Raw genomic sequence first — 144,179 nt, forward strand, 5'->3', positions numbered from 1 at the left:
GCTCCCAATGTGGTCTCCTGTACATTGAGGAGACAGGACATCTACCTGTGGAATGCTTCAGAGAACATCTCCGGGATATACGCACAAAACAACCCCACTGTCCCACAGCTGAACACTTTAACTCCCCCTCCACTTCCTCAAGGACATGTAGGTCTTGGGCCTCCTCCATCGTCAAACCCTTACCACCCAATGACTGGAGGAAGAACACCTCATCTTCCACCTTGGGACCTTCCAACCACATAGAATCAATGTCGATTTCACCAGTTTCCTCATCTCCCTTCTCCGCAGCTTATCCCTGATCCAACCTTCCAACTCGGCATCATCGTCTTGAACTGTGCTGCCTGTCTGACCTATCACCTTCACCCCCACCTTCAGCTACCTATCACATTCTCAGCTACCTTCCCCCCAGTCCTCCCCCCATTTATCTTTCAGCCCCCTCGGCCCACAAGTCTCATTCCTAATGAAGGGCTTATGCTCGAAATCTCGATTCTCCTGCTCCTCGAATGTTGCCTGATCTGCTGTGCTTTCTCAGCGCTGTAACCTCGACACAGTTCATCCTGTTTTGAATCGCTTCTTCAGCCCTTTAAAATGCTGATGTCTGAAGTTCCTTTCGCATCCATTGGTGTGAAACTCAGTGGACGTCTCTCTTTCTCCAGACAGCCACTCAATTTGCAGCAACAACCATTTCGGCTAGAGAATCATAGAACCCCTACAGTACGGTTAGAGACCATTTGGTCTATCGAGTCGACACTGACCCTCAGAAGAGCATCCCAGCCAGACCTATCCTCCTCATGCCGTATCCTTACCCCCTAACCTCATCACCCTGTAAACCCACATTTACCATGGCTCTTCAAATGAAGATTATTACTACCAATCTCTTGCATTCCCCTTTCAACTTTCATGTTATTTCTGTCCAAATGATCATCCAATGCCCAACTGAGTGGCTCAATTAAAACTGCCTCCAGCACATCTAATCTAATCTAAAATCCATATACAACACATCCACTGCTCAACATTTTATCAATGTGTTGTTATGACACAGGGTAAACTCCCCTGCAAATTAAAACCTGTAACACCGAAAAGATTTACACCGTGAGGTAATCTGTGAAAATTAGAGAAGCCAAGAACTATCTCAAAGGTCACTACTTAAAGTAAAAATCAACAACTTTATCTTTTAAAGTATAACAGGAAATAATTAACTATTTACGACTCCTTTCTCTAACCTAAATTTTACCTTCCCCTTCTACAATATGAGTACTATGAAACCCCCTGATTAATATTTACCAAAAATTCAAATTTCAAAACCAGCCAGCTGTCGAATCCTATCTTTGGATTTTCCTCTGTCCTCTTCTTCTTGTTAAGGATTTCTGTTTCACAGGTTGTTGATAGATAAAGGTACCTTTAAGAGAGCTAATTTTCTGGGCAGTCTGCATATGTTGCTGGCTTGGCAGTTCTCCTTAGCTGTTCAGGTTTTCCTGGTCTTATATCCCCAAACCATCAGATTGTGTGATTGGCTTTTAAGATAGTCAATATACTAACTTCAAACTTAATTGAAGTTTGGTATTTTTTGGGGTGTAATTTAAACTGTTTGGCCTAATTCAAATTTGTTTTTGTATCCAGGCAACCAGCTGCTCTAGCTGCTGGATCAAAAGGTTACATTGCATCTTGTTCAGAACACTTGGTGCTGTCAGGTAGTTCTGCCAGCGTTTAACTCTCTTAAAGGTGCAGTATACTTCTACACCTTCATAATACCTCTTCCCTTAAGAAAAAATAAACCATCATAATGAAAAGATGGCTTCATTTTTTTTTCTATTCTTTAAACATATCACCCTAACATACAGATAACCTTAATCTAAGTTCACCTGAAAGTCTTCCCATTTAACTGTATATATAACATTAAATAAATACAAATCTCATCTAAACCTTATCAGTTAAATCTGTGATAACGCATCTGTGACTACATTCTTACAACCCACAACATGTACGATTTTTCAATTAAACGTCTGTAACATAAGACTGCAATGAAATAGTCTCATATGCTTTTCTTTAAAGCATTCTAAGAGTGTAAGAGGATTGTGGTCCTTGCACACCACTGTCTCTGATACACTGTTTGTGACATACACATTAAAATGTTGCAAGGTAAGTACCAAACTCAATTGTTCTTTATTGATCACGGAGTATTTCCTCTAGTGGATGTTGAACTTCTTCGAAAAGTAACCAATTGGCAGTTCAATCCCATCCTCATCTTTCAGGAGTTTTCAGCTCCTACTCCTATGTCATTAGCATTGATGGCGACTTTAAAAGTTTTTGAAATGTTTGGTGTAGCTAAAACTGGTTTGGTGATTAATATGGCTAATGCCCCCTGGCATTGTTCTGTCCGCCGAAACTTTGCATTCTTCTTCAGCAAATCGGTTAAAAGTGCCACGACACTGCTGAAGTTTGGAACAAAACTCCAATAAAAACCGTTGAGTCCGAGGAATCAAAGCACATCTTTCTTTGAGGTTGGTAATGGAAATTCTTTGATGCCTTCATCTTTGCATTCCGTGGGGCCAACCTTCCATGTCCAATGTTATGTCCCAAGAACGTCACCTCTGCTCTCGCAAATTCAGTTTTATTTAAGTTTATCACCAGTTTTGCTTCTCGTAGTCATTCAAAGAGCTCTGCCAACTGTACCATGTGATTTTTCCAGGTCTTACTAAAGGTCACTACATCGTCCAAACAGATTGCACAGTTTGTTAACCCAGCCGCAACTCGATTCATGAGTCTTTGGAACATGGTAGGTGTGTTCTTCATTCCAAAGGGCATCGCTTTAAACTGATATAGCTCATTTCGAGTTACAAACACAGACATTTTTTTCGCTGTCTCTAATAAAGGTACCTGTCAGTAACCACGCATTAAGTCCAACTTGGTGATGTAACTGGCTTGTCCGACTTTCTTAATACAGTCCTCCAATCTAGGAATTGGATATGTGTCCAATTTTGTAACGGCATTGACATTATTATAATCCATGCAGAATCATTGAATCCCATCTGGTTTGGGAACTAAGACGATTGGCAAACTCCACTCACTCTGGCTTGGTTTGATGATGTCCTTATTAAGGATGGCGTCCACCTCCATCTGGACCTGTCTGGCTTTGAAAAGATTAAGCCAATAGGGGTGTCATTTTATCTGAACAGTATTCCCTAAGTCAACTTTATATACAATAGCATTAGTCCTCCCCATCTGATTCTTACATATGTCCTTATACTGCAGTAACAAATCTTTCAACTGCATTCTATGCTCCTATGTCAGATAGCTTACTAACCTATCCCACTCCTCAAGAACTTCTTCATTTTTTAATCTATTTTGAGGAACATCAAAATCCCCATCATCTGGATTTGATTCCTCACTCTGCGGGGCAGTAACTAACACCTGTTTCTCCAGTTCTTTCTCTCTAGTGTAATGCGGTTTCAACATATTCACATGACATACCCGATACCTTTTTTTTTATCTGACATTTTTACTAGATGGTTCACCTGATTCAACTTTTTCTCAATTTGATAGGGACCACTAAACCTGGCTTGGAAGGGATCTCCTGTCACTGGTGACAGTACTAACACGTCATCCCTTGGAAAAACACCCAAGTCTCAGAGCTTTTATCTGCCACCTGCTTCATTCTGCACTGTGCCCTCTTTAGGTGCTGTTTAGCTAACTAATCTACTCAAGTTAGTCTCTCCCTCATCTCTGATACATAAGCTCAGTGTGAGATTTCCAACTTTGGTCCTGTCAATTTTTCTTTAATTAATTTCAAAGGGCCTCCTACTTCATGCCTGAATATTAACTCAAAGGGAGTGAACTGAGTAGATTCATTTGGGGCATCTCTGATAACAAACAATATGAATGGGATACCTTTATCCCAATCAATCAGGTAATCCTGACAATATGCTCTCAACTTGGTATTCCAAGTATGATGCTACATTTATAAAGCTCACTGAGATTCAAGATGATACATACTGGATTTAAAGTGTTGTATACTTAAGCTATCCATAACGTCCTTAAACAGCCTAGCAGTAAAATTTGACCCTTGGTCCGACTAAATCTTTCTGGGTAGCCCACATCGAGTGTAGAAAGCAATTAATTCCTCTCCCACATTCTTTGCCATGGTACTCCATAACGTAATTACCTCCGGAAATCTGGTAGACACATCCATTACAGTTAACAAGTCCTGGTTCCCACTTTTAGTTCTCGGGAGGGGACCTGCACAATCAATTATAACCCACGTGAAAGATTCTTCAAATGCGGGAATTGGTAGCAAAGGTGCTGATTTTATTACTACCTGTGGCTTACCTGCCATTTGGCATGTATGACACATTCTGCAAATGTTAACCACATCCTTGTGTATTCCAGGCCAACAGAAATGTTTTTGTACCTTAGCCTGAGTCTTTTGCACCTGTAGATGACCTCCTACAGGTAGCTCATGTGCTACCCATAACACTTCCTGTCTGTATGCTACCAGTAACACAGTCTGGTGCACTTTGGTCCATTTCTCGACTGCACTAACCTGTCGTGGTCTCCACTTCCACCTTAGGATTCTATCTTTCTGATAAACACCCTCCAGAATATTCTCTGCCTCATTTTCAAATTACCCATCCACATCTATGCCTTTTATCATCTTGTCTTGCTGTTGCAAGTCCCTTAGCCTTTCAGGGCTAAACACATCTGTCTGACCCTCTGTCTGCTCAGGTTTTTCCTGAACCATTATGTCAAATAGAGTATCCGTTAAATGAACCTCAACTCCTTCATCTTTCTCTTTACTTTTTGTTTTGTGCTGTGACTTATGATAGTAGGATCTGGTTGCCACGCAGTCTGGGAAAATACCAGGATATTTCTGTTTTAACTCCTCAGTTTCTTGGTCTTCCTTGGGCTTCTCCACAGTAAGGGGTGTCAATCCCACTTTGGATCCTGCCAAATCATTCCCAAGAACAAACTGAATTCCTGAAAGTGACACTGTCAATCACTCCCACACTAACTTCCCCAGTCTTGAATTGGCACTCCAACCTAATCTTACATTGAGGAATGCTAAATGCCTGTCCATCTATCCCACAACTTACCACACTCTTGAGTAACAGATCACAAAGAGTACATATTTGCTCATCCCTTACTGTCAGCAACTGATTAGATCCTGTATCTCAGAATTATAACTTCTTGTCCTTCTCCCCCTGTTCTTTCTGAGTAAACTTTACCCACAGAGGCGAATTCTTTGTAGAGATCAGGTGCTAACTCCATACCCAGCCCCTGCCTAGACTGTGCACTCTCCTGCAGCTCCTCGGCTCTTCTTGGGGTCTCCTTTACTACCCTTGGCTTAGTTTCTTATACCACATTTTTTCCAACAGTACATTTCTTTAACGACCAGCACTGTGACTTTACATCTCCCACCTTCTGGCAGTGAAAACATCTGTTCCCAGTGCCCTTCTGAACCCACCAGCACTGGAATGTTCTGTGTCCCACTCCATTACAGTGAAAACACCTGAGGCCTTTCACCTCCTTTTCACACTCTTGGGCTTCTTTAACATGTGGTAAATTCTTACCATTGGTTTCTACTCTTGGTTTTGTAGTGTAGCGCCTCTGTTTCTCCCAACTTCTATCCCTCACAGATTGAAATTCTGGCCGGAAGTTTGTCTTATGCACCAACATGTATTTATCTGCTAATTCTGCTGCCCTTCCTCACTTCCTGAACTTTCTGTTCCTCCACATGAATCCTTACCATCTCTGGAAGTGAGTTTTTAAACTCCTCCAGCAGAACAATCTCTAGTAGAGCCTGAAAGGTCCTATCTATTTTCAAAGCATGCACCCATCTATCAAAATGACTGTGTTTAATTCTTTCAAACTCAGCATAAAGTCTGACCTGGTTCCTTATTTATGTTTCTGAACCCATGTCTATATGCTTTTGGTAACAATTCATAAGCACTTAAAATAGCCTGTTTAACCTCCTCGTGACCTCTTGACACCTCATCTGACAGCACGGCAAATACCTCACTAGCTCTGCCTACCAGTTTAGCCTGAATTAACATTAGCCATAAATCGTCAGACCACTCCATCTACCTCGCTAATTTTTCAAATGAAATAAAGAAGACTTTAACATCTTTCTCATCAAAATGTGGCAGAGTTTTGACATATTTGTACATATCACTACCTTGTCTTTTAATCTCCATCCTGTTAATTTGACTTTGCTGACTAAGTCACAACTTATTAAGTTCAAATTCTCTCTCTTTTTATCTCTCCCTTTCTCCTCTCTCTCGTTGCTCAGCGAAAAACTTTCTCTCTCTCTCTTTTTCCTCTCTTTCTTTCTTTCTCCCTCTCTTCTCTCTCTTTTTCTTTCTCTCTCCCTCTTTGTTTATCTTCTAACTCCATTTTCCTCAATTGTAATTTGCATTTTTCTACCTCTATTGCACTTGTCCGATTCTCTGACACACCTAAGTATTTTAGCAATTCCCTTACAATTTCAGCTTTACTTGTCTTTGCTTAAACCCAAATCTAATATGATTAGATTAGATTACTTACAGTGTGGAAACAGGCCCTTCGGCCCAACAAGTCCACACCGCCCCGCCGAAGCACAACCCACCCATACCCCTACATCTACCCCTTACCTAACACTACGGGCAATTTAGCATGGCCAATTCACCTGATCCGCACATCTTTGGACTGTGGGAGGAAACCGGAGCACCCGGAGGAAACCCACGCAGACACGGGGAGAATGTGCAAACTCCACACAGTCAGTCGCCTGAGGCAGGAATTGAACCCGGATCTCTGGCACTGTGAGGCAGCAGTGCTAACCACTGTGCCACCGTTCCGCCCACAATATCTTTGCTAATTCGAAAAGTATTGCCTTAGTTTTTCCTTCTAAACTTTCTTGGCAAACTTGAGAATCAACTTCAAATCCCAGAACCTCTTTAGCAATTTGAAGAGCCATTTCTCTCACTTTTAATTTAATCAACAGTCACCGAAAGGAAACAAATTGCCTCACCTACGTTTTATTTAAAGATCTAGAGAACTAGGACACGAACCTGAAAGTGTTTAAATTTGCTGGGATTTTTCATGCCCCCAGATTTATTCAAATCTATCTAAACCAGTTCAAATCCCAATGACAAGCCCTCAAATTGTTACGACATGAGGTAAACACCCCTGCTAATTTAAACCTGTAACACAGAAAAGATTTACACCATGCGGTAATCTGTGAAAATCCGAGAGGCCAACAACTATCCCAAAGGTCACTATTTAAAGTAAAAATTAACAACTTTATTTCTTAAAGTATAACAGAGAATAATTAACAAACAGCTATTTAAACTCCTTTCTCTAAACTATTTTTCACCTCTCCCTTCTACAATACTAATCCAATAAAAACCCCTGATTAAGATTTACCAAAAATTCAAATTTCAAAACCAGCCAGTTATCGAATCTTCTCTTCGGATCTTCCTCTGTCTTCTTTTCTACCTCGTAAGGATTTCCATTTCACAGGTTGTTGATAGATAAAGGTACCTTTAAGAGAGTTAATTTTCTGAGCAGTCTGCATGTCTTGGTGGCTTGGCAGTTCTCCTTAACTGTTCAGGTTTTCCCGGTCTTATATCCCCAAGCCATCGGATTGTGTCATTGGCCTTTAAGATTGTCAATATACTAAATTCAAAGTTGATTGGAGTTTGGTATTTCTTTGGGGTGTAATTTAAACTGTTTGACCTAATTTGAATTTGTTTTAGTCTCCAGGCAACCATCTGCTTCGTCTGCTGGACCAAAAACTTACATTGTATTTTGTTCAGAACACTTGGTGCTGTCAGGTAGTTCTGCTAGCTTTTAATTGTCTTAAAGTTACAGTACACTTCTACACCTTCATAACTGTGTTTTGTAACATCCTCAAACATTTCAATAAGGTTTGTGATGTATGACCTGCCCCTCACAAAGCCATGCTAATCATCTCTAATCACACTATGGTTTTCCAAGTAATCATAAATCCTATCTCTCAGAATCCTCTCCAACAATTTGCCCACCACTGATGTAAGACTGTCTGGTCTGCAGTTCCCAGGATTATCCCCATTCCCTTTCTTGAACAAGGGAATTACATTTGCCACCATCCAATCATCTGGCACTATGCTCGTGGGCTGTGATGATGCAAAGAACATTGCTAAAGGTGCAGCAATCTCTTCCCTCATTTTATCGAGTAACCTAGGGTATATCCAGTCTGGCCCAGGAGATTTATCTATCCTTATGGTTTTCAAAATTTTCAGCACACCCTCCTTCCTAACGTCAACCTGCTGTGGCTAACCAGTCTGTTTCACTCTGTCCTCAAAAACATCAAGGTCCCTGACACAAGTGAAATCAGAAGCAAAGTACTCATTAAGGACTTCCCCTACTTTCTCCAACTCCAGGTGAAAGCTCCCTCCCTGATCGGCCCAACTCTCACTCTGGCCATCCTCTTGTTCCTCACAAAAGTGTAGAAACCTTAAGATTTTCCTTAATCCTACCTGCTAAAGCTTTCTCACACCCCCTTCTAGCTCTCCTAAGTCCATTCTTCAGTTCCTTCCTGGCTACCTTGTAACCCTCTAAAGCCATGTCTGATCCTTGCCTCCTCAACCTGAGGTAAGCTTCCTTCTTCCTCTTGACTATATGTTGTACATCCCTTATCACCCAAGGTTCTTTCAACCGACCATCCCTTCCTTGCCTCAGTGGGTCAAATCACGATTAGCAAGTGCTTCCTGTACAACCTCCACATTTCTGTTGTGCATTTCCCTGAGAATATCTGTTCCCTGTTCAAGCGCCCCAGTTCCTGCCTAATAGCATTATAATTTCACCCCCCCCATTAAATAATTTCCCTCCTATCTCTCTCCATGAGTATAGTAAAAGTCAGGTGAGTTGTGATCACTATTACCGAAATGCTCTCCCACTAAGAGATCTCACACATGGTTTGGTTCATTGCCAAACACCAAATCCAATACAGCCTCCCCTCTCGTCAGCCAATCTACATATTACAGCAGGAACCCTTCCTGGACACAGCTGACAAAAACTGCCCAATGCAAACTATTTGAACTAAGTAGGTTCCAATCAATATTAAGGAAGTTGAAGTCACCCTTGACAACAACCCTATTACTTCTGCACCTTTCCAAAATCTGCTTCCCAAGCTACTCCTCCCTTTCTCTGTTGCTACTGGGGGGGGAGGCCTGTAGAAAACTCCCAATGAAGTGACTGCTCCTTTCCTGTTTCTGACTTCCACCCATACTGACTCTGTAGACAAACCCTTCTCGACAATCTCCCTTTCAGTAACTGTCATACTATCTCTGATTAGCATTGCCACTCCTCCACCTCTTTTACCTCCCCCAATCATTTTGAAACATCTAAACCCTGGAACATCCAACAACCATTCCTGCTCCTATGATATCCAAGTCTCCGTAGTGGCTACAACATCATAGTTCCAAGTACTGATCCACGCTCTAAGTTTGTCACCCTTATCCCTGATACTTCTTGTGTTAAAATCGACTTACTTCAACCCATCCCACTGCCTGCACCTTTGCCCTCCTCACAGACTCTATATGCTGTATCTGGTTCTTCACTATGTATTCCATCATCTGATCCACAGGTCAGGTTCCCAGCCCCCTGTCAATGTTGTTTAAACCCTTCCAAAGAGCTCTAGCAAACCTCCTGCCCAGAATACTGGTGACCATCCAGTTCAGGTGCAACCTCTCCTTCTTGTACCAGTCCCACCTTCTCCAGAAGATACCCCAATGATCCACATATCTGAAGCCCCCACTCCTACACCATCCCTGCAGCCACATGTTCATCTGCACTCACAATTCAATTCCTAGATTCAGTAGCACGTGGCACTGGTAGCAATCCTGAGGTTACTACTCTGCTCATCCTGCCTTCTAGCTTCAAACTTAACTCCCTATATTCTCTTTTCAGATCCTCATCTCTTTCCCTAACTATGTCATTGCTACCAATGTGTACCAGAACTTCTGGCTGCTCTCCTTCTCCAGAACAGAATATATAAAATAACATGGAATGGCCAGAAAAGTAATACAGTAATAAAATTAGAGTATGAGAGAGAGAGAGCTCGCCAGAAATATAAAAACAGATAGTAAAAGTTTCTAAAAAGGTTAATAACTTAAATGTTGGTTTTATTGAAAGTGATACTAAAGACTTCCTTATTGAAAATTAGGAAATGATTGATGAATTAAGCAAGCATTGTGTAACAGGCTTCCCTCTAGAGGATGCAAGTAACATTCCACAAGGAGAAATAGTTGAAGACATGGAAAGGAGGGATGAACTCAGGAAATTCACAATCACCATGGTCGTGGTACTGAATACATGTTGTAGGTGAAGCCTGACAAGCACCTAGGTCTTGATGCACTTCACCTTAGAGTCTTTAAAGAAGTGGCCAATGAAATAGTTAATGTCTTGATTTTCCAAAACTCCCTTTATTTGGGGAGATCCAATAGACTGGAAAATAACAAATATAACTTTTTTATTCAAAAAGACAGAAAACAGTCTAGGTAACTTAATATTTGTCATAGAGAAAATGCTTGAAGCTCTTATTAAAGAGGATAATGCAGGCCAGTTGGGTACATTCAATGAGGTAATCAGATAGAGCCAGCATGATTTTATGAAATGGAAATTATATTCAACTCATCTGTTCCAGGTTTTGAAGAGATAACATGTGTAATGGATAAAAGTGCATTATTGGATGTATTTTTCTCTGATTTCCAGAGGGCATTTGATAAGGTGCCACATCAATGATTATTCTGGAAAATAAAAGCTTATGGTGTCGGGTGAGCTTGTTGGCATCAGGAGAAGATTGGCTGAGTAACAGGAAGTAGAATGTAGGCATAAGCATTTTTTCAATTGGTGAGATATAACAAGTGATATGCTACAGGATGGGTGCTGAGACGTCAACTGTTTAAAATATGTTGTATATAAGAATGACTTAGATCAGGTGGTCTAAGATACGGTTGCCAAATTTGCTGAAAATAGTTGGAAAGTAAGCTATGAAGAAGGCAAAAGCAAGTTGAAATAAAATAAAGATAGGTTAAGTGAGTGGTAAAGATATGGCGAATAGAGTGTGAGTGGAAAAATGTGAAATTTTGCTATCTTCCTGTAAAGCTGGTGGAAACAGAGGCCTTGAATATTTTATTCAGGCAGAATTAGACAGATTCTTCTTAAGCAAGAGTGTAAGAAGTTATCAGGGTAGATAGGAATGGATTTGAGATTATCATCAGATCAATCTGATTTTATTGCATGTTCAAGAAGTCTCAAGGGTCTGAATGACTGATAAGGGTCCCTAATTTGTATTATTGCATTTATAGATAAGGAAGGAGATTAAGTTCATGATGGACAATGATATTATTGAATGAAGTCATAGTAGCTGGAGCACACCTATCATGATGATTCCAAAACTGGTTGGGTCACAAACGTGAGGGTGCATGGGACTGCATGGTGGCTCAATGGTTAGCACTGCTGCTTCGCAGCACTAGGGATCTAGATTTGATTCCAGCTTTGGGTGACTATCCGTGTGGAATTTATACATTCTCCCCATGTCTGCGTGGGTTTCCTCTCACAGTCCATAGGCGCACAAGTCAGGTAGTTTGGCCATGCTAAATTGCCTTGTAGTGTCCAGGGATATCCACATTAAATTGGTTAGCCACAGCGTTACAGAGATAGGTTGGTAGGAGCCAGATCTGGATGGGATGTTCATTGGAGGGTCAGTGCAGACCTGAAGGGCAAAATGGCCTCTTGCTGCCCTGTAGTGATTCTGTTTTTCTGTTGATTATTGCAAAGGATGAACTCTTATTCTGTGTCACGACTCAAGGCCTGCAATAAAAGAAATAGTCAAGCACAACTCATCATCTGAATTGACATGCTAAAAGAATATTGGTAAGTTCCACCTAACTTAGAGCCAATAAATATTAGTTTTTGTATTACTGAACAAACCTTGTCAATGTAAAGTCATGCCAAATGGAACGAAAGGTGCACAAGCAACTTTCCAATGATTAAACAAGAAATCTTTTGAAGGATTATGTAACCACATTGTTTACATCGATGTATTGGTTGCATTTGGTCAAAACTGACAAGGACATTTACACCACTGGAACAGACATTTTGAACATGTACAAAGAATCAGTCTAACCATACATCTGGTTAAAAATGAATTTGCCAAAGCAAAAGTACTTTATTTGGGCCACATTGTGGGACAAGGTCAAATATTACCTTGAGAAGAGAAAACAAGAGCTATTTTGTATCATGTCATGCCTAACACCCAGAAAACACAAAATTGGCATGAATGGATTATATTGAAAGTTAATTTCAAACTTCAGCACTATAATTACTCATTTGACAGATTTATTTAAGAATAGCAAGAAATGCGAATGGACAAAATAATGTTAGAGTGTCTTTGCCAACTTGAAAACTATGCTGACAACCGCACTTGATTTAGCAGCACTGATTGATGAGAAGTTATTTAAACCCACTGTTGATGTCAGCAACATGGGTGTGAGTTCTGTTTTACAAAAAGAAGCCTAAATGAGGTTTGAATAGTTAGTCAGTTATTTTTCCAGGCAATTGAATACTTGTAAACAGAAACACCCTACCATAAAGAAAGAGACATCAAAGGATGAATCTGACTGAAAATTGTTGATGTATCAGTTTTGGTGAGTTTCACAGAAAGTTTTTCTTTGCAAGGCCTTGTTGTCTCATACGGTCACTCCAAATACTGGGAAGGACTCATTCAGCATTGTCAGGGCCCTGCAAATAATCTCAGAGGAAAAGATCCCCTTGAAAACCATATTCATAACACAGCAGAATTTGGCATTCATTTTTGAGGGGGAGAAATGTAGGTTAGAAACAACTGTGTAAAACTTAAATAAAGAAATTACAAAGGATTGGCGAAGAGCTAGGTGGAGTGGACTGGGAAAGGAACTCAACAGCAAAAACAGAACAATGGCAAACATTCAAGAAATGAGTTAATAGGTTACATCAAAGATATATCCCTGTGAGAAAGAAGGATTCTAGAATTGAGATGAGACTGCCATAGTTATCCAGGGAAGCTCATGATGGCAGCAAATTGAAAGAAACAAAACATACAGTGTGGCAAACATTAGTGGTGAAGCAGTGGATAGGGAATGTTTTAAAAACCAACAAAAGTTACCACAAATTAAAGATGGCTTAGACTATTGCTAGAACATTAATTCTGAAACTCAGCTAATGTTAACGGCATTGGGGCTTGAATTCTGCCACAGCACATGCTGGAATTTCATTTCAATTTTTAAAAAATCAGGAATTAAGAATTTACTGAGGACCAGTGTTGATTGTCAGAAAACACCATTTGGCTCACTAATGTCCTTCAGGGAATGAAATCAGCCATTCTCACTTGGCCTGGCCTACAAGTGACTCCAGACCCACAGCAATGTTGTTTCTCTCAATTGCCCTCTGAAATGGCCTAGCAAGCCATTCAGTTGTATCAATTACAACAAAATCTCAAAGAAGTGAAACCGGACGGATCACCTGGCATCAACCTAGGCAGTGGAAAAGACAATGGTAGAAACAGCCCTGTCAATCCTGCAAACTCCTTCTCACTATTATCTGGTGGCTAGTGCCAAAATTGGGAGAGCCATCTCACAGGCTAGACAAGCAACAGTCTGACATAAGCATTCTCATTGAATCATACCTTACAGACAATGTTCCAAACACTACTATCACCATCCCTGGATTCTGTCCCACTGTCAGGACAGACTCAGCAGTGATAGCGGCACAGTGGTGTACAATCGGGAGGGCATAATCCTGGGAGTCTTCAGCATTGACTCCTATTCCATGAAGTCTCGTGCCTTCAGGTTAAACATGGGTAAGGAAACATCCTGCTGATTGACATGTATCGTTCTCCCTCAGCTGGTATTCCTCTATGTTAAACAACACTTGAAGGAAGTACTGAGGATGGCGCAAAGGTGCAAAATTTACTCTGGATGGGGGATTTCAATGTCCACCAACAAGATTGGCTTGGCAGCAATACTACTGATCGAGCTTGTCGGTCCCTAAACAACATACCTGCAAGGCAGGGTCTGCAGCAGGTGGTGAAGGAGCCAACAAGAGGGAAAAACATATAGACCCATCTGTCCATGACAGTATCACTAAGTGTGACAACCACACAGTCCTTGTGGAGACAAAATCTCAACTTCACATTGAGAATAATCTCCATCCTGTTGTGTGGCACTATTACCTTGCTAAATGGGACAGATTTAGCAACTCAAGACTGGTCATCCATGAGCTGTTGTGAGTATTCAACAGCAGCAAATTGTAATCCAGCATAATCTGTAAACTCATAGCTCGGCATATCCCCTATTCAACCATTACCATCAAGCCAAGGAACCAACCCGGTGCAATGAAGAGTGCGGGAGTGTATGCCAGGAATAGCAAAGGGCATAACTGAAAATGATATGTCAGTCCAGTGAAGCCACGATGCATTTGCCAAACAGCATAAGCAGCAAGTAATAACAGATCTAAGCAATCCCACAACAAATGAATCAGATCTAAACTCTGTAGCCCTGGCATATCCAGTATTGAATGGTGGTGGACAGTGGAGGAGCAATTTCCACAATTATCCCCATCCTCAATAATGAGAGTACCCAGCACATCAGTGCAAAAGATAAGCTCAAGCTTTTGCAGCTATCTTCAGTCAAAAATGCTGAGTGGATGATCCATCCCCGACTCCTCCAGTGATCCCCAGCATCACAGATACCAGTTTTCAGTTAATTGAATTATCAAGAAATGGTTGGAGACACTGGATACTGTAAAGGCTATGGGCCCTGACAATATTCCAGAAATAGTACAGAAGACTTGTACTTTAGAACTTGCTGGTCTCCTGGTCAAGCTCTTCCAGTACGGTTTACAACACTGGCATCTATCTGACAATGTGAAAAATTATGTAAAAAGCAGGACAAATTTAATCCAATCAGTTATCACCCCATCAGTCTACTTTCAATTAACAGTAAAGTGTTGGAAGGTGTCAACAATAGTATTCAGCAATAACCTGCTCATTGACCTCCAGTTTGGGTTCCAGCAAGGCCACTCAACTGCTGACCTCATTGCAATCTTGGCTGAAACATGGACAAGGTGAGGTGAGAGTGACCCCCAACCCCCCACACCCTTGACATCAAGCTTGAGTTTGACCAAGTCTAGCATCAAGGCACCCAAGCAAAACTGGAATTAATGGGTATTGAGGGCAAACTCACTGCTGGTTGGAGTTATAACTGGCACATAGGAAGTTGGTTATGGTCGTTGGAGGGCAGCCATCTCAGCTCCAGGACACCTCAGCAGGAGTTCCTCAGGATGGTGTCCTAGGTCCAATCTTATTCTGCTGCTTCCTCAATGATCTTCTGTCCAAAATAAGGTCAGAAGTGGGGATGTTCGCTAATCATTGCATGACGTTCAGCACTATTTTCCACTCCTAAGACACTGAAGCAGTCCATGTTCAAATCCATCAAGATCTGGACAATAACCAGGCTTGGAATGACAAGTGGCAAGAATACATTCATGCCATACAAATGTTAGGCTGTGACTATCACCAATAAGAGACAATCTAACCATTGCCCCTTGACATTTTATGATGTTTCCATCACTGAATCCCCTACTATCAACCTCTTGGGGGTTACCAATGACCAGAAACTCAATTAGATTCTTACATAAACACAGTAGCTAAAAGAGCAGCTCAGAAGCTAGCAATACTGCGACAAGTAACTCACCTCCTGACTCCCCAAAACCTGTCCTTCAAGTACAAGGAAAAAGTCAGGAGTGTGATGGAATACTCCCCATTTGCCTGGATGGTACAGCTCCAACAACACTCAAGAGGCTTGACACCATTCCGGACAAAGCAACCTGCTTGATTGGCACCACATCCACAAGCATCTGCTCCTTTCATCACTGATGCTCAGTTGCAGCAGTATGTACTATCTACAAGATGCACTGTAGAAATCCACCAAATATCCTTCCAAATCCACAACCACTTCCATTTGGAAGGACAACGGAACATCAGCACCTTCAAGTGCCCCTCCAAGCCATTCACCATCCTGACTCGTAAACTTGTTGTCCTTCCTTGTCTATCTTTGGGTCAAAATCCTGGAATTCCTTTCCTAATGGCTTTTGGGTCAACAGGTTGGACTGCAGCAGTTCAAGAAGGCAGCTCACCACCAGTTTCTCATGGGTAGTTAGAGATGGGCAATAAACACTGGTCAGCCAGCAATGCCAACATCTAAAAAATGAATAAAAAAAGGGTGAAAATAAACTTTTACAGTAAACTTGCAAATAATATCAAGAGAAACCATGTGAGCTTCTTTAAGTATAAAACAAGATAAGCCAAAGAGATACAGGCCCCTTTGAAGATGAAGCTGTAGAAATAATAACAGAGAATAGAGGAATAGCAAACGACTTGAACAAATACCATGCATCAGTCTTCACGGTAGAAGATACAAATAGCATTCCAACATTACTGAATAATCAAGACACAAAAGGTGGAGAGAAAATAAATACAGTACCTATCACTTTGGAAAACTAGGGAAACTAATGTTGCTAAAGACAGGTTAGTCCCCTGGACCTGATGAGATACGTTCTTGGACAGTGAAAGAACTAGATACAGAGATAATCTTCCAAGAATCCTTAGATATTAAAAGATGCCAGAGGACTGGAAAATTTTAAAAGGGAAGGAGACAAGAAACAGATAACTATAAGCTAGTTAGCTTAACATCTGTTATTGGGAAAATGTTACAGTCTGGTCGAAAGGATGTAACAACAGAGCATTTATTTGATTTGTGATTTGATTCATTATTGTCACGTGTACCAAGATACAGTGAAAAGTATAGTTTTGTATGCTATCATACCTTACATAAATACATCAGACCATGAGTCCATTCAGAAGTTTGATAACAGCAGGAAAGAAGCTGTTCTTGAATCTGTTGTTGTGTGTTTTCAAACTTTTGCATCTTCTGCCCAATGGAAGAGGTCAGAAGAGAGTATAATCGGGGTGGAATGGGGTCTTTGATTATGTTGGCTGCTGTTCCAGGGCAGCAGGACGTATAGGCAGAATCAATGGCTGGATGGCTGGTTTGCATGGTGGACTGGGCTGCATTCACAACTCTTTGTAATTTCTTGTGGTCTTAGTTAGAGCAATTGCAATACCAAGCTGTAATGCATCTGGATAGGATGCATTCTATGCTTTCTACATAAAAATTGGTAAGCGTCATTGTGGACATGCCAAATTTAGAATTAAGAACCACACCATATGATCAATCAGAGTCAGCATGGCTTCATGAGAGGGAAATCATGCCTGATAAATTTAATAGAATTCTTTGAGGAGGGAACAGCAGGATAGATAAACAGATGTAATATACTTAGATTCCAGATAGCATTTGTTGAGATACCATATATTAGAGTACTTAATAAGAAAAGAGCCAGTGGCATTGGAGATAGTAAATTAGCATTGATGGAAAAAGTGGAGTGCTATAGGGATTAGTACTGGGGTCAGAATTATTTACAATATATGTTGAAGGATGAGCAAAGTGAACGTACTATTGTCAAGTTTGTGGGTGACACCATCCAACTAAATCCCTCAGGCTAACTGGTTATATGGTGAAACAGGCTCCCTCTACCCCAAATGAAGACCCAAAGAGTGCTACAAGATATAGCTGAAGGAAAGAAAGAACAATACGTCTGAGGATTCATTCATGGTGTGAATGATTGTATCACATTTGTTAATAAGTATTCACTTTTCACCAGTGGGTGTGTGACAGAATGTCTATCCAGTTGTAACAGAATTGAAGATATGGAGCTGAGCCATCCAGCATGCTCCAGACTGGTTCCAATTCAAGATGCAAAGTGAGCATCTGCTGCACCATGTGCATGAGTTGGGAACATGCAAGCTGCTTTGACTTTACCAAATAGGGTAAATGTTTCCACACTGCAAAACATTTCTTGTGCATCACAGCCATTGGTGAGATTGACTCCTGATACTGCATGATGTGGCCTTAAGTGCTTTGGGCCAGCCACTCAGTAGATTAATGCTTATAATTCAGATAGAATGCAGTCTTTGACCTGTACTATTTGCCTATGTGATGCTGTTGCCCTTTACATTGTTTAAAAGTGAAGACCCTCCCTCAAAGAGTAAAATACTTGCACCACCAACTCTGGGAGTGGTCACTACAATGACTTTCCATGACTCCCAGATTTTTTACACTGTAACCACAGGGCTGACTGTGGACTTCCCAGACTGAAGTGGTACGGATTTCCTGACCAACTCAAATAACAGATTGACGGTCCCTAAGCCCTTGACGTTAACTTACCTGCACCGTCTGACTGATGACAGACACCACTTCCCTGCCCCACCACCTTCTCCCCACACTACACACACACACACACACACACATACACACACACACATCTTGACTCAAATAAGGTCTATTCCCCTTTGAAGTTGAGACATGGCTATTGATGCACATGCAGTGCATTTGCCACATAAGCTGCTGGCACATGGTGAGAGTTGAGATTAATGTAGCACTGTGATGTTCAGCAACATGTCCACAACCTTAAAAAATCACTGCTGGCAACCAAGGATTTGATCAATAATCAAGCTGCCAGCTTTATGTCTGTATTAAAAGACAAATCAAGATAGATGTAAAGTGAGGATTGAACTCAAAAAGTCTCAAAAAGACATTGCATATCAGGTCTAGACACAAATGCTGTGGGCATTGAAGTAGGTGCGAAGTGAATGAGCTTTAAGAGAGTGAACGAGGATCCCTGAGATGCTGCTTGATTGAATCAATGAGAGAGTTGCCTGTTTTTGCATGCAAAGTGTCCTGGGAGCAGCATAGCAATGAAGTGTGCCAGTGATCAAAAGCGCAAGGCAGTACAATAGATGGATTAGAGATGTGTCATGGTGATGGGGTGAGACTGGTACATTTTGGATGCCCAGGTCTGTGGATGGGGATTGGCAAGCACTTGCTGCCCATGGAGTATGCCCTAATAGAAATCAGCAGGAGCAAACAATGAACTAACCTTTCCAGGTAAATATTCTGAATTTCACTATTGAGTAGGAGAATGCTAAACTGCACATAAATGAGATGAGATTAACTAATAATGAGATGTCAAAGTATGCTAATGCATACACTAGGCCTCTCTTTGATCACGAGTGAGATTTTTGTTTCACTGCCCAACAATATGTCGGCAAATGGGATTTTTGGTCTTGATTCCAAAAAGCTCTTTGCTGGCCATCTCACACTATTTTCCCAACTTTCTCACATGGTTCCTGTTAGTCAGGGACTGAGACAGTTCTGCCCTCAGCACTGTGTTGGTTCCTCAACAACTTGAAATTTGCATATTTAATAATTGTCAAGGTATCATAATTTGAATGGGTCACAAGCCTTAAGGTTTTTGGAAAGCTTTGAGCAATTTCATTAAAAGTGTTTCATTGGAGTTTAATATTCCAGCTATGAAATTTAAAACTCATTCATTTGGTTTTAAAGGACAATGTTATTGTCAACATTTTGTCAAAAGCATATTGAAGGACATGAGAATGTTGTGTTGAAAATGGACTTGTTTAGAATATGGATGTTATGGAAATTCTTGTGTGTTTAATGTAACAGTTAATGTAACAGAAATAGTGTCAATAAGAACTTCTTGATAGGAATTAAAAATGCCTCTTAAGAATTTATTTTCTTTGTAGAGTGGTAAGATGGACATTGAATATTACAGATACATTTTATATAATTTTTGGAAATTTGACACTCAAGCTGAGGCGGGGGATTTTGATAATTTCTGGGAAGGTGTTATCAAAAGGACAGGAAGTCATTCGGACAGTGATGTAAATACATTAGTTCAAAGACAGCATGTAATTTCTGCCAACAGCATAGACCTCTGTGATGTTACTGGATAATACATGTATAATGATGTGTTTATGACAGGCAGATTAAATAGAACAAAGTCATTACTTTTGTTTTGACTTCAGAGCAGATGAATCAATGTTTTCAGTTAGGTTTAGAGGAATCTGGAGTTAAATCAGAAGAAAGAATAATTTCTCCAAGAAGAAACCAAGTTTTTTTTCCCAGTTCACTTCAGTTAAACCAATCTCTTCAATAGAAGGGGTTGCATTCTGTGGAGTTTCTGAGCCAGTAATGCTTATATAGATACCTTCAAGTTATAAGAATGAGAAAGTTTATGCCCTCAGGATTGTGGAAGGTTCATGCTAACTGACCCAGAATGGAAACAAAAAATTGTCTCTACTGTTCATTGAAAAGGAACTGTGAAATATCAGTTAAGTCAAAATTTACAGGCATGAGATAGAAGGATAATTTCTCTGGACTTGAGTCTCTGCAATGGATAGGCTTGGAGAACAGGTTGAAACTTTGCTTTTTTCTCTGTGTTAATATCTTCTCAAACTGTCTTCAATAGCTTTATGGCCTCTTTTTAAAAGAACGTTTTTTGTGAAACTAACTTTTTTTCTGCCGTTAAAGAACATTGTGCTTCAAAGGCTAGAAGGTATTATTGTGAGGAATGTTTTTGCAGTACCAGATTGTGATTTGAAAGAAGGGCTTGTCTCCAATAAACTGAGAGAACACTTTAAGTAAAGAATTAGAATAGATGCATTCAGCTTGGTAATGGAAGAAAAGGTGAAATTCCCAATTCAGAGTCTAATATGGCTAACCATTGAAACAATTCTTGCAAGTATTTTCGGTACCCTGTCTCATGCCTTCACATTTTCTTGAATGCAATGATTCTCATAAAGGGATTCAATATTTCATTTGAACTTCAACCAGTGTTGCTTTTGTACTCTCTATCCCCTTTATGAATCTGAGGAAATCATTATCTCACACTTATATGTGTATGAATATCAGCTCATTGCTGTTATTGTATGTTTACAAAATAAAATCAAACTTCCAGAATTTGTATTATTTATAGTTCTAAGGTCCAGGAGGACACTAAATTCATGGTCAGTGTCGACAAACTTGACTTGCAAATATGGAGTATCTTATACAGTTGTCAAAGCAATGTCTGGCTCCTTTTAAGCATGTGTGATGGGGATAATCATTAAAACAACAAGGAAGCTCTGTGAGGAACAACATTATAATACTCAATCTCAGCGAGAAATAATTTGCAAGTGGTGACTTTGATTTGATTTGATTTATTATTGTCAGGTACTGAGACATAGTGAAATGTATTGTTTTGCACGCTCCCCAAGCAAATAATACCTGACATAAAAACATTAGGGTAATAGAACAGAATGGAGTATACAGTATTACAGCTATAGAGAAGGTTCGGAGAAACATCAACTTTAATACATGAGAGGTTGATTCAAAAGTCTGATAATGGGTGGAAGAAGCTGTTCTTGAAACTGTTGATATGTTTTCAAACTTTTTTATACTCTGCCCAATGGAAAATGGTCAAAGTGAATATAACTGGGACGGAAAGGGTCTTTGTTTAAGTTATGATTTGCTCCGAAAGCTAGTGTGCTTCCAATTAAACCTGTTGGACTAAAACCTGGTGTTGTGTGATTTTTAACTTTGATTAAGTTGGTTGCTTTCCCAAGTTAGTGGCAAATATAGACAGAGTCGATGGATAGAAGACTGGTTTGATGGTTGGACTGGGTTGCATTCACAACACTATATTTTCTTCCGGTCTTGGATAGAGCAGCTGTGCTATACCAAACTGGGATGTATCTGGATAGGATGTTTTCTGTGATGCATCAATAAAAATTGGTCAGAGCTATTGTGGACATGTTGAATTTCCATAACATTCTGAAGTAATAGAGGTTTTGGTGTGCCTTCTTGAGCGTGGCATTGACACTTATGGACTGAGACAAATTGTTGGTGATATTTACACCCGAGGACTTGAAAGACTTGACCATTTCCACCTCAGCATCATTGATACAGATGGCAGTATGCCCTCCACACTACTTCCTGAAGTTAATGGCCAACTGTTTCATTTTGCTGACATGGAGGGAGAGATTGTCGTCTTTACACCATGCTCTCTATCTCTTTCCTATACTATTTCTTAGCATTGTTTGAGATCTGACCCACTATGTAAATTAAATTAGAGCTGAGTTTGGCCACACTGTTGTTAATGTATTGGAGTATAGTAAGAGACTGAGTACGCAGCCTTGTGGGGCACTAGTGTTGAAGATGATCATGGACGAGGTGTTGTCACCTATCTTTAACTGATTGTGGTGTCTGGGTCAGGAAGTCAAGCATCCAGTTGCGGGGGGGGGGGGGGGGGTGCAGAGATGTGGGTCTTGGGAGTTTGCAGAAGAGTTTGCTTGGAATTACGGTGTTGAAGGCAGAGCTAAAGTCAGTAACTAGGAATCTGATGTAGGTGTCTTGTTATTCAGATATTCCAGAGATGAATGTAGGACCAGGAAAATAGCATCTGCCAAAGACCTGTTGTGAGGCGAAGTGAACTCCAGGTGAACCCAGGCAATCTGGGATGCTGGAGTTGATGCATGCCATTACTAACCTCTCTCAAAGCACTTCATATATAATGGATGTCAGAGCAACTGTGCAGTAGTCATTAAGGCAGTGAGGACTGCAGATGCTGGAGATCAGAACTGAAAAATGTGTTGCTGGAAAAGCGCAGCAGGTCAGGCAGCATCCAAGGAGCAGGAGAATCGACGTTTCGGGCGTAAGCCCTTCTTCAGGAATCCTCCTCTCCTTGGATGCTGCCTGACCTGCTGCACTTTTCCAGCAAAACATTTTTCAGCTCATTAAGGCATGCTGCCTAATTTTTCTTTGGCACCAAGACGATGGCGGTTTTGCAATGATGGAAGTAGATGGGAACCTCAGATTGGAGTAAGGAGAGGTTAAAAATATCTACAAATACTTCTGCCAGCTCGTGTGTGCAGGATCTGAGGGCAGGGTCAGGGATTCCATCTGGGCCAGTCGCTTTCCATGGGTTCACTCTTAGGAAGGCTGATCTGCCATCTGCGGCGGTGACTGTGGGTACAGGTGCACCGGAGGCTGTCAGAGCAGCTGACATTGTTTCATTGACCTTCTGTTCGAAACGAGCAGCGAATGCATTGATTTCATTGGGGAGGAGTGTATTGTTGAAGTTATCCTACTCCACCTTGCTTTGTAGACCGTTGTATCGTGCAAACTGATGGCTGAACAGAACTGGGGGAATGAAGTTGGAGTGAAAACGGAAAGTCAATGTTAATTTTTGGAAGAAGAAGCAACACCTTTATTCTAAGTATCCTGTGCGAAGGCCCATTAAAAACACACACAGATGGTTTTACATGAGGGTTCACACAACGCGTGATTTTCCCTCTATCTCCAGCTCAGGCATGATGGACGCACTCATGTTTTGCCTTGGAAAGAAAACAGGTTTTGCACTGCTAGAAAGGAGAAACAAAACCAAAAAAAAAAAGCTGCATTCCCGTCGCTTTAATCAGCCGAAACCCGAAAGGTAGATCGTGAGTCAGCGAAAACCTGTCCCGGGGATGACTCGGAGTCACCCCGAGAGGTAGTCATCTCATGTACCTGGACTGAGACAACGTTCAATTATTATTATTGGTCCGGCACCGCAACCAAGCGCGGCCAATCCGCTCAGCGCAGGGCGGGTCATCTCAGCATCTCCAGGTTGGTTTGAGGGAAAAGGGGAGGGAGCACTTAAGTTCAACTTTTCAGAAACAAAATTTCGGGGTTTTGTTCGGGTGTTCTGTTTGTTTTTTTTGGGGGGGGGTGGGTTTTGCGGAGGTGGGAGGGAGAGGTTGCTGGTTGATGTTTTGTGGCTGGGACAAGGGCAGCGCTGGAGTTGGACTGACACTTTTGGTTTGCTCCGCTGCTGCGGGCTCCGCCAATGGGAAAGCCCTGGCTCTGCCTGCATCCGGGTCTCGGAGCTGGCCAGCTCGCTCTCCGGGAGGGCGAACAAACATGGCGGAGGTAAGGAGACGCCGGAGCGGAGCGGAGCCCATAGCGACCCCGACCTCCCTCCCTCCCTCCCCCCCCCGCCCGGCCGGAGGCGGGCAAGGCTCGGGGAGTGGGGGGAGAGAAACCGATAACCTCGACCCAACGTTACCCCCCCGCAACCGGAGACGGCCGCGGCTCCGAGAAGCGGCGAGCGCTCACTCCGGTTTGCGGGTAAATAAGAGATGGAGGGAGAGCAGCGGGCACCGCCGCCGGCTTCCCCGAAACCCCTTCTCCCCGCGTGTGTGCCCCGGGACGGGGTGTGGGGAGAGGGGAGGGGTGGGGGGTGATTTGGGGTTATTTTCGCGGGTGGGTTGGGGCTGCTTGTTGTTGTCGATGCCGATGCTGGTCGCCGCTAGGCCCCGGCCGGTCCCTCCACCTCCTCCTCCTCCTCCTCCTCCACCTCCACCCACCGCCCCTCGGTCAATCGCAGTCTCCCTTCGCAGCGAGAGACGGAGCGCCCGGTGCTGTTTCACTGCCGGCCTCCATCAGGAGGAAGCTCCGCTGGCGGCGGCGGCGGACCCGGTAACTTTTAGTCTCGGCCAAGGCTCAAGGGGAATCTGTCCCGACAAGGCTGGATGGGTTTCGGGAGCTGGGCGCAAAACGTCCTGCGAAAAAAAAAACCGAAGGAGCAAAGCTAGGTAAAGGGCAGACGGAGGAGGAGGAGAGGCAGGCGAGCGGTTTAAAAAGAGAGGAGCGAATACGGGCGCTGTAGGTTCGTCACGAAGAAGGGCAAAGAAACAAAGTGGGCAGAAGTACCGACCAAACCAGCGGGGAGAGAGGAACTTGAGATATCGGATCAAGAGTAAACAGTACAGTCTCTCGCCTGCTCCACCTTCGGTATGATCATGGCTGATCATCGTTAGCACTTCATGTTGTTACTTAAAATTTATGATTGATTCTCGATTGGATCAAACTCCCAATTTCTCGCCCGTCTCCCACAGCACACCAGTTCCAGGGAACAAACATCTCTGACTTAAAAAGTGATGCAACATCCACTCTCCCCCGAATAGTGTTCCAAAATTCGCAATCCTTTCGAGTGAAGAGGTTTCTTCTCTTGAATTCAGCTCACCTTTATCCTTCTATGGTTCTTCAGTAACTCAGCCTCTCATGGTAGGACAACTCCCACCCCATCCCTGAACTTTGCTGGTACCATTCCGAGTATCATAGAATAACGACTGGGCAACTGGCCTCTTTCCGCACTATCTAGTCTGCATCAACCTTCTGAGAAACATTCCACCCAGACCCTCACACCTCAATAAACATGGCCAGTCCACCTAACCTGCATGTCTTTGGACTGTGGGATGAAATTGGAGTACCTGGTGGAAACCCATGCAGAAATGGGGAAAACACACAGACTCAACACATTCTGTCACCCATGGCTGGAATTCAACCCAGGTCCTTGGTGCTGTGACAGACAATACAAAGTTAGGTGAGAGCGTAAACTGCAAAGACAACACAGACTGCATGAAATTAGAAAGTGGGCAAAGTGATAGACGGAGTATGGGGAAAATGAGAGGTTCTTCACTTTGTAAAAAAATACAGAAGTAAAACATTTTTTCAAAGATGTAATACTTCTACATGTTGATGTTCAAAAAGACGTGGGTGAGCTTGCACAACATAAACAGGAGATCAACATGTAGACTGAGCAGGCACCTTTAGAAGACAAATGACACAGCTATCTTTATTGCAAGGCAATTGGAATTCGAGATTCCAAGAGTTGGGCTGAGAAATGGCAGATGGAGTTCAATCTGGGCAAATGCAAGGTGATGCATTTTGGAAGATCCAATTCAAGAGCGAACTTCACAATAAATGGAAAAGCCCTAGGGAAAATTGACGTGGATAGGGTGGATAGCAAGAAGCTTTTTCCCAAAGTGAGGGACTCATTACTAGGGATCATGAGTTCAAGGTGAGAGGGGAAAAATTTAAGAAAGGTATGTGTGGAAAGTTCTTTACACAAGGGGCGCTGGGTGTCTGGAACATATTGCCGGTAGAGGCTGGCATGATAGCATCACTTAAGATGTATCTGTACAGATACACGAATGGGCAGGGAGCAGAGGGGTATAGAAACTTAGATGGCAGGTTTAGATTGAGAAACTGGATTGGTACAGAATTGGAGGACCAAAGGGCCTGTCCCAGTGCTGTAATTTTCTTTGTTCTGTTAAGAACATCTTCCTATAATTGTATGGCTTTTTGCTGAGGTCACTTGGAGCAGTGGCTCAATTTTGGTCTCCATGTTTGAAGGAAAGATATATGTGGTCAATAAATATGTTTCTGTTGTCTTGTGGTTATTATTTTCGCCAAATAGACAAAATGTCCTTGGTTTGTAACTGGGCAGAAACAGGGCTGCTGCTTACACATTCGATTTGTGTCTGCATGGGTTTTTTCAGGGTGCTCTGGTTTCCTCCCATAGTTCAAAGATATCTAGGTTAGGTAAATTGGCCATGCTAAGTTGCCCCGGGTGTTCAGGGATGTGGAGGCTAGATGCATTAGTCAAGAGAAATGTAAAGCAATAGAGTCTGGGTGGGATACTGTTCGGAGAGTTGGTGTGGAACAGTTGGGTCAAATGGCCTGTTTCTACAGTGTAGGGATTCTATGATTATACCTGGCTTATATCATGAGTTTTAGATGTTAAATAGCTGAAGATCCAGCCTTGATTCTTGTGCCACTCCACTATTCACAGCCTGTCAACTTGTATTTTCCCTGCTGATCACTGCTGTCTCTCTCTGCATGCTAATATATTACTTATTACCCTTCTTTTGGGTATGAACATTTTGTGTCACACATTATTGAATACCTATTGGCAAGTCAAGTATGTAGCATCTACTGGTCTTCGTTCATCTTCCCTGCTAATTGCATTCTCAAAAATTTATCAAATACCTATTGCTATTTATAAAACCATGTTGACTATGATCTTGTTTATCTGTGCACTGTGAATTAAGACTTTCTTAAGAAATTCTAGTGCTTGACTGATAACTGGCCCATTGTGCACAGCTTTCTATTCTTCAATTCTTAAAAAATAAGGTTAAATTTGCGAACTACCAATCTGCTCTAGAATTGGGCATGGGAAGCAGAGGAAACAGGTGGGGTCCGAGAGAGCTATTGAGCAGGCAGAAAGATGAAGGAAAGGAATTGTGTAGGTAGAGGAAGAGGAAGGGTGTGGGAGAAATGAGAATGTGTGAGAGAAGAATTGGGCGAATGCAGGAAAGGAATAGGGAGAAGGAGGATATCAGGGAATGGTGAGGGGGAAAAGGTAAGGAATTGGGCAGGAAAAAGGAGGAAAAGCATTGCAGGTTGGGGGCATGAGTCATGGGAAAAATATTTAGGTGAGGTAAATTGAGAAGAAGGGCTTGAGATTGGGTAGACAGTGGGAAAGAGGAATCTGCTAAGGAGAAAAGGGGATTGAGAGAAAATGACCATATTGGACATTGGAGCAGGTAGAAAGTTGGAGAGTATGAGAAAATGAGCAGTGAAGGAAGAAAGGTAGAGAATGGTAGAGAGGAAAGATGCAGAGGGAGAGAGGATGAGAATGGGGAGGGAGGTGTGTAGGAAGCAAGTGGTAGAAGAAACAATATTTTGACATTTGCGTTTATTTTGAGTTTTTAATGTGGCAAAGCATCTTCAAGTGCTTCGTAGCATTGTTTACCAACAAAATTTGATTGTGAGCCACAGTGTGAGATATTGGGTCAGGAAGATGTAACTGTTGAACAGTATCTTGAAGGACGTCCGAGTTAGCAAAAGCACAACTGCCAGTGCTGTAGCAATTGAAATTAGGCTAAATTGGGGATGGGTAGCCAGACTTTGAGAGTTCCAGGACAGGAGAAGCTTTCAGAGATGGGGTTAAAAGCTAAATAATGCAGATGGAAGGTCGTCATTCCAAAAAGCTGACTGGGTTTCTCTCCACAGATGCTGCCTGACCTGAATTTCTCCAACTATTTTTGTTCTTATTTTAGAGGTGGAGAATTGAGAGGCCACGGAGCAATATTTCCTCCCAAGTTCTGCAGCAACCGAAAAGTTCCTATATGGGCCACGCACAAGTCAACTTATTCAATTACTCAAAAAAACCTGAAAAGGCTACTAACTTAAATTAGTATGAAATAAAGTTAGAGCATTTTAATGGGATTTGAGAAAAGGAATTTTAAAATCAAATTGTCAGATGATCACATGAGTAAATGGGACTTGATGTGTGTACTATAAGTAGACTTTTCAAGGACTTCCAGTTTATTTAGGATGTAAACTGGAATTTGAATCAAGAGTGTGTCACTAGATTCAGAGGTAGCAAAGGCATGGATGAGCGTTGCAGCAGCTGAGCTGGTCACAGTCTGCGTTGGGTGAGGTAAAAGTAATTTGTTTTAGTGATGGAGTGAACATGTAATTGAAGCTGTTTTCATGGTTGAGTGGGACACAACTTGCAAATATTCAGTTTCAACCTGAATGGTGGCCAGGGAGGGGGATAGATTTGCTTTGCTTTGCTCTTCCTGGAATTTAATTGGAGGAAATTTCATCTCATCTAGTATGAGATGCTGGACAAGCAGTTTGACAGATTGGGCAGTTGGGGGGGGAGCCTGACATACTTTTGAGTGAATCTGCCAAGAGACAGCTTGTGGGTGAGCTATAGATCCTTGGACTGGGATTTAGAACAGTACAGCACAATACAGGTCCTTCGGCCCTCAATGTTGTGCTGACGTTTTATCCTACTCTAAGATCAAAATGACCTGCATACCCTACATTAGTATTTGTTTGTTGAGGTGTGGATATCACTTGAGGCCATCTTTGTCAATCTCTAACTGATCTTGTGACGGACCCACAGGGCCATTAGGGAAGGAGTTCCAGGTTATTGACGCAGCAACAAATGAAAGTATGGTAGTGATCCAGATCCAATTTATTTATTGTATATGGCTTGGAAGGGTAATAGGGTGCAGAGTAGTGAAGTTCCCTTGTGCTCTTGTCCTTCTCTGTAGTAGAGGTCTTGGATTTGAAATGTACGATCTAAGGAGTCTTGGTTGTTACTACACTGAATCTTGTAAATGTTGCACACTCCTGCTACTGTGTCATTGGTGAAGTAAATAAATGAAAGAACTGGTAGATGTAGTGCCGATCAAGTGGGATGCTTTGTCCTGGATGGTAGGACCATAAGAAATAGGGCCAGCAGTAGGCTGTTCATCCCCTCCGCCTGCTCCACCATTCAACAGGTTCATGACTGTTCTGGTGTTCATCATGTCCACTTCCCTGCCTTTGCTTGTAACCCTTGATTCCCATACTAATTTAAAAATCTATCTATTCAGCCTTTAATATGCACAAGGATTCTGCCCCCTCAGCTCTCTGTGACAATGAGTTCCAACAGCTGTCAACCCTCTGAGATAATGTTGAACTTTTTGAGTGTTGTTGGAGCTGTACCCACTTAGGCAAGTGGAGAGTACTAATTCATACTTTTGAATTGTGTCTTGAAGGTAGTGAATAGACATTGAGAAATCGAGGGCTGCAAGATTTACAGCCTCTGATCTGTTGTATCCACTGTATTTATATGGCTGATTCTGTTTTTGGTTCTTCGTAAATCTCAGTGAGGAGTTCAGCAACAGTAATGCCATTGAACATCAAGGGATGATGGTTGGAGATTCTTGTTGGAGATGGTCATTACCTGGCACTTGTATGGCACAAATGTTACTTGCCCAAGGCTGGATGTTGCATCTGAACATAGATTGGTTCTGATCTACTGAGGGATTCGTGGCAGGGAATTGGTTTTGTGGGTAAGTGAGATAAGCCCCCCAAGTGCTTCTTAGGTGAGGGAAAGGAGCCAAAGAGACGGACTGGGTTTGAGGTGGGCTGGTAAGATCGAAGAAGTTTAAGAGTCAACAGGCAGAGAGTAAAAGGCGGAGTGAGAAAGCAGCTAGGGAGTAGAGGTGGTAATTTGATCCAAAGTAACTGTAGAAAAATATTACAACTGGGGGAAAAAGCAGCTGGGAGAGAGAATGTTCAGGAGAGGAGGCAGAATAACAAACGTGGTAACAGTAAACATACAGGTCATTCTGCTATGTTTCATCAATGCAAATTGGCGGTAACGCGATTTGATGAATTGTTGTTTGGATAATGCAAGCTTTTCTACTGATTGAGTATAGTGGTTTTCTAATACAAATCTACAGCGTGATTTTCTATAGTAGGTATCTGTAGTCCGATTTTCTATAGCATGAGGAACACAACTGTTGTGTTACAGCAGAACGACCTGTATGTGCGGGACTGGGAGAGGAGGGCTTTTTCCAAGAAAGAGTAAATAGAAAACTTCCGGGAAAGGATGTGAGAGAGAGAGCAATATAACTGTTCAGACAGAGAGTAGAAGCCTTAGGATGCAGTGAGAGAAAACTATGAAATGAGATGACAATACATCTATGAACGTGGATAAAGATGTTTGGAAGCAGCTGGGAGAGAAATGTGGAGACAGTATAGACCAATTAAGGAGGAGGAGGAGGAGAGGGGGGAAAAAAACAGATACTTGAGGCAAAACAAGATTCAAGACCCTTTGCAGGAGTGTTACACAAATTTTGATACTGGGCCAGATATGAAAATATGAGGTTAGTTAACAAAAAGCTTTCTCGCTGCGGTGCATTTGAAAGTGTGTTCATGGAGGGAATTGAGGAGGAAAAGTGTAGAGATCCAAGGAAGGAATTACAGTGAAAGGATTTTGGCAGCTGAAGATATTAAATTTGCAGTTGCCAACGCATTGTTTTGTGATACTACATGTGCAATAGAATGTGATCTAAATTGATCTTTGTCTCTTCTATTTTGCGTGGAACATGATGGTTGAAAGCTTTTATTCAAGGTATTAGAAATACAGCAGTGAGTAACTCACCTCCTGACTTCCCAAAACCTGTCCAACATCAACAAGGCATAAGTCAGGAATGTCATGGAATAATCCCTACTAGTCTTGAGGAGCGTACCTCTGTCAAGACTCCAGCTCAAGTAGCTTAACACAATCCAGGTCAAAGCCTCCTACTTGATGAGCACCACATCCGCATGCATTGCTTCTCTTACATGCTCAGCAGCAGCCGTATGTATGATCTGCATCTTTGTGCAAAATCGTTATGCAGCATCTTCTAAATGCATGACCATTCTATCTAGAAAGACAAGAGCAACAGATACATGGGAACAGCACCATCACCTGCAAGTTTCTCTGCAAGCAACTCACCATCTTGACTTAGAAATACGTTGTCATTCCTTCATTGTCACTGAGTCAACACCCTGGAATTCCCTCCCTAAGGCTATTGCAGGGGTTCAAGAATACATCTCACCACAATCTTCTCAAGGGCAACTAGGGACAGGCAAGAAATGCTGGCCAATCAGAAACATCCAGGATCCACGAGAGTTTTAAAAGAAAATATGGTTGATTTATAACTGTCTTATGTAGTGGCCAAGCACTCCATTAAGTTCACGGACAATTAGGAATTTACCACAAATCATCCTTGCCAGTACTGTCCGCATTCCATCTAAGGATAAAATGAAAATTAAATGTCAGACAGCAAGGCAAGCTTCTACCAGAAACAGAAGTAAATTGCAGGTGAAACTCCATAGGTATGACTGCATCTGATGGAAAAAGGTAGTGTTCAAATTTTGTATTGGGTGACTTTTTCAGAACTAATAGCAGCTAATGAAAAGTGGTATTTCTGCTGTTGAGGGGTATGAGGGAGAGGTGAAAATAGAGTTGAGAGAGTGACAAATGAAAGGGGGAGGTAAACAAGGGGATTAGAGATAGCAGGTCAGTACAGAAGAGAATCTGAATTGGTAATGAGAGCTCAAAGTAGGAGAGAATATGTAGGCTGTGCTGTAAGCAATGCATTTCATGACAGGTCCAGAGGTGGGTTTCAAAAGAATGGAAGGACATAATCAGGCTGTAATGTTATTGAACGCGATGCAGGAGAGTCCCCAAGAGAACATGAGATGCTGTTCTTTGAGCTTATGCTGAGGCTTGCTGAAACATTGCAGCAAGCCTGAGACACACATGTTGGAGTGGGAATGCAGTGTCTTGAAGTGGCAGGCACTGGAAGCTCTGTTTAATATTTTTGTACAGAACGTAAGTGTTCTGGAACGTGATCACCCACTCTTATGTTCAGTTTTCCCCCACCCCATAGAGACCACACTGAACAGTGAATATAGTAGATGAGATTGAATGAAGTGCAGATCAATTACTGCTTTACCTGGGAGGTATTTCTGGGGTCTCGAAATAAAGGAGATTGGAGATTAATGGGCCTATATTACACCTCCGATTGCATAGGAATGTGTTAGGATTGGAGGGGAGTGGACCAGGGTGTCCTAGAGAGATCAGTCCTTGCAGTAAGCTCATGGCACCACGCTGGATGAAAGATTAGTTTAACATCAAAACAAGGTGCTAGTCAAACTTGGCATTAATGGGAAAGAAAAAGCATTCACTCAATAAAAACACTGAGAGACTAAAGCAAAAGTTGGAAATCTGAAATCGTTAAAAATGCTTTTAAATAGGTCAGACAGAACCTGTGGAGGAAGATGATCTTTCATCAGAACTGGATAGACTCTAGGGTAGAGATATAATAATATAGAACCAGAGCTAAACTGTTTTGGCAGAAAACAGCGCTGGGGGTTAAAGAACATGGTGGAGAAAAGTGATGAGGGCTCATAAAGAAAAGCTGATGAGAAGAGGAAATATTTTAACACTAGGCTGACCAGAGAGATATTTTCATTAAAATCTGCCAGTTTGGAGTGAAGAGGAAAAGAGACCAATTTTGAATACGTAGAGAGGCAGGATGAATAGAAAAAATAAATACCTTGACTCCTATCCAAATTTGAAATTTCTGCTCCATTGTGATTGTATTTCCATTGCAGTTCAGCTAATGGCGGACCAGTACTAATGTCTAAGAAATTGCAAGCACTATTCCATGATCTTTTACAGTAACTCATTTTTTCTAAAAAAAAGTTCCAAGTGGGAGCAGACATGAAAAGGTAGGAGGAAGATGGAACAAAGTATGGGACAACTACTTAGAATTGATAAATTGCAGAAAACTTTATTAGGAGAAAATGCAGTGAAGTGAGATTTCGCATTAGACCCAAAACTGATAATGTCCCATATCAAATTAGTACAAACACTGCATGGTAATTAATTGCACCAGTTTATGGGCAGTGGAAAGGCCTATAGCTTTTTTTAAAATCCAACAATGACATGGATATGTATGTTTGAGAAGCTTTTTTTCAAACCTGACTGCCAGTGAAGTTAAAAAGATAATTCTATATAGTGTTCTCTTTTATCACTATATGGAGGTTTGCAAGTGGTGGGCTAGACATTGATTTAAAAAAAAGTTTGTTTTTGTGATAAACCTTGTCTTACATGTTTTTGTGCTGCATTAGATAAATATTTGATTTATATTTTCAGTACATTTTGAAAAGACCATAAGATGTCATAGAAATATACTTTTCAGCCCATCGAATCTGCTTCACCATTCAACGAGATCATGGTTGTCTGATTATTCTGAAAATACTTTTAGTTTATGGAAGATTCTACTTTTGGCAAGATATAAATTATTTTGAGATTAAGTTTGAGCTAAAAAATCCATTAGTACAAATCTGTACAATTTAGGCCAGATTGCCAATTGGAGTCAAAGCGAAACCCTTGAACCATGTTCAGTGCTTAACACACCTTTATTCAAGAAAAATGAAGATTTTTAATTAATACATATTTTTAAAAATTTGTTTCAGGCTTCCTATGGAAGTTCAAGTCCAGGTATGTGCTAATCTCCTTCACTTCCATTCCTGCTCGTAGTGAGAAATCAGTTTTCAAGGTGTTTGGGTATCACCCTTTTACATTGTTTCAATGGTTTGAAACAACTTTTCTTTTGTAAATTATTATTGGCTCCATCCTAAAAAGTAAGAGTGAAATGCGGGTTAGGTCATATGTTACAACAAATAAGTTACAACTGAAATGATAAATGAACAGTTAGATGTATTTATGAACAATTATGTGTTGAGCTAATTCAGTCAAATCTCTTATTTTGCAATGATGGGAACAGAGATGAGATTTCTTCAAACCAAATTAATTGCATTGTTTGGATTTTGTGAAAATTGTTTGACAGTATTGTGAAGGATGTAAAGTTCTGGCTTTCATCTTTGGCCATCCACTTTAATCATAAATGCAAAGATAGTCTATTCATTCTCTTGATGTCGATGCTGCTCTTAAAATTAGGATATTTATAACAAAAAGGTTAGATAAGAATTTGAATAAAATACTAATATTTAAATATTTGCAATGTAGTATAACATTAGCAACCTCTCTTTCAGGCAAAGAAACTCTTAAGCTTTTTATTAATTTTTTTGGCTCTGGCATTCAATCAAAATGTATACTGATTGCCTCTTGCAAATGTGAAACATTTAACATATTGTTCAATGTGTGAGGGAGGAACAAAGCGGAGATTCTAATTAAATTCGCAAGAAGTTGAGGCGAGTGATGCTCTTAGGTTTATGATAAGATTTTATTTTGACATTACTTTGACTTTGCAGTAATGAGCCTGAGATTGACGGACACACCTGAGATTGACGGGATTTTTTCCATAATTGTAGCCACTGGTACAAATCAGTTCAAATATAGCTATGTAGTTAAAATTTGAATTGGTTTGTTTGTGTGTTTGTGGAAAGATATAGTGGTGTATTGGCTATGTCACTGAACTCCATCCAGACGCCAAACTAATGCTCTGGGGACATGGATTTAGCTCCCACAATGGCATCTCGTAGAGTTTCAATTCAGTTAGTGTCACTAATAATGACTGTGACAACTGTCATTGATTGTTGTGAAAATACATTTAGTTTATTTTAGGGAAAGATATCTGCCATCCTTACCCAGGCTGGCCTACCTGTGATTCTAAACAGCAGTACGGTTGACACTTAACTGCCGTCTGAAATGGCCTCCCAAATCACTCAATGCTGTGGGTGACAAATGCTTATTGTGCAAGTGCTTCCCACATTCCATGAAAGAATAGAAACCATATTTGAGCTGTGGTTTTCCAGTTTAAATTATCGTCTGATGGGTATGTTTCTTGAATAAATTGAACATGTGTTTTTAGGTAATCTACAACAAAGTGTGTGTATGATGCAGGCACTACAGTTTTCCCAAATTTAGTTTTATTGCAATATCCTACTAAATCAAAAGTGCAGCTTATCAGTTTAGTGGTGAAGCAGCCCTCTTTCGTGTATCGCTAAAGTGCCATTAAGGTAATGTAGCATTTACATCTGTTGAAGTACTAAAGATTGGTCAGCAGGGGTCCAGTCCATTTATTAATGAAAGATCGGTGATATTGTTACTGTCCATCAATCAGGTATATCGTGAATTAACTTTAATGACCATCTACCATTCAGGAATGTATTTCTTTTGTTTACTTATATTCTTTAACCCTGCACGAATAAGGAGTCTGTGTGTACATAAAAGGAAATGCAGTACTTGCATGAGCAAACAATAAATTTAGAATGTTGGATTCAGGCTCCATTAAACAATTTTTGATAATAGATATTTCATGAACATATTCTGCTTATTTGCATATTCTGTTTTAAAACCTGTACCTTCTATTTTATTTAATTTGAGTCAAATGCATCTTTAACTTTGGGCAGCACTCTGATTATATCTGCCTGTCGAATGGGTTTCTGTAGGTTTATTTGATTTAATGTTCTCTAATTCTGTGCAAGTGTTTCATTTGTCAGTATTCATGGAAGTTGTGTAGATATAAGTTTTTTTTTAAAGAAATGAATCTTATACCTGTAATACTTTCGTGGTTATCCCTAATGGTGCTATTGTCTCTCCTACTCTTTCTCACTTCAGAAATGGTTCAGTCGCTAGCACATGCACAGTTGGGATAACAGTAGCAAGTGAGATATTTCACATACTAAAGATTTTAATGTTGTAGTACATTGAATAAATCTCTGCACCTCTGATTTTTGTAAGCTGTCTGCACCCATTATAATTTTTCTTTCCCCATCAGGATGGTCTGAAGGCCATCTTGGTCGAACAGTCTCTATCCACTACCACCCTCCTTTGCCTGGATAAACTTATTTTCACTTTGAAAAACGATTCCTTTTTCTCATCTCTCTTTCTTTGGTCCCAGTTATGTCTGTCTCATTGTGGACTATGTAGAACTTTCCTTGTTTTAGAACTGCTTGTTTGGGGGAATCACTTGGCTCTTTGTCTAGTACATCAGTGATGTCACTGATGCTGCTTTCTGCCCTCGTCTGGACTTGGAAAACTTAAATCAGTTTTGCTTCCAATTTCCATCCTTCTCTCACCTTCACTTGGTCTGCCTTTGGCTCTACCATCTTTTCCTTGACCTCTTGATCTTCTACTTCTAGGGATAGGCTGTCCACCGAATCCATTACAAATTCACCAACTGCCGCAGTTAACTCAATACATCTCCTTACACCCAGCTTCCTACGAGGATCCATTCCATTCTTCCAGATTTGCCATCTCCGTTGCATCTATTCTGATTGTCCCCTTCAACTGTGGTCCTGACTATGGTTGAGACCCCTCCCCACCAACACCCAAAACGCACACAATTCCCATGCAAAGCAGAAGGTGTAAGACTTGTCCATTGATCACCATCATCCTTGTTGTCAAGGTCCCAAACACGTCTCCTTTAAACCTTATGGCCCATACCTTAAAGCTATGGTCACTGACCCTCATCAAGGGAAAAAAAAATATTTCTGTCTGCCCTTTTAAGTTTCTGTATCTTGCGCATGCCCACCCTGAATCTCCTCTGCTCAAAGCAGAACAATCCCAGTCTATCCAATTTCTTTTCATAACTGAAACTCTGCAGCCCATGTGATATCCTGATAAATCTCCTCTGCACCCTGTCCAGCACTATCACATCCCTCCTATAACGTGCAGCATTAGACTTTTGTTTGCTTTGCTCATTCTTTGAGAGGATTAGTGTTCTGAGGATATTATTCCAAATTTATTATTCATAGTTCAACTAGTCATCAGTGAAAACCACCTTTTTTCGAACTGGAATGATAGTTATGCATATGTTTGAAGTGAAATTAGAGTCAAAGAGTCATAGAGATGTACAGCATGGAAACAGACCCTTTGGTCCAACCCGTCCATGCCGACCAGATATCCCAACTCATTCTAGTCCCACCTGCCAGCGCCTAGCCCATATCCCTCCAAACCCTTCCTATTCATATACCCATCCAAATGCCTCTTTAAATTGTACCAGCCTCCACCGCATCCTCTGGCAGCTCATTCCATACATGTACCACCCTCTGCGTGAAAAAGTTGCCCCTTAGGTCTCGTTTATATCTTTCCCCTCTCACCCTAAACCTATGCCCTCTCGTTCTGGACTCCCTGACCCCAGGGAAAAGAGTTTGTCAATTAATCCTATCCATGCCCCTCATAATTTTGTAAACCTCTATAAGGTCACCCCTCAGCCTCCGACGCTCCACAGAAAACAGCCCCAGCCTATTCAGCCTCTCCCTGTAGCTCAGATCCTCCAACCCTGGCAACATCCTCGTAAATCTTTTCTGAACCCTTTCAAGTTTCACAACATCTTTCCGATAGGAAGGAGACCAGGATTGCACGCAATATTCCAACAGTGGCCTAACCAATGTCCTGTCTAGGTGCAACATGACCTCCCAACTCCTGTACTGAATACTCTGACCAATAAAGGAAAGCATACCAAACGACTTCTTCACTATCCTATCTACCTGCGACTCCACTTTCAAGGAGCTATGAACCTGCACTCCAAGGTCTCTTTGTTCAGCAACACTCCCTAGCACCTTACCATTAAGTGTATAAGTCATGCTAAGATTTGCTTTCCCAAAATGCAGCACCTTGCATTTATCTGAATTAAATTCCATCTGCCACTTCTCAAATCCTGTTGTAATCCTCAGATCCTGTTGTAATCTGAGGTAACCCTCTTCGCTGTCCACTACATCTCCAATTTTGGTGTCATCTGCAAACTTACTAACTGTACCTCTTATGCTCGCGTCCAAATAATTTATGTAAATGACAAAAAGTAGAGGGCCCAGCACTGATCCTTGTGGCACTCCACTGGTCACAGGCCTCCAGTCTGAAAAACAACCCTCCACCACCACCCTGTCCAGCACTATCACATCCCTCCTATAATGTGCAGCATTAGACTTGCGTTTGCTTTGCTCATTCTTTGAGAGGATTAGTGTTCTGAGGATATTAAAAGGTCTTTTACCTTTGAGCTAGTTCTGTATCTAAATAGCTAGTTCTCCGTGTATTCCATGAGATGTAATCTTGCTAACCAGTCTCCCATGGGGAACCTTGTCGAACACCTTACTGAAGTCCATATAGATCACATCTACTGCTCTGCCCTCATCAATCTTCTTTGTTAATTCTTCAAAAAACTCAATCAAGTTTGTGAGACATGATTTCCTATGCACAAAGCCATGTTGACTGTCCTGAATCAGTCCTTGCCTTTCCAAATACATGTACATCCTGTCCCTCAGGATTCCTCCAACAACTTGCCCACTACTGAGGTCAGGCTCACCAGTCTATAGTTCCCTGGCTTGTCTTTACCGCCCTTCTTAAACAGTGGCACCACGTTTGCCAATCTCCAGTCTTCCGGCATCTCACCTGTGACTATTGATGATACAAATATCTCAGCAAGAGGCCCGGCAATCACTCTTTAGCTTCCCACAGAGTTCTGGGGATTTATCCACTTCTAACCATTTCAAGACATCCATCACTTCCTCCTCTGTAAACTGGACATTTTGCAAGATGTCACCATCTATTTCCCTACAGTCTATATCTTCCATATCCTTTTCCACAGTAAATTTTGTTGCAAAATATCCATTTAGTATTTCCTCCATTTTCTTGTTATGATTTGTGGTTTGAAGTGTGCTGTTTTAATAATTGCTATGAGGGGCTTATTTATTTGGGGAAAATAAAATCCCCTTTCAGTTTTGGGCAGTTTGTCAAAACTGCTTGTGGCAGACTGATACTCCTGAGAAAGGGAGATAGGTTAGGTCTATTTTAAAAAAAAAAGCATTATCTCAGCATAAGGTGTTTAGTTAAAAATGTGACAGACCGAAACTGTTTGGTTGAAGCTCTGAAGGGGTTGTTTGAAACTAAAAAGCTAAGTTGCATGGCAGTCTTCAGGAAGCATTTATCAGATCCTCAAGATTGAGAATTGAAACCACGGTTAATTTAAACCTGAATATTCTGAAAGCAGAGGAACTTCTCTCTGTTAGAGTACTGGAAAGCAATGTTTTTGGGATTAATGGGATTGTAGTTTCAAAATCGTTAAATTTGTGATTATGTGTAAAAAGTTGATTAGTTCTGTTTTGTCTTTGTTTCTTTTACTTAGGCAATTTCTGTTTTATAGTTAAATCTGAAAATGTAGCATTGCATGCTTGTTTCAATGAAAGGCAACCTCTTTAAAATCAATCAAACCAAAATATGATTGATGAAGCCAGGTTTCAGCCGAGGACCTGACTTCTCCAGTGGGGGTGCATGGTGGGATTTTTGAAATCACTGGATTAAGGAAGTTCAGTGTCTTTTTAGAAGTAACAGCTGTGGTTCTGGACATAAAATCCATTGTCTTCTGCGGATTGTTGTATGGAGTTTGAAGATGGTTATGAATATTGCCAAGAGCTTTCTGAAGTGGAAGATTAAACAGTGGATAATTTGAAGTCTTTGATTAAAGCTAAACTGAGAAAGGTAGCAGATAAGCTGAAGTTAGAAGTAAAATCAGGATCTCATGAGAATGAGATGCCTCAAGCATTTGTCTGGTTATCCAACATTTGGAATTGGAAGAACGAAAATCTGAAATTGAGTTGTCACAGCTGGGATTACCCAAGATAATGGTAGAAATTAAAACACTTGATTAGAGGAGAGAGAGAGAGAGAAACTAAGACTGACAAAGGGATGCAAAGTTAAGAAAACTTGGATTGGAAATGGTGGAAAGAAGAAAACAGAAATGGCATATCAGAGGAAAAAGAAAAACAGAGAAAATGGAAAGAAAGATGGAATTGAGTTTGGGACCTTGGAGAACATGAGTTGCCGAAGAAGGATTTGATTTAACTTAATGATCCATCATTAATGCCTCAGTTTATTAAAGATGGAGTTGAAAGGTATTTTTAGTTCATTGGGGAATATAGCTGGACAGGTGAAATGGCCGAAAGTGGTTTGGACCTTCAAAAGTTTAGAAGAGTACAGCTGTGACTCTGTGCTTCAGCTGGTCAAAAAAAATCTGAAGAGTGCAAACTGTCCAAGACAATAATCAATGCTGAAGAATTAATGCCTGAAGCTTATCAAATAAAATTTAGGACTACAAAAGAAAGAAACCTAATCAGACACTTGCAGAATTTGTGAGGGACAAGTGTATGTTGTGGGAACATTGCTTTAGATTACTTAATGTCTGATGATACTCTTTGTCTTCCAGAGGGGTTAATGAAGGGATAAAGAAAACAATTGAAAGCATTCTTGGAGATTAAAAACCTACTTTATTCTTACAGAGTTGGATTACAGAATGACTTTGTAAATTGAGAGGTTGAAGTAGGAGTAACAAAACAAATTCCTGAGGAAGAAAATGATCTGGCAGGTCAAGAATATTAGTTTTATTAGGTGTGGTGGAGCAACCAATTGAGGTAAAAGAAACCAAATTGTTATAAGAGGAACATTGTGGATTATTTTCTGACCTTGCTGGAGCTCTACCTTGGGACCATTGAGGTGATTTAAAAAAAAAGACTTGTTCAAGCAGGAAGGTGGCTTGGAAATGGTATGAAGAGAAACAAGTTTTGGAATTTAACAAAAAAAATGAAGTTGAAAAGACCAAGAATCCAATGTTTAACTGTTTTCTTACCTTGAAATACAAGTGGATTTGACATTTGAAAATGTTGCATCCAGTGCTTGCTCAGAAATTGAATCAGAAACCTGAGTGGTGGTGTTTTTAAAAATGCAGAGTACTAATGAGAAAATGGAGGACACTTCAAATATCTGTCGTTGAGGAACCAACTGTAGTCCATCAGTGGTAGTTCTATCTGATTATCATAACTAAATTTTACTATTGCTTAGACGATTCAAAATGGCAGGTTACTTAAGTATTAGGGAAATACCAGCTATTATATTAAACATTTTTATTGATGAGGATGAAGTATAGACCTAGTGTTGACATGAAAGACTAGATACTGGATTAGTGGTGCTGGAAGAGCACAGCAGTTCAGGCAGCATCCAACGAGCAGCGAAATCGACGTTTCGGGCAAAAGCCCTTCATCAACATTATTCCTGATGAAGGGCTTTTGCCCGAAACGTCGATTTCGCTGCTCGTTGGATGCTGCCTGAACTGCTGTGCTCTTCCAGCACCACTAATCCAGTATTTGCTTTCCAGCATCTGCAGTCATTGTTTTTACCCCATGAAAGACTAGATGTCAGTCATGACACACACCAGTTAGTCAGAAAACCCAACTCCTAATTAAACCTGCATTTTTAATTCTAATACCAATTTTTGAAGAACCATTTAGCAGAGTCACAACAGATTGTGTTGGCCTCCTAAAATCTGGAATGGGAACCAGTATCTTTTAATGATTATGGACTTCTTCCCAAGATTTCCTGAAACAGTTGGAAAAAATGTAAATGTAAAAAGGTTAGTTTTTGAAAATAAGATAGAGATTATCCAAAGAAATACAGTCAGATCAGGACTCAAATTTTATGTCACAAATATTGTCACAAAACAAATGAATACTTAGGAATAAAACAATTTGCATCTTCTGCTCATCATGTGCAATTGCAAGGTGGTTGAAAAAGATTGCATCAAAATTTGAAGACCATAATTAAAGTTTGTTGCCAAGAATGTCCTCATGTTTGGGCTAAACAAATTGCTTTGGTACTATTTGCTATCAGGAACATACGATTTAGTACTTTTAAAATAAGATATGGACATAAGGTAAGAGGAGCACTTAAATTGATTAGAAAAATTATAAACTGAAGCTCATAGTGATTCCAACCCATGTTTCAAGTTTGAGAGAAGCTTTTTCGGGGAATATGAGTTCGTTAAACAAAATTTGAAAGGTGATCAACACAGTGGTGTGTACATAAAAATAGCTGAAGTTCAGTTTTGTTTATGGAAGACACGATTAGTCTTACAAAAACAGATATTGTTGGAAAGGCTCAGCAAGTCTGGCAGCATCTGTGAAGAGTTGACATTTTGGGTAATGATAATGCTGTAGCTATAGAGGTTATTTTGTCCTGGTTTCTTTTGAGATAGAGATTGAACAAGAGGTGACGAGCTGACGAGTTAAGACCATTTGAGTAAACTGCATGGGAGGCCTTGGTTTTTTTTAAACAACCTGAATGGGTGCGGCCATCTCTTAGATTAGGATTTCTGGGTTTTGGTTTTTCAGTAGTATCAGAAACTATTGGGACCTTTACAGAGTTGGAAGCTTCAGTGAATTTCTCCTGGCTGCTACTCCCTCTGAATTTCCTGTGTCATTTTTCTTCCTGGATTGGAGAATTTCATATGAGAATCTATGTCTGAATTTGCAATTTTGACTAAGGGTGTGTTTATGGTATATTACTATATTGGAACAGTTATTTCGTAATAGTTACCATATCTATTATTCTGTTAAGTTTTTCAATAGTTGAAGTTATTCTAAATTCTTCTTTCTTTAGTTGAACTTTAGCTACAGTGTTCAAATAAATTGTGCTTTGCTTAATGTCAAGTAGTTTGCCAGTTGCATTATATCTAGAACAGGCACTCAATATTTGCCTTTAAAATAAGAAAGGACTTAGGTCGAGGCTACTTTAAAATAGTTTGGTGGTGCCTGGACTGGTCCATAACAGGGTCCAGTGACCTTTCCTCAGAACTGGTGGTTGCTAAGAAAAAGTTTTTTTTTTTTTGCAGAACATAGGGTAGAGGGAAGGGTGGAAGAGAAAAGAGTTGGACAGACAAAAGAGTAGATAATGATTAGCCTGGGAGAATGTTAGCCACCAATGTATCCGTTAGTAGTTATTCAATGTGTGTAATAAACCGCGTGGGAATAAGGACTGGTGTTTGGGGTAAGGACCGAAGCGAAGGTGCCTGAAGCCCTAAAATTGTTGAACTCGATTTTGAGTCCAGAAGGCTGTAGAATTTCCAAGTGGAAGATGAGGTGCTGTTCTTCCAGCTTATGCAGAGTTTTGCTGGAGCACTGCAGCAAGCCTGAGACAGAGGTGTTGGCCAGGGAACAAGGTGGTGTTGAAGTGACAGGTAACTAGAAGCTCTGGGTCCAGCTATGTTAACAAATGTGAGGTTTTGGCAGAGCCTCACTAAGAAGCTATTCAAACTGGCTTGTTTCACTGCAAGATGACAAGTTTCATTGCTTGTAATTATTTTTCTCTGAGTGAACCTCTGTAATTCGTGCATGACAGCAAATCTGAAGCCAGAAGTCGATTGATAAGCGTGGATCCTCTGAACAGCTGTGTACAGGGGAACCTTGATTATCCGAATACCAATTATCTGAATATCAGTTTATCCAAAGGAGATCTCGAGGTCCCGATAGAAACATTACATCAAAGACTTGTTTTCAACAGTGATCGTGTCTTTTGTTACAGTGATTAAACAGGCACCATCTCCAAAAGACTGACTGCCTGCCCCCTCTCTCTCCCCACACCTTTCCCTGGAGTTCTGCAGAGAGGTGTACCCTAATCTCTTCTCTTCTCTTTCTCTTCGCACCCACCCCCCCCCCCCCCCCCCCCCCCCCCCCCCCCCGCCCCCAGTTTCCCAGGAATAATGACTCTCATATTGTCCTATGCAGGACAAACATGGAACCTGTCAAAAATTTGCAGTAAAAAGTTGTGTGAGTGCGCTATTTGGAGACTTGCCCCACAAAGGGAGCTGGACTGAGTTGGGGGGTGGGGTTGGACTGGGTTTTTGGGGGGGTGGGCGGGGTTAGACCGGATTCCCGTTTGAGGGGGAGAGGGTTGTGGGGCAGTGCTGGTCCGGGGCGGGGGGGGGGGAGGTGGGGGTTGCGGCGGAGTTGGTGGGGGCAGGGCCTCATGCACTGTGTGCTGCTGCTTGTCTCCTGAATGAGGAGCAGACTTTAAAACTCCGAGCCCCAGAGGAAAGGCATTTAATCAATTTTCCGAATAATCGATTATCCGAACGAAATAGTGTCTGCCCATTTTGTTTGTGTAATCGAGTTTCCACTGTATTAGTTTAGTTACCTGTCTCTGTGAAGCCATTAAAATTAAGGTTCACTGAACCTTGTCAAATCAAAAAGAAATTAAATGATGTTTTTCATGTGATGAATATTCTACACAGGAGAGAGAATTGGCGAGTGTATGGTTTAATCTGTTGAAAAGATAGTGTGATGGGCAATACTCAGGAGAAAAATGTACGTACAATAGTGAAAGAAATAGGGCATGAGAAAGAAATATAAGAACAACTGGAGAATGAATAAGAAATTGAAAATTCAGAAGTTGATCCTCCAGTGATCCAATTTGTAAACATGTAGGTGCTTAAACGATTAAATGTTGTATCTTCCAAAAGATTTTCGAGGTGACTTACGAAGATTATTACCTAATTATAAGCCAGTTTGTGGGAATGTGCCAGAGAGAACTTTTGACTGATCATTTTAATTTGGGGGTCAGTTACCGTTAAAATAAAACCCTTACAGATTCAATCTGATCGAATTAGCTCAAGTGAAGAAAAAGACTAAGTTGACGATGGGCAACAACGTTGTTGAACTGAGTCGTAGTAGCTATCATGATGGTGCTGAAACTGAATGGATCACAAAGATTCTCTGTTGTTATAATGAAAACAACATGATGACGAAGACAGACTTGTATGTTATGCCAAGGCAGGAGGATTGCATTGAATGAGTTGGACGAGTACCATTTGTTATAAAGTATGGTCTTGCTAAAAGGATATTAGCAAGTTACGCTGATTGATCGAGCCAAAGACATATTAACTTTTTGTAACAGTGGTAGGAGTTGATCAATGCAAAGACATGCCATTTGTTAGGAGAAATGCAGCAACAGCATTCAACAGTTAACCAGTAAAGTCATTGAGTTTTAAGGTTATTTGGCTATGCTTATGACAGTTGAGTTGATTTTGGCCACATCTGCAAAGAGCATTTACACCACCTGACCAAACTTTGATTTTCGAGAACAACCGATTTGATTCCAAGTATGGTAAAGGTGAATTTGGCGAGGCAAAGGTGTCTTTTTATAGGTCATGTGGAACAACAGCAAATAGCATCTAGAGAAACCTGAGGGCTATTTTGGATCTTCCTGTGCCTAGGACAAAATGTGAAATTTTGCATTATGATGGTATGATTAATTCTATGGTAGGTTTGTTCCAAAGTTCACTGTCATTGTACCTTCAGATTTGTTAAAGAAAGTCAGAAAGTTTGAATCGACACAAGTGTTAACAAGTCTTTGAAAACTTAAAAGCTATGCTAACAAATGTGCAGGTTTGGCAGAGCCTAATTGAGATGCTCTTCAAACTGACTTGTTCCACTGCAAGATGACAAGTTATAGTCCCTGTAATTATTTTTCTGAGTCAACCTCTGTGGTTCATGCACAGGAGCAGATTCTGAAGCCAGAAGTCAGTGCTGGGAACATACTGATTTGGTGTGCACGGACCCACTGACCAGCTGTTGGGGGAACGTTGGTGATGAGATTGGAATTGATCAGTCTGTCGGTTACTTTACAAAAAAATGTTAGCATGTATGTTCTGAAGTAAGTATTTTAAATAAGGATATTCTAAAGGAAAAGGAGCCATTGAGTCTTGTGATGGTTCTATACCATGGTTTGATTATGTTAAAAATGTTTCAAAGTGCCTTTGGAAATTTGGAAGCTCTTCTGAAAACCATCTGGTTTTCCAAATTGAGAAGCAGTTCAGATACTGAAAATTTAAAATTTGATTCTCTGACAATCTTGCAAGCACAGAGATGCTTAAAAAGTTAGATGTTATATCTTGCAGAAAATTATTGAGGTGAAGGCCATAACAGATGATGATTGTTGATCATAGAATGCCTATACTGTGGAAACAGGCTATTTTGTCTAACAAGTCTACACTTGACCCTCTGGAAAGTATCCCACCTCGACCCATTCCCCTCCATTTCCCCAGACTAATACACCTAGCCTACACCCCTGAGCAATATGGGCAATTTAGCATGGCCAATCCATCTAACCTGCACATCTTTGTATTGTTGGAGGGAACAGGAGCACCCGGAGGAAACCCACGCAGACATGGGAAGAATGTGCAAACTCCATACAGACAGACAGTCCTTGAGGCTGAAATCAAACCCATATCCCTGGCCCTGTGAGGCAGTGCTAACTGCTGAGTCGCCGATTTCAGAGGGCGAGTTTAAGGACTCCTGTGCAAGAAACAGCTGAAATGACTTGTCAAACAACTGCTTCGTCTAAATAGCCAGGAAAATCTAAAAGCTGCATGTTTAAAACCAAAACGTTATCAGGTGGAAGCAATGTTAAATTTGATTAGCATTTTTATTAAGTGAGTGCAATATCACCAATAGTACTAATGACAAGCATATAAAGGTTTGAGGGGAACGGCATTACACCAGAATGGATTGTTGAGAATCAGAATGTAGTAGCAGAGAGCAGGCATATAACCTCCTCTCAGTGCCAAAATATACAGGAGGAGGAAAGACACATAATTTGAACAGTGTATTCCTACAAAATGAAACACAATTCCTAAATAATATTTTACATAAACAAATGCAAACTTTAATTTGATGGTCTTACTGATCTCTGGTGCAAGGTACTTGAATTGTATTCAACAAATTTGCTCCAACCTCCCCAACACAAAGAAGGCAGAAAGCTTTACCTGTTTGTAGAATATGCCTAAGTTATTGTTAATTCGACTGTAAAGAAATATTTTAGAATAGTTGTGAGATCTTTTCGCTGCTAGGTGATAAGCGACGTTTCCAGTCATTCTATTTCTCTTGTGCATGGACCACCAAGGTGGAAGAAACTTTTACTTTTTACCTGCTGAGACAAAAATTGTGGCAAAAAGTCAAGTATTCCAATGGTGTTTAATTCTCCAATTGTCTGTTTTAAAAATTGGTCATGTTTCTGGAAAAGTAAATGCTATTGTGGAAGCTTTATCAAGAGCTTTGTCAAGGAGATTGATGTTGTGCTCATGACCTAATGTAAAATAAGGTTGTTGTGCAAGTCATTGTTGAATGACAACATGTTACAACTATTAGTTTGACAGAAGTAGTGTTAGGATAATATTTGATAAATAATTAAAATGCTTCTTAGACAAATTTTCACTGTGGGGAAATAAAATGTGGCTTATATATATTTTAATATTTTTTTGGATTTTTGAGTTTTGAACTAGTGGCACATAGATTTTTGTGTACCTAAACTAGTTCATGTTTAATTATTATCTTGTAGGTATTTCTGTAGCCATGTTTTTTTTTAAAATTGTGTATGTTGTGTGTTGGGAGGGTAATAGGAATTTGTTTACATTGGGAGAATTTACAGGTGAGCAATGTAAATAGTACAATGCATTCTGCTTTCAGATAGAAAATTGTGGAATTTTGAGGAATTATGAAGGGAAATGCTACTTGCTTGGGCGAGGGGTAGAAAAACTGCTTTTTAGTTTCGTACGGAGCAGTTTGCAGACATCTTGGCTGAAAGCTTGGTTATACAACTTTGTTCCTGAGAAAGAGATGTTATTTACAACTGTTAAGAAATGGGTTGCTTCATTGAAAGGAGCTTAATTTAACAATTCCAGACCGGAACTATTCAGTTAGAAGAGATTATTAGAAGTTGAGAAAGTCAAAGCTCAGTTGTATGAAGATTTCACAAAGTTTCTCAAGATGCAGAATTGAAGCTTCAGGATTAAGTTCTGTAGTTGTGAAAGAAAAGGGAATTTTCTCAAGTATGAATATTGCAAAGGGTTTTTCGGGGATTACTTGGATAGTATCTTACCAAGTGTTTCAAAGTCTTTAAATTTTATTACATTGTTCTGTTTTATCATCATTTTTGTAAACTTTTGAACTTGTGTTTTAATGTTAAACCTGAATCTACAGCACTGCGTGTGTGTTTCAGAGAAAGACTGCCTTGTTAAAACTGAAAAAAACACCAAACTGAGATACCTCTTTTGGTCTTCCCTTTTACTTTGTTCTTTGTCTGACTTTGATGCTTTCAGTTGTCAGCAATGAAGAAGTGTTCAAGAGTTCTTTTGATGGGGCGAAGTTATTCTGAACTTATTCTTTCTATTGAATCATCATAGAATGCCAGCAGTGTGGAAGCAAGCCATTCGGCCCATCTAGTTCACATCGACCCTCAGCAATCTATCCAGACCAACCCCCTACTCTAACCCTGTAATCCTGCAATTCCCCATGGCTAATACATTCAACCTGTACACCTCTAGATACAATGGGAAATTTAGCATGGTCTACCCACTTAACTTGCACATTGTTGTGTTGTGGGAGGAAGCCAGAGCACCCAGAGGAAACCCACAGACACTGGGAAGATGGATTGGGTTTGCACAGTCACCCAAGAGTGGAATCCTAGCCAGATCCCTGATGCTGTGAGGCAGCAGTGCTAACCATAGCCACCATGCTACCCTAAGTTTTGATCATGTATCTTACTGCAAAAAGCATGCATATGCAGAATGACTGAACTGTTTCCGAATCCAACAGAAAAATCACGTCACAAATCACTAAACCTACCTTCATGCACCCACCATCCCCTCTCTCACAGGAAGGCAAAAAGTCAGAGGGCCTGTATAAAATAATACAAAATTTACTAGATTATACACATTGATCTAAAACCGCAAATTCTTATGGAGTAGGTTATATAATTTTATTCAGCTATGCCTAAACAATGACATCCACTGAAGACTCACTGCATCAAGATATGGGAGAGTCTAGTGGCAATCAGAGGAAATACAGGACCAACGTTGTCCAAGTCTTTGCAATTTTCTTGCTTGTTGCTGGAGAATCCACAACTACCAACTGTGAATATGCATGATTATGGAAGTGCATTTTAACTTCAGGAATTGAAACATTTTTAGTGAGCACCATTTGGCATCTGTAGGAAAATTGCTTAAGTTATCACCTAAAACTTTCAGGAAAATAATTTCAAGATTGAGCTTACATTTCTCAAATCTCTGTGACTAATGGCAAACTAAGATCCCGTGTCAAACTTTATGGTTAGCGTGCATACCCTCTCAAACTTTCTGGTGTTCCATTTTGTATGGCTTCTGTATTGTGATATGGATAGTACTCAAAGTTAATATTAGACTCAGCCATGCATTATTGTTGGGATTGCAAGACAATTTCAACAGATTTAGTTCATGAGCAATGCATTAAGCTGGCAAAAAGGGGGCAAGGTATTGACTCTGCAGCAGCTTGGATCCTTATTGCCTGACCTGAAGACAGTATGAATTTTGCAGTCTACTTAAGTTGAATGGTGTCATAATCATATGATTTAGTGCAGAAGGGGGCCATTCGGCTCATTATGCACACAGAGTGATGGGAATCCTTGACGTCAACTCAATTGCTCATGATCTTTCTTTTGCAACTTTTCATTCCTTACTTTTGTTTGTTTCTAGTGCTAGTTTATAGTGTTACATCTCTTATTTGCTCTTAATTGTCTTAATTTTGGTTTAATTCTTGCATTTGAATATAATTTATTTCTCCTATCTTGCCCTCTTACCCACTTGCTTCCACCTTTTGAACTGTCATTTTTATTGTAAATGTATTTGTATAGAAGTTTGTGTGGTACATTTTCACACATCATGTTTAATACCAAAAGAATTATAACTCCCTGTGCTTTTAAATTAAATAACTGATCTTTCGAGCCATCTAATGCAAATCAAATTGGTTACCAATATGTTAGCATGATATCTATTTTTGATGTGATTTATTTACCTAGAACACAAAGCTGAACATATATCCAAGATTTAAGATGCTCATTTGATTTGTTTTTACTTTTATAGTTGGCTCATTGTCTTCTGAGGATCATGATTTCGACCCTACAGCAGAAATGCTAGTGCATGAGTATGATGATGAGCGAACACTTGAAGAAGAGGAAATGTTAGAGGGAGGGAAGAATTTCACATCTGAAATTGAAGATTTGGAGAGGGTATCTAAAGTTTTTTTTCCTTAATGGTAATTAAAGTTAAAGTCAAACTGCTGAACCAGTAAAATAAAACAAGTTGAAGATGTCCATCTTTATGCACTCTGACTCTCCAACATCTGCACTTTTCACTATCTCCAAACTGCAAAAGTTGGAAATCTGAAATAACTACAGAAGTCGTTGAAGAAACTCTGGTCTACCAACATCTTTGAGAGAAGTGGAGTTAATGTTTTGAGTCCAGTGACCCTTTGCCACAATAGTTAGTTAACTCTGCATCTCTTTCCACAGACACTGCTAGACCTCCTGGATTTCTTCAACAGTTACTGCTGTTGTCGAAGTAGTCCTGTTTAATGTTATGAAGTTGAGCAGTAGTCTTTCAGATTTAAAATAAGGATTTGTAAGATTGTGAGAATGCTCTGTGATTAGGGGTCAATAGTGTGCGCAAAACAGTTGTTGATACTCTTGGGTAGCATCAAATGAGGTTATTTTAAAAAAATGTCTTTATTCTTTACTGTTGCCTTCATACAAGGCAATTAAATTTGGTACTCTTCAAGTAAAAGAGAAATTGCTGTAAGAGCTTCATTAGGAGACATGAGCTGACTCCTCCTTGTTCAGCTTTCTCAGTCAGTTTCTTTCTAAACAAAGATCAGAATGTTTTTTTGAACAGAATTCCTTTTATGCTTAGCTTCACATTGTGATATCTTTCCAGAGTGTATGAGCCTTCACTCTGCAGGATTGAGCATAAGTGCTCCTCAAGGAGAGGTGAAATTAGAGATCCAATTGCCCTCTGCCAAATGTATGCAAAATTTGTTGATCAGCTAGTTAATGTTTGGCAAATCAGTTTGGAGCAAGTCTTCAGGTTGTACCTTTAATGAAGCCAAAAACTGAGAATTATGAACATAAAGGTGGGGGGAAAGCAAAATTGCTCTCCCTGTTGCTGCATAGTGCAGAATGGTACTCGTTCAAGAATGGCAATCCTTTAAAGCTCAAATCTCTGACTGGTTTCTCAGCAAAAATTGAGGTTGTGGTATCAAAATTGATTTTTTTTTAAAAGTTACAAGTAACTTGTAACTTGTAAAATATATGCTTGAAGTTCCTATACTATTGGAGTCAATGAATGTGCCAACACTTGATGAACAAGTATGTTTTAGCTTTACGGTTGCGTTTGCCTATGATTTTCATTTATCAGTTGTGCCACCATGAAGATGTATCAAGTTAGTGACCACATGCTGCTTTGAGTGGGGAGAAAGAAAAAAGCTCAATCAGCATGGCATCGTAGAAACCTGCAATATTGTGGTCTTCAGTGTCTTTCATTGAAATTGTAGCTGGAGTTGCTCAGTTTGAATGATATCATGTAAATAATGTTATACATATTTGAAACTAAAGGTTTTAAAACTCCTTCAGGCAATGTCTATTAATATGGAGTCTTTGCTTAGCTTCTTTCTCCACAACCACCCCATCACTGAAGCCTTTGCTTGAACTGTGATATCAATTAGCTTTTTTTATCTGTTCACTGCTGAAACTCGTATCTAAGACCATCCTTTGATTTACTCCCTAGTGGGAAAAAAATGTCTGGGTCATGAATACGTTCAGAGGCTATGAATACTCGAGTCAATGAGTCAAGAAGATATGTTGAAAAATGACTGCCCCTTGGTTTTCTTGAAAACAAGGGTATTGTAGTTTTTAGTGGTTCAACTGAGGGAAACCGTGTTATGTCATCTACCTTGCTTGCAGTTTAAAGTGACTTTTGAGTTTGTCCACCCCAGTCCAACAGTGGCACCTCCACATCTTGACAACTATCTTGTCAGACCTCTTAGAATGAGGACTGTTCAATTTAATCACTTTCCTTCCAAACTCCAGAGAATATAGGCCATTTTGTTTAATATTTCTTTATGGGACAACCTGTCGATCCAGGCATCAATATTATGAACCATCATTGCTAAAGCATTTGAATTCTTCCTCTGGTAAAGATGAAAATTTTGCACATCACTGTAACTATAACCTCATGACAGCCCTATACTTCTATTCATTAATTGCTGTAAGACTTGTTTTCCCCTTGCACTCCAGTCCCTTTTTGACAAATGCTAATGTACCACGTTCTTTCTGAATTGCTTGCTGGACTTGTATGTTATTTTCTGATTTATGTATAAAGGTACACAGATCCTCTGAATAGCAATGTTTCCTTTTCTTTCACTTTGGAAAAACAGAATTTTAAACCTTACAATTGAGTTGAGAATTCTGCACTTAATCCACATTAATGTTCATTTGTCAGTTTCTTGCCTAATTACTTAACTAGTCTATATCAATTTGCAGCCTCTTTGCAGCTTCTTCACAGCTTAACTGTTTCAGCCACCTCAATACCAACCTAGATATATCATATTCATTTCATCTCTAAATCATGGATATAGATTTTAAGCAGCTGATCCAGATATTGTAACACCAAGCCAACCTAAATAATTCCTAGTTTATAGGTTATGCTTTTCACCATTAACCAATCCAATTAATATTATTACTTACGACCTTATAAACCTGAACCTTGTTTCATAACCTCTTGCAAATGTTATCTCACCTTCCGTCCATTAAGATTATTGAATAATCTGAAATTTGCAGAACACAGCCCTGCTTTATGACTCTGTTGACTGTCAATTCATATTGTGGTTTATGTTATGGACCAGATCAGGCAGCTTAGACTCTTTTATCTTTCTTAATGGCAAGTATACAGAACTGCATTACGGATGTGATTTGCTTGGTCATACTGCCAAGCTTCAAGCAAAATACATTTTATTCTTACACCCCATTTAAAATACAAATAAAATTGATGTAACTAACCCTATCGAAATCCTGAGCAAAATAACATTTAACTACTCATCAACTGTTCGAATATAACAGCACCCCATAAACACAGACTTGGCAAAGACAAATTCGGCAAAGACAAATTCAGCAAAACCAATCTCCTCATTTGCCATCTCCTCCAATCCAGGTGAAGGAACGCCAACAATGAATAAAGCAACGCAGAGAATTTAAGCGTTTGCAGCAACAGAGACCTGTATCTAGCAGCTTCACTCAAACCCCAACTGAAAGCAAAAACTCAAGTCCTCTGTCTGCGTGAGCCTGACTGCATCCACTCATGCTTCTTTTGTCTAATTTTTTAAAAATCCAAAACTATTTACTCTGTTCTCCATGGAGCAGCAACCTATGCACCAAGTTTACAACACCCCTATTCAAGAGAAACAAGACAGAACAACTCCTGCTTAAAGGCATATATCGTCACATTTATCAAGTGCCCTGTTGCTACATTCTTAATAATGGATGCTAGAAATTTCTCTTCTAAGTTTCAAGAAATTGTCTTGTCTTGTAGGTTCTTTGTTTTTGTTCTCTTTGTCTAGCAACTGTTGATGTGTTATTCAGTTATTGTCATATCCATTGGGAATGTTTCAGAATCTGTGAGCATTTGAGAAACTTAGAACATAGAACATAGAAAAATACAGCGCAGTACAGGCCCTTCGGCACTCGATGTTGCGCCGACCGAAGCCCACCTAACCTACACTAGCCCAATAACCTCCATATGCTTGTCCAATGCCCGCTTAAATGACCATAAAGAGGGAGAGTCCACCACTGCTACTGGCAGGGCATTCCATGAACTCTCAACCCGCTGAGTAAAAAATCTACCCCTAACATCTGTCCTATACCTACCACCCCTTAATTTAAAGCCGTGTCCCCTAGTAACAGCTGACTTCATTCGCGGAAAAAGGTTCTCACTGTCAACCCTATCTAAACCCCTAATCATCTTGTACACCTCTATCAAATCTCCCCTAAACCTTCTTTTCTCCATTGAGAGAAGCCCAAGTGCCTCAGCCTTTCCTCATACGATCTTCCTACCATGCCAGGCAACATCCTGGTAAACCTCCTCTGCACTCGTTCCAATGCCTCCACATCCTTCCTATAGTATGGCGACCAAAACTGCACACAATACTCCAGATGAGGCCGCACCAGAGTCTTCTACAACTGCAACATGACCTCAGGACTCCGGAACTCAATTCCTCTACCAATAAAGCCCAGTACACCATATGCCTTCTTCACAGCACTATTTACCTGGGTGGCAACTTTCAAAGATCTGTGTACATGGACACCAAGATCCCTCTGCTCATCCACACTACCAAGTATCCGACCATTAGCCCAGTAATCCATCTTCTTGTTACTCCTACCAAAGTGAATGACTTCACACTTAGCTACATTGAACTCCATTTACCACCTTTCTGCCCAGCTCTGCAACTTATCTATATCCCGCTGTAACCTGCCACATCCTTCTTCGCTGTCGACAACTCCACCGACTTTCGTGTCATCCGCAAACTTGCTCACCCAGCCTTCAAGCCCCTCCTCCAGGTCATTTATAAAAATGACAAACAGCAATGGTCCCAAAACAGATCCTTGCGGAACACCGCTAGTAACTGCGCTCCAAGATGAACCTATACCATCAATTACTACCCTCTGTCTCCTTCCAGCCAGCCAATTCCTAATCCAAACCTCTAATGCACCCTCAATGCCATACCTCCGTAGTTTTTGCATTAGCCTGCCATGGGGTACCTTATCGAACGCCTTGCTAAAATCCATATACACCACATCTTCTGCTTTACCCTCGTCCACTTCCTTGGTCACCTTCTCAAAGAATTCAATAAGGTTTGTGAGGCACGACCTGCCCTTCACAAAACCATGCTGACTATCCTTGATCACATTATTCTTATCCAGATGTGCATAAATCCTATCTCTTACAATTCTCTCTAAGACTTTGCCCACAACAGAAGTGAGACTCACTGGCCTATAGTTACTCGGGCTATCCCTGCTCCCCTTCTTGAACAAGGGGACCACATTCGCTATCCTCCAGTCTTCTGGCACTATTCCCGTAGACAACGACGACATAAAAATCAAGGCCAATGGCTCCGCTATTTCCTCCCTAGCTTCCCAGAGGATCCTAGGGTAAATGCCATCAGGCCCAGGGGACTTATCTATTTTCATCCTTTCCAGTATTCCCCAGACCTCTTCCCTACGTACCTCAAGGCCATCCATTCTAATCACTTGTGACTCAATATTCACATCAGCAACAGTGTCCTGTTCCTGAGTGAATACTGACGAAAAGTATTGATTTAGTGTCTCACCAATCTCCTCCGCCTCCACGTACAACTTCCCACTACTATCCTTGACTGGACCGATACCTACCCTAGTCATCCTTTTATTCCTGACATACCTATAGAAAGCATTTGGGTTTTCCCTAATCCTACCAACTAAGGACTTTTCATGTCCCCTTCTCGCTGCTCTTAGCTCTCTCTTTCGATCCTTCCTGGCTACCTTATAACTCTCAATCGCCCCAACTGAACCTTCACGCCTCATCTTTACATAGGCCGCCCTCTTCCCTTTCACAAGGGATTCCAATTCCTTATTAAACCACGGCTCCCTCACAAGACCCTTTACTCCCTGCCTGACTAGTACATACTTATCAAGGACACCCATTAGCTGCTCCTTGAACAATCTCCACATATCATTTGTGTTCTTTCCTTGAAGTCTATTTTTCCAATCCATGCATCCTAAGTCATGCCTCACCGCATCATAATTTCCCTGCCCCCAGCTATAACTGTTGCCGTGCAGTGCACACTTATCCCTCTCCATCACTAGAGTAAAAGTCACCGAGTTGTGGTCACTGCCCCCGAAGTGCTCACCTACCTCCAAGTCTAACACCTTATTCAATGTATCCACTTTCTCTTGAAACCTTAAATGTAAGCTGTCTGGGTGTTTTTTTTTAATTAGTTGCATTAGCTTCTGTAGTTCCTTGTCTTTAAGTTCCAAAATGCGAGGCGTTTTGCCAATGCAAAAATCCTTTAAATTGTCAACTTGTCACTGCTTTTGGCCATATTGTTGACTAATGGTAATGCAAGAATATGATTTGACTCCCACGTAGTAAGGTGTGCCACTTTACCAGTGGAGCTTTTATTATTCAAGGGCACGTATTTGTTGAGCATTATAAATTGTCTCTTTTAATGTTTGTCTCTGCTGATATTTTCACCAAATATTCCAATATACATCAACATACAATATAAATAGTCCAATATACATCTGCCCTTCTCTAATTGACTTTTTAAACTTTAAGATCATAGTTTCAGCCTTCGCTGTGTCACTTTCAATATTATGAAATACTCTCTTGTTATGATCACTCTTCCCCAAATGATCCTTTACTGTGAGGCTACTAATTTACCTTGTCTCTTGAACAATCCAAGATCTAAAATGATCCTTCCTTTAGTTGGCTCCTTGGTATTCTTTTTTAAATACTGAATGCATTTCAAGATACTCTCCACCAATATATCCTCGTAAACTTGGTTTGCCCAGTTCACATGAAACTTAGTCCTCTATGGTAACTGCATTACTCCTGTTACATGCTATGATGACTTTTTCATTTTTGGTGGGCCAATTTCCCCCTAGCGTTTGCTCCACTTCTCCACACCCCCGTTGCCTTTTCCACTCCTTTTCCTGCTCCTGCTCCCTTCTCCCCCATCATTCCTTAGTCTTGACCTTAGACTTCCTTCGACTCTTCCTTCAGATGTTCACTATTCTGTTGCCTGATTTATTTGGTTTGCACATTTCCTTTATGTTTACGTTTTGTCTACAGTGATAACATACTAACATGCACCTTTGTCCATGAGAACTATAAAAATATAGGTTTTCTCATTCTTCCTCGATCGAGTTTCTTACTCTGGCAGTCGGATTTTGTACAGTAAGTTCTACTTAGTTGGATTGAGATTCATTGAAAGTGATTTGATTTTTATTTCTTGAATGTGAGAAATTGTTAAGTCTGTATTTATTTCTCTGACAAAGAATAAGGAATTGTAAACTGTGGCCAAATCAGAATTGTATGAGACTTTGAGAGAAACTTTTTTTAGTTAATAGAATTCACACCCTGTTGCTATTTTTGTCTTTATCAGTAATAGAGCTTGGAGGTCTGTGAGTTGCTTAAGCAAATTACATGTATATTAAATCTGTTGAAAACACCATCAGGTTAAAATTTTATGGAGTGCAACTCTTTGTGCTCAACAGGAGAGCAACATGCCACTTGATGATTTGCTGGCACTTTATGGGTGTGAACCTCCGGTGATTGAAACTGAAAATCCTGAGAGTTCGCCAAGTGAGCTCGCTGATGAGTTACCTGACATGACTCTTGATAAGGCAAGTTTAGTAACAACCATCTTTTTATATTGATGCATGAAAATTTCCTTGAAACATTTTACTCAAAGTGTGTAATATGATTGACTAGTAAATAGAATTCCTTTTTATCTGAACCGGATAGGAGGAAATAGCAAAGGACCTACTTTCAGGTGACGATGAAGAAACACAATCTTCTGCTGATGACTTGACCCCATCTGTTACTTCTCATGAAACAACAGATTTATTTCCCCGACACTTGAGATGTAAGTCTATGGATTAAAAATGAAAGCTTGATTTTAAAAAAGAAAATGCCTTGTGGCTAGAGTGGAACTTTCAGAAGTTGTGGTTTTTAAAAAAACATCTCATCAAGTACGTTTTGAGATGTGTTGCTAGGAATAGAAAAGGAGCAGCTAAATTGCAAAATGAGATTGTCACAAAGTGGGCAAGCTAAGAAACGAACTTGTACTTCCATTTTATCAAGCCTCGTATTTAATATTTACCTCTTAATTAATAGGCACAGAGGAATCTCGATTATCATAACAAGAGCTCAGGGTTTCGGTGCTTGGCTAAACGGTGTCATCCGGCATTCGATTATCCGAACAAAATTCTCCCCGTCCGTGTCGTTCGTATAATCGAGGTTCCTCTGTGTCTTTAAGATAGAGTAAGGAAATTTGGTATGAATTTTGCTTGAGTACGAAATTATGTCACTGTTAAATGCCATTGTGCAAGCAGATGCAAAAATGACTGACCAGTCGCTCAACCTATTGACTAGGCGCTGGCTTAACTTGACTAGTGGATATATTTTTGTCATTTTCCACAAGGATCAGATAATGAAACTGCTGAGGCGAAACCTTTGATTCTAGCAAAACAATTTTTGATTTTCAGGAAGCTTAGAGTAGACAATAGACAATAGACAATAGACAATAGATGCAGGAGTAGGCCATTCTGCCCTTCGAGCCTGCACCGCCATTCAATATGATCATGGCTGATCATTCCTAATTAGTATCCTGTTCCAGCCTTATCTCCGTACCCCTTGACTCCACTATCTTTAAGAGCTCTATCCAATTCTTTCTTAAAAGAATCCAGAGACTGGGCCTCCACTGCCCTCTGGGGCAGAGCATTCCACACAGCCACCACTCTCTGGGTGAAGTAGTTTCTCCTCATCTCTGTCCTAAATGGTCTACCCCGTATTTTTAAGTTGTGTCCTCTGGTTCGGCACTCCCCCATCAACGGAAATATGTTCCCTCCTGCCAGAGTGTCCAATCCTTTCATAAGCCTATACGTTTCAATCAGATCCCCTCTCAGTCTTCTAAACTCAAGGGTATACAAGCCCAGTCGCTTCAGTCTTTCCGTGTAAGGCAATCCTGCCATTCCAGGAATTGACCTCGTGAACCTACGCTGCACTCCCTCAATAGCCAGAATGTCTTTCCTCAAATTTGGAGACCAGAACTGTACACAGTACTCCAGGTGTGGTCTCACCAGGGCCCTGTACAGCTGCAGAAGCACCTCTTTGCTTCTATACTCAATCCCTCTTGTTATGAAGGCCAGCATGCTATTAGCCTTCTTCACGACCTGCTGTACCTGCATGCTTGCCTTCATTGACTGGTGGACAAGAACACCCAGATCTCTCTGAACAGCCCCTTTACCTAATTTGATACCATTGAGGTAGTAATCTGCCTTCCTGTTCTTGCCACCAAAGTGGATAACCAGACATTTATCCACATTAAACTGCATCTGCCATGCATCTGCCCACTCACCTAACTTGTCCAGGTCACCCTGTAATCCCCTAACATCCTCATCACATTTTACCCTACCACCTAGCTTTGTGTCATCAGCAAATTTGCTAATGTTATTGCTGATACCATCTTCTATATCATTTACATATATTGTAAAAAGCTGCGGTCCCAGCACGGATCCCTGCGGTACCCCACTGGTCACTGCCTGCCATTTCGAAATGGAGCCGTTAATCACTACCCTTTGTTTCCTATTAGCCAACCAATTCTCTATCCAATCTAGTACTTTGCCCCCAATCCCGTGCGCCCTAATTTTACTCACTAACCTCTTGTGTGGGACTTTATCAAAAGCTTTCTGAAAGTCCAGGTACACTACATCCACTGGATCTCCCTCGTCCATCTTCCGAGTTACATCCTCAAAAAATTCAAGAAGATTAGTCAAGCATGATTTCCCCTTCATAAATCCATGCTGACTCTGTCCTATCCTGTTACTATTATCCAGATGTGCCGTAATTTCATCCTTTATAATAGACTCCAGCATCTTTCCCACCACTGAGGTCAGACTAACTGGTCTATAATTTCCTGCTTTCTCCCGCCCACCCTTCTTAAAAAGTGGCACAACATTAGCCGCCCTCCAATCCTCAGGAATCAACCCCGATTCTATTGAACTCTGGAAAATAATCACCAGCGCATCCACGATTTCCCGAGCCACCTCCTTCAGTACCCTGGGATGCAGGCCATCAGGTCCCGGAGACTTATCAACCTTCAGACCTAACAGTCTCTCCAACACCAAATCCTGGCAAATAGAAATTCCCTTAAGTTCACACACCTGTCCAATGCTTGCAAGTGTACCTATGTTTTCACATCAGATTCGTATACATTTTTGGATACATGATTTTGAATTGTGTAGGTAACCAACTCTACATGTTATGTGCTGTTTCCAAAGGAACTTGGTTGGAAGTTGAGGATTTGTCTTTTGTGACTGTAAAAGAATTTTGAGTTCTTTGATTCAAATGTTTCTGATCTTGACATTATTACCAGTACATTTTTCAGTTATTTTGTCCATTTTCCACAAATGGCAGTTGTTCGTTTTAAATCTTATATAGTTAAACTTTTGTTAAGTGAAAATATTAAGGGTTATGGGCCAAAGCCAAATACATGGAATTGGATCACGCTTCAGCCACGATCTCATTGAATAGCAGAACAGACTTGAGGGCTGAATAACCAACTCTGGTTCCTGTGTTCCAGAGAGAGACAGATTCTATGATGGAATAGATTATTTGTTATTCTGTCCAACATGATACTTCATGAAACTGCTATCCTGACAGTATTTCAAAACATCGAATTTGTTGCCAGTTAGTAAATGAATAAGTGCCTTTGCGTTGTGCAGTTGCATCATCAAAGACATGTAGGACATGATTTCAGTGCAACCATTGTATCTGTTGCTGGGGAATCTAATATCGAAATGGAATTAGAGGCAAGGTCTTGTTGGTTTGTTGCAACCTAGAAGTTGTCAGTTCGTGGCCTAGTATTGTAAACCAAACCAGTTTTGGTTTGTAAAAATTACAGCATTGATTGAAAGGTGGGAGCTTCCAATATATTTTGGATGCAGGCATAAATACCAAGAACAGTGTGTATGGTCCCTTGACATCATGGGCTTTGACTGAGTTACTTGTTTCTCTGTGATGAAATATTTGGCAGACTTACTTTGAAATTACTCAGTTTCTGCAAATGCAATTCAGAAAAATTTCTGTTGGATCAAAAACTGAAGTACTTTTTTGCCGGTCTTCACGAACTGGCAAACAACTTCCAAGACCATAATACATCATTGTAATTGGGGATCTAAACTTTTCTGGATTGATTTGAGTATTTGACTACATTTTGATTACTCAGTGTTAAATTTGTCAGTGATAACTTGTGGGGCAAAGAAATCAAGCACAGACTTGAGATAAATGAGAATTTTATCTTCAATAACTGCCAAAGCTCATATTACATAATCATTTGATAATTTTGAGAAAAGGCACATTTTGTGTTGTACCGAAGAGGACATTTTGCAAGAATACAAGTTCAAGGCAAAAGTCAACATTTAGGCTGCATGAGATGGGAGTGCTAATTGTGCCATAGTCAGAGAGTTATACAGCAAAGGGAAACAGACCCCTTTGGTCCAAGTTGTCCGCGTTGACCAGATACTCTAAACTGAGCAATGGACCCAGCACTGAACCTTGCGACATACCACTGGTTACTGGTCTCCAGTCTGAACAACAACCCACTATTAGTCCTCTCTGTCTCCACCTTTAAGCCAATTTGTCTCCAAATGGCTAGCTTTCTCTGGATTCTTTGTGATCTAACCTTGCTAACCAGTCTACCATATGGAATCTTGTTGAATGTCTCACAGAAGTCCACGTGAGCAAAACCTACCACACTTCTTCATCAATCTTCTTAGTCACCTCTTCAAAAACTCTCATTCAAGTTATTTAGAAATGATCTCCCATGCACAAAGCCATGTTGACTATGCCTAATCAATGCTTGCCTTTCCAAATGTATATAAATCCTGTTCCTCAGAATCCCCTCACCTTATTCATCACTGACATCAGGTTCACTTATCTATAGTCCCCAGCCTTTTCTTAAGTAATGACACCATATTAGCCATTCTCCAATCTTCTGGTACCTCATCTGTGGCTGTCGGTGGAAAAGAAAGTATCAGGAGTCTCCTCCCTAGCATCCCACAAAGTTCTGGGATACACTGATTCGGTTTTGGAAATTTTGTGATTTGGTTCATTGCTATTACATACACTGAAGTAGAGTGACAAGTGTTGTCTTGCTGCTTTACAGGCAGATCGTACAATAGAAGTCCATTAGGGTAACCAAACAGAGTGCAGGATACAATGTTATAGCTGAGAAGAAGGTGCAGAGAGAGATTAACATTAAAGAGGTCCATTCAAAAGTCTAATAACAGTAGAGAAGAAGCTGTTCTTCAATTTGTTTGTAATATGCATTTTATGCTTTTAAGACCTCCAGCATCACCCCTCTATAATATGGGCACTTTTCAAGACGATTTGGCATATAAATTTTAACTGGTAAGTGTTGTTGCCATGGATAATTAAAACCAGTCAGCATATTGCCCTGAGAAATTAGTCAAAAATTGATTTGAAATAGGCACAGTTTGAGCATGGGCTGGTTGGATCCATCAGCATTTTGATGTGATTCAGCAATTGGACAAAATTTGCCAGATAATCCTGAATAGTGTCGCCATAATTCCTTGCACAATGTCCGATTGTCATTTGGGCTTGCAGTGTCGCGCACTTATGTGTAATGAAAGCTGCATGTATTAATACATGTTGCAGACATAAGAACTTGTTAATGTTGGTTTGCCTGTTTCAACTCCGCAAACTAGAAGACAAATATTCACTGGTTACTTTTCTAGGCAATGCCCTGACCACTCAGTCACCCTGCCTGGTTTAAATTAACGAAGTCTGGGTATATGTAAAATATTTATTCCCATTTATGGGTGCAATTTTCATGGCAACACCTCTTCCAGTCGATGCATTTGCTATCTCATCAGCACTCTCCTCTCATGTGCTATAAATGGTGCTATAAATGATGGTTTGCTCCTTGAATTTGAATTCTTGCAGAATGTCTTCAGTGCAAGACACACCGTTCAGACAAAATGTCTATTTTTCAGCACTTTATTATTTTTAGGATGCATTTTTTAAACTCAAATCTGATAACCCAGATGGTAGTTTATTTGATCAAACACTTTTTATAAATAGGCCAAAGAAGTAATTTATTTCCAGTAATCTCCCTTTTCCAGCAATGAGCATAGCTGATGAAATGCCTTTTTTAGTTGGGCTACAATTCCACTTTATTTCCTCAGTCATTGAAAGACTCTGCCCTTCGTCTGATGTATCGTAACATTTCCCCCAGCGGCATAAATCTAGCCGCTACTTTCTCACATGGTTGAGCTCTGTGTTCTCTTGTTTTCCAGCTTTGAAAGATCATTGATCTTCAAGCAAGTTGTCTGCTGGTTTAAAACATTGCACAAAATGTAATGGCATCTTCGTGGTGGCAGCTGGCCACTTCAGGTTCTTGCAGTTATAGTTGAAGCACAACCTGGCATTGTGCAATTTATGATTGGACGTCTCCTCCCGCACCAGACGGGAGAGTCTTCATCAATCCTCCAAGAAAAGAGTCACTGCAGGAGTGAGGTCTGGGCGCCAGGTAAGTTGGCCCCCACCAGAAACCTGCTCCACAGGTCCCAAAAAGAATGGTCCTTCTCAGGTCACCCCTCCTGCTGTGGCTCAGCTTACTTTGGTGATGGCTTGTCTGAGGAGTCGGTCAGTCTGGTGTCAAGTAAGCTTGGTGCCAGGATGTCACCTTTTACTGTTAAACCCACCCCATCCAACCGTTTTTGTTGAGAGGAGGTCTCAGTCAACAAGATAGTCTGGGATTTGCAAGCACTTGGTCAGCCATCAGTCCATAACTGCATCATTTCTGCTTTTATATAGACTTCTATATAGTGAGAAGTTGATATTGACAAATGCTCCATTACTGGCAGGCATTTTTTCTTGATAAATTACTTGGCTGAGTGATTAAATTATGTGGTTCCTCAAAAATAACCTTAACAGGTGGAACTTTATCTCACAGTGCCAAAGACTGAGCTAGCTCATGCCGACTTTTAATCAAATGCTCCTTTATTTGAGGATCAACCAGACAGTACTTGGAAGTGAGACTTCATCCATGATGGGTGCTATTTCTTTCTAGTCTTTCGCCATCACCTTAACCAGTTTACCCCACTTGGGATCAAAGGAGACAAAAAATCCTCACGTGGTGTCTTCAGTTTGTTCTTCTCCCCACACTCCAGAATCTCTGTCTTCCAGAGTGGGTGAGAATATTGCCATTTTTATGCTGTTGTCCTTGTTAAAACCTCTGATGCGAACGAAACCTGGTTTGCTTATAAGAGTTTTGAATCCATCCTGGCAAATTAAACTTTGGACATTAGTCCAATTCTTCAAGGGTTGTTTTGATTGGCTGATGTTTTGCTCGTGTATGCCAGTTTATATGGCGGAAGCTTCTGAGTTTTCACATAAGGAAAAAAATGCTTCTGAACTAAATACTTTCTCTCCGCATCAGTTCTGACCTGAAAATATACTTTTTATTTTGTGTTGCAGCACTTCCATTTTTGATGATTAACTAAGCAGGGTTGCCCCTCAAGTTGCAGCAGGACCCCCAATAAAACACAATTTCTTTTGAAATTTGGGGTTTCTAACAGGCTATAGAGACATCTGAATTAATTTTTTATTTTATATCATGTCATATCTGATGTTTCTGTGTGCTGCTATAAAGCAGTCATTAATTGGTCTAAAATAACTTGTAATGATTGCCTTAAAGCAAAGACCAAAGACACATGCATTTTGATCACTGGGTTATAAAGGAGATTTCATCCCTTAGATTCATATGTTTGTGCATGTGTGTTTTTGGGTGAAGAGCCATAAATTTTCTTTTGCTCTTCAAAGAGGATTGCAACAGCTTTCTGGAAACTAATGTATTTGAGGACTATCAGGTGGTATAGGTGACATGTTATGCAGAGCAGGAAGCTCAGCTCCAATTGACAAACACTTCTCACCACAAACTTAGTAGAACCCCCTCTGTCAGTATTACAACTTTTGTTTTGCTTGTTTGCCAAATAATTCTTATGAATTATAGTTTTATAAGTGGCTGGGATATCAGCAAAGCTTTATGTATTCTTGGTATGACGGGCTTACTTTTGAATTAGCTGGATGCAAAGTTCTTTCAGTTCTCCATTTAAGATCTTCTCTGGTCATCTGGAGACCAACTACTTGTGTTCTGGAGGTATAGCCAGGTGTCTCCTTGAGTCTTGAGGTGAAGATTTAAAAACTGCGTACACTTCTGATTCATGTTTCACCCTTCTTCCCACCCCCTCTCCCCCCGACCCCGGCATCGAAAACATCAACCTAATAATGATTGCATTCGTGTCAGGTTAGGGCACTTAAATATAACAAGGTGCAAGAGCCAAGATCTGGTAAAATTTGCATTTTCTTGCAGCTTTAAGCAGGAATCTTCTTCCAAAACACTGTTCAAGGGAAAAAAAATAGCTTGGACATTAAGCAATTGCTGTACTTAATAATTTGATCTTATAATCTATGATGAATTTACTTGTTCACTGCAAGGTTATCACCTTCAGAATCACATCTGGACCAACTAGATTTTCTTTAATAGTTTATATAATGGAATACATTGTTTATTAGCCACCCTCCAGTGGAAACTGGTCATCTGATTTACAGTGATTTGTGGTCATGAGGTATTTCTGTTCTGAAATATCTTAAACACTGGGTCAACTTGATCTATTACAGATTTTACAAACCAATCTTTTATAGAATTTAATTGGGATCCATTTTCCTGTGTCTTCTGAAGCCTATTTGCTTTAATTTCTCCTTTGTAAATGAATGTTACTGAGTCCAGAGATGTTAAATTTGTTTAATTAAGTGTTCCTGGAGATGACAATTTCTGAATGGAAAATTGTCCTTCTGATGGCCTTAATTTTGACAGACACTCTCAGCAGTTCAACAGTGTGCCTCATCACCACCACCTCGGGCTGTTCAGTGGTAGACAGCTATACAATAAACTGTATAGGTGGCCTAGCTAGTGATGCCAATATCCTGTGAAAAAATAAGTTTTAACAAGCTAATGAACCCTAAATAATTTAGTATGCAGACTTAATCTTGATAAACTACATGCTTTCTTTTAAGTTAAGTGGATTTGTAAATATCAACAGTAGTAGTCACTCCTTATGCTATTAAATCTACAATCGTGTGAAGTGGAAAAACAGCTCAGGTTTCATTGCAGGGATGGCAGAAGAATTTTGTTTCTTCAATGAAGGTAGTTCATGAAACTGGACAGTTTATATCACGTGGAAGTATCTCGTATTGTCTGTTACATAACACTGGCAGAGGTCAGCTATCTTGCATGCATAGCTGTTGAAGGGCTACTTGAAAGTGTCTTCATAATTGTTGACATGTCGTGTTCTCACTTCAGGCTTTTGTTCAGGCAAGCATGTCATCTTGTTTGTAAGTCTTAGCATATACCAGTGATACAAGATGGATGCTAAAAAGCAAGAAAGCTAAGCAGTTTGCTCCCTGTTGTAGTGAAAGCGATGTTTAGCATTGAAATATTGCTGTTTTTGTAATTGGTTGCGTTCAGATGTATGCAGGAACAAAAATAATGGGTCCTGCCTTTGTAACTTAGCAAGTTTGATACTATTTCTGTATTTGTTAGCTCCTGTTGAACCTGGAAACTAATTAATTGTTCAACAGTTGGTGAGATCTATCCCAAGTGTTACAATTATTAATTATGATATTGCTGTATTTAGATTTTTGTTTTGTATGAGCATACTTGTTAGCTGCGAGGAAATGTTGATTTACCAAAGATCAATTAGTGAAATTATCTGATTGTGTCACTGATGCTAGGAAGGGAGGCTTTTATTTGGTTTAAAAAAGTAATGTTGGTAATTTAGACATCATAATAAAGTAGAGCTCAAATTAATCTGAAACTGGCCTTGTTCACAGCGGAAAAAATAACTTAGACTGTGAAGACAAAGCAGGCCTGCTGAGTTTTCTGACTTCTCTTCATAGTCATTGTCATCGAGCACGACTGCTCCTTTTGTCACTTTTGTAGCAAATTGTGCTTTACTTGGTGTAGAGAGATATTGGTACTGTACAAATGGTTGGACAACACTATTCCCTAATTACACATTAATTTTAACTGTGTTTGAATAGGTAGCTTGCAGCATTTAGATGCTTTTGCGAGGGACACTTGTTGCTTCAGATTATGGTTATAGCCCTACTCTGCTCAAAAGCAGGAATGACTGAAAACTGCACATTCTTCCTTTCTGCAATGATGTATTTTTCAGTGACACAAATCGGTATCCAAAAGTATGGTTCTGTGATAATGATTCAAAATGGGTTACTGTAAAATATTACACTATACAATTGAAGCACAATGTTTGAACCACTCTAATAGCCTGACAAAATAAAATAGGATAATTTATAGTATTTTGAGAATGAGAGTGATGTCACTGAAGGGCTTCCAAGACATTTTGACATCTAATCCATTTACCGTGAGGGCGAATTGCACATAGTTTACATGTAATTCCTACAGGTAAGATCGGTCATTAAGAAGAGCTTTGAGCCTGTATTTTTAATGATTTTTTTTTAAGGCTTTTTAAGATCTTTTTGACTAAGGCATGGTCATGTGTTACTTAAAGTTACTCATATTGGATTCCTTTGAGTTAAAAATGTAAAGCCTACAAAGGTGCCCATTCTTCCAGATTTCAAAATTATGCAGGACACATCTTCATTGACATATCTTACTTAAGATCTCATAATTGAACATTTTGAATATTTCTCAAACAGTTCCTGTTAGCTTCAACCTTTTTTATTCAGGCATTGCTGGTGAGGACAGCATTTACTGCCCATCCTTAATAGGCCAGACTAAGTAAGGACAGCCGTTTTCTTTCCCTAAAAGGTGTTAGTTTTTTTCAACGATCGACAATGGATTCATGGTCATCCTGACTCTTATTTCCAGTTCTTGATTGAATTCAAATTCCATCTGCTGAAGTAGGATCGGAATCCAGGTCCCGAGAACATTACCTCAGTCTTTGAATTAATGGTTCAACAATTAATACCCCTCGGCCATTGAACCAATAACATTATAACCATCAACATAAACAACATTTTATAATTATCCAGAATGGTCAAGCTGTAATTGCATCCTATGAACAGTTGTGCTGCTGCTACTGTTGCAAACGTATAATTGAAATGTTAATTATACAGAATTTCTATTATAAATGTTCTTGGAAGTTAAAATGGAAATATAAAAGTGATAGTTAAAAACTGAATTGCTTTGGGTTTGGTGGATCACCTAATCTCTCCTTTACCTGAGACAGTACCTGATGTTAACTGTTTTGTGTAGTACTGTTTTAGGTTGACAAGGGAAGAAATAAAGTGGACAAAAGCTGCTAGCTTTGGTGAATAGTTAAGGATTTGAGGAAATGGAAGTATGAGCAATGAAGGAGGTTTCTAGCCACAGGTGTCAAGTTGATGCTCCATCTTGGTTTCTTCATAATGTCCCATCCTCACAGATACTAATCTGTGGCTAATTTGATTTGATCAGAGATGATAAGAGATAGCTGAAGGTCCTGGATACAGTATAGTCTGTGGCTCCTGATCATGTCACTGTGTGGTGAAGACTTGTTTTTCCAAACAAGCCAGAGTCCAAGCCAAGCTGTTCCAAGAATCATGTATTATTGCAATCTATCTAATAATATAGCAAGTTGCCCATGTATGTCATGTCCATAGAAAACAGATAAATCCAATCCAACCAGTTACATTTTATCAGTCTGCTTTCAATCATCAGCCAAGTAAGGAAGATGACATTGAAGGTGCTATCAAATGGCACTTATTCAACAATAACCTGCTCATCAAAGTATGGTTTAAGTTCAGTTAGGCTCACTTAGCTCCTGGGCTCATTGCAGTCTTGATGCAAATATAGCAAAATAACCTTCAGAGATTAGGTTAAAGTGACTGTCTTTGGAATCAAGGCAGCACTTAACCGAGTGTAATCTCAAGAAGCTTTAGTGGAACTTAAGTTAATTTGGAATTAGGAAAAACTCTCCACTTAGTTGGGGACGGGAGCTCGTGAGCGGGCATGGAGGTGTTCCCTGGTGACTGCAGGTTGTCTGGTAGCACTACAACTTGTCAGATACTGAACTAGTTAGTGCCCATATGCAGCAAAATCTAAACAATATTTGGGCTTGGGCTAGTAAATTTAACTAAAATTCACACCCCCACTTAAGTGCCAGGCAATGTCCATTTCCAGCAAAAGAAATCGTAACCATTTCTTATTGACGTTCAATGGCCTTATCCACACTGAAACTCCCACTCTCAAAATTCTGGGGATTCCCATTGATCAGAAACTGAACTGGTCTAACTGTTATTATAGCAGCTACACGAGCAGGTCAGAGGCTGAGAATACTGTGATGATTGGGGAGTGAGTGATCAGGTGAGTCCAGGAATTTGACCCAGCATCATTGAAAGAATAGCAATATAATTCAAAGCCAGGCTGGTCAGTGGCTTAGAGGAAAGCTTGCAGGTGGTGGCCACCTTCTAGATGATATTGTTGCCAAATTTGGAGGATGCAATCAGAGGAGCCTTCATGAATTTCTGTAGTTAATTTTGTAGATGGTCAACACTGCTGCCACTGTGTTTTCATAATGAAGGGAGCAAATGTTCATGAAAATGCTGCCAGTTAAGTGGATTTTGTACCAGGTCATGTCCAGCTTGAATATTGTTAAACCTGCACTCATCCAGGCAAGAGGGGTGCATCACATCACCCTGCTGAATTGTGCTTTATAGATGGTGAACAGACTTATGGGCAGTCATTCTAAACTAATCTCTGAAGGTTCTTTTGCTATATTTGCATCAAGACTGCAACAGAAGATGAACTACAGCAGGATTCATAGCCCCTGACCTGCGCCTATAGCCACATTATTTAATTATATAACTAGTCAAGTTAATTTACTGTTCAGTGGTAATCCCAGGATATTGATAATGGGGGATTCAGCAATGGTAATGCCTTTGAATGTCAAAAGTGAGATTGTTAAATTCTCCCTTGTTGGGTGTTGTTCTTTCCTTGGCATTTGTGTGATGTGAATGTTATTTGTCCCTGATGCCTAAAGAACTAGATATTGGTATTGATTTACTGTGCCTTCACTGTCACAAGCTCAGACACCTGAAACGTCAGTGTGTTTGTACCTAAGTCTGTCACACTATTAACAATTCAAGAAGGCAACTCGCCACTTAGGCAGTTAGTTGTGGGCAATATCTGCTGGCCTTTTCAGCAATGATCTCACCATGGATCAACAAAAAAAATCCATGATTCATATGCATTCTGGGTATTGTATTTAGCACTTGTGGTTGATTTGAATCTTGGTCAAGAAAAACATTTCCTTCCATCTTGAGCATAATGAAAATATATGTTTTCGTTGGCTGTTTTCTGACAACTATCTTTAAATTTCTCACATCAAGCAAGCACCACGTTTGATGGTGATAAAGAATCTGAAGATGAAGAAGGACAAGATGATTGTGTACCACCTGAAGACTTAAAAAAGGTACTGTAAACTCAACATTATTCAATCTGACCTCTAACAGTGTACTATCAGTTAAAATAAGCAAGACCTCTTTCAGCAGTTGTACAGCAGAATGAGTAATAACTTTGTCAGATATAGTATAATAAAGTTTATTACGCTTGTGTTTCATTCTTTAGCTATTAGAATTGAAATAAATTTGTGTTATTTACATGAATGCATTGGATGAATTAATCTAAATTGAACTCCTTGTGTAAATATTCCTGAAGGTTAGTTCTTAACTCATTTGTAAGGACGATGCAATGGATTTTATTTCAGTTTAAAAGAATTCGGGGTCACTGTACACATGATGAGTACAAGATTGTTATTTATCCTTAGTCGTCTTAATATTTTTTTAATAAAGTAAGCAGCAAGTGAAAAATAGTTTGTTCTGTTGGTGCACAACACAAAGTTTTTCTGATGATCTGCTATAAAAGAAAGTTCGAAGCTTTGGAGTCCAAAAAGTAATTTAACATTATTTTAGGCAAAACAATTCGGTGTAAGTTAATGGCATATGAATAATTCTATATATACTCCCAAAGATTGCTTAAGTCTTGAATCTTACAAATTTTGTGTTTACAAAAATGCCATTTATGAATGCCAAGAGCAGTCATATGTGTCCTGATTGCTCAGAGATAGGGACCCACATTTCTATTTTGCAACTCCCTGCTTCCTTCCTAAATATGCTAACTTGTATTCGGATAGGATTCACAGCAGCTGATGGGCCTTTGCTATTGATTTGTAATAAAATTCATTCATGCATTTCTTGATGCATGTCTTTCTGATTCTTCCTCAGTCAAAGTACCTAACTGATATGGCTTCACCTGGCATCTGTGCATCCAACAGGAGTCACTAGATTGTAATATAGAGTGAAATGATGGTTGTGTTGCTTTCCTCATTAGTCTGGTTGATGGCATTCCATTGTCGAATACCACTTCTATTCTGTTTTAGTTGAGATCTGACTCTGACCGGTGATCATCATCTAAAATCAGATTCCAGAAAAGTTTAACTTACTAGCATTGGAAGCAACTTGAATGGTATAGCACCTTTTTGATCTGCAGGTGCTTTGAAGTACTTGACTTCCAGCGAAATTAGTTGTCTTAGTTTGAACTTGGTGTAGAGTAAAAGTATTTGCTTTGAGACAACCAAGTACATTCCTTGTGGGATAAAACAAAAGAAGATTATGTATTGTTACTGAGCTTCCCATAATTGTGAGAATTTTTGTTTGCGATCCATAGCTTAGATAAATGATGAAACTATTATTTGAGTGCAATAGATGTTCATTTTAATAATGAATTCTGTATCTTTGTTAATAAAGACAGCTATTTATGCTGTTTATTTTAATATCTTGACTTTGAACTTCACCTGTGATTCTTTTCGATGTCAATTTCCGCATGTCATATAGATTTGCTTCCTGATTTCAACTCTTGTGTCAATATAAAGTGATTTTATTTCCTGTGGATGGCATTGAAAATGAGTTTCAGTAGAATGCAATTCTGAAGTCATGTGTGATTTTTATGATGTGGGGGTGCCGGTTTTGGACTGGGGTGTACAAAGTTAAAAATCTCTCAAAACCAGGTTATAGTCAGTCAGGTTTAATTGGAAGCACTAGCTTTCGGAGTGCTGCTCCTTCATCAGGTGGCTGTGGATATAAGATCACAAGATACAATTTATAGCGAAAGATTATCCTGTCATACAGTGGTATATTGAACAAACCTAGAGTGTTAAATCTTTTACCTTTTAGAATGCAGGTTTCGGTTCATTAGTCCAAGACCTTGTTTTAAGTCACCTTCTTGAGATAACTTAAAGTTTTATAACAAAAGGGACATCTCCGCTCAGTCACTGCATTAAAGGTGTGAGGTCAGAGTCTGTCTGTATCCCAATTTTGAGTCAGACTGGTTCTGTTTTCAAAGTGGAATATACAAAATATTACATGAATTGACTGCCTGCAGATTGTGTGCTTTTTGAGCAAAATAGAAGTATTTGCAAATATAATTCTGCAAATACAAATTCAGCCCATAGACTTGTATATGTGTGTGCATCCATGAGACAGAGAGTGAGTGACTTCTAATTCTGATTTTTATGTTTGGACTGCAGTGTTGGCTTTTACCATTTATGTCTAAACCACTGCAAATCCAAAATCTGTTGCAGTGTAACTTGACGGGAGCGATAAATTGAAAGAGAATCACAGTTATAAGTGAGATAGATCTTATCCAGTTTTCAGAAGGTGAACCACCACCTGTAGATATCTTTTCATTGAATTAAAATGATTTAATATCTAAGAAGGTTGTTGTAACTTTAGATTGTATTAAATCAGATTCTGCCTAATCATAATATTACTTTGTAGAATTTTAGATGGCTGCCTTCATCAGGTAATATTCATTTGCCTTTATTTAGGAAATAATGGTGGGTTCGGAGTATCAAGCTGAAATTCCGTCTAGCCTGTGTAGATATGAAGATGGTGATCGAGGTAAGGCACGTGTTTATGAATTAACTCTATCTTGAAATCAGTGCTACATATAAATACTTGAGTGCTCCATATGTGTTTTTTTTTATTTCAGTCACCATTGTTTCTCAATCTCACGGCTTTTTATTAGTGGTATGGGATGAAGTGAGTGCATTAAGTCAGTATCAACTTTGGGAAATCTAGATGTTCTAACTAGTGCCAGGTCCCATTTGTCGATTACTGATTTTGTTCATTGATCTACTTCAGTATTGGCCTCTCTTTGAATATTCTCATCCTTACGTTCATGTTATGTCCATGGCTTTATTTTCATGATATTTTCAATCTTCTCCAGATCCAAAATTCTCCTCTCAACTCTACATTCTTTCAATTCTGGCCCTTTCTCTGTTCCTCACTGCCTTCCCATTCCTGGGAGACATGCTTTGCAGCTGCAAAACAAAAACAAAAACGGAAGAACTGTGGATGCTTGAAATCAGAAACAAAAGCAGAAATTGTTTGGAAAACTCATTCAGTATACCAGCATCTGTGAAGAGAAAGCAGAGTTAATGTTTCCGATACAGTGACCCTTCTTCATGCTTTCCAGCTGTTCTAGTCGATACATTCTGCAATTACCCCCTGAACCCCTTTGAGCTGCCCTCTTAAGTCATGTGGCCAAGTTTGTGGTCACTTCACCTAATGTCTCATTTAGCTTGATGTTTATTTTTGTTGATTGTCCTATAATATGCCTTCATCCATTTTGCTGTATGAAAGATGTTATCAAAGTTGTTATATATTGAAGATAATCTTCCAGTTTCTGGCAGTAATTCCATAATGCCAACAATATTCTTGAAGTAATAATTTGATATCATGTGAACTTAGAACAAAATATAATTCCTACAGTGTAGAGGCAGGCTATTTGGCCCATCAAGTCTACACGGACCCTCTGAAGAGCATCCCACGCAGACTCACCCATCTTTGCTGTCCCACATAGCCCGCATATCCCTGAAAGCGATAGGCAATTTAGCATGGCCAATCCACCTAATATTTTTGGACTGAGAAAGGAAACTGGAGCACCTGGAGGAATCCCACACAGACATGTACAACCTCCAGACTAACAGTTGCCCAAGGCTGGAATTGAACTCAGGTCCCTGGCGCTGTGCAGCAGCAGTGTTATCTGCTGAATCACTCTGTTACCCTTCTGACTGAGAATGAAAGATTTTAGTACTGTTTCTGTTTCATGAGGAAGAATCCTTGTTAATTCCTAGTTAAAAATATCTCCATGAAGTATCATCAAAAATCATAAATTTATTTCTCCGGGCTTGCGAAATTCTGAAACCTCTGTTGTAGAATCATACAGCACGGAAACAGACCCTTTGGACCAACTTGTTCACACTGACCCTAGACATCCCACTCTGACCTAAAACCTTTCTATTCTTAGGTCAATCCAAGGTTTGCATAAAGATCTGTAGCTCAGCCACCAGTTGTAGTTGTGGGTATATTCGCCGAGCTGGCAAGTTGATTTGCAGGCATTTCGTCCCCGGTGTAGGTGACATCTACAGTGCTTTGGAGACTTCTGTGAAGCACTGCTGTGCCTTCTGGAATGTAGTTTCTGCTGCTTCTCGTTGCTGGTTCTGGTTATTTGTTATAGTAGCTGGTCTAGGTCTGTGTGCTTGTTGATGGTGTATGTGAGTGAGTGAGTGCTGTGCTTCTAGAAATTCTCTGGCTACCTTCTGTTTGGCGAATACTCTGCAGAGATGTTCTACCTTTCCTTTCGTAAGTTGAGGAGTGTTGGTGTGTTGTAGTCCTTTTTGAACAGGGTCCTAATGCTGCAGCTTTAGTGTGTATGTTTGGGTAGTTGCGATTGTAGTTCAGGACCTGGTCGGTGTGTGTGGCCTTCCTCTGCACTTTAGTGGTGCATTCACCACTCTGTGTTCTTTCAACCATCATGTCTGGGAATGGGAGTTAATTGTTGGTTTCCTCCTCTCTTGTAAATCTGAACGTGTGAGCATGGTGTTGATAATCTGGTGTGTGTTCTCAACTTCTGTTCTCTTAAAGAGAACCGAAGTGTCATCCACCAGAGTTTGGGTTGGATTTTTGGGGGTGCTATTTGTTTCAGTTTTGCATCACTGCTTCTGCTGTCAACCCAGAGATGGGTGAGCCCGTAGGTATATTACTGTTGAATGTAAAGTGTGTCGTCAAACACAGGTCTCGGATTTAGAATATGCAGTCCTAATTGATAGGTTTCCTGTAGTGTTGTCTGTTCTGCCTGTCCAGGAGGTTGGCTGTTGTCTCTCTGGCTAGAGTTTTGTCAATTGAAGTGAACAGTGCTGCTATAACAGATGAAATTGTTGTTTCATCCTTGTCTATGTCCATGGAGTTTTTCGATCAACTGATTGGATGTTTTAGTTTTTGTTTCTGTTCAAGTTTATGCACTGGAGTTCCAGGGAGTGCCACAGTGGGTCTACGTGATGTCTGGTTTGTGTACTTGGGGGTAATCAGTATAATCTTGGGGTGTTGTTGCTTTCTGCTTTCATTCCTTTGTAGGTGAATCCTGGTTATTAGTCCATTTTTTTGGAGGTTCCATAGTGTGCTGTTTATTTCTAAATTAGAGTAGTGCTGGAAGAGCACAGCAGTTCAGGCAGCATCCGAGGAACAGTAAAATCAACCTTTCGGGCAAAAGCCCTTCATCAGGAATACAGGCAGAGAGCCTGAAGTGGGGGGAGAGATAAGTGAGAGGAGGGTGGGGGTGGGGAGAAAGTAGCATAGAGTACAATAGATGAGTGGGGGCGGGGGGAGGGTGGAGTGGATAGGTGGAAAAGAAGATAGGCAGGTAGGACAAGTCATGGGGACAATGCTGAGCTGGAAGTTTGGAACGAGGGAGAGGTGGGGGAAGGGGAAATGAGGAAACTGTTGAAGTCCACATTGATGCCCTGAGGTTGAAATGATCAGAGGCGGAAGAGGAGGCGTTCTTCCTCCAGACATCTGGTAGTGAGGAAGTGGCGGTGAAGGAAGCCCAGGACCTGCATGTCCTCGGCAGAGTGGGCGGGGGAGTTGAAATGATGGGCCACAGGGTGTTGTGGTTGATTGGTGCGGGTGTCCCGGAGATGTTCCCTAAAGTGCTCTGCTAAGAGGCGTCCAGTGTCCCCAATGTAACAGATGCAATAATTGATATTGGTGGTTGTGCAGGTAAAACTTTGGATGTGGAAGGTTCCTTTCGAGCCTTGGGTGGAGGTGAGGGAGGAGGTGTGGGCGCAGGTTTTGCAATTCCTGTGGTGGCAGGGGAAGGTGCCAGGATGGGAGGGTGGGTTGTAGGGGGGTGTTGACCTGACCAGGTAGTCACGGAGGGAATGGTATTTTGCAGAAGGTGGAAAGGGGTGGGGAGGGAAATATATCCCTGGTGGTGGGGGTCTTTTTGGAGGTGGTGGAAATGTCGGTGAATGATTTGGTTTCTATGAAGGTTGGTCAGTTGGAAGGTGAGCACCTGGGGCGTTCTGTCCTTGTTACGGTTGGAGGGGTGGGGTCTGAGGGCAGAGGTGCGGGATGTGGACGAGATGCATTGGAGGGCATTTTTAACCACATGGGAAGGGAAATTGCAGTCTCTAAAGAAGGAGGCCATCTGGTGTGTTCTATGGTGGAACTGGTCCTCCTGGGAGCAGATACGGCGGAGGCAGAGGAATTGGGAATACGGGATGGCATTTTTGCAGGAGGTAGGGTGGGAAGAGGTGTAATCCAGGTAGCTGTGGGAGTTGGTGGGTTTGTAAAAAAAAAAATGTCAGTGTCAAGTCGGTCGTCATTAATGGAGATGGAGAGGTCCAGGAAGGGGAGGGAGGTGTCAGAGATGGTCCAGGTAAATTTAAGGTCAGGGTGGAATGTGTTGGTGAAGTTGATGAATTGCTCAACCACCTCGTGGGAGCACGAGGTGGCGGCAATGCAATCATCAGTGTAGTGGAGAAAGAGGTGGGGAGTGGTGCCCACTGTTGGACTGTTCTACGTAGCCAACAAAGAGACAGGCATAGTTGGGGCCCAAAAGGGTGCCCATGGCTACCTCTTTGATCTGGAGGATTCAAAGGAGAAATTGTTCAGGGTGAGGACCAGTTCGGCCAGATGAATGAGTGTGTCGGTGGAAGGGTACTGTTGGGGATGTCGGGAGAGGAAGAAACAGAGGGCTTGGAGGCCCTGGTCATGGCGGATGGAGGTGGAGAGGGATTGGGTATCCATGGTGAAGATGAGGTGTTGGGGGCCGGGAAAACGGAAGTCTTGGAGGAGGTGGAAGGCATGGGTGGTGTCTCGAACGTGGGTGGTGCGGAAGACCGTTCCCTCTGTGACTACCAGGTCAGGTCCATGTCGCCCTACAAACCGCCCTCCCATCCTGGCACCTTCCCCTGCCACCGCAGGAATTGCAAAACTTGCGCCCACACCTTCTCCCTCACCTCCATCCAAGGCCCTAAAAGAGCCTTCCACATCCATCAAAGTTTTACCTGCACATCCACCAATATCATTTATTGTATCCGTTGCTCTTGATGTGGTCTCCTCTACATTGGGGAGACTGGACGTCTCCTAGCAGAGCGCTTTAGGGAACATCTCCAAGACACCCGCACCAATCAACCACACCGCACTGTGGCCCAACATTTCAACTCCCTCCTCCCACTCTGCCGAGGTCCTGGGCCTCCTTCACTGCCGTTTCCTCACCACCAGACGCCTGGAGGAAGAACGCTTCATCTTTTGCCTCGGAACATTTCAACCCCAGGGCATCAATGTGGACTTCAACGGTTTCCTCATTTCCCTTTTCCCCCACCTCACCCCAGTTTCAAACTTCCAGCTCAACACTGTCCCCATGACTTGTCCTACCTGCCTATCTTCTTTTCCACCTATCAACTCCCCCCTTTCCCCCCCCCCCCCCCCCCCCCCCAAACTATCACTTTCAACCCCTCCCCCACTCACCTATTGTACTCTATGCTACTTTCTCCCCACCCCCACCCTCCTCTCACTTCTCTCTTCCCCCCTTCAGGCTCTCTGCTTGTATTCCTGATGAAGGGCTTTTGCCCGAAACATCGATTTTACTGCTCCTCGGGTGCTGCCTGAACTGCTGTGCTTTTCCAGCACCACTCGAATCTAGACTCTCGTTTCCAGCATCTGCAGTCATTGTTTTTACCCATGTGCTGTTTATTCTATTGGGTTAGCTGTGGAGTGGGGTCACAGTCTCTCTGTAGGTAAGTGTCAGTATCTGCAAGTAGTTACTCTGTTTTCTGAATATACTCAGTCTTGTCCATGATAACCATCATTTATGATGGTTGAAAGAACACAGAGTGGTGAATGTACCACCAAAGTGTACAGGAAAGCCCCACACACATTACGACCAGGTCCTGAACTACAACAGCAGTCACCTCAACACACAAGTGAAGCTGCATTAGGCCCCTGTTCAAAAGGGCTACAATGCGTTGCAGCACTCAACTTATGAATGAACACCTTGACAGAGTATTTGCCAAGAACGGATGTCCCCACAACTTCATCTGCAGATGCCTAACAGACAAAGAACACGGCAAGGACATACCACAACCTAACTCACTAGCCACGCTACCTTACATAAAAAATGTCTCAGAACTGAGCCAGACTTCTCTGACCCCTGGGATTCATCACAGCCACAGTTAGACAACAACTTGCTGGAACAAAAGTCCATATCCCCATCATGTGCAAGACAAACTTAATTTACAAGATTCCATGCAAGGATTGAACAAAACACTAAATAGAATAAGCTCGCAGACAACTAGCAATCGCATCTACGAACACTAACTAGTGCCTAAACACCACAACCACCTGTCCCTAGTAGCCCCACACACACATGGCAAGGACCACAAATTTGACTGGGACAACACAACAGTCATAGGAAAAGCCAAACAGAGGGCAGCCAGAGAATTTCTAGAAGCATGGAACTCACACACACAATCAATCAACAAACACGATCAACCTCTTTGCAATGTGTCAGCCACTACAGCGAGCAACTGGAAGCAGCAGGAACAAAACTAAATAAATTCCAGAAGAGAGAGTACAGCAGCGCTTCACAGGAGGCTCCAAAGCACTGAAGATGTCACCTAGACAGGGGACGAAACATCTGCAACTTCTCAGCTCAGCAAACATATCCACAACCAAGATGTATCCATCCAGATGCCTTTTAAATTGTACCTGCCTCCACCAATACTACTTAAAGCTAGTTCTATATGCCCATTACCCTCTGTGTGAAAATGTTACCCCTCAGGTCCTTTTTAAATATTTCCCCTCTCACCATAAACCTACGTTATCTAGTTTTGGAGTCCCCCACCCTAAGAAAGAAAACCTTAGCTATTCACTCTATCCATGCCCCACATGATTTTATAAACCTCTCTCAGGTCACCCCTAAGCCTCTGACATTCCAGGGAAGAGAAGTCCCAGCCTATTCTCCCTGTAACTCAAACCCTCCAGTCCCTGCAAAATCCTTGTGAATCTTTTCTGTACCCTTTCCAGTTTCGCAACATCCTTCTTATCGAAGGTGACGAGAATTAGATTAGATTAGATTAGATTAGATTACTTACAGTGTGGAAACAGGCCCTTCGGCCCAACAAGTCCACACCGCCCCGCCGAAGCGTAACCCACCCATACCCCTACATCTACATCTACCCCTTACCTAACATTCCGGGCAATTTAGCATGGCCAGTTCACCTGACCTGCACATTTTTGGACTGTGGACCTTTTAGCTTTTCTAGCACTAGCACTATCTCTTTTGTAATGACAACCATACTCACCAATGTCATGTACAGCTGGAACATGACATTCCAGCTACAATACTCAACGCACTGACCAATGAAGGCAAGCATACCAAACATTGCCACCTTCACCCTGTCTGCTTGCAACTCTGCTTTCAGGGAACTACACACCTGCACCTCCATATCATGTTTGGCAACACTCCCGAGGCTGTACCATTAACGGTGCAAGTCCTTTTTTCTTAGCAAAATGCAACACCTCACACTTATTAAATTCGATACTATCTGCCACTTCTCGGCCTGTTGGCCCATTTGATCATGGACTGGTTGTATTCTGAGATAACTTCCTTCACTGTCTACTACACCACCTATCAACTTACCAACCATACCTCCTATATTCACATTCAAATTATTTACGTAAATGACAAAAAGCAGTGGATCCAGAACAGAGTTTCTGTAGATGTTCAGGTGATCTCTGACCAGAAAGTGAATTGAGTGTCTGTCTTTCTCATGACTGACCATAAAAAATCAAAATTCTAAAATAAACCAGATAAAATACTGTAAGGTAAATTTATAGAAGCTAGGTACTGGAGAAATACTTGCATTCAAGCTCTTACTGACAGGTTCACACTTGTGTTCAATGTCTTTTGTATTTTTAATTTCATGGATTGAAAATACTCATTACACGAAAGCTTATTAGTAAGTTTGTTTCTTTATTTTATTTCTAGTCTATGAAAATGAGGACCAATTACTTTGGACTCCCTATTTGCTTCCTGAAAGTACGGTAAAGGAGTTCTTGCATGAAGCAGCTAAGAGATCTGCAGATGAGAAGGGCATTGGTGGTATACCTGAAGGGACACATGTAAGGGACAATGAACAGGTGAATATATACTTGATTACAGATCTGATATATGACTGACCTGAATAAAGTCCATGAGAAACTGTGGTAGTTTATTTTCCATTATAGATTTTGTCTCAATTTGGAGGCTTGCCACTTTTGTTTCTGACTATAAGGCAAGATAGAAAAGAGAAAGGAATAGGAACTGTTGGATGGTTGTCAAAAGTAATGATCAGAGATACTGTTATAACACAAAGAAGGCAGCATGTCCTCAACAGTAAAGAGGAAAATATAGTAGAATTAAAAAAAGGGGATCTATTACACTTTAGGTTATATAGTGTTGTCCACCAAATAATGGAAAATGATAGAGGAGTGTCAGAAGATAAAAAATCTACAAAGTGTAATAATGAGATGCATTATTATCTTAATAATATAGATTCAGAAAATAACAGTGAATCTCACAGAGCAGGAGAAATTTATGAAATGTACAGAAGAGATAATTCTTGATTATGTTTCCAGCCCAATGAGGAAGAAGATAGCTGAATCTTTTCTAACCTTTCGTTAAAGGGCAATTAACAGTTCAACACTAAAATGCCCAGCTGGAGGAAAGCTCGTTTCAGTGAGAACAAAGATAACTCAGTAAATGTGCAATTATAAATTTAATGTAGGGAAGTGTATCAACTATTGCATTTTGATAAGAAAACTCAATAAAAGACATTTATTGGGATGCAGGAATAGAGAAATCAGTCTCCCTATATTATTTCAAGGAGAGGTGATGGCACTGTAGTATTGTGGCAAATCTAGTAATCCAGCGACCCTGGTAATATTCCGGGGACCTGGGTTTCCAGACCCATAGCAAGTTGGTTGACTCTTAACTGTCTTGTCTTGTGAATTGGTCCAGCAAGAAATTCAATAGTATCGACCATTAGGAAGCTTTTAAAAAAAGAAAGAGACCAGCTGGGCAAGGATGAAGGTATCAGAAACAACAATGACAAATGTAGCTCTGTCAGTCCTGCACATTCCTCCTTACCAGTGAGTGACAAAGATATTTGACCTCATCCTCACCATACTGTCTGTTGCAGGTGCCTCTTTGCATTGATTGTATCAGTAAGAGTGACCACTGAACAATTTTTGTGGCGACTAAGTCCTATCTTCACATTGAGGTTACCCTTAATAGTGTTGTATTGCATTATCACTGTGAAATGGGATAGGCTTCAAACAAATCTAGCAACTCCTCAACACAAGGCATCCGTGAAGTAGTGTGTGCAGAATTGTATTCCCAGTACAATCTGCAACCTTGTGCCCTCTCAGTCTCTCCAACACTGCACAGTGATATATGCCATTATATGCCATTCTTTCAGTGCTTCTGGGTCAGCATCAAAGTCCTGGAACTTTGTCTCTAACTGTTTTGTGGATCTACGTACTCTAAATTGACTGCAGCGGTCAAAAAAATTCAGTTCACCCTTGGCACTTGGGCAACAAGAGATGGCCAGTAAATGCCAGCCCAATCAACAATGCTGACCTCATGACTGAATTTTTTGCTTAAACTGTAATTTTTTTGTACATAGACCTTTTGGAGGTGGGGGGATGAATTGAGAAGGTTGTTTTCTTAAAATCAAGGGATCCTTAGGTTTTAAAATCAATACATGCAGCTTTTTGGATTTGTTAAAATACTAAAATCTAACCAAAAGCCAATGCTGCTCATAGCTAATTTTTGTGGGGTTGGTATGGAAGAGGGATTTGTAATGAGAACTATCATTCCATTTTTAGGAGGCAACTTGTCATTTAAAGCCTTTTATGAAGGTTGCATGTTTCTATTATTAGCTTGTCATCTGGGCTTCCCCAACTTCTGGAAGCCTGGCAAATAAAAGCTGCTCTCAGCAACGGGATCCATATAATAAAAACCTTTCTATGGTACCTGAGTCAAGAAGGTCAGAAACTTTGTTTTTGAATTGTATCGGTAGACCCTGGTGCAAATTATCTTGAGCTTCACACAAGGTAACAGAGCGTATTTTTCCATTTGGTATTGTTTGTAGTGAGGAATTTTGTTGGTAACCCTTAAAACACTTTCTGTTTATTAATTTATTCACAATTCAATGCAGTCCAAAATATGTGACACAAACTATTTTTGTTAAAAAATTAGTATTCAATGAATAGGCAGTCATCACTGATATTATTGGAGGAGATTTGTGAAAAATAGAGAATATTATAAAACAAAATAGTGAGTGTTATTTACATGTAAACAGTGAACCAGAGAATATTAACCATCTGAGGAAGTTTTCAACATCAGCCAATAAACGCAACTGCTTTGAGGAATATCCCAAGTCGGTTTTATTTTAGAATTGTTCAATATTAGAAGAAAAGTAGTTGTTTCTAAAATGGTAATCTTTTGCTTCTGGTGCATTTCTAAGAGGTAATCACCTTCCGTTGTTAAGTTAGACCATAAGACATAGGAGTGGAAGCAAGGCCATTTGGCCTATCGAGTCCACTCCGCTATTTAATCATGGCTGATGGTTGTTTCAATTCCACTTACCAGCACTTTCCCCATAGGCCTTAATTCCTTGCGAGATCAAGAATTTATCAATCTCTGCCTTGAAGACACCCAATGTCCCAGCCTCCACTGCGCTCCTTGGCAATGAATTCCACAGGCCTGCCACTGTCTGGCTGAAGAAATGTCTCCTCATTTCTGTTCTAAATTGACCCCCCACTAATTTTAAGGCTATGCTCACAGGTCCTCATCTCCCAGTTGGAATGGAAACAACTTCCCAACGTCCACCCTTTCTAAGCTATGCATTATCTTGAGAGTTGCTGTTTGATCTCCCCTCAACCTTCTAAACTCTAATGAATAAAATCCCAGGATCCTCAGCCGATCATCATATGTTAGGCCTACTGTTCCAGGGATCATCTGTGTGAATCTCTGCTGGACGTGCTGCAGTGCCAGTATATCCTTCCTGAGGTGTGGGGCCCAAAATTGGACAGTATTCTAAATGGGGCCTAACTCGAGCTTTATAAAGCTTTATAGAGCTTACAGGATGGCTTTTTAGAACAGCTTGTCATGGAGCCCACAAGGGAGCAGGCTATTCTGGACGTAGTGCTTTGCAATGAACCAGACTTTATAAAAGATCTTAAAGTAAGGGAACCCTTAGGAAGCAGTGATCATAATATGGTAGAGTTCAGTCTGGAGTTTGAAAGAGAGAAGGCAAAATCGGATGTAATGGTGTTACAGTTGAATAAAGGTAATTATGAGGGCATGAGAGAGGAACTGACAAAAATAGACTGGAAGCAGAGGCTAGCGGGGAAGACAGTAGAGCAGAAATGGCAGGAGTTTGTGGATATAATTGAGGACACTGTACAGAGGTTCATCCCCAAGCAAAGAAAGATTATCCGGGGAGGGATTAGACAGCCATGGCTGACAAAGGAAGTCAGGAAATGTATTAAAGAAAAAGAGAGATCCTATAAAGTGGCCAAGAGCAGTGGGAAATTAGAAGATTGGGGAGGATAACAAAGAGAGTAATAAGACAGGAGAGGATCAAATATGAAGGTAGGCTAGCCAGTAATATTAGAAATGATAGTAAAAGTTTCTTTCAATACATAAGAAACAAATGACAGGTAGAAGTAGACATTGGGCCACTTCAAACTGATGCTGGAAGCCTAGTGATGGGAGATCAGGAAATAGCAGGAGAACTTAACAAGTACTTTGCGTCAGTTTTCACAGTGGAAGACATGAGTAATATCCCAACAATTAAAGGGAGTCGGGGGCTGAGTTGAGTATGGTTGTCATTACAAAAGAGATAGTGCTAGAAAAGCTAAAAGGTCTTAAAATTGATAAATCTCCTGGCCCCGATGGGATACATCCTAGAGTTCTGAGAGAGGTGGCTGAGGAAATAGCGGAGGCGTTGGTTGAGATCTTTCAAGAGTCACTGGAGTCAGGGAAAGTCCCAGATGATTGGAAGATCGCTGTTGTAACCCCCTTGTTCAAGAAAGGATCAAGACAAAAGATGGAAAATTATAGGCCAATTAGCCTAACCTCGGTTGTTGGTAAAATTCTAGAATCCATCATTAAGGATGAGGTTTCTAAATTCTTAGAAGAGCAGAGTCTGATTAGAACAACTCAACATGGATTTAGTAAGGGGAGGTGATGCCTGACAAACCAGTTGTAATTCTTTGAAGAGGTGACAAGTAGGTTAGACTAGGGAAACCCCCTGGATGTGGTCTATCTAGACTTCCAAAAGGCCTTTGATAAGGTGCCACACGGGAGGCTGCTGAGCAAGGTGAGGGCCCATGGTGTTCGAGGTGAGCTACTGGGATGGATTGAGGATTGGCTGTCTGACAGAAGGCAGAGAGTTGGGATAAAAGGTTCTTTTTCGGAATGGCAGACGGTGACAAGCGGTGTCCCGCAGGGTTCGGTGTTGGGGCCACAGCTGTTCGCATTATATATTAATGATCTGGATGAAGGGACTGGGGGCATTCTAGCGAAGTTTGCAGATGATACGAAGTTAGGTGGACAGGCAGGTAGTACTGAGGAAGTGGGGAGGCTGCAGAAGGATCTAGACAGTTTGGGAGAGTGGTCCAGGAAATGGCTGATGGAATTCAACATGAACAAATGCGAGGTTTTGCACTTTGGTAAAAAGAATAAAAGCATGGACTACTTTCTAAACGGTGAGAAAATTCGTAAAGCCAAAGTACAAAGGGATCTGGGAGTGCTAGTCGAGGATTCTCTCAAGGTAAACATGCAGGTTGAGTCAGTGATTAAGAAAGCGAATGCAGTGTTGTCATTTATCTCAAGAGGGTTGGAATATAAAAGCACCGTTGTGCTACTGAGACTTTATAAAGCTCTGGTTAGGCCCCATTTGGAGTACTGTGTCCAGTTTTGGTCCCCACACCTCAGGAAGGACATACTGGCACTGGAGCATGTCCAGCGGGGATTCACACGGATGATCTCTGGAATGGTTGGTCTAACATATGAGGAACGGCTGAGGATCCTGGAATTGTATTCATTGGAGCTTAGAAGATTAAGGGGAGACTTAATAGAGATGTACAAGATAATACATGGCTTGGAAAGGGTGGACGCTAGGAAATTGTTTCCGTTAGGTGAGGAGACTAGGACCCGTGGACACAGCCTTAGAATTAGAGGGGGTCAATACAGAACAGAAATGCGGAGACATTTCTTCAGCCAGAGAGTGGTGGGCCTGTGGAATTCATTGCCGCAGAGTACAGTGGAGGCTGGGACGCTAAATGTCCTCAAGGCAGAGATTGATAGATTCTTGTCGTCTCAAGGAATTAAGGGCTACGGGGAGAATGCGGGTAAGTGGAGTTGAAATGCCCATCAGCCTTGATTGAATGGCGGAGTGGACTCGATGGGCCGAATGCCCTTACTTCCACTCCTATGTCTTATGGTTTTATCAAGTCTCAGTAGCACATCGCTGCTTTTATATTCCAACCCTCTTGAGATAAATGACAACATAACATTTGCTTTCTTAATCACTGACTCAACCTGCAAATCAACCCTCAAATCGACCTTTAGAGAATCCTGCACTAGCACTCCCAGATCCTTTTGTACTTGGACTTTATGAATTCTCTCTCCATTTAAAAAATAATTCATGCCTGTATTCATTTTACCAAAGTGCAAGACATCACACTTGCTCACGATGAATTTCATCAACCATTTCCTGGATCACTCTTCGAAACTCTAAATTTTTCTGCAGCTTCCCCACCACCTCAGTACTACCTGCCTGTCCGCCTAACTTTGTATCATCTACAGACTTCGCCAGAATGCCCCTGTCCCTTAATCCAGGTCATTACTATATAAAGTGAACCGCTGCGGCCCAACACTGAACACTGTGAGACCCCATTTGTCACCAGATACCATTCCAAAAAAGAACCTTTTATCCCAACTCTCTGCCTTCCGTAAGACAGCCAATCCCAAACCCATTCCAGCAGCTCACCTCGAGCACCTTCCTGAGCAGCTTCTTGTGAGGCATCTTATCGAAGGCCTTTTGAAAGTCCAGATAGATGACATCCGCTGGGTTTCCCTGGTCTAACCTACTTGTTACCTCTTCAAAGAATTCTATCAGGTTTGTCAGGCACGACCTCCCCTTACTAAATCCATGCCGACTTGTTCTAATCCGACCCTGCACTTCCAAGAATTTAGAAATCTCGTCCTTAATGGTGAATTCTACCTGCAGCCGAGGTTAGCCTAATCGGCCTATAATTTTCCATCTTTTGTCTTAATCCTTTCTTGAACAAGAGGGTTACAACAGCGATTTTCTAATCATCTGGGACTTTCCCTGACTCCAGTAATTTTTGATAGATCACAGTCAGCACCTTTGCTATTTCCTCAGCCACCCCTCTCAGATCTCTAGGGTATAGCCCCATTGGGGTCAGGAGATCTATCTATTTTTAGAGCTGTAAGCATTTCTAGCAGTTTCTCTTTTGTAATGGCTACCATACTCAACTCTGCCCCCTGACTCTCCTTAATTGTTGGGATGTTACTCATGTCTTCCAATGTGAAGACTGACACAAAGTGTTTGTTAAGTTCTTCAGCTGTTTCCTTATCTCCCAGCACTAGCCTTCCAGCATCAATTTGGAGCAGCCCAATTTCTACTTTTGCCTCTCCTTTGTTTCTTACGTATTGAAAGAAACTTGTACTGTCATTTCTAATATTACTGGCTAGCTTACCTGCGTATTTGATCCTCTATTTACTTATTTCTCTCTTTGTTATCCTCTGTTTGTGTAGTCTCCACAATCTTCTGATTTCCCAGCGCTCTTGGCCACTTTATAGGCTCTCTCTTTTTCTTTGATACATTTCCTGACTTCCTTTGTCAGCCATGGCTGTCTTAAGCCCTCCCCAGATAGTCTTTCTTTTCTTTGGGTTGAACCTGTGTACTGTGTCCTCAATTACACCCAGAAACTTCTGCCAATGTTGCTCTAGGTTAATAGTAAGTTGTTCTGTATGTGGATTTAATACTTTTATTTTAACTCTTTCCAGGCACTGTATGAACTTCTAAAATGTAACTATGTTGTTAAGGAGGCACTTGGAAGTTACCACTCAAATATAAAGGCAACACGAGGTAAGGGCCCAAAAGTAACAGCAGTTTTGGGAGTTCATACCTATATATGAAATCCATAAGCAGTTGTCACTAATTCTGTGTTCTTCTGTAGGATGCATTTTCACATTCTGAGTTCAATTCCTAAACAATTGGAATTAGTAAAAATTCCTCTTTGCTGTATAAAAATTCCAATTTTAAAAAATTGTCAAGGTCCACCTTGTTGAATGAGATCTGACTTGGTTTATAGTAACTGATAATTCTTTAATTGTGCCTAAACTTCTTGAAAAGCGAAGCTATTGTAATTTTTTTAACAAATGGGCACATTTTAAAAATTAATATTTTAGTTTCATAATCAAGTAATCTTCAGTGCGTGAAACTTTGAAGTTAAACTATTTAATTAATTGTATTATTTTCCTGGCTTTGTTGTCAGTGAAAATACTTCGATGCAATTGGCTGCTTATTCTGAGTTTATATCCCTGTTGCTGGACCCTTGGAAAAATTCTTGCCACGGCACTATATTAAGCTATGATCCACACGGGAATATAAATGCCACAAAGGTTGCTGTAACTTTGCGCACAGCTCTCTTGAAAACCAGCTATAAATGCTAAATTGTTGAATTGTAGAAGTTGAACACAAAATCCAGCCCAATAATCTGCTTGGAACTTAAAAATGTAGCACTTGTGGCATGTTGTATTCCGTGATCCTAATTCCAGTTTACATAATCCGTAGATGAACAGTCTGCTTGGACAGAAGAAGAGTGCAGAAACTTTGAACTTGCACTTCGACTCTACGGTAAAGATTTTCACCAAATACAGGCAAATAAGGTAAGATAGATTTGTGGGTACATTAGAGCTTAAATTGTGTTTAGGATTATTTAATTAGATCTGCCAGTTACAATACTGGCATTGACCTGGCAGTGTAGAAAATTGTCTAAGTATATCCTGTTCACAAGAAGTAAGACCAATCAATCTACCCAGTTATTGCTCATAAGTCCATTCTGACTTATCAGCAAGTAGTGAAAGGGTCACCAATAGCATGACCAAGTAATACATAATTCAACAATAACTTGCTCATCAAGGCTCAGTTTGACTTCTACTAGACCCACTCAGCCCCGGCTTCATTACATTCTTGGTCCAAACATGGATAAAAAAGTTGAACTGAAGAAGGGAAGTGAGGGTGAACTGACCTTAGTGAACAAGGTAGTATTTGACTGAGTATGACATCAAGATGCCTTATGAAAGCTGTAATCAGTGGGAATTTGGAAAATCTTTCTGATTGGAATTGTACCTGACACAAAGGAAAATGGTTGTGTTAATTATAAGTCAGTTTTCTTTGCTGCAGGAGATCTCTGCAAGACTTCCTCAGGGTATGGAGGAGAGGAGTCTGAAAGATTTGATTGGGGTATTCATAATATTGTGGGGGAGCCTGTATGTTCTTCAACATTACCCAGGGCCACCATTAACTGTATAAGTCTTGTCCTTGTTTGTTTTATCAAAATAAGTCTCGCATTTATCCACATTAAACTCCATTTGTCACTCTTCAGTCCATTGACCCAATTCTTCTCTGTCCACTATTCCACCAATTTTGGTGTCATCTGCAAACTTACTAACCACGCCTCCTGTATCCTCATCCAAGTCGTTCATATGAATGACGAACAAAAGTGGACCCAGTACTGATCCCTGTAAAACACCACTGGTCACAAGCCTCCAGTCCGAAAAACAACCTCCGTCACCATCCCATGTGATCTAACTTTATTGTTAAAGGCTTTACTAAAGTCTGTGTATATAATGTTTACCGCTCTGCCCTCATCCATCTTTTTGGTTACTTCCTTACTAGATTCAATCTAGTTTGTGAGACGTGATATTCCTTGCACTCTGTTCAGGACAGTCAGCAAACTCTTCAATCTGCAAAGGCCCTTGGCTTGTGGAGGGGAAAATAATCCATAGACAGCTGTGAAGTGAACTCTTGTTTGCTGATGACTCTGCTTTTATATCGCACATGCTGAAAGACATCCGGTTGCTTGTTGATTTCTTTGTCCAAGCCTCCATATACATCAGCCATACAATTGTGTCTGAAAAAAAGTCAATTTTACCAACATTCTGCTGGCTTAAAATGCCAAGATAACATTTTATAAGTGACAATCGATACACCTCCAGTCACTTCCAAGGTTCTACTATCTTGGCAATATCCTCTGCTACAATAGCCTATTGGATGATGAAGTCTCCCATTCTTGGGTGAAACTCAGCTGAACATTTAGCAGACTTCCCCACAGGCTTTGGAAAGAGCAGGGAGTTTGTTTCAAATGATGACCCCTTGTGACTTGTCTGATTGAGAAATGGGCAATCTTGCAGTGTCCCATGATATAACCAGAATTGTTTCACCGTTGCTGCTTAAGATCTATGTGCAGTATGAAGGGGAAGGAGAAGGACACAATCCCTAATGCCCAAGTTCTTGTGTTGCATACCTGGTGTCTAATTCATGTTTACTTCAGCTCAGATTCATTTGGTTGACTGTGTTATTCACACAGAAAATGTTGCCTGTGACAAAAGTGGTGTTCTACAGCAAGCTGAGCAGAGGTATTCTCATCATTGGATATCCCCAAACTGTTAGAAAAATGATCTGAAACCCAATCTCAGGGCCTGTAAGTTGGACTCCTATGTTTTGCCAATGAAGAAATGTGGAGAAATCCAAAAGGCAAAGTCTCTTTTCATGAGAGTCATAGTCATAGAGATGTACAGCACAGAAACAGACCCTTTGGTCCAACTCGTCCATGCTGACCAGATAACCCATCCCAATCTCGTCCCACCTGTCAGCACCTGGCCCATTTCCCTCCAAACCCTTCCTATTCATATACCTATCCAGATGCCTTTTAAATGTTGCAATTGTACCAGCCTCTACTACTTCCTCTTGCAGCACATTCCATACCCACCGCCCTCTGAGTGAAAAGCTTGCCCCTTAGGTTCCTTTTATATCTTTCCCTTCTCATCCTAAACCTATGCCCTCCAGTTCTGGATTTTCCCACCCCAGGAAAAAGATCATGTCTATTTAACCTGTCCATGCCCCTCATGATTTTATAAACCTCTATAAGGTTACCCCTCAGCCTGTGACGCTCCAGGGAAAATAGCCCTAGCCTATTTAACCTCTCCCTATAGCTCGAATCCTCCAACTCTGGCAACATCCTTGTAAATCTTTTCTGAGCCCTTTCAAGTTTCACAACATCTTTCTGATAGGAAGGAGACCAGAATTGCACGCAATATTCCAACAGTGGCCTAACCAATGTCCTGTACAGCCGCAACATGACCTCCCAACTCCTGTACTCAATACTCTGACCAATAAAGGAAAGCATACCAAATGCCGCCTTCACTATCCTATCTACCTGCACTTCAAGGAGCTATGAACCTGCACTCCAAGATCTCTTTGTTCAGGACCTTACCATTAACTGTATAAGCCCTGCTAAGATTTGCTTTGCCAAAATACAGCACCTCACATTTATCGAATTAAACTCTATCTGCCACTTCTCAGCCCATTCACCCATCTGCTCAAGGTCCTGTTGTAATCTGAGGTAACCTTCTTCGCTGTCCACTGCACCTCCAATTTTGGTGTCATCTGCAAACTTATTAACTATGCCTCTTATGCTCACATCCAAATCATTTAAATTAATGACAAAAAGTAGAGGACCCAGCACTGATCCTTGTCGCAGTCCACTGGTCACAGGCCTCCAGTCTGAAAGATAACCGTCCACCACCACCACCCTGTGTCTTCTACCTTTGAGTCAGTTCTGTATCCAAGTGGCGAGTTCTCTCTGTATTCCATGAGGTAAATCCATAGCAATCAACCAGGCACACCATAAAACCAGCTTTTCCACCCACTAAAAATGATGCCACACAGACTAATTTTTTTTCTTGATTGTGTGAACAAACATGTAAGAAAAGTAGTTCTTTTTCAGACTTTCCCCTCCAAATGTTAAAATAAGTAGTAAACAAAGGAAATTCTTAACTCTAAGCAGCTTGCTGATTTCTGAAGTAACTGTTCCTGTATTTAGACACAGCCATTTCAGATCTAGCAAGTCAAGGTTTGAATGCAGAAATTTTGTATTAATAGCAATGTGGTAATGAGCAGATGTGTTTTCTTGCAGTTGTGTTTAATGGCTAAATATTGGCCTGGGCAGGAATAGCCTACTCTACTTCATAATAGTATGATTCGATTCTCTGCATCCATCTGGGATAGCAGGTTGGACTTGGTTTAATATTACATCTGCAAGATGGCATCTCTAACAGTCCAGTACTCCTTCACTCATGGTATACTGTAAGTGTCAGCTTTGTGATAGAGTGAGACATAAACCCATGATCTCATGACTGAAAACAAGAATTCTGCCATGGCTGACGCACTGAATTACACGCATGAAGGAAATCGATATAAACTGTCCTTGTTGCCCACCTATTCAAGAATATTTTGGGTGGTGAATGAAACGTGACAACTTTTAAATTTAACATCTTTTAACTGAGATTTATTTGCATTTCATTTGTTGAAGCATGAAGCTAGTCTTGGAAAAAGAGCCTTGTTCTGAACGTATCTTCGGTTTCCATCTCTATTCAAGGTATTTGTTTCTGTTCTTAGGTCAAGAGTCGAACGGTGGGCGAGTGTGTGGCTTTTTACTATATGTGGAAGAAATCAGAAAGATATGATTACTTTGCACAGCAAACCAGGTTTGGGAAGAAGAGGTACAATCTTCATCCTGGAGTTACGTGAGTAGACAACAGTTGTTTGTGCTACTGGGCAGATGGTTTAAGATGGAGCTGAATGGTGTTGAATGACTCCAAATAATATTAGTACGTTGGTTACTCCTAAGTACTTTAGCCAAGTTAATTCACAACTTTACTGTGTCCAAACATAAGAAAAAGAACAGGAGTAGATTATCTGGCGACTCAAGCTTGTTCTGTCACTACTGAATGTTACCAGAATTGATGTACCTTTCCTGTCCAACTCTAACACCCGTTGTCATATCTCTGTCTTAATTTTACTCAATGATAGTGTCCTCAACTTTATTGGTTAGATAGTTCTAAAGATTTGCACCCACTTGAACAAATATCTCTTTATTTTCTCCCCAAATGATAAATTGTTTTCTTTTCTTGAGATTGTGCCACACCCCTGTTTTGTGGCTTCCCTGGCCAGGGCGAAGCAACCTTTGTGCAATTTTGTAAAGTCCCTTCAAAATCTTGAGTTCTCCAAGAGATTGCGTGAAGACATCTGCAATTTACTTAGTCCCTCATTTTAGAACTATCATTTTATCTTGGTTATCAGTCTCATGAATCTTTGCTGTATGCCTCCAATGTGAGTATATTTTTCTTTAAATCTGGAGATTAAAACTATGGGCAATCTGCCAGAAAAGGTCAAATTGGCTGATGCACTGTAATGGGGAACTGTAGAGCACATGACACGAATTTGAAGTAGGTGTAGCCTATTCTACCCCTCAAGCCTGCTCTGCCATTCTGTTTTTAAAAAAAACAATGGCATTCTGACCACTGCTTTAACTCTGCTTTCCTGTGTGAGCACCTTGTCAGTTAAAAATCTCCCAAGCAAGATCCTGAACACATTCAGATGAACAGCCCCGACTCCACATGATCTTGTAATGAGAAGTGGTCTACTCTGATCAAGTTTTGGCCTTAAATTCAGTTTTGGGCCAATAGATATTGAGAAAAGCTTTACAAAGTGGCACAGTGGTTAGCACTGCTGCCTCACAGCGCTTGAGACCCGGGTTCAATTCCCGCCTCAGGCGACTGACTGTGTGGAGTTTGCACGTTCTCCCCGTGTCTGCGTGGGTTTCCTCCGGGTGCTCCGGTTTCCTCCCACAGTCCAAAGATGTGCAGGTTAGGTGAATTGGCCATGCTAAATTGCCCGTAGTGTTAGGTAAGGGGTAGATGTAGGTGTATGGGTGGGTTACGCTTCGGCGGGGCGGTGTGGACTTGTTGGGCCGAAGGGCCTGTTTCCACACTGTAAGTAATCTAATCTAAGTAATCTAATCTAATCTAAACCCGTGCTCAAAACGACGATTCTCCTGCTCCTCGGATGCTGCCTGAGTGGCTGTGCTTTTCCAGCACCGCACTCTTTGAAGAGGATTCCACAGAAAATGATCTTCTGAAAGAGAAACTTCTCCCCATCTCTATCTTAAATGGGAGAACCTGTAGTTTGTCAACTGTGTCCCTGAGGTCTGGGCACCACTTCTCTCTTTCCCCCACCACCTGTTTGCAAGCATGCACGCACACACAGTACAATAGATTCCCGTAGTCCTGGAAAATTGAGAACAGTGTCAATTTGCATCATATTTTTTTTCATTACGGTGATGGATCCCAAAACATCCACTTAATTCTTTAGCTGTTAAGTGAATCCTTATAGTTCAGTAAGATCACATCTCATTTCCCTAAACTTCAGTCTGTTCAGTATTTCTTCCTAAGACAATACCTTCATCTTGGAATCTGAACTTCACTGGCATCACAGAATTGCTATGTTGCAGAAGGAAGCCATCTGGCCCATTGTGTCAGCAACTACTTATCAAAAGAGCATCATTACCTTGAACCAGTCTCCAGCTTTCTCCCCATACCTTTGCACATTCTTTTTTTCTCAAGATAATCATCAAGTATCTTTGTTTGTAAACTTTGATTCCAAAAAGGTGCGCTTCCATGATAACATTGGCTAAAAATGCAGTTCAGTGCAGTGTAGCACTATTGAGACGGGGTATGTGAGCTATCTGAAATCTCTCTTGTACTGGTAAATGTCAGCTAGAGTGTAATGGGTAAAGTGATCTTGGCCTCCCAATCCTTAGTAGAGGAAACAACAATTTGCATAGATTGCTTGAATGTAATAAAATATCCCAAACTTTAAATGTCTTCATATAGCAGAATTTCAGAAAGGTAAGACCAGTCATGGTTGCGTCACCCTAGCAACATCAAGTGACACAAGTTGAAAGTTTGTGGTTAAACATCTATTTTGAACCTTCAACCTGTGCTGTGAATATCCATCTATGTTGAATAGCCAATTGACATTCAGTACTAAAATTTATATTTGAATGGTTACATGGTTGAGGGATATCTGGATGGGTACATACATAGGCAGGGTTTAGTGGGATATGGGCCAAATGCTCGCAAGTGGGACACAATTAATTAATTTAAGATCTATGTTCTGTATAGGCAAGTTGGACTGAAGGGTCTGTTTCCGTGCTGTTATGCCCTGTAACAATGACCTCTTTACTGTCTCAATTGAATCAGCCTGCACTGCATTTCCAGGCAATACATTCCATAAATGATCAACGCATGATCAATATTTATTGTTCTGAGTTGGGTGGTGAGCCACAATTATGCTGCGAGGGAAGGTGTTCCAAAGTTTTGACCAAGTGACCATGTGGGGAAGACATTGCCCTTCCAATTCAGGATAGTGAATGACTTGGAGAGGTTAATGCAGGTGGCAGTTTTGAAGAAGAATTATACTGGACTTGAAAAGTTAATTCTGATTCTCCCTCTGCGGATACTGCCAGACTTGTTGAGTTTCTGCAGCGTTCTCGTTTTGTTTTAGATTTTCAGCATCTGCAGGTTTTGGTTTTTTTTTGCAAGTGTGTTCTCATGCGTCTGTTGTTCATTTTAAGTGGACGTCACATGTTTGGACACTACTCCTGAGAAAGTCCAGCAGTGATGATCTGGTGCTAAAAGGACTGGCTTCTCACAAGTGCAACTAGTTTTGTATGTATTAGGTATGACACTACCAAGTGGGAGAATTTTATCTCCCTACCGCCCCCAGTTCTGGTGACTTCAATTTTGCTAGAGCTCCCTGATGCTCTGGACTCTGTCAAATATTGTCTTGATGTCTCTTAAATCAATAAAATATTCTTATACAGACCTTCAAAAGGATGGACTTTATAAAATGAGGGGGCAAACTAAAAGAATAAATATTCCTTTTGGTACTTCACTTTGCAATGTAGTTCTAAATACCATCTGTCAGTTAAGTGAGTCTATTGTGTCCTTATATTCAGGAATTATCAAGTCTGTATTTCAATGCACTTTAAACTATAACACCCTGTTTAACAATAAGATATCTCTTTTCAGGGATTACATGGATCGTCTGGTAGATGAGGCTGAAATGGGAATGTTAAGTCGATCAGTGCATTCTCCATCCATCTGTTCTTCAGTCAACAGACCTGAAACCATTTCTGATCACAATCTAATGAGTTCTGGACATGAGTTTGCTGGTAAGAGCTGTTCACATTTAGTGCTTTCATAAAAATTCAAGGCTGAGGATTCAAAATACTTAAAAGTGTAACTGTGAGATTTTATTATGGTAAATGGGAGAAGACCTAGTATACCTAATGATCAAGATTTTGTCTTTCTGGATATACATGGTAACAATCTGATGATAATGAAAGAATATTGATGTTTCGGTTCAGAATTTATTAAATTGAGATCTCAATCCAGGTCAATCCCTTAATCTCACAAAGTAAGTGGATTTATGCTGTAGGACAAAATAACCTTTTTAAACATTTTAGCTGGAAAGATAGGGGCATTGAAAATCATACAGTCCCTCCTGCCCTCAGGATTGGAAAGATTAGATTCCCTACAGTATGGAAACAGACCATTTGGCCCAACAAGTCCACAATGACCTGCCGAAGAGTAACCAACCCAGACCCATTCCCCTACCCTATATTTACCCCTGACTAATGCACCTAACACAATGGGTAATTTAGCATGACCAGTTCACCTGACCTGCACAGGTGAGAATAAACCGTAGCACCCAGAGGAAACCTACGCAGGCACGGGAGAATGTGCACACTCTACACAGGCAGACGTCTGAGGCGGGAATCAAACCTGGGTCCCTGGCACTGAGGCAGCAGTGCTAGCCACGGAGCCAAAACTGCACGCATTACTTTGTGTGGTTTCACCAAAGCTTTATATAATTACAATAAAGCATTTTTATTCCTATACTAAAATTCTCTTTTAACAAAGGCCTACATACCACTTGGTTTCTCAATTACTTGCTGAACCTGCATGTTAGCTTCCAGTGACGTGAACATGAAAATCCCTTTGAAGTGCAACACTTGTCACTTCTCAATGTTGAAGAAATGTTTTCTATTTCCCACCAAAGTGAGTAATTTTATACTTCTCCACGTTTACAGTGGGGAGCAAAGAAATGCCTGAGCAACTAAATACATACTTTGGTTCTGTGTTCACAAAGGACAATATAAATAACGTACCAGAAATGTTGGGGAATGCAGACTTGAGTAGGAGTAAGTGAAGAAAATCAGTATTGATAAAGAAATGGTTTTGGGGAAATTGATGGAATTGAAGGCTGAAAAAATCCCCAGAGCCAGATAATCCATATCCCAGTGGGCATAGAAATAGTGGATTCACTGATGGTCATTTTCAATGAATCTATAGACTCTGGAACAGTTCCTATAACTTGGAGGGTAGCTCTGTTTAATAAGGGGTGTAGTGAGTAAGCAGGGAATTATAGATCAGTCAGCCTGCCATCAGTAATGGGGCAAATGCGAGAGATCATTTCACAGATTTAGTTACTGTGTATTTGGAAAACAGTGGCAGGATCAGACAGAGCCTGCATAAATTTACAAAAGGGAAATCGTGCTTGACATTATCTACTGGAGTTCTTTTGAGGGATGTAACTAGTAGAATTTGATGAGGGGAAACTAGTGAATATTGTTTATTTGACTTACAGAAAGCTTTTGACAAGAGTCCTACATTAGAAATCAGAGTGGAAAATGAAAACACGTGGATTGGAGGTAGTGTGTTGAGATGTGTAGAAAACTGGTTGGCACACTGGAAACAGTAGGAGTAAACAGGTCTTTTTTTTTTGAATAGCAAGTATTGACTGGGGGTGCCGCAGGAATCTGTACCAGACCCCAGTTATTCACAATGTATATATAATGATTTAGATGAAGGAACTAATTGTAATATCTCCAGATTTGTAGATGACCCAAAACTGGATGGGCAATGTGCTGTGAGGTGGATGCAGAGATTCTTCATTTGAACTAGCTAAGTGGGCAAATACATAGCAGTATAATGTAGAAAAATGTGAGATTATCCAGTTTGGTCGCAAAAGCAGGAAGGCAGACTTTTATCTGACAAGCTATAAATTGAGAGAGGGAAATGTGCAATGAAACCTGCTGCTTTGCTGCCCTTGTTGCCTATCCTTTGTCGTCCCACCACCTTTCCTTCTCCCCTCCACCTCACGTAACCATTTGATGTGCCGCAGAAATATTTGCATGTCAACACAGATTTTTGAAAGTTGTTGGAGAGTTCTTTGACCCCTTGCACAACACTGTCTATGTCACTTTGCACTATAATATGTACTAAAATTTTCGTGTAAAAAGGTTTGACTTTTTTATTGATGAACCACTTTCATCCCCATGGTTTTATTTCTTTGTAGAATTGTTGGTTTTCTGAGCACTTTACACTTGCTACAGTTTGTATGACCGTTGTTTTTAAAGTTGTCCAGTGCATTTTAGTCTGAAAAAAGCCTGTTCCCATAAATCCAGAAAACCTTTTTTTAGCAGTTACACAACATTTAATACATTGGAATTTTGAAATGATGTGACAATGCTGCAGTTTTAAGTGATAGCATTAAAATAGTAGTTCAGCTTTTTGAATTAAATCCTGTTCTGCAGATAGTACAATAGGATATCACTAGTGTTTGTGAAAAGTGTTTTAGCAAAGCCTAAAATGTGAAAAGATCAATAATTGAAATGCAAAACACTGGCAAGAATCCTTTGAATTAACTTGGTCACTGTAAACTCTCCCAGATCTCTCCGATCTCTAAGTGGGTATGATATAGTGAAGGTTAGAGAGATATGGCTCCAGGGTGACCAAGAATAGGACTGAATTTTGAGGGGTTTCAGGTTTTAGGAAGACTGACAAAAAGGAAAAGGAGATGGTGTAGCACTGTTGATTTAAAAAGAAGTGACTGTGATAGGGGATATCGGCTCTGAAGTAGAATCTAGAAGGGACTCAGCTTAGAAACATAGGGGCAGAAAAAATATAGGGTCTGTATATAGACCCAAAATGTAGTAATATTTGCAAAGGCATTAAAAAGGAGATTAGAGATAAAAATCAGAAAGATCCAGCTATTATGGGTGACTTCAATCTGCATGTAATTAGGCAAATCAAATCCGTAGCAATAGAAGAGGAATTCATGGAGTGTATAGATTATGGTTTTATGTATCAATGTGTTGAGAAACAAACCAGAGAAAAGGCCATTCTTGACTGGGTATTGTGTAATGAGGAAGGAATAATTGACAATCTAGTTGGGCCATTAAGGAAGAGTGACCACAATTGTATTGAATTCTTCACAGATGGAGAATGATGTTTCTTAGACTAGGCTCCTCAATTTAAATAAAGGAAATTATGATGGTATGAAGTCCATACAGTCTGAAACATGGTAATTCATAATCAAGAATGAAGAGATGCAGACTAATTAAGTTCACACTTAAGTTCTGTCTTCACAAAGGAAAATATAAATATCATTCCAGAAATATGGGGAACTCCGTCTAATAGGGAGAAGGATTTGAAAGAAAAAGTTGTATTTGTGGAAAAATGGTATTGGGGAAACCAGCAGGAGTAAAAGCTGATATATCCCAAGGAGCTGAAAACCTTTATCCCTGAGTACTTAAGGGATTGGCTTCAGGTGTGGTAGATGTGCTAGTGGTCACCTTCCAAAGTTCTGTAGACTCTGGAACAGTTCCAATGGATTGAAGGGTAGCTAACCTAATCCCACTATTTAAGAAGGGAGGCAGAGAGAAAATAGTGAATTATGGAATGATGGAATTAGCTCAGTATTGGAATTGGGAAGATACTAGAATCCGTCATATGCAGATGCAGTACAATATGGATAAATATGAGATTATCCAGTTTGGTAGCAAATGTAATCAGACAGATTATTAAGTGGTGACAGACTAAGATGGGGAGGTGTGACAAGACCTGGGTGTCCTTGCTGAAAGTAAGCGTGAAGATGCCACAGGCAGTGAAAAAAAACTCGCCTTATATATTGGCCTTCACAGCAAAACAATGTTGAGTACAGGAGCAGGGATGTCTTGTTACAACTGTACGGGCATTGGTAAGACCACATCTGGAATATTGTGTGCAGTTTTGGTCGTCTTATCTGAGCAACAATGTTATGGCTATTGGGGGAGTGCAAAGCAGGTTTACCAGATTGTACACTAGCCTTGCCATCCTGTGAACCAGAGTGCAATTGTATATCAGTTAGGAGTATGTTAGGAGTTTAGAAGAACGAAGAGCCATTTCATAGCAATCTGTAACATTCTAACAGGGTGTGATAGGGTGGATGCATGAAGTTGAAAAATGTGATGCTGGAAAAACACAGCAGGCCAGGCAGCATCGAAGGAGCAGGAGAATCGATGTTTCAGGCATAAGCCCTTCTTCAGGATGCATGAAGGTTGGGGAGTCCAGAACAAAGGGTCACATTCTAAGGATGAGGAGTAAGCCTTTTAGAACAGAGATGACAAGAAATTTCTTCACTCGGAAAGTTGTGAGCCTGTGGACTTCTCTGCCAAAGGGAACTGTTGAGGCCAAAATATTGAATACTTTCAAGAAAGATATAAATACACATTTTCAGACTAAAAGGGAGAAAGCAGGAACAGGGTACTGAGTTGGGTGATCAGTCATTATATTGAATGGCAGAGCAGGCCTGTGTGGCCTAAGTACTATGTTTCTAAACTGAATTGGCAGAAGAACATTTGAATTTATGTCCAGAACATATGTTAAAAATATACACATGTATGAGTGACATTTGTGTTCCACAGTGTTATGCTAGATTAGGGAGAGTAACATTTATAAAAGACAGTAAAATAAAGCTGTCAGATGTAAAAAATATTAAAAACTATGAAATGTTAGGCTATAACAAGAAGGCTAGAATATATACAAAAATTTGCTCCCAAAAAAAAGCAAATCTTAGCAGGACTTATGCACTTCATGGTTAGGTTCTGGGGAGTGTTGCTGAACAAAGAGATCTTGGAGTGCAGGTTCATAGCTCTTGGAAAGTGGAGTCGCAGGTAGATAGGACAGTGAAGAAGGCATTTGGTATGCTTTCCTTTATTGGTCAGAGTGTTCAGTACAGGAGTTGGGAGGTCATGTTGTGGCTGTACAGGACATTGGTTAGGCCACTTTTGGAATATTGTGTGCAGTTCTGGTCTCCCTCCTATCAGAAGGATGTTGTGAAAGTTGAAAGGGTTCAAGAAAGATTTACAAGGATGTTGCCAGGTTTGGAGGGTTTGAGCTATAGGGAGAGGTTGAATAAGATAGGGGTGTTTTCTCTGGAGTGTCAGAGGCTAAGGGGTGACCTTATAGGGGTTTATAAAATTATGAGGGGCATGGATAGAATAAATAAACACAATCTTTTCCCTGGGGTGGGGGAGTCCAGAACGAGAGGGAGGAGGTTTAGGGTGGGGTGGAGAAAGATATAAAAGAGACCTAAGGGGCAACTTTTTCACACAGAGGTTGGTAAGTGTGTGGAATGAGCTGTCAGAGGATGTAGTGGAGGCTGGTACAATTGCAACATTTAAGAGGCATTTGGATGAGTATATGAATAGGAAGGGTTTGAAGGGATATGGACCGCATGCTGGCAGGTGGAACTCGATTGGGTTGGGATATCTAGTGGGCGTGGACGGGTTGGACCAAAGGGTCTGTTTCTATGCTGTACATTTCTATGACTTGTGGCATATGTATATGGATCTGGGCATGGAAAGTTTGCATTACACATTGTGCTTCTTGCTTCCAAGGGTGAGATTGAGAGGAGATTAGTACATCAGGCTTCTATTCCTGAGGGATAGACCTTGAAGGTCATTCAGCATATTGGAAGAGCCATGTATTTTGTGCATATCCCACGTTTTCTGACAAATATTTGTTTAGTTGTATTGAATTTGAGTATTCATAAAAAAACAGATTATTGTTGAAACTTTTTCTTTTAGTTTTGTGAATTAAGTGAAAAGTGAAAGAAAAAGCCAACATAAGTTCTGCATTAGAGGACAGTGTGTTTTAATGGTACTCTTCTTTCATGCAATGTAAACATTGGTTTTCTCTTTGAATTTCTTGTGAATTGTCCTGATGAGTGCAAAACTTTGACAAAATGTCTTTGTCTCAGTAATACTTTTCCGTCCCTTAACCCTGTGCATTCTATCTTTTCAAATAATAATTATGTTAGAAACCTTTCTTGAACCTAATGCATTCTAGGTCCTAACCACTTGCTGCATGAAAAGATTGCTCCTTCTGTCTGTGTTTTGTCTTCTGCCAGTTACCTTAAATTTATGTTCTCCTGTTTCGATCCTTTGACCATAGAGTCATAGAGAGGTACAGCACGGAAACAGACCCTTCGGTCCAATATGTTCATGCCAACCAGATATCCCAACCCAATCTAGTCTCACCTGCCAGTACCTGGCCCATATTCCTCTAAACCCTTCCTATTCAAATATCCATCCAGATACCTTTTAAATGTTGTATTTGTACTGGCCTCCACCACTTCCTCTGGCAGCTCATTCCACGCATGTACCACCCTCTGCGTGAAAAAGTTGCCACTTAGGTCTCTTTTATATCTTCCCCTCTCACCCTAAACCTATGCCCTCTAGTTCTGGACTCCTCGACCCCAGGGAAGAGACTTTGTCTATTTCTCCTATCCATGCCCCTCAAGATTTTATAATCCTCTATAAGGTCACCCCTCGGCCTCCAACTCTCCAGGCAAAACAGCCCTAGCCTATTCAACCTCTCCCTCTAGCTCAAATCCTCCAATTCTGGCAACATCCTTGTAAATCTTTTCCGAACCCTTTGAAGTTTCACAATATCCTTCCGATATGAGGGAGACTGGAATTGAATGCAATATTCCAAAAGTGGCCTAACCAATGTCCTGTACAGCCGCAACATGACCTCCCAACTCCTGTACTCAATACTCTGACCAATAAAGGAAAGCATACCAAATGCCGCCTTCACTATCCTATCTACCTGCGACTCCACTTTCAAGGAGTATGGACCTGCACTCCAAGGTCTCTTTGTTCAGCAACACTCCCTAGGACCTTACCATTAAGTGTATAAGTCCTGGTAAGATTTGCTTTCCCAAAATGCAGCACCTCGCATTTATCTAAATTAAACTCCATCTGCCACTTCTCAGCCCACTGGCTCATCTGATCAAGATCCTGTTGTAATCTGAGGTAACCTTCTTTGCTGTCCACTACATCTTCAATTTTGGTGACATCTGCAAACTTACTGCCTGTACCTTTTATGCTCACATCTAGATCATTTATGTAAATGATGAAAAGTAGTGGACTCAGCACCGATCCTTGTGGCACTCCACTGGTCACAGACCTCCAGTCTGAACAACAACCCTCCACCACCACCCTCTGTCTTCCACCTTTGAGCCAGTTCTGTATCCAAATACAAGGTTCTCCCTGTATTCCATGAGATCTAACCTTGCTAACCAGTCTCCCATGAACGCCAATGGGAACAATTTTTTTCTCTTCTGTTCTGTTCAAATCCTAATGATTTTGAATATATCTATCAAATCAACTTTCACTCCTTTACAAAGAAAACAGCCTCAACTTCTCAAATCTGTCTTAGTAATTTAAGTTACTTAGGCCAAGAAGCAGATCCTCATCCTTGTTTTCTGACTCTCACGAATGTTATCACACCCTTCCTAAAACAGAACGAGACATCATACTCCAGTTAAGGTGTTTAATGTTATGACTGTTCTGTAAATGGTACTGTTTGCAAAACACGTTTTGTCAATGCTTTTCTGCCTTGTGCTTCTCAGGATAGTTTGCAAAAAATTACCAGTATAAAGGGAAAGTAACATTTTTATACTGCGTGAGAAGAGAATGCTGATTGAATGGCAAGTGGATTGGTAGAAGCATTACCATGTTGAATGCACCAATTAAATGATGACTGTCGCTTAACTGTTGAGCTTTGTTTAGATTTAAATCCTCATAGATCATTTTTCAAAGTATTTCCCTAGGAAATGAACCGGAAAGTAATTGTCAGCTGTTTTCTTAAATTGAAAGAGGCATAATGGTATATGTTCTGTCTGTCGGGAACAGGTCCATGCATATCTGTACATTAGATTCGAGTAGCTCTTGTATTCTTTGTTTCTATTTTTACAGATTAAAATTATTAAACTATTAAGCTATTTTAGATCATATTTATGAATTTAAAGGAAATTAATATTTTACTTCTCTTTTAGCACTGACCAGTGTTGATACAGCATGCGGTGTGGCAGAAGTAAACTGTTTGGATTCCTATAATTTTCCTCCATTGGACAGTTTACACTCAAAGGGACCAACTACCCATGTGCCTGTTTTAATAGAAGAGTCACTTGGTTTGCCTACAAATGGTGACACAGACTGTCTAAATTTATTTGAGACTGGATTCTACCATTCTGATTTAAACCAGATAAGCATGTGCAACGACGAATCTGAAAGACCTGCAAAGAGATTGAAAATGGGGATTGCTGTTCAAGAATCTTTTATCAATGACGTTTCTGTAAATAACCTGGGTGTGGATTTCGAGAATCGTACGCATCACATCACTAGTGCCAAAATGTCTGTTTCCGTTGCAGATTTTAGCAGCTTGTCTGGTAGTGAAGCAAATGGCTTCATCAATCCCCATGCACTACACCAGCACACAGCTCTACAATCAGAGTGACTTCTGCATTGAAACTTCTTCTGGAATGGTGGTATGCAGTAACAGTGAGCTTGGTGGGTGAGCCATCAAGTTTGTTCAGTCATTCACTGGAAGTTTGAATTTTTTTACTATGACATCAGTGATGTCTTTTTACTTATTGAACCTAATCTTGATTTCTCAAGAGTTAAATAGCCATTTATTTTCAGTCCCTAATAACATAGAAATTTCAGAGATTATGTTCACATAGCAGAATTGGGGACTTAAAATTGAACTTTATGATGCAGTCTTGAAGTCTCAAGCCATTGCATCTCCTTTGTAGCCAGTAGACAAAGGAAGCATTTCACCTCCTGAAACCAACATTGGGAATCTGAAACAACAGAAATGGCTTCCATGAGTCCACACTACTGTGACAGTAGTGGGTACAGAGGAATATTAATGTTTACAGGTACCTAGCCTTGTCCCTGGCTAATGTAGCATTTTAGAAGTGAACTGCGCCTATCAGTGCAAAGACCTGCATGAATAGAGCCTTCTCTCATCCATTGACTTAAAGCAGAGCACTTCAGTTTACAGTGCCGTGAGTGCATCCTTTGGACGAAGATTGCTGGATGATGTACAAGTGGGAGGAAGCCTACAGACATGCAATTGTCTCGCAAGAGTTGGGCATGGCTGCCATCTGTAAACGGGTTGCAACTACTGCCAGATTTCTGTGTGCTTAAAAACTCTTCAAGCTTTTATTGATTAGATTAAATATTGAATTTTGTGATAATTGTATATGGATGTTTATTTTTTTTAAAGACTTAAAAGATTGTATTATAGTGTATCTCAAACTGCGCAGTGCATTGTATATCTTATGAGATTTCCTGGGGCAGCTGAAACTGTTTTCACACCGCTTGGGACTTGCCACTTTTAAACACAATTCTAATTTGACAGTCTAGCCAAATTTCTGCAGCAGTTCATTGTGTTTTGTACAAAATAATGTGTCCATATCTATATAATACAGCAAAACCTTGATGAGCCAGATTGAAGTTATCTCCTCCCCAGTGCATTCCAATTTTTTTAGTCTGTTGTAAATGTGACTGTGAAGATAAAGGTTTTGAAATAAAACATTTGTTAGACTGAAGCAAGAAGCAACTGTTCAATGTTGGATTATAGTAATTAGTACTGATTAGAGATACTTAGTATCCATTTTTACAAATCCTGAAGTAGGTGCATTTGTGTGTAAAATTGCTGGAAATTGGCAGCTGCTGATTAAGGCGTCTTGGGAAGTTTCTTATTTAGAAGTAGGAAAAGCTTAGCATCCTTAAATATATAAGTATTTTTGCATATTTACAGTACACACAGTCATATTTCATAGTGTAACTTTTTCTATTATCTGCACACCTCCTCTTCCTCAAGTTTCTAATTTTGCATTGTAGGCCATTATTGTCCAAAATTAAATTTGTTCTGTGGGTCTCTGGATTTGACACTATTGAAAAATGCAGTTATGGCTATATCAAGATATTAATCCCTGTCAGATAGTTGCCTTTAGATTTCTTTAGTAATGTTAAAATTCCAGGGTTTTACTGTATCGTATTTGAGAAAAGTTTTACTGATTGTGCAAGGGAATGAAGATGTGAAGGAGGCCAAGTAATTTGGATACACAACATGATGAACTGCTTTCACATATTGTAAATATTTATATTCTGTCTGAAAAGAGTATCTATCCTCTTTATCCCACCCATACTCTTCGCAATCTCTTTTTAAAAAAATGAATTTGTATCTAATTATTTTGAAGGTTGGCCGAGTTAGCATTCTAAATGCTGAAAAATAGATACTATGGTTTGAGAGATTGGTTGATTTTTCTATGTAGATGTGTTTAACTGTACAGCCATAATCTAATGGTCTTTCAGTTTTTTAATGCAGGAATCTTGTATGATAGACAAAGCTTTAGGTTCTGAGATGATACAGAATGGCATAAAGGTACAAGACACAGAAGTAACGGGTAGCCTTGGCTCTTGCCAGTATTGCGTGAAATTGTAATCCAAGTCATCAGCTTCTTGTAGCTGTGTTTATGTGCTGATCTATGCATTTGTCTTTTGTGAGTTTTTTTCTTAATGTTAACTGAACTAGTCATGTATTTGTGGAAATGCTATACATATCCCTTCATTTATATATTTGTGTGACTGTGGATTTGCAAAGGCTAGTCTGTAGTAATGTTCACACAGGTTTATGACTGATCACTCACATCAGTTGCACTTTCTGAAATTTTGAAAACCATTCCTAGTGCATTATAAATACAGAATTTAACTATGCATTCAGACTTTGTAAGTTCCCTTGGTAAACAGAAGTGTGTGATTTTATTACAGGGTTTAATTTAAAATTTCCTAGAACTGATTTGCTTGTGATTTTTTAAAAAAAATAAAGAGCCACAAATCCTTATTGGATATGTATTGTCTTGCCAATTGTATTGATTAACTCTTCTGACTGAATAATGCAATTTGTTTAAAAGCATTGTTTGGTGTTTTTGCCAAATAGACTAAAATTTAAACTACTTTTCAACCATTTAGTCAGGTCTATTATTGATTATTTGCTATCAACTTAATTCTTACTTTTTTTCAGAATTGTGTTTTGACATGTTAAGCAAAAGGTTCATCAACATATGCTAAACCAAGATCATTGCGATGTATATGATACTGGCAACTTACCAAAATTAAAACCAAATACTTGTTGGGAAATGCTATTTTAGAATTTTGTAAATTTCTTGTGTTCATACTAAAGAGGACCATAATTTGAATATAATTATGTACAATTTCATCATATAATAGACATAGTCCCCAATATTTAGTGCCATGAAACATTGTTTGGTTTATTCTTTCTAAATGAGGATCTCATCATTTTAAACCACTGGGGTTTAGCAGATCTTGCTGTTTATTGTTGGGTCTGTTTAAAATGCTGGCCAAAGATTGTGTGTTCCATTTCCATGTTGAGAAGTCAGTTCATATACTAATTTGTTTGGAAGTGTAACAGGTACTGTAAAGAATATAGCAATACTTCACAATGAAGGTGAAGCTTTTTCTCACTAGTCTAAATATTTAATTTCCTGATATAAATTCCATTTAATTGAAAGCTGAATACGGCTTAAAGATAGCAAAGTGCATACAATTAGGTCATTTAAAATTGTGCAATTTTTCTTATTGGCTGAGGATAGATAACTACTGCAAATATTTCAAGCTTCATAATATTTATTTTTAACTGAAGTCTGTAGTCTAAATTAAACTTATTGAATGACAAATAGTGACTAATTGACATTCTAACTATTGCAATTGTAACAGACATCTGAAAAATTGATACATTAACACAAAAGTGCGGTTGTACTATGTGAAAAAATTGTGAACAACATGGTATTGGTGATCTATACTGATGAAAATGTTTTGGTAAAATAAAAACACCAGCAATGCTGTTTTGAAGAAATGGTGCTACAGCTCCTCTTCTATATTGTTTCAGAGTTAGTAGAACTGCCAGTGAAAAAATATGGGCTAATTAGTGACAATCAAGACAGCATTTACTTTTGAAGGTATTCAAGGGGAATATTCTAATGTTGCATTTGATTTTAATATTTGTATATAAACATTGAAGGTTTTTGTTCAGCATTATTTTGTACTTGTGTTGTATCTTGATATGTGGTGTACACCATTCCAGAAATAAAAGGTCTGGAAGTCTCATCTTTATTTTAATCAAGTGTAACTTCAAAGTTGATATGAGGAATACAGTGTTTTAAAACTTACCCACAGGAATATGATGTAATGTTCTAAATTACTTTAAGAAACCCAAGCAAAATCTGATGTTTTTGATCAGAAGTGTAGTAGAAAAATCTGCTTGATCACCAGAGAATATGCACAATTAAGTATTACAGTTCATTGCCGCTGTTACAAGATGGTGGGCTCTCACTAATACAGAGAGCTCCATTGAAATGCTGAGTGTTATTTCACAGTCTTAGGGTAACATGGTCTTAGCACCTTTATAACCAGAACCATATTTCCTAATATATTTGAAGGCTTGTGTCTGAAGTTGTGATATTTTTAAAAGCTTTATCTATAAACTACTCAACCTCTTTTTTAAAATCAATATAATGCATTAATTGATGGATCGATTGAATGGCTATTGCAAGGCAGTATTTGCAATTTTCAATGGTTTTGCACCAGAAATATATTTTTGTGGCCAAGGAGCTTAGTCCTGTGACTCGCTGGTATTTGAAATTAATGTCCTACCTAACTTTGATGTTCTGTAGCCATTTAAACAGTTTAAAGGAGAACCCACCCATTATATTATGTCTTTCAGAAATATTGATCCACATCTTTCAGTCTGTGGATAATTGGAGACAGGACATACCCTGAAAGATACAATGTGAGGAAACCTTGGAAGTTTGCCTGGAAAGTTTGAAGTTCTGATTCGTAATTCCCCTGATTCCAAAGAAGCCTCCCAATTAACTTAGAGTCAGGGAGATCAGAGGTTTTGACTTAATGTGTCTGGATATTAAGAAAGAAAAAGGTGCAACTCCTAGTTAACCATGGAGGTAGAACTGGCTCAAAGGTAGAAGACAGAGGGTGGTGGTGGAGGGTTTTTCAGACTGGAGGCCTGTGACCAGTGGAGTGCCACAAGGATCGGTGCTTGGTCCTCTACTTTTTGTCATTTACATAAATGATTTGGATGTGAGCATAAAAGGTACAATTAGTAAGTTTGCAGTTGACACCAAAATTGGAGATTAGTGGACAACGAAGAGGGTTACCTCAGATTATAACAGGATCTGGACCAGATGAGGCAATGGGTTGAGAAGTAGCAGATGGAGTTTAATTCAGATAAATGTGAGGCGCTGCATGTTGGGAAAGCAAATCTTAGCAGGACTTATACAATGGTAAGGTCCTAGGGAGTGTGGCTGAACAGAGAGACCTTGGAGTGCAGGTTCATAGCTCCTTGAAAGTGGAGTCGCAGGTAGATAGGATAGTGAAGAAGGCGTTTGGTATGCTTTCCTTTATTGATCAGAGTATTGAGTACAGGAGTTGGGAGGTCATGTTGTGGCTGTACAGGACATTGGTTATGCCACTGTTGGAATATTGCGTGCAATTCTGGTCTCTTTCCTATCAGAAAGATGATGTGAAACTTGAAAGGGTTCAGAAAAGATTTACAAGGAAGTTGCCAGGGTTGGAGGATTTGAGCTATAGGGAGAGGCTGAACAGGCTGGGGCTGTTTTCCCTGGACTGTTGGGGGTTGAGAGGTGACCTTATGGAGGTTTACACAATCGGGCATGGATAGATAAATAGGCAAAGTCTTTTCCCTGGGGTCGGGGAATCCAGAACTGGAGGGCATAGGTTTAGGGTGAGAGGGGAAAGATATAAAAGAGACCAACGAGGCTAAGTTTTCACAAAGAGGGTGGTAGATGCATGGAATGAGCTGCCAGAGGCTGTGGTGGAGTCTGGTACAATTGCAACATTTAAGAGGCATATGGATGGGTATATGAATAGGAAGGGTTTGGAGGGATATGGGCCGGGTACTGGCAGGTGGGACTAGATTGGGTTGGGATATCTGGTCGGCATGGACGGGTTGCACCGAAGGGTCTGTTTCCATGCTGTGCAGCTCTGACTGTATATAATTGATCCCCTAATCTTTCACATTGATGTAATGACTGCCTTCCTGATCTGACCCACAAACCCACTCAAGAATCTTTGCAAGCTACTCATTTAACAACAAGCTCTTTACGCACATTACCCGCTCTCATCTTTACTCCCTGTGACTTTGTGAACTTCACCTCCTTATACTTTTCAAAAAAAACTCTGGGACATGTAAATTTACCCAAATGCGGTACTTAGTGCTGTAAAAAGGATGGATACACCTCACATGTCTTCCATTAATAATCCAGTATCATGTAGGAGCTGAAAAAAAGTGTTGTCCAGGATTTTCACCTTGCACTCCGAACAATACAAGCTTGATTTTAAAGATGAAAGTTTCTAGTTAATTTTAATCCTTATTTGAACTGCAGGCAATTTTAGCATTTGCTCACACCGCAAATTTTCTTAAGCTTTAATTTGTATCAATGTAGGAGTTGTTTGCAATAAATGTGATTTCAAGTGGGAAACAGTGGCCTATAACTGAAAATAGTAATGGCAAAATATACTGATTCAAGAAAGATGAGTTTGTGATGTCTTTGCAGGCAGTAGTTTGGGCACCTTTTTAATTGGTTTAATAGCAAAATAGTTGGCAATGTCTACTTGATTCTTAAAAGATGAGCTCTTTGCCTGCAATAAACTAAGCTGCCATCCACACAGAATCCAATGTAAAGATCTTAATATAAAGTCTAAATTTGCCTTGTCTTAAATATCATTTTTCATACTTTGCAATTGCATACGCCTCCAAGGATCACCATCTTTCAATGCTGAGGGGGGGTCAAGTTTCTTCTTTCTTTGCTCATAACTTGGATCTTTGAAGGTATGAGCAGCCTTCTTCCTTACACTGCCTTCAGTGTTTGAATATCTCCCTAACGTTACAGTGAGCAGAACCACGAACAGCGCTTAATATGAACCACCCAGTTTGATCATCACTTCCTTTGATGTGTATTCTACTGTTTGAGCACAATATGCACTCTGATTGCTATTCTGCATTGGTTGGATGCAGTTAAAGGCAAAATACTGTAGACGGTGGACATCTGAAACAAGCTGTGCTGGAGAAACTCAGCAAGTCTGGCAGCATTTGTGAAGAGAGAAGAAAAGTTAATGTTTTGAGCCTGGTATGACTCCTATAGTGATAATTCTTCACTCCACACTTACTCCATTCACGTGTTGCTCTTTTTACCTTTTCTGTTCATTACCTTAGCAGATGACATTAAGCAATTGTATTATTCTAACATTTGGAATATTTTATCTCACTTGATTCTTTAGTTTCTGGACTGGCTGCAGACTTCCCCTACCTTGTAAAGTTGCTCAATGTGTAAAGTCTGGTGATCCAAACCTCATTAATAAGACACCCTGGTGTTCTACTGTATTGGGGTAATTAGCATGGATTGAGGATTTGTTATTGTAATTAATGGATCTTTTTCAGGTTGGGAAGAGGCAACTAGTGGAGAGCAGTCTCCAGGGTCAAACCTAGGGCCTCAATTATTTATTATCTATGTTAATGACTCTGAGGGAGCAGACTCTAATATATCCAAATTTGCTGCTAATATCAAAATAAGTGAGCGGGCACATTGCAATGAGAAACTAAAGGATCTGCAAGGGATATAGATAGGTTGATAGTGGGCAAAAACTTGGCAGATGAAAATTAATGTATCAACGATAGACTATGAAATGGGGAAAGATTCTAAACAAGTGCAGCATTTAGGGATCTGGGTGTTCTTGTGTATGAAACACAAAAACATATTATGCAAGTGCAGCAAATAATTAAGAAGAATTGAATCTGGGCTTTTTTGCTATTAGGTAAAAAGATGAGTGTCTTATTATAGCTGTTTAGGTGTTAGTGAGGCTGCATTGGGATTCTGTAAAGTTTTGATCCTCATATGTAAAAAAGGATATAACAGCATTGGAGTGTGTTCAAAATGATTCACTAGGTTCCTTTCTAGGATGAAAGAGATGACTTGTCAAGAATGGCTAAATTGAGAGTGGAGAAGAATGAGGGGTGATCCTGTTGAAACATACGAGATTCTGAGGGGGCTTGCCAAAGTTAGGTGATAAGATGTTTCTGCTAGTAAAGGTAGACAACCATTCATCCGAAATCCAAAAAGCTCCAAAATCTGAAGGGCTTTTTTGTGAAGTTTATTTCCTCATTAACAAGGCTGCTTTGCGTGCAGTTAACCCAACTCCACAATCACTCTATGCATGTCACTCGGATGCGGTGTGGGGGCATGACCCAGCACCAGCAGGCCTCAATTCTGTTTCAGGGTCCATTTTACTCAGTGAGTCATGCTCCTCTGGTATGATTTTTAAAAATTTCACCATCCAACTGTCACTTATTCTGAAATTCAAAAAATTCTGACAACCAGCTTGTCCTGAGTATTTTGGATAAAGGATTGTGCACCTGTAAAGCTAACTTGAACTAAGGGATGTTACAGAATAAGGGGAACCTCATTTAAAAAAGGAATATCTTCTCTCAGGGTAGTAATTGTCTTATACCTCCATTGTGAATTCTGGATTACAGTATTTAAAGGAGGTATGCAGATTGTTGAAATATTGCTATTAGAAAGGAAGAGTTGTGTCTCTTAAAAAGTATTAAGTTGGAGAAGTCCCCAGGTCCTTGGTGGAACGTATCCCAGACTATTGAGAGAGGCGAGAGAATAAATTGCTGATATCTACTTTGACCAAAGTAACAGGGATAATCCAGGAAATTACAGACCTGTGAACCTCACATCAATAGTAGGGGAATTATTGGAAAAGATTCTTAGGGACAAGATGTATAAGCATTTAGAAGCAAATAGTCTAATTCAGCAGTAAACAGCATGGTTTTGTGTGAGGGAGGTTGTGCCTCACCAACTTGATCGTGTTTTTTGAAGAGGTGATCAAGGTGATTGAGGGAAAAGTGGTTAATATTCTCTACACAGACTTCAGTAAAGCCTTTGGTAAGCTCCTCAGTGGCAGACTGTACAAAAGGTGAAGTCACATAGCATTGGGCAGGATGGATACAGAACTGGCTTAGTCAAAGGAGACAAAAGGTAGTGGGGGAACAGCCAAGGACTGCATAACCTTGTTCAAGGAGCAGAATCATCATGGGAGCATTCAGTTATAGACAGGTTATGCTGCAGCTTTATAGACCTTAGTTAGGCCACACTGAATATTGTGGACGTTTCTAGCCCCCACACTATCAGAAGAATGAGGATGCTTTGGAGAGGGTACAGAAAAGGTTTACCAGATTGCTGCCTGGTAAAGGAGGTTTTAGCTATTAAAAAAGGTTGAATAGACTGGGTTTGTTCTCACTGGAAAGCAGGAGGTTGAGGGGTGACCCTGAAAGAAGTTTATAAGATCGTGAATGGTATGGATGGAGCAGAAAGTATGAAGCCTTTTTCCAGTGTGGAGTGACCAATTACTAGGGGACACCAATTCAAGGTGCAACGGGCAAGTTTTTCACACAAAGGGTGGTGAGTGCCTGGAACATGCTGCCAGAAGAGGCTGTGGAAGCAAACACAAGCAGCATTCAAGAAATACCTGGATGAATACATGAATAGGAAGGGAAGGGAGCGATACAGATTGTGTAAATGAAACAGTTTAATATGAAAAGGCAAAATGTGTTAGCGTAGGCTTGAAGGATCAATTCCTGTGCTGTAAATGTCAGGGTGTTGATGGTTATGCTGATCTGGCACAAAAGAGGATTTGAGGCTTGGGGCTGATCAGCCATGATCTCGTTGAATAATGGGGCCTCCAGTTCCTTTGTCTTGTGTTCTTAAGTTCCTAGCCTAGACACAATCTAATCTAACTCACTTATAAATAACAATTGTTTTCTACTCTTTAAGCAACTTCTTGCACATAACCAAGAATTACCTTGAAATATTCACTTTTGAGGCCTGCTGGAACACCACACCAAGCCTGAGACTGAAATGTTGGTGTGGGAACATGGTTGTGTGTTGAATGGCAGACATTTCCACAATGATCACCCAGCTTGCATTTCTTCTCTTCAGTGTGGAGGACACCACATTGTGAGCAGTGAGCTTGGACGGTGAGGAGGGAGGAGTTAAATGAGTAGCTGTTCCAAGTGAGGATGAATTTGGCCTAGCAGGAAGAATGGACACTTTTACACTCCTATTCCTAACATCTCCTCTCACTCCCACAACACCCTTTCCCACGTAATCACAAGACTGTATACTTCCTCCCTCCTCGTTATCCAAGGTCCCAGGCATACCTTCCAGATTAGGTTGCAATTTACCTGTTCTTCACATTATCTGTATTCACTGTTCACAATCTGCTCACCTCTGCATTGGGGAGGTGAAACATAGGCTGGGTGACAGATTTGCAGAACATTTATGGTCTGTCTGCAAAGTTGATCATATATTTCCAGTTTCCAGTTGCCTGCCATGACTGTGTTACCTGGCCAACTATCTCAGGCTTGCTGCAGTGCTCCAGTAAAGCTTGGCACAATGTCAAAGGTCATTTCATTTTCCACCTGAGATCCCTGCAGCCTCTAGGTCTCAACATCAAGTTCAATATCTATAGAGCCTGATTTGATCCTTTCATGTTTTTTTTTACCCACCTCACACCAGGTCCTGTTATGACATGAGTTGCTTTTAGCACAGTAACCTATTCCAATATACGCATTAGCTCATCATCACAATGTATGGCTTGCATTTCGCACCGCTAACCCACATTCTCATTTTTAGCTCCTATAACCTCATTCAGCTTTTCTTCTGTCCTGGCTTGTTATCCATTATCTCCTCGTTTACCCAACTCTTTCATCGCTATTGCTTTGTGTTCCCCGGCTCACCTCTCCTCTCTTTACTGCCGCATCCTCCCCTGGCCACCCCCCCTAAGTTATAAACACCAGGTTGTGCCTGATGAAGGTAAAACTCAAAACTCTGCTTTCTTCACAGTCATTTGCTTTATATTAATCGGCTGACTCTGGTAATATTCTGGGGTGCTGTCTTGATGGGTTATGGAATTTGAATGCAATAAAAATCTGGATCAATCACTTAGTAATGACCAGGAATTGTTGGAAAAACCCATCTTGTTCACTAATGTCATTTAGCAAATGAAGCTGCCATCCTTACCTGGTCTGGCCACCATGTGACTCCAGAGTCACAAGTAATGTGGTTGACTTAGTTCTCAAGTAGAGATGGGCAATAAATGCTGTCTTAGCCAGCAATACCCACGTCCCATGAATGAATTTAAAACTAGTAATAAACTGATTTAAAGAAGTTACAGCTCATTATAATTTAATTTGTTTTGGGTTCAATATCTGGATTGCTGCACAACTCCAGCAGCAGTGCACATGATGAATAAATAAATTGCAAACTTGGCAAAAAGGTTCACTTGCATTTTTTCAGAAGCAGCACCAATGGACTGCAATTAAGATGAAAATCAAGTCTACTGAAGCTTAGCCAGTTCAATTTATCCCAGTTCACCCAGTCCTTTTGCTCCAATGAATATTTGCAACAGGCCAAGAAAGAAGCATATTTATTTAATTAACTTTTACATTGTTCAAACAGCATCACAGCTCTCTCTCTCATATGGAAGCTGACTGTGCACTGGTGCCTGTTCATCTGTCTAAATCAGATAAGATTTCACAAAAAAAACCCTCAAACTTATGCAACAATTGTTTTGAAAGGTTAATCTGATGTCTGCATTAATTTTTACACAATCTGATCATTTCCTGATTATGTGATACAGAAAAGCAGAACATCATTGGATTTCAAAAGGGACAGACCTGTTATGCTGAGTTGCCCAAAGGTCTTTGCACCAGATTGCTACTGTGCAATTACTATGTCTTGTTTAAGACAAAGACTCTTATTAATAGCTATCCTCGACAACTTCAGACCAAGTCGGACCTCCTGCCTTAGCAGGCAGATGAGGACACTAGCAATCATTGGCATCACTCCCTCCTCATCAAAACAAAATCAAATTCTCCATTGACTCCATATTTAAAATGTGAAACTCCATATTGCTTAGGATGAAGCTCTGGGTGTAATTCAAGTCCTAGTTTTTCAATGTACTATTGTGTAGTAATTAGAGAATAACTCTTCTCCCTTTTCTATGTCTCGGAGTGCCACAAGAACCACGCACCGCAAAGGCCTGCAAAACAAATCAAATTATAAGAAATTTTAAGGACAAAAACAGATGAAACAGATTACAAAATTTGTGAGTATCATAAATCTTCATGGAAGTACAGCAGGAAGCTATTTCAATCCTTATTCCTTGTGTTAGCTTTCAAGTTGGTAGTTTTGAGTTTTCCTGGATTTTCACAGTAACATTTAAGCTTTGTATTCAAGTGTTTAACCAACTCACCTTTAAACAGTAATATCATTTTCTTAAACAATATTTTTTCACTATCATTGTAGGATAAACAGAAATAATATTTCACTCCTTACTCTCTGAAATTCTTCGTAAATCTGAATAATGTAACATTGTCAAGTATTCCCTCATAATTCTGTAGTACCCTCTCAATCAAACATGTTTTAAATGGATTCATATTAACCTCTCTTCCATTAGTTTTGCACTGACTTTTTTCTAACCACTTTACCCTACTGCATGACGATCTAAATATATTGGAGGTTTCGATCCATCTGTTTTCTTTATTATTCATTCATGGAATTTAGCTATCACGGGCTAGGTCAGCATTTATTGCCCATATCGAGCTGTCTTTGAGAAGGTGGTGGTTAAGAGTTGCCTTCTTGAACAACTGCAGTCCATTTACTGTAGGTATAACCACAATGCTGTTACAGTGGGAGTTCTAGGATTTCGATCCAGTAACACTGAAGGAAGGGTGCCACTAAGTGCCAGGCACTGCCCATCTCCAACAGAAACTATCACTTAATATTCAATGATAATGCAAATTCAATAAAAGAGTGAAAAACAGGTTTGATTGGGAGGAGGGGGGATAGAGTGAAGAGAATACAGAAACTGAACCTTAAAAGCTTCTATAACTATGTAAAGAGAAAAAAAATGAAATCCAGAAAATTATAATGGGGGATAAAGAAATGGGCAAACAATTGAACCATACTTTGGTTCTGTCTTCACAAGGATGACACAAGTAACCTCCCAGGAAATATTAGGGAACCAAAGGGTCTAGTGAGAGGGTGGAATTGAAGGACATCAGTATTAGTCAGAAAATTGTGCTGGGGAAATTAACAGGGTTAAAGTCTCACAACCTATCAAGGCCTAATCATCTTCATCCCAGAGTGAGTAATAAAGGAAGTGGCCCTGGAAATATTGGATACATTGATGGCATCTTCCAAAATTCCATAAAGTCTGAGGCAGTTCTTATGGATTGGAGGATGGCAAAGGTAACCCAACTATTTCAAAAAGGAGGGGATTAAAAACATTACAGATCAGTTAGAATAACATCAGTAATGGGAAAACTGCCAGAGTCTACTATTAACAAAATGTGATAACAGAACATTTGGGAAATATTAAGGGTAGTGGACAAAGCCAGCCAAATCAATCCAAAATTGGTTGACAGGAAAACATGGCAAGGATCTTCTGAGTGGCTAGCTGTGACTAGTGGGGTCCCTCAAGGACCAGTGTTTGGGTCCCAGCTATTCACAGCATATATGTAAATGACCTGAATGAGGAAACTAAATGCAATATTTTCACATTTGCTGAAAACACAAAAATGGGGCAGTTGAGTGAGTGGGCAAATACATGGCAGATGTGGTACAATGTGGCTAAATGTGAAGATATACACGTTCGGTGTCAAAAACAGGTAGGAAGAGTATTATTTAAATGGAGATATATTGGGAAGCATGGATGTATATATGGGGATCTGGATGTCCTGTACACCAGTCAATGAAAGTAGGCTGGCTGGTGCAGAAAGCAAATTGGTCTTCATTGCAAGGTGATTGAAGTTCAGAAGTGGGGATGTACCGTGCAGTTCTACAGGGTCTTGGCAAGGCTAAGCCGAGAGTACTGATGGTCTTCCTACCCAAGAGTGGATATTCTTGCTCTAGAAAGATTGCAGTGGCGGTTCACTGGGCTTGATACTGGGGATAATCAATCTGTCCAGCAAGGAGAACTTGGTTGGACTGGGTCTATATTCATTAGAACTTAGACAGCTGAGGGGGATCTGATTGAAACATACAAAATTTTAACAGGATTGGACAGACTTGATGCCGGGGAGCTGATTTCACTGGTTGGTGTGTCCAGAAATGACAGGAGGACACAAAGAGGAGTGAACCTGTGGATTTTTAAACCACCTAGGCTGTGGAGGCCAAGTCACTGAATACATTCAATGAAGAGATGGATACATTTTATTTTAAAGTCATCCAGGGTGTGGAGAGAATGTGAGAATATGACATTGAGACAGAGGATTAATCATGATTGAACTGGATGATGGAGCAGATTCGAAGGACCGAATGGCCTACCCTATGCCATTTTCTATTACTATTGCTCAATTGCCCACTGTCAACAGCCTGGGCGTTACTATTGATTTGTAATTGAAATCACTAGGAATATAATTGCTGTGGCTACAAAAGCAGATCAGATGCTAGGAATCTTACAGCATGTAGCTTGTCTTTTGACTTCCACAAAGTACAAGTGAGGAGCGTGATGGAATATTCCCCACTTGCCTGGATGGCTGCAGCTCCAACAACACAAGAAGCTTGACACCATCCAGGACAAAGCAGCCCACTGGATTGGTACCACACCCTCAAGCATCCACTCTCTCCACCACTGACGCTCAGTAGCAGCAGTGTGTACTATCTATAAGATACATTGGAGAAACTCACCAAAGATATTCAGACAGCACCTTTCAAAACCAAGACTATTTCGATCTAGAAGGGCAGGGGCAGCAGATACATCCTCCACCTCAAGTTCTCCTTCAAGCGACTCACCATTCTGACTCACAAGGTCAAACTCCTGGAACTAGTACTGTGGGTATACATACTCCAAGTGGACTGAAGCAGTTCATGAAGGTAGTTCACCACCACCTTCTTGAAGGCAATTTGGGATAAGCAATAAGTGACGGCCCAGTTAGCACCACTCACATCCCGTGAATAAAAAAATTTCTAAGCCAGAATGGTGAGGGGTGATTAGGTCCTTATTTTTCTGTACTAATTGTCCAGTCTCACTATAGCCTGTTCTCTGGTTAGATCCAGAACATGCTGTGCTAAGAAACCATCCTGAAAACAATTCTTCACCAAGGTGACTTTGCATACATGACTTGCCAGAGGATTGGAAATCTGCTGTGGTAACATCTTTATTTAAAAAGGAAATGAGATAAGAAACGTAACTAAAGGCCAGTTACATTTACATCTGTCATTGGGAAAATGTTGCAGTCAATTTTGAATATGTAATAGCAAAGCATTTAGAAATATATAATCAAACAAAATCAATATGGTTTCATGAAAGGAAAATCATACTTGACAAATTTACTACAAAATGTTTTGAGGTGATAACAAGCAGGATAGATAAAGGGGAAGCAGTAGATGTAATATATTTGGATTTTCAAAGTATTTGATAAGGCATCACACATTAGACTCCTTAACAAGATAAGCCCAAGGTGCTGGAGGTAGATATCAGCACAGATAGAGCATTGGCTAACTAATAGAAGACAGAGAGTTGAGATAAGGGGTATTTTCAAGACGGTGACCTGTAACTATGAAGTACCACAGAGATCAATACCAGGGCTGCCTCAATTTTATTTACAATATATATTAATGACTTGGAGGAGGAAATTGAATGTGCTATGGTCAAGTTTGCAAATTAAACAAAAATATTGGAAAGGCAAATGGTGAGGGTGACACAAAAGGTCTGCAGAGGAATTTAGGCAGTTTCAGTGAGTAGGCAAAGTCTTGGTAGATGGAAGATAGTGTTTGAAAATCTGAAGATATGAATATTATGTAATTGGAGAAAAACTGCAAAAAGCTATAGAACAGAAAATATTTGAGTCCTCGTGCGTAATTCATAAAAAGTTTCACCCAAATTCAGAAGGTAACAGGGAAGATAAATGGAATGTTGGCCTTTATTTCAAAGGAAATAGAACAGAATAGTACAGAGGATTTGCTAAAATGATACAAGGCATTAGTCTGATCACAGCTAGAAACACTGAACTGCTTTGGGCCCCTTAGCAGAAGGAAGATATGCTGGCATTAGAGGCAGTCCAGATATGGTTCACTACGCTGATTCTAGGTACAGAGTGGCTATCTTACGAGAAGTCGAGTAGGTTACATTGTACTCATTAGAAGAATGAGAGGCATATCATTCATATCAAACATATAAGATTTTTAGTGGACTTGACAAGGTAGATGTGGACAGGTTCTTTTCTCTGGTGGGAGAGTATAAAACCAGAAAGCATAATCTCAGAAGAAGCGGTCACCCATTTAAGACAGTGATGAGGAAGAATTTCTTGTCTCAGGGTAGAGTGTATTTATGGAGTTCTTTATTGGAGGGCTGCCAAGGTTGGATCATCAAGTATATTAAAGACTGGGATAGACAGATTTTTAATCAGTAAAAGAATCAAACATTATGGATTCAAGGCAGGAAAGTGGGTTTGAAGATGATCAAATCAGCCATGATCTCACTAACTAGTGGAACAGACTCAATTGGCTGAATGGCGTGCTTCTTCTTCTAGTCTATATGTAGATCAAAATCCCCCATGATTACTGTGGTGCTTTTGTGACAATACTTTACATCTATTCCACCACATGGTTCCTGTTAGGGGACCTGTACGCCACTCCAACAAGTGACATCTTGCCCTTATCATTGCTCATCTTTACCCAAACTCTTTCCATATTTGGTTTCCTGCATTTAGATCATCCCTGTACATAGTGCTAACACCACTATTAACTAACAGAATTAAATAAACAAGGGACAAATTCCTCACCTTTCTGCCTTTTTACCAATATTTTCCTTCACATCTATAATCTTATTGTTCTAATTGCTTATAACTATTTTAATTCATGCCCCTCAGAGACAACATGTACTGACAATTTTCCTTCTGTCTGCAACAAGAACTAGCTTTGATTCTGCAGCACCAATCTAAATTCTTAAAACTACAACTTCTTCCAAAAGAAGTGGTTTCTACCAAAAACTATAACTGCATCTATACATGCACCCAGCATTGAACTTTGGATGTGAATGTTAAATGAGCAGGCACATTACTTAGGTTTACTGAACTATTAACTGCTTCAAAACTACACAAGATGCTTTATAAAGACCACTTTCTTCCAAGATTACCTGGTTATTTATACTTCTCCTTTGAGCTTCATTCAAAACGAACATTCAAATTTCCAACCTCCATATCCAATGCTTTATATCTGTACCACCTCTTATCTATCTTTCCAATGAGTTGAATTCAAAATCTTGGCCTTGTTTACAATTTCCTTCATTGCCTTACCTCACTCTACTGTAGCAATTACCTGAAGGGCTGCACCCAAGCCTATACTATTTGAGAGCTTATCCACTGCTGCTTCCTGTGGGGGGAGTTTTCAGCCACCATGGATATGCACTGGTTTCCTTCCTTACATCTCTGCTTCACTCCTTAAACCACAAGAAATAGGAACAGGAGCAGACTGTCCAGCCCCCGCACCTGCTCCACTATTCAACGGGATTATCGCTGATCCGACATTCCTTGTATCCACTTTCCTGCCCTTTCCTCATAACCCTTGATTCCCCCGCTGATCAAGATTCTATTTCAGCCTTGAATATACACAAGGACTCTTCCCCCGCAGCTCTCTGTGGCAAGGAGTTCCAAAAGCTCAGCCATCTGAGAGAAGAAATTCCTCCCCATCTCCTTCTTAAATTATCACCTCTTTATTCTGAGACTATGCCCTCTGGTCCTAGACTGTCCCATGAGAGGAAACATCCTCTCAGCATTTACCCTGTCAAACTCCTTAAGAATCTTATATGTTTCAATGAGATCACTTCTCATTCTTTTAAACACCAAAGAGTACAGACCTGAGTCCTCAACCCCTCCTTATATGATGTGCAGGTGCTGGCTTTGAACTGGGGTGGACAAACTCAGGTTATGATCCAACAGACTTACTTGAAACCACAAGCTTTCGGAATGCTTCTCCTTCATCACTTGACAATAAAGTAGCACACTCGGAAAGTTTGTGATTTCAAATAAACCTGTTGCACTATAAGCTGGTGTTGTGTGGCACTTTATGTAACAAGCCCATCATCCCCAGAATCATTCTTGTAAACCTCCTCTGGACCCCTCCAACACCAGCACATCCTTCCTTAGATACGGGGCCCAAAACAGTTCACAGAATTCCAGATGCGGTCTGACCAGAGCCTTATACAGCCCCAGCAATACGTCTCTGCTCTTGTATTCTTGTCCCTCGAAATGAATGCTAACATTGCATTTTCCTTCCTAACCATCAACTAAATCGGTTTTGTTAACCTGAAGAGAATCCTGAACTAGGACTACCAAAACACTTTATACTTCAGATTTCCAAATCCTTTCCCCATTTAGAAAATAGTCCATGCCTTTATTCTTTCTCCATGTGCATAACCTCACTCTTTTCCACATTGTAATTCATATTCCACTTCTTTGGCCACTCTCCTAGCCTGTCCAAGTTTTACGTCCATGACCTAATGCTCTAGAAAACTATCCATAATGCATCACTGAATTCATTGCCGGAGCAACCTTTTCCAATTTGATTAATTCAAATCAACATGAAGATTAAAGTCACCTATAATTTTTCCTCTATGCTTTTTACATGTTCCTATCAGTTGTTTATTTATAGCTTTTCCCACAGAGTGGCTACTGTTGGGTGGTTTGTACCCTACTCCTACCAATGAGTTCTTTCCCTTTGCTGATTTTTTACCACCATCCAAATGGAGTTTACATCATCCGAGTCTGGATCATCTCTCACAACTGTCATCATTTAATCTCTTACTAACAGTGCTACCCCGCCATCTTACCCACTCCTCTTGTTTCTCCAAAAGATCTAATATGCCTGAATGTTAAGTTCTCAGTTTTGGTCTACTTGTAACCACATTTCCATAATGGCTTTGAGATCATATTCATTTACCTTGACTGCACTGTCAATTTATCTACCTTATTCCAAGAGCTTTATGTATTAAGACAGAAAGCTTTTAAGTTTGTTCTATTATTGAATTCCCCTCCATTTTTGTGGTTCCTTGGTACAATATGACATTCATACATGCTGTCTTTTCCTTTCATTTTCTGACAATAATCAACTCCATAACTAATCTGAATTCCAACCTTCTCAAACTCTCAACCTGGCTGGAGAGAAGAGTGTCTATTCCCTTGACCACACTATCCCTAATGACAAATACATTTCTCTCTTCTCTCCCTTCTCGAATGGCTCCCTGTACTTCTGTCTTATGGTCAGTTTGTTTATCTTCCCTCCATCCCCGTTCTTATCCACACAGGGAGCAAGAATCTCAAACCTGTTAGACAAGCTCAAGGGCTGAGGCTCCTTCAGTACTCTCTCCTGGATCCCTCTACCTGCCTCACAGGTAGTCACAGCCTCCCATCCCTGATCACTGATGGAATTGGAGGTAGTTAATCTAAGGGATGTGACTACCTCCTGAAACACAGTGTCTATGTAACTCTCTCCCTTCCTGATGTGTCGGAGTTTTCAGAGCTCAGATTCCAGCTGATCAACTCTGAGCTGGAGTTCCTTAAGCAACTAACACCCCTGGCCTTGCATCTCCATTGTATTTACTTCATTCCTAATATGATTTTTAAAAATTTCATACTGGTCCTACCTTTTCCTATTTCTTTGGTCATCTTTGGTTTAATTACATCTCGGTATCGGTTTACCATAGGAACAGTGGAACAACTTTCATCCCACAAGTCTGTTTTGCCATAAAATTAGATCACAACTGGCCTGGATCTTAACTACCTTCACCTGTAACTCTTGATAACTTTGTCAAACAAAAATCCATTAATCTGTTCTCAGATTTTCAATTAATTTAAGCACAGCGGTTTATGGAGCAAAGCATATTTCTAGATTTCTAATATATATTGTGAGAAAATGCATTTTATGAAATTACCCCATAACCCAACACACGTTCACTCTAATTTTAAGGTTATCCACCTCATTTCAGACTCTTCCATCAGAGAACATACTTCCCTCTTTTTCTATACAGTAACTTAGGGATGCTATAAAAATGCAAGTTGTTGTGCAGTTGTATTTTGTGCTCCATCACATTCTGAGACACCCTTTGGCAGTTTTATTAATTACAGAATTGAATGATATACATTAAACACTTTGTATAAATATAAATATCAAACAATGACAAATATGAACAGATTAAGTCTGTAGTATTACTTCTACACATTGTATATATGATGACTAGTTAAATCTCTCAGCTGAACAAGGCTTTAGACAGACATGCATAAAGCATTTTATTCAATACATTTTGATTAATATCAATTATTTGGACGAGAATGTACAACGCATGATTAGTAAGTTTGCAAATGACACTAAAATTGGGAAAATGTGGACAGTGAGGAATGTTATCAAAAATTGCAGCAGGACCTTGATCAGCTGGGGAAGTGGGCCAAGAAATGGCAAATGGAGTTTAATATAAATAAGTGTGAGATGTTGCATTTTGGAAAGTCAAATCAAGGTAGGAGTTCATAGTGAATGGTCAGACCTTAAAGAGTGTAGTGGAATAGAGGGGCACTGGAGTTCAGGTGCATGGTTCTCTTGAAAGCAGAGTCACAGGTAGACAGGGCAGTGAAAGAGGCTTTTGGAATACTGACCTTCATTAGTTGGGAAGTTGGGAAGTTATGTTGCAGTTAGACAAGATGCTGGTGAGGCCGCACTTGGAATATTGTGTTCAGTTTTGGTCCCCTTGCTATAGGAAAAATGTTATTAAACTGGAAAAAGCGCAGAAGGAATTTACATGGATGTTGCCTGGACTCAACAATCTGAGTTATACGGAGAGGTTGGACAAGCTAGGACTTTTCTCTTTAGAGAATAGGAGACTGAGGGGGATCTTGTAGAAGTGCATAAGATCATGAGAGGCATGGATAGGGTGAATGCATTCAGTCTTTTTGCCAGGGTGGGGAATTGTGGACTAGATGACATCAGTTTAGAGGGGAAAGAATAAAAGGGAACTTGAGGGCAGCTTTTTTACATTCCATATGGAATGAGCTGTGAGCAGAAGTGGTTGAGGTAGGTACATTAACATTTAAAAGGCATTTGGACAAATACATGGATAGGAAAGAATTAGAAGGATATGGGCCAACTGCAGGGAAATGGGGTGAGCGTGCATGGACATTTTGGTCGGCATGGACCAGTTGGGCCAAAGGGCCTGTCTCCATTCTGTTGGACTCTATGACTCTGTGATGCTGATGTTTAATGATAAAATAATAAATCTTAGCTCAAATATCAATTGGGACCAACCTTTCCACACTTTGACCATAATTAACATTAGGAATGTACTGACGGAGCTCTATAGGAAATGTTGCAGGAACATCAAACTCCTGATAGCACACATTGGCTGCTTTCTCTGAAACAAAAAAACATATCAGATTAGTCTTTACTTAAACATATGAACAAAATTTGCAGAGTTTTCTCCCTTAATTCTTTAATTGTTTATTACTATACTTGAAGCATGCCACCAACTTTCAAATTCTAGCTTAATTCTACAAACTTTAGCAAAGATATTTTCTGGTCGTTTCACTAGTCTTGTCCTAAGATTCTGTTCCTGAGTGTAATGATGATTGTCTGTTATTTTGTTGACCATTGCCAAAATTTCTGATTGAGTCTGACACAGTTCACTTTTAAAGAAAATTCTGTTGTATGGCTCTCCAATATAATTCGCTTCCCTTCAAATGTTTCTTCTCTGTAATAAATCTTTAACTGAGTTTGCTAAGGGCAGTGTTCCTTTAACATCAATAACCTCCTGCATTCATCATCTATTTTCCTAACAGTAAAGATGTTCTCATCAGTGTCCTAGGCAATATGTATCCCTCAACAACATAATTACCTACCTACTTATAAATTAACTGTTGTATTTTCAAACTAAAAACTTTATTAGTTTTAAAAAGACGTGGATGCCTTAACACAGTGACAAACATTATACAAATGCAAAAAATTTATTTCTCTGCATTTGTCAATTTCTTTCACATCTCAATGCCACCAATTATATCTGCAACTTGTACATTTGCCACCATTGATAAGGTCTCTCACTCATCAACTGAAAGGTAATCAGTGCCCCCACTTCTCAAATGGTCATCACTAATTACTTGTAATTGTAACAAAATTCAAAATTTAACATCCATCACATTTGGTCCTTTCTTGTTAATGTTCATTTGTACTTAAGTTCAAATAAGGGTTATCCCATGCCGGATAGATGAATGTTTGTGTAGAAACATTAGTGATTGAACCAGTTTCCAGTTACAATAGAGCAGGGGACTTATCCACTACCTTCTGCTCCAATTAAGCTTATTGCAAGTTTAAGTTACAGGCAGCAAGTATGCCTGTGTGCAACTGCCAGGGGAATTATCCTTTATCAATCTGTTTGGACATATAACACACATCCAGGACAGATAGGACTTGAACTCAGTTCTTCTGTTTCAGAGGCAAAGTGTCCAATGAAGATGGTGTCCAATCCACTTCAACTGGAATGAATCGGTGTTTGGTGTTATTATTACCTTCTAGTAAATTGAACCATCAAGCTGACCCTGTCAGCTTCAAATATACAGACAGGATGCTATTGATGTAATTGCAGCCTCAGTTACTATTTTAACCTGAAGGCTGAGTGAGGGATAAGTGAGCGAAAGCTACTGAGCCTGGACAACATGAAGGTCAACAAGGTAAGATTTTACATTTGCTTTTATCTTTCTTCTGGGCTTACAGTACCAGAAAAAAGAATAACTAGCTACGTTCTGTGTATCATCAAAATAGGCTGTTTATTTGTTTATGTATTGACAAATATTTGGATTGGTATTGTACTTCATTGTCCAAACCAAACACCTAGTTTGTTGTCTGCTGAAGTCAAAGAGATCATGTGAGATCATAAGGGCACATAGCAAGTCTAAATACAGTGACAGTGTTGTTTATTTTAATGTTACAATTACTGATGCATAAGATGTGTGGAGAAAGTGGGGACTGCAGATGCTGGAGAGCAGAGCTTAAAAATGTGTTGCTGGAAAAGCACAGCAGGTCAGGCAGCATCAAAGGAGCAGGAGAATCGACGTTATGCCCGAAACGTCAATTCTCCTGCTCCTTTGATGCTGCCTGACCTGTTGCGCTTTTCCAGCAACACATTTTTAAGATAAGATGTGTGGAGTCATAAACTGCCTGTAGGCACAGTTCACTTTTGGCAGGCCTTTGATGCTGAGCACAAGTGTCTAGCGTACTAATCAAGATACACTTTTGGATCTATTTTTAGTTGACTATATTAATAATGAAAGCAAGACAATCTCTTCTGAACTCAGATGGCACTCCCATAACTTCTTAATTGTTAATACTGCCTTCAAGTGTCTCAGTTTTCTTGCTGGTGAATTGCAGCTTCATTAATTATACCAATGCCATGCACAACAACAAGTTTTACAAAGACCCTAAAATGAAAACAACATACCATTAGAACAGTTGTTGACATATTGACCCACAGCTAACGGATTAACTGGGATTTCTGTCAGCCAAGAGACATCATTTGTTTTATAAGGGCCAAGCCTGTCCCGCCCACAGCATGATCTGAAAGTGGTCAGAGAAATTTAAACAAAACAATGCATACAAACATACTTATTTTGATAAACTGTGCAGAGGATAAACCTTCTACATTTAAAAAAAAAGTTCCTAGTAAGGTTTGCAATGTTCCATTAAACAATAATTTTGTGGTCTCATACTGCAATGTCTCAGTTTTAACACACTGTACCACAAAACATCTGAGTTGAGCGTGAACCTCCAATTATCCACACCCAGAATTCCCAGTTGCAGGTATATCATTATGGGCAGGAGCAGAGTGAAACCAAGGAAGGAAACGGGCAGATAAGTCACAGTGAATTTGTCTTATGTTTTTTGTACAAAGCACCAAGTTTCATCAAGAAGAGATTCAAGATCAAGTAACCTGCGCCTAATCTTGCCCATAGGCAGTATCTAAAGACAACTAGGGAGAAGGGAGACAACAAGGCTACAAACATCATGTACTTCAATCAGGAGAGGAACAATTGATATGAACAAATTGTTAGACACTCCAGGTGTGGTACAATACCAGATTCAACCGATGTTAAGAGCAATAAAACTCGCACTTTTTAAAAATGAATGCTTAAATGTATCTCTGGACATTCACATGATAAACACCCATTTCAAGAGTGTGATATAACTCACTTAGGTTCTCAAACCAATCAGCAAACCTTTAATAGAAATAATGGGCAATGCTCAAAGGATGAAGAGTTCATTAATTATTTTAAATTTTCTCTTAATTCTTTGGTTACTAGCAACATGAATATGCATGCCTAACATAACGGTAAAGCTCCAATGAATCAGTGCAGTCATTCCCACAATACTGAAGTTCTGATCTAGAACTAGATACTAAAAGATTAATTATATATTAATGAGAAATTCTTTAAAAGCTTGGAATCTTCCAACAATAAGCAAATTATACAACTAATACCGACAGTTCTTCATTGGGCTGACAGTACAACAAAAATATAGTCCATTTAACTTGATTTTAAAAAAGACACCCCCCTTCAAGAAGGGTTCAAATAATATTTGATTTCATGTTGCATAAGACGACATTAGGACAGGTGTCCAAAGGTTTGGTGGAATAATGAAGATAGAGGAGATCGAAACTGGAGAAGTTCAGATATCGGGAGAGATGTACACTAGCGGAAGATACAGAGCAAGAAAGGGCAAGTCATTGAATTCAGTTATAACTTCTCACAAAGACAAATTCCACAAAATTATAAGTGCAATATCTGACCTCACAAATCGATTTAAAAGGTGAATAAAACTCACTTATAAATAACTTTAGATATTCCTTTATCGTTCCCATCAATCAACACACCATCAATACATCGAAAAATAAATGGGTTGCCCATTGACTGGAAAAAGATAGGTTCATATTGCTGATAGATAGTACCTGTTAGCTCATAAAAAGACCATTAGTTAAATACAATTAATATCATTAGATTTTACAGATGCACAAATACACACACGTACCTGTTGAGGAGAAGGGAAGTTTAGCCAATTTATTCAATGGGGAATGACACTATAAGGTTTTCAAATTTAGTCAATGGCTTTGTTCGATGAGCTACACTTACAAATACCATTCCTATGCTGTACTGTTCTACATCGTAAGACTTGCAATCCAAGCAATCTGCTTTATTTTATTGATTGAATTGAACTAATTTTCTAGCCAAATGTTGTTAACTTAGGGGAAACAACTACTTCTTATACAATAATATACAATACTGCTCCAATTTGATACAAGCCCTTCATTAGAACAAGCTCCTTTCCAGTATGAGTGCAACTCAGCAGGGACTGATTGTCAAGGAGCTGCTTTTTTGTAAGGAGAAGGCACCTTTGGTAGCGTGATGAAGACTCCGAATGTGCAAGACGTCAAAACTGGTTGAACCCCCAGAACTGCAAATAGTTGTACAGTTGAGGATGGCTGAGGATTTGTAAATATGTTTGATAATTATCAAACTAATGTGTCATCAGTATGCTAATACAGATCACCAAGCATAGGGCCAATGGGTTAACAGCATTTAGTCTGTATTAGAATACAGGCGGCATTTGTGGACAAGTTCAGTCTTTCAGATGGTGTCAGGTAGCAGGACAGCAGCAGCAGATTGGTGTAATCAAGATCAAATGAAACAAGGATATGAGTGATGGCTTCAGAAGTCTATGTAATTTATAACAACAAACCACATCCAAAATGACTTTACTGTCCCTAAAGTCACTGGGAATTCATTACTTTTATGCAAAGTGTAAACATTCAGACAACTAACTCAAAATGTATAAACAGAGTTAAAACCCTGAAAGAAACAGCTGTTGAGAATCGCAGACAACAGAAAGCAGAATTTTACCACACTTGTGTTGCATCAACCAATTTCATAGTAAACACCAACAGTAGGATGGTCCATTTTACTGACATAAGGTCATACCCATAATTCATAACTAATAAGTTATAATCTAAAGTCAATTAGACATGAATTCTATTTGTAATATTTCTACTGTATTCATTATAAGACCTGTTAATAGCAAAAGCATTAGGAATAGGCAAAATTTTCCCTGTACAAATGAGTAAACTACAGTACAAAAATATTAACATATAATATATGCATGTTCACCCACAGAAAATACAGAGTGACTTGCAATGGTTAATTTCAAATTAAAGTGAAACCTCCTTCTAGCTTTGTCAATAGGAATCCCATGTTTAAACTGTCAACATTTACCTACATTATCTCTTTCCACTTTAAATATCAAAGAATTTAATCTTAATATTAGCAATTGCTTCAAACTAAGCACATTCATTTGTATTTTTGGTCTTCAAGCCAGCAGCATGCAGCTCCACTAAAACTCCACTGGGTAGCAGTGCAGAACTACTTTGTAGAGATATTTGAAACCACCCAGCATCTAAAAGTCACCAATTCCTTAGACTCTCAATCAGATACTAAACTTGGAATTACATTTCTTCTGCAGAAATGTCAACTCTGATCACACATCCCACCCATGTATCTGAAGACCATAGAAACCATAGACTCCCTACAAAGTGGTAGCAGGCCATTCGGCCTAACGAGTTAACACTAACCCTCCAAAGAGTACCCTACCCAGACACACTATCCCTGTAACTCTATTCCTGCCTTTTCCCATGGCTAACGCACCTAACCTGCACACCCCTGAACACAATGGATAATTTAGCGTGGCCAATCCACCTAACCTGCACATCTTTGGATTACGGGAGGAAACCAGAGCACCCAGAGGAAACCCACACAGACAAGGAGAGAACATGAGAGTCACCTGAGGGTGGAATCGAACTTGGGTTTCTGGCACCGTGAGGCAGCGTGCCATGGTTCCATAAGAAAATGTCAATTTTCAATTCCCCTCAAAAGCCACCCAGTCTTCACTGTGAGTCTTCACCAATGCTGCCCTGTGTTCCCAAAGTAGTGCAGGATATTATAGCCAATCCAATAACAGTGACATCTTGTTTTTCCTTTTGACACTGTTTAGGCACTGCTGCTTTACCTTCCCAATCAATCTTCCATTAACAAATGGCAGCACTGGAATCACATCTCCTCCAACTCCCACCCCGTCCCCATTACCCTGTGGCCGGATGGGCCACTCAAAATGATGGATTTACAAAAACATTGACAATAAATGAGCATGCTGGGAAACTGAGACAAGCCTTGGCCAAGGTGACTGTGCTAATAAACATGTTCCAGAATCCAGACAGGCTGCAGCTACAGACAGAATGTAATTAACCCCGCAGCTGCAGACAATATGCACTCGAATTTGAATTGAATTGAATCAACCCGATTGCTATCCCCAGGACAATTGGAACTTTGAGTTGTTTGTCAGATACAGGAGTGCCTCAAGCCCCTTTTTTGGAGAGGGCTACCTGATCTGAGTGCACCTAACACCCCTACGAATAGATGCCCAAGGATAACCCTGACATCGACAGGTCAATGCCTAGTTGGGATCTGTCAATCAGGATGACCAATCCCTGATCGATCCACTGGAAGACACTAAAGGCCCTCCCAAAAGGGCTGGAGCATCTACTAACTCTAAGAATTGTTGCAACATCATCCTCAGGAGCGGTAACTCGAGACCAACCACCGAGAAGAGATGACACCCCTGGGGCTATGGAGAGAAGATGACCAGATGGTCATCACCACGTGGATCTAGGCCAAGATCGAGTGTGGTGGGATATGATCATCCAGAGTTAAGTTAAAGCATAAGATAGTTGATTAGATTTAAAGTGTAAATTGCAAGTTTCTGGTGTATTTTGTAGTTCTAGCATTAATTATGTTAAATAAATAAAATTGTTTACTATTATTAAGAATCGACTCGTAGTTTCTTTGCTAGACATAAGTTAAACACGGTGTGTGTGTGGCAGGCACAACAATCCTCTTAACCGAGCATCACTAAACCCTGGCAGCCTCGCTTGTGATCGTTACTTTGAGCATAGTGCGGAAGTTCATCTGTGCCCCTCCCTAACTAATCATTGGTTTTGTTCTGAATGAAAGCCTCCCGACCCTGGGACATTGAGTGAAAGGAGGAAGAGCATGGAAGGGAAGAGATGGAAATGTTGGGGCAGGTCAACCAGAAAGGAGAGACACAGGGAAGGCTCAAGTGAGCAGGCAACAAGGCAGGACCAGGTGGATAGCCAGACATAGAGGCAAAGGAAGATAGAGATGCCAGAAGAGAAAAGCACACTCAGAGCAACCAGTACAAATGGTTTCAGCAAACAGAATGTAAAGTGGCCTGGTATTAATTTACAAAATAAAGAAAGCAGTCACACTGACACAAACAATGTCTTAACAAAACATGTATAAAATGCTAACAAAGAATTGCAGGATATTAAAGTTGTAAAAAGAAAAATGACTTCTGTACCAGGGTACATGCAAACAACAGCTCCTTTTGGCACTCTGCCTGTGGTAACAAACACCCCTCTTCCCGCAAAGAAAAGTGAACTAGTTGCTCGATTGATAATGAATCCAAATGTTTTAAATATTGTCTCATTAGGGTTCAAATCCATTTCGCTTCCTTTCGATTTTTTCTCAATTTGTTTAGTTGATTGAAAATGAGTAAACATTTCATTGTATTTTGATTGGATATTTCCTGGCAGCAGATTAAGAAATTCTGCTTGATTGCTCAAATCACTCAAGAACAAAGCATGAAATAGCTTCAGTAATGACGCCTCAACCACTTGATCAGAAATAACTTTATCCAAAGAATCTTCTGCAACCAATCGTACTGTCCTGCAATAATCAATAAAAAAAAGATTAGTCACATACTTTGAAATGTGATTTTACAAAGGCACAGAATTTGAATATCTTCCTTTTATTTGCAGAAAACAGGCCCTACATTCAAATAGGTGCCATTTCAAACAAGTGTAAATGAGCCACACGATTAGCTTGACTGATCACCTTAAATTGATTGTTAGTGGACTATTACTGCACTGGACTATCAGGTTTTGTTAGGTAAAAACAATGACTGCAGATGCTGAAAACCAAATACTGGATTAGTGGTGCTGGAAGAGCACAGCAGTTCCAACGAGCAGCGAAATCAATGTTTCCTATTCAGCTAAAGACGTGGAATGGGATTTAATCCCCAAATCTGAGGGGCTCCCAACTCAGCAGAGGTGACACTGATTAATAGGAGATTTGATTGAGGTATTGATAACCATGAATGATTTCTGGCAGAGTGAATAAAGCAAAATGAATGTCAGTAGTAGAAAGATCAATAAGGAGCGGACACAGATTTAACATTGTGTAAGCAAAAACAGATACTGTAGAATACAGAGCAGAATAATGTGTCTGTGCCTACCACGATGCCATTCTAAATGAATCCCATCTGTCTGCACATGGTCTGTATCCCTCTATTTCCTGCCTATCTGGGAGTGGGTCAAAATGCCTCTTAAATGTTGCTATCGTATATACTTCCACCCAAGGTCATTCCAGATACTATCGAACCTTGCATTTCTCCTTTAAAAGGTCCCTCTCTCAACTTAAACCTATGGTCCCCAGTATTTAATATTCCACTCTGGGAAAAAAAGAATCTGACTATTCACTGTGCCTCTCATAATTTCATATCTTTCTACAAAGTCGCCCTTCAGCCTCTGACACTCAAAGTTTGTCCAACTTCTTCTTATAGATAATACGCTCCAATCCAGGCGACATCCAGCTAAACCTCTTTTAGTCCCTGCCCAAAGCCTCAAGAGTACGGAATCTAAATTCAGGCACAGCAAATAAGGGGACATCTATGAGAAAGGGTCAGTCAATGCAGGACGGAGGATGTTGCTCACAAACTTGATTGAGTTTTTTGAAGAAGTAACAAAGACGATTGATGAGGACAAATCGGTAGATGTGATCTATATGGACTTCAGTAAGGTGTTCAACAAGGTTCCCCATGGGAAACTGGTTAGCAAGGTTAGATATCACGGAATACAGGGAGAACTAGCCATTTGGATACAGAACTGGCTCAAAGGTAGAAGACAGAGGGTGGTGGTGGAGGGTTGTTTTTCAGACTGGAGGCCTGTGACCAGTGGAGTGCCACAAGGATCGGTGCTGGGCCCTCTACTTTTTGTCATTCACATAAATGATTTGGAGGCAAGCATAAGACTTACAGTTAGTAAGTTTGCAGATGACACCAAAATTGGAGGTGTAGTGGACAGCGAAGAAGGTTACCTCAGATTACAACAGGATCTTGATCAGATGGGCCAATGGGCTGAGAAGTGGCAAATGGAGTTTAATTCAGATAAATGCGAGGTGCTGCATTTTGTGAAAGGTCCTAGGGAGTGTTGCTGAACAAAGAGACCTTGTTTGCAGGTTCATAGCTCCTTGAAAGTGAAGTCGCGGGAAGATAGGATAGTGAAGAAGGCGTTTGGTATGCTTTCTTTAATTGGTCAGAGTATTGAGTACAGGAGTTGGGAGGTCATGTTGCAGCTGTACAGGACATTGGTTAGGCCATAGTTGGAACATTGCATGCAATTCTGGTCTCCTTCCTATTGGAAAGATGTTGTGAAACTTGAAAGGGCTCAGAAAAGATTTACAAGGATTTTGCCAGGGTTGGAGGATTTCAGCTATGGGGAGAGGTTGAACAGGCTGGGGCTGTTTTCCCTGGAGCATCGGAGGCTGAGGGGTCACCTTATAGAGGCTTACAAAATTATGAGGGGCATGGATAGGATAAATAGACAAAGTCTTTTCCCTGGGGTGGGGAGTCCAGAGCTAGAGGGCATAGGTCTATGGTGAGAGGGGAAAGATATATAAGGGACCTAAGGGGCAACTTTTTCATGCAGAGGGTGGTACGTGTATAGAATAAGCTGCCAGAGGAAGTGGTGGAGGCTGGTACAATTGCAAATTTAAAAGGCATCTGGATGGGTATATGAATAGGAAGAGTTTGGAGGGATAGGGGTCGGGTGCTGGCAGGTGGGACTAGATTAGTTTGGGTTATCAGGTCGGCATGGACGGGTTGGACCGAAGAGTCTGTTTCCATGCTGTACATCTCTATGACTCTATAAATGCACACAGTAAATTAAACCAAGTAAATGAGCTTGTAGCACCATTTGAAATTAGCAGGTACAATGTTGTGGATGTCACGGAGGCATGGCTGAGAGGAGGTCAGAGCTGGGCCTAAATATCCAAGGAAACACATCCTACTGAAAGGACAGCCAGATGGGCACAGGAAACATGGTTGCTTTGTTAGTAAAAAAGAAAGAAATTAAATCAGTAGCAAGGAGTGATATAGAGTAGAAGTGTAGAATCTGTGTGGGTAGAGTCGAGGAACTGCAAAGGGAAAAAAAATCCAGATGTGGGCTGTGTACAGGTCTCTCAGCAGGTGTCAGGACGTGGGGAAGAAAATAAATCAGTGGATAGAAAAGGCACGTAAGAAAGGCAGTACAATAATCATGGGGGACTTCAATTGGCAGGTGGATTGGGAAAATCAGGTTCGTAGAGGATCTCAAACAAAGGGACTTGTAGGTGCCCATGAGATGCTTTTATTGGAGCAGCTGGTGGTAGAGCCCACTAAGGAACAGGTATTTCTGGGTTTGGTGATGTGTAACGAGGTAGACCTGATTAGGGAGAATTCATCCTGCAGTTTGAGAAGGAGAAGACTGGACCAGATCTCACGGCATTACAAATGAGTAAAGGTGTCTACAAAGACATGAGGGAGGAGCTGGCCAGAGTTGATTGGGAGGGGAGCTGAGCAGGGAAGATGGTGGAGCAGCAATGGCAGGGGCTTCTGGGCACATTTCAGGAGACACAGCCGAAATTCATCCCAAGGAAGAGGACACATAGTCAGGGAGCATGAGGCAACCATGGCTGACAAGGGAAGTCAGGGACAGCAGAAAAGCAAAAGAAAAGCATGCAGTACAATGAAGATTAGTGGGAAGACAGAGGATTGCAAAGCCTTTAAAAACAGCAGGCTAACTAAAAAAGCAATAAGTTGGGGAGAAGATGAAATATGAGAGTAAGCTAGCTAGTAATATAAAAGAAGATTCCAAGAGTTTATTTTAGATGTGTAAAAGGTAAGAAAGAGCTAGGAGTACACATTTGGCCCACTGGAAAATGAGGCTGGAGAAGTAATAATGGGGAACAAAGAAACGGTGAAGGATCTGAATTAGTATTTTCCATCAGTTTTCACAGTGAAAGATACTGGCAGCTTACCAGAACTTCAAGACAGACAGGGGGGCAGAAGTGAATGTAGTGGCCATCAGTGAGGAGAAGGTACTAGGGAAGCTGAAAGGTTTGAAGTTGGATAAATCATCTGGACCAGATGGACCACACCCCAGAGTTCTGAAGGAGATAGCTGAGGAGAATGTAGATGCACTGATGGTGATCTGTCAGGAATCATTGAGTTAGGGAGGGTCCCAGAGAACTGGAAAATTGCTAACATAAAACTCCTGTTTAAGAAGAGAGAGGGGCAGATGACAGGAAACAATAGGCTGGTTAGCCTGACCTCAGTTGTTGGTAAGATTCTAGAGTTCATTAATAAGAACGAGAGTGCACGGTACTTGGAAATGCACAGTAAAATAGGGCAGAGTCAGCATGGCTTCAACAAGAGGAGGTCACGCCTAACAAATCTGTTGGAATTTTTTGAGGATGTAATGAGCAAATTCGACAAAGGGGAGCAAGTGGACATGATCTATTTAGATTTCCATAAGGTCTTTGACAAAGTTCCACACAAAAGCTACTAAATTCCAATATAGAAAATTAGGAGCATGATATTGGCATGAATAGAGGATTGGCTGACTAGCAGAAGTGGGGATAAAGTGGCGTTTTTCAGGTGACTAGTGGAGTTCCTCCGGGGTCAGTGTTGGGACCAGTACCATTCACGTTAAATATTTTCAATCTGGATGAAGGAACTGAAGCATCGTTGTGATGTTTGCAGATGATACAAAGATAGGTGAAGGGACAGATAGTGTTGAGGAAGTGGGGAGACTGTAGAAGGACTTGGGCTGGCTAGGAGGGTGGGCAAAGGAGTGGCAGACGGAATACAAGAAATGAAAGTGTGAAGTTATCACTCTGGGAGGAAGAATAGAGATGTAGACAATTTTCTAAGTAGGGAAAGGCTTCAGAAATCTGGAGCATAAAGGAACGCAGTTGTTCAGGATTCTCTTAAGGTTAACATGCAGGTTCAGTTGGCAGTTAGGAAGGCAAATGTAACGTTTGCATTAATTTCAAGAGGGCTAGAATACAAGAGTGAGGTTGTACTGCTGAGGCTGTATTGTGAACAGTTTTGAGTCCTGTACCTAAGGAAGGATGTTGCTGGCCTTGGAGATGGTCCAGGGGAGGCTTTCAAGAATGACCCTAGGAATGAAGGGTTGGTGACATAGGAGGAGGATAAGACTCTGGGACTGTACTTAATGGAGCTTAGAAAGATGAGGGGGACCTGGATGAAACATACAGAATACTGCGAGGCCTGGATACAGTCCACATGTAGATGATGTTTTCACTAGTATTAGGGACTAGGACCAGAGGATACAACCTCAGGACAAAGTTCTTTAGAACTGAGATGAGGAGGAATTTCTTCAGATTTTGAAGCTACTTGGATGCTGCCTGAACTGCTGTGCTCTTCCAGCACCACTAATCCAGAATCTGGTTTCCAGCATCTGCAGTCATTGTTTTTACCTCTAATTTCTTCAGAGGTTGATTAACCTGTGGAACTCATTGTAATCAAGAGCTGTAGAGACCAAGTCATTGTATATATTTAAAACAGAGATAGATAGGTTTTTGATTGTTAAGGGGATCAAGGGTTATGGGGAGAAGCTAAGAAAATGGAGTTGAGAAACAAATCAGCCGTAATTGAATGGTGGAGCAGACTCAATGGGCTTAATTCTGTTTCTATACCTTACGGTTTTATAGTGTGGTGGCCAGAACTGTGCACAATATTCTAAAAGTGGCCTAAAGCTTTATACAGCTGCAACATGACTTGCCATCTTTTAGACTCAATGCCCTGACCGAAGGTGAACATGCCATATGCCTACTTTTCTATTTGTCTAAGCCACTTGCATGCATATATGGATTTGCATCCCAAGATCCTCTGTATATTAATGTTCCGAATGGTCCTTCCTTTATCATGTACTTTCCTCTTGCATTTGACCTCCCAAAACACATCACCTCACACTTGTCTGGATTAAACTCCATCTGCCATTTCTCTGCCCAACTTTCCAACTGATTGACATCCTGCTGTACGTATCCTCTGACAATCTTTCTCATTATCCAAAACTCCACCAAGTTGTGTGTCAATCATCTGATAATTCTATTCTGTTCATCGTTATTCATTGAAAGCACGTTATCTCACCTCTACAAACAAAGACAATCAACATTTTAAAAGGCCATAGTCTCTCACTTAACTGTGCTAAATGCCATGTGGATTTATTTTGTTTCATTGGAATACCAGCATTAACAGATACGTAGCTACAAAGTCTGTCCAACTCTTCAAGTGTAAAAATTAAAATGCTCATAACCACAGTGAGGGGAGACAATGGCCTCATGATTTTATTGCTGGACTGCTGATCCAGGTAGTATTCCAGGGATCCAGGTTCAAATCCTGGCATGGCAGATAGAGTCATAGAGAGATGTAGGAATTTGAATTCAATAAAAATCTGGAATTAAGAATGAGTTTAATGATGACCACAAAACCACTGTTTTTTGTTGGAAAAACCCATTTGATTCCCGAATGCCCTTAGTGAAGGAAACTGCCATCCTTAACTGGTTTGGTCTACATGTGACTACATGGTCTACATGTGACCACAATATAATTAGCTTTTAAATACCCTCTGAGCAATTAGAGATGGGCAATTAATGCTGGCCCAGTCAGTGATGCTCTCAGCCTGTGAATTAATTTCAAAAAACATTAAATTGGGATTTTCAAAATATGACAGTTGGCAAAAAACTGGCTGTTTCTTCTTCAGTTACATAATTTTTAAAAATGTAGGTGTAAAAATGACACAAAGTCTTTGAGTTTCAAGTGTGGAAACCAAATGCTACACGGTTAAGCTGTAGGTTTGACCAGTGATTGAGATTCACTTCATGTGGAGTCAGTCCACAGGATCTGAACATAATGCCATTTTTACACTGTACAAATATTTATTATAATTTAGTTTAATATTTATCTAATTATTTGGTGCATTTTTCAATATTTAATGTTACCATACGGTGTTATATTTAATGCACTTCATATCTTGCTATTTGTGTTTTAGACTAGCTGTATTTATTGGGTAGTTTGTCTATTTCCTGGATTTGAGTGTCTCGTTGCCTTATTACAATGGCGATGTGTAGATGTTAGTTTTAATCAGGCAGTATTTAATATTCTACTCAATTATGGATTGATAGGTTGATCACTCGGTGTTACCTCTGGTTTTTCCACAGGTTCAGGGCGATCCAAGGCACCAGGCGGTACTTATAGCGATTCCAGCGAGACACCAGTTTCTGCAACATCGCCGCGGGCCGATACCGAGGGCCCGCTGCCGGCCCCGGGACGGGGACAAGTCCCACTCGCTCGCTCCCTTTCTCCTTCACTCTGTCTCTGCTCTCTCTCCCTATTTCACTCCGTGCTGTCTGTGTCTCTCTCCTCCCCCTCTGTCCTTGTTATCTGTCTCTCACCTCTCCCAAGCCATTCCTCTATCAGTGTCTGTCTCCTGAGACCTCCCTCCCACCCTCAAACCACACGCAGCTCTTGTTCCCTCACTGTCTCTTTGCTCTCATTGCACAGCCCTCACGGTCTTTGCTTCTCCCAGGCCTTGACTCTCTCTTCCAATCCCCTCCCCCTCCGTTCTCTGAAATCTACAGCACAGAAAAAGGCTCTCTGGCCTATCACGTCTGTGCTGCTCAAATACAAGCACCTAACTATTCTAATTCCACTTTGCAGCATTTGGTGCATAGCATTCTATACCTTTGCATCACAAGTGGACATTTAAATACTTCGTAAATGTTATGAAGCTATCACCCTCACAAAAAGTTTCCGATTCCCACCACTTTATGGTGAAAAACATATTTTTTACCCTCACATCTCCCCTAAATCTCCTGTCCCTTACCATAAATCGAGCTCCCTCGCCCCACCCCATCATCGATCCCTCCAGCAAGGGGAAAAGTTTCTTCCTGTCTACCCTTTGTCCCTCAATTTTATACATATCCATCATGTTGCGCACCCCTCCCACCCCATTAATCCTATATTCCAAGGAAAACGCCACCAGTTGATTCAAGTAAAAACCAAAAGAACTGCAGATGCTGTAAATCAGAAACAAAATCCTTTCAGGGTCACCAGACCTGATTTTGCTGCACAGATACTGCCAGACCTGTTGAGCTTTCCCTTCATAAATTTCTTTTCGTAACTAAAACTCTCCAGCCTAGCAAAATCCTGGTAGATCTCCTCTGTACTCTCTCCAGTGCAATCACATTCCTCCCTATATTGTGGATTCTAGAAAATTACACAACATGTAAACTGTAACATAAGCAACCTTTTATTATAGTTCCAGCATGACCTCCTTGCTCTTTAACGCTATGCCTTGACTAACAAAGGCAAGTACTCCATATGCCTTCTTAACCGTTCATCTACCTATCCCACAACCTTGAGACACCAGTGGACATGCACACTAAGGTCTGTTTAACCCAGGTTGCTACCATTCTTCATATATTCTTTTGCCTCGTTTGTCATGCCCAAGTACATCACCTTGTACCTATCTGAACTGAATTCCATTTGCCACTGATCAGCCCATTTACATCCTCCTTTTATCTCACATTATCCTCCTCAGTATTTCCCATACCACCAATTTTTATGTCATCTGTGAACTTACAGATCATTCATACATGCCTGTTAAGACACGGGGTAAACTCTCCTGCTTAATTTAGAACCAGCAACACAAAAAAGATTTATCCCATGCAGCAATGTGAAACATCGATAGGCCAAGAACTACTTAAAAATTAACAACTTTATTTCTTAAAGTATAACAGAGAATAATTAACTAACAACTATTTACAATTCCTTCCTCTAACTTATCTTTTACCTTCCCATCTATAATACTGGTCCAATAAAATTCCTAATTAAAATTTACAAAACAACACTTCTCTCAAAATCAGGCAGCTTTCAGTTTTCCCCCAATTCCTGTCCTCTTTCCCTCTTTTTGGGGAGTCAGCTTCACAGGTTACTGATCAATAAAGGTAGCGTTTAAGAGAGCTATTTTTCAGGCAGACCTTTTTACATGCTGGTGACTTGGCAATTCTCCTCCCAACTGTTCAATTTTCCCCGATCTCATACTCCCAGCATTGGATTGTGCCATGGACTTTGAAGATTACCAATATACTCAATTCAAAATTAATTGGAAATTTGGTATTTTTCAGGGTATAATTTAAACTGATTGGCCTTATTTCCAGGCAACCAGCTAATTCAGCTTTTGACCAAGTGTTACATTGTTACCTTATTGAGAACACTTGGTGCTGTCAGATAACTCTACCAGCTTTTAACTCTTAAAAGGTACAGTATACCCACATCTTCATAACGTACCACACACAGGTGTCCAGTTCCAAAACATCTCTCAACTATTCAACTTGGATGTAATTTGCCAAATTTCCTTCGATTCCACACTCTTACCTTCAATATCAGCTTTCCACCTGTGACCATATCAAAAGCCTTGCTGAAATCTAAGTAGACTACATCGAAAGCACTGTCTTTATCTACCTGCCTAAATTTTTCAAAGATGTGATCAATTAAGTCAGTCAGTTGTGACCTCCCCTTTACAAAACCATATTGACTGTTCTTGATTAATCCTTGCGTCTCCAGGTGCAGATTAATTCTGTCCCTCAGAATTGATTAGATTAGGTTAGATTCCCTACACTGTGGAAACAGGCCCCTTCAGCCCAACAAGTCCACACCGACCCTCCGAACAGCAACCCACCCAGACCCATTTCCCTACATTTACCCCTGACGAATGCACCTAACACTACAGGCAATTTAGCATGGCCAATTCATTTAACCTGCATATCTTTGGACTGTGGGAGGAAACCGGAGCACCCGGAGGAAACCCACGCAGACACGGGGAGAATATGCAAACTCCACACAGACAATTACCTGAGGCAGGAATTGAACCTGGGTCCCCTGCGCTGTGAGGCAGCAGTGCTAACCACTGAGCCACCATGCTTGCAATAGTTTCCCCACCACTGAGGTCTGAGTCACTGGCCTGTCGTTTGCTGGTTGATCTCTTCCAGAATATTGGGACCACATTAGCTGTCCTCTAGTCCTCAGGTACCTCTTGTGGCCAGAGAAAAATTGCACATTAATGCCATGGTCCTGCTATTTCCTCCCTTGACTCACTCAACAGCCAAGGATGCATTTCACCTAGCCCTGGAGATTTATCTAATTTTATGTCTGCCAGACCATTCAGAACCTTCGCTAATTCGATTATGTCCCACCAATCGTCTCACTAGTGAACACTAACTCAAAGTATTCACTTCAAACCCTATTTACGTCCTCTGACTCCACACACTAATTGCCACAGTGGTCCTTAATGGAGCCTATGTTCTCCATAATTATCCTTTATCCTCAATGAATTTGTAAAATAACTTTGAATTTTCCTTTGTTTTATCTGTCTTCATTCTTTTATACCCCCATTGTTGATGTCCAAATTTCCTCTTACACATTCTGTATTCCTCTAGGGCTTCTACCATTTTGAAACCCCAATATCTTCCATAAGCATATCTCTTCCTCTTAATCTAATCTTGTAGATCCCTTGATATCCAGAGTTTGTTGCATTTGTTGGTCCCTCTCATCTTTGTTGGTACACATTGGCACAATTTCCTTCTTGAATGTGTTCTACTACTGTCACAGGTTTCCATGAAAATATCTGTTCCCACTTCACGCTGGCCAAATCATACCTGATCTTATTAAATTAGCCTTCACCATCCCCTCCCAACCTTTTGAACTTTGATCTCAAGATCAATCCATGTCCTTTTCCATTACAATCTTAATTCTAACAGAGTTATGATCACTGTTTGCAAAATGCTCCCCCCACCGATAATTTTAGAAATGAACGTGGGCAAATTGTTGAAGTCCAGCTGTGCCTCAAACCTGGATGGTCTTCTAGATAGAGGTGTAGAGATGTACAGCACAGAAAGAGATCCTTCTGTCTAACTCATCCATTCTGACTAGATATCCCAAATTAATCTAGTCCCATTTGCCAGCACTTGACCCATCTCCCTCCAAACCGCCCCTATTCATGTAACCATCCTTTCGTAAAGTTCATTCCATGCACACACCATACTCTGCATGAAAACGTTGCCCCTTAGGTTCCTTTTAAATCTCTCCCCTCTCATCTAAACCTATGCCCTCTAGTTCTGGACTCCGTAAATCCAGGGAAAAGATATGGTGTGTTAGCCCTATCCTTGCCCCTCATGATTTTACAAACCTCTATAAGAAGGTCACCCCTCAGCCTCTGACACTCCAGGGAAAATAGCCCCAGCATATTCAACCTCTCCCTATAGCTCAAGCCCTCCAACGCTGGCAACATCTTTTAAGTCTTTTCCAAACTCTTTCAAGTTTCACAACTTCCTTCCTATAGGAGGGAGACCAGAATTGCACACAATATCCAAAAAGTGGGCTGACCAATGTCCTGCAGCATGACCTCCCAACTCCTGACCAATACGCTGACCAATAAATGAGGAGAAAGTGAGGACTACAGAGGCTAGAGATCAGAGTCAAAAAGCTGGAAAAGCACGGTCAGTCAGGCTGCATCGGAGGAGCAGGAGAGTCGACGCTTCAAGAATAAGCTCTTAATCAGGAATGGGAGGACAGGAACAGGCAGAGACGATGGCTCGAATGGGGCAGTCAGGGTTGTGGATTTTGGTAAGAGGTAGAACAGGGTGGTGCAGGGTTCCCAGACTATGCAGTTGGAGGCTGTTTGTTGGAGATCCCCCAAGGTGATGTTGTTGTAGATGGTCTAGGAAATGGTAGTTTGGTGATGGGAGGGGAGGACGTGGTCAAGGGGGCAGTAGGAGGAGGTGTCCATGAGTTGGCACCTGGCTTCAGCGATTTAGAGGTCTGTGCGCCAAACTACCACTGCACACCAACCCTCCCCAGCACCCTGTCTGCTGGTTTGATGGTGAGGTTGGGGTTGGAGTGAAGGTTGTGGAGAACTGTGCATTGTGACAGTGAGACATTGGACTGGGTGAGAGGGGTGGACAGGTTGAGGCAGCCAATGTCACCGTGAAGGGATTAAGGGCAGGTAACAGTCCATCACAGGGTGTCCAAGTGAATGGAGTATGTTGGAGGCAGGAGAAAGGTTCCTTGGAGGATGGATGGAAGTCCTGATGGAAAAAAGCAAGCACTAAGGCAGCGGAAGAAAAGTGCAATGTTGCAACACATGTTGAATTCATTGATCCGGACGCGTAGTGGGATGAAGGTGAGGCCTTTACTGAGGACTGATTGTTCATCCTCAGAGAGGGGGAGGTCTGGGGGTAGGGGATGGTAAAAATACGGCAGGGCGGGGAGCTTGTGGGGCTGGAGTTGGGAGTGGGGGCAGAAACAGTCTCTGGAGTGAGTGTGATTATGGTATTGTGGGTGAT

General features: G+C 40.5%; 2 protein-coding genes across 4 annotated transcripts; one reads left to right on the forward strand and one right to left on the reverse strand.

Moving 5' to 3' along the window:
* Positions 1-23,798: 23,798 nt before the first annotated feature.
* On the forward strand, positions 23,799-107,575 carry LOC140477410 (mesoderm induction early response protein 3-like). Of its 3 annotated transcripts, XM_072571251.1 has the most exons (13): positions 23,827-23,921; positions 33,660-33,684; positions 49,865-50,010; positions 57,085-57,213; positions 57,335-57,455; positions 70,028-70,110; positions 72,523-72,595; positions 80,031-80,182; positions 87,129-87,210; positions 87,919-88,013; positions 91,807-91,934; positions 95,283-95,425; positions 103,423-107,575. In XM_072571251.1, exons 1-13 carry the CDS (start codon positions 23,913-23,915, stop codon positions 103,881-103,883), a joined length of 1,647 nt encoding a protein of 548 aa, XP_072427352.1. In that variant the 5' UTR covers positions 23,827-23,912; the 3' UTR covers positions 103,884-107,575. The 3 variants fall into 3 exon arrangements, with proteins under 3 accessions (XP_072427373.1, XP_072427362.1, XP_072427352.1); XM_072571272.1 differs by lacking the exon at positions 33,660-33,684 and having other exon boundaries at positions 23,799-23,921; XM_072571261.1 differs by lacking the exon at positions 49,865-50,010 and having other exon boundaries at positions 23,825-23,921.
* Positions 107,576-114,965: 7,390 nt separating this feature from the next.
* Positions 114,966-139,282, reverse strand: setd9 (SET domain containing 9). The gene is made up of 6 exons (XM_072571283.1): positions 138,979-139,282; positions 132,013-132,380; positions 128,413-128,536; positions 127,034-127,149; positions 124,852-124,957; positions 114,966-115,597 (listed from the first exon to the last, which is right to left on the reverse strand). Exons 1-6 carry the CDS (start codon positions 139,062-139,064, stop codon positions 115,510-115,512), a joined length of 888 nt encoding a protein of 295 aa, XP_072427384.1. The 5' UTR covers positions 139,065-139,282; the 3' UTR covers positions 114,966-115,509.
* Positions 139,283-144,179: the final 4,897 nt, after the last annotated feature.

Source organism: Chiloscyllium punctatum, chromosome 1, assembly GCF_047496795.1.
Source record: "Chiloscyllium punctatum isolate Juve2018m chromosome 1, sChiPun1.3, whole genome shotgun sequence".
NCBI lineage: Eukaryota > Metazoa > Chordata > Chondrichthyes > Orectolobiformes > Hemiscylliidae > Chiloscyllium > Chiloscyllium punctatum.

Excerpts from the sequence above, each read along its gene's own strand:
- LOC140477410 (XM_072571251.1), top strand. Across the intron at positions 50,011-57,084 it reads AAATTGAAGATTTGGAGAGG|GAGAGCAACATGCCACTTGA; the intron begins GTATCTAAAGTT and ends TGTGCTCAACAG. Across the intron at positions 57,214-57,334 it reads CTGACATGACTCTTGATAAG|GAGGAAATAGCAAAGGACCT; the intron begins GCAAGTTTAGTA and ends TGAACCGGATAG.
- setd9 (XM_072571283.1), bottom strand. The coding sequence starts at position 139,064 with ATGTTGCAGAAACTGGTGTCTCGCTGGAATCGCTATAAGTACCGCCTG. Across the intron at positions 124,958-127,033 it reads TGTCAACAACTGTTCTAATG|AGAAAGCAGCCAATGTGTGC; the intron begins GTATGTTGTTTT and ends TTTTTGTTTCAG. Across the intron at positions 115,598-124,851 it reads TATGGTCAAAGTGTGGAAAG|GCCTTTGCGGTGCGTGGTTC; the intron begins GTTGGTCCCAAT and ends TTTGTTTTGCAG.